Source organism: Hyperoodon ampullatus (genome assembly GCF_949752795.1).
Source record: "Hyperoodon ampullatus genome assembly, chromosome: X".
NCBI classification, from domain to species: Eukaryota; Metazoa; Chordata; class Mammalia; order Artiodactyla; family Ziphiidae; genus Hyperoodon; species Hyperoodon ampullatus.
Window position 1 is genome coordinate 2,100,134 of NC_136913.1, and position 144,179 is coordinate 2,244,312.

At 46.2% G+C, this 144,179-nt stretch overlaps 1 protein-coding gene across 1 annotated transcript; it reads right to left on the reverse strand.

The window, feature by feature from the left end:
- Nucleotides 1–37,872: 37,872 nt before the first annotated feature.
- PRKX (protein kinase cAMP-dependent X-linked catalytic subunit) lies at nucleotides 37,873–121,343 on the reverse strand (the record flags this gene model as incomplete). Its single annotated transcript, XM_079727861.1, has 9 exons — nucleotides 37,873–38,599; nucleotides 41,124–41,271; nucleotides 43,017–43,094; nucleotides 46,449–46,506; nucleotides 52,308–52,403; nucleotides 59,810–59,929; nucleotides 71,914–72,177; nucleotides 88,965–89,133; nucleotides 121,178–121,343. The coding sequence occupies 8 exons, from the start codon at nucleotides 121,341–121,343 to the stop codon at nucleotides 41,146–41,148; spliced, it is 1,077 nt and encodes a 358-aa protein (XP_079583987.1). The 3' UTR covers nucleotides 37,873–38,599; nucleotides 41,124–41,145.
- Nucleotides 121,344–144,179: the final 22,836 nt, after the last annotated feature.

Genomic DNA, 144,179 nt, shown 5'->3' on the forward strand with positions numbered 1-144,179 from the left:
TGCAAATGCAGACACGGCGATTCCTCGAAAGGCCTGTAAAATGCCATTTAACCTAAAAACACTGAGAATATGTTTTAAAGGTAGCAAAACGCAGCACAGATGAAAGAAAGAACCCAGAGAATGTGAGGAAAAGAGAAAGCCAGTCTGGGCGGATCACAGAAAAGAGGAACTTACAATATTTGTCTTCAATAGCAAGAGTTTGGAAACGGTCTGAAATCCTGGGACCACTGCCTAAAATTTTCCACTTTCCTCAGCCAGACTAGAAACTGCATTAAATATTAAAAAAAAAAAAAAACATGAAGGTTTTTTGCACCAAGAAAAATACATCCATCCGTTGTAGCATCTCATGAACTAAGGCAGAATGGAAAAATCAGAACCAAGCCATGCTCCTAAGGTGATGCCCAAATGCAAAGGAAACAGGCCGGGGGTTGGAGATGGGAGTACAAATTTCCAAGAAGTGTCAACTTCTGGTCCTCATCTGAGCTGCAATGAGGTGACTGACTACCTTGAATCTCTCACAGGTTGGGCCTTTCCAACTCAACAGCACCAAATCCCTGAAAGACATTATTTCAAGCATGGCTTTACAGCCAAATAAGTTGAGAAGCCACAAAGCAGTATCATTTCTGGGGCACTGAGATGGTGCCTAGATACATTGCTAGAGCTGCCATAATAAAGTAGCACAGACAAGGAGGCTTAAATAATAAACATTTATTTCTCCCAGTCCTGGAGGTTGGAATCTGAGATCCCGGTGTGGGCAGGGCTGGTCCCTCCCGAGGCCTCTCTTCTGGGCGTGTAGACGGCTGTCTCCTCCCTGTGTCCTCACAGGGTCGTCCCCCTGTGCGTGTCTGTGTCCTAATCTCCTCTTCTTATAAGGACACCCGTCCTGTGGGATCAGGCCACACCCTAATGACCTCATTTTACCTTCATCACTTCTTTAAAGACCCTGTTTCCAAATACAGCCCCCTTCCAAGGTCCTGGGGGTGAAAACGTCAACATATGGATTTTGATGGGACACAATCAGCCCATACCAGTGTCCCGACAAAGTGTGCTTTGTGCTGAAACAGTCTGCATATGTCACTGGTTTCTGCTCAGCATCTTTTTATGGAGCACGGGAATGCAGGCACCATCCACTGGCTTTAGACAACATGGCAGGAAAGGGGACAGTTGAGGTCAGCAAACTCAGGTCATGAAGAACTTTCCATGCGACGCTTGACCATTGTGATTTATCCTCTAGATCAGAGGCTGACCAACTACAGCTCATGGGCCAAATCTGGGCCACCATCTGTTTCTTGTAAAAAACTTTTATTGGCACAAAGCTACGCCAGTTCCTTGACATATTTTCTATGGTTGCTTTTGCAATAAAGTGGCAGAGTTGAGTAGCTGCCATGGAAGCCAGACACCCTGCAAAGCCTGAGATACAATTACTCCCTGACCAGTTACCAAAAAAAAAAAAAAAAAAGAAAAAGATTAAAATATGCCAATCCCTGTTCTAAATGGCGTTGGAGTGATTGGAAAGGATTTTACTCAAGAGAATGATACACACACGTTTACAGTTTTACAATCATTCAAGGAATCCTGTAGAGATTTGGACCAGAGGGAATTAACAGATGCAGTAAGATCCCAAGGGAGACGGGGCATGGGGATGAAAGATGCGGATACGTGTGTCTCTCAGGGATACATGGGGAAGCAGCGCATGGTCCCGACAGCCTGAAATGTGCATCAAGACACAGATGGCAAGTCTGTCTTCTGAGAGAGAAAATGGTGGGATGAGACATGTTTGGAAACATTTACAGGGCTCACAGGTAAGAGTGGCATGTGAAGGAAGAATCTGGTGCCACCTACGTGCCTGGCAGGGTGGGACAGCACCGCTCAGTAGGTGACTGTCTCCGTGGGGACCTGAGCCCAGGTGTAGCCTTGCAGAATGTGGTCTTAGAGGCTGAGCCAGGCTTGCGGACTGCGGGGCTGGTGCCCGCCAGGGGGCCTCAAAGCAAAGCTGCTTTGCATCGGCCACTGTAACAGGAGTGGCTGATGTGTTTCCAACGTCTATTGGGGTTTAAAATGCAGAACTCCCTACCATGCGCCAGCCGTCCTAGCATGAATGATTTGATGAGTGCAGATGATTAATGTAGAGGGTATAGACCTCGGTGTGAATTGCCTTCTCTCGGAAGATGAGGTTGGTTGAGACCGATCTGCTCCTTCCCAGTCCCCCAGCTGTGTATGAGGGTCCTAGCTCACCGGAAGGAAGTGACTTTTAAAGCAGAGTGACAGAAATCTACTGGGCAAATAAAAATACCTCTCAAATCCCAGGGGAAGGACTCTTGAAGTGGCATCAACTGCCCTCTCGTGGACACAGTTTGAACAAAAAAGATCCCGTGGGCCTGTGACACAAAATATTTTTTCAATTGTGGACGGGTTGTTTCCGGAATAAAGAGAGAAGAGAAATGTGCAAATGTTTCTTGTTAATTTATACAGTTGTTTAATCATCTACAAAACCACACTCAGCAATGTCAGCAGATATTCTATATACAGATGGCTGGTAGGTTTGCAGTTCAAATGACCATAAAGTAAACTATTTCTTCCTTTTTGCGAAGATTAGGCAGTGATTTTTTTTTTTTAATGTTCAAATTGGCCATGTTTAAATCTGTTGGGTGTGCTTATCTTTGGAGAGTTTTGCAAGATCCACTAGCGTCATCATGTAACATAATCCATCAGCAACCGCAGAATCACGCCTGGTATTTCTACACAGTTTTACAATCGTTGGCGCAAAGGCCCCTGAGGGCAACAGGTAGGAGGGGCAGGGTTTTCCGTACCTTCTTCTGCTTGGTTACACTTTCTTTTTTTATTCCTGGTTCCACAAGCACTTTTCAGAACTGAACAAGTATGTGGCAATACTTCATTGCTCGATCCGTGAAGCCAGGAGGATCTGAGCCCACTTAGAGAGCCAGGGACTTTCCACAGTGTTGGGAGGAGGTGCTCAGAAGCATGGAGAGTAAGTGAAAGATGTTCCTGCTGTGTGTCATCCTTTCTGGTCCCGGTGGGTGACAGGGAAGAGACCAAAGGCACCATATTCTAAAGGGTCCTCGGTGTGTTCATCAGATCCCACAGTCCTTGACAGGGACCACTGTACCCCCAGGGGACACTTGGCTATATCTGGAGATATTATGGTTGTCATAAATTGGGGGTAGGGGTGCAATTGGCATCTGGTGGGTGGAGACCAGGGATGCTGCTCAACATCGTACAAGTACAGAGGACACCCCACCCCAGAATGGTACAGACCCAAATGTCAGGGTTGCTGATGCCAAGAAACCCCATGTTAGCATGGGGGATTCTGTCTGTCTATCTGTCTACCCATTCATCTATATATCCATCCATATTTGCATCCATCCATCCATCCATCCATCCATCCATCCATATGTCCATCACTCCATCTATATGTCCGTCCATCCATCCATCCATCCATCATCCGTCCACCCATCCATCCATCCATCCACCCATCCATCCATCCATCCATCCATCCACCCATCCATCCATCCAACCTTATCTGCCTATCATCTATCTATCTATCCACCTATCTATCTAACTGCTATTCTTGTTCTGTTTCTCTCAAGAACTCAGACTAATACACATGGTATTGAGGGAGGAAAGCCAATGTCTCTATTCATGAAAACAAGAAGAGTGGGACAGTACGCAAGACTGGGGTGTGTGGGCAAGCAGAGTGGAGCCCAGAGAGCAGCCCCATGGAGTTTTGGAAGGGCCCCCCACCTACTGGGTCATATAAACCCTGGTCCCAAGTTCCCCAGTCCATAAGTGTTGGATTCAGACCAATCAACTTCCCTTTATCACCTAATAAATACTCCATCAGACCACCACAATTTTTTTTTTTTTTTGCGGTACGCGGGCCTCTCACTCTTGTGACCTCTCCCGCTGCGGAGCACAGTCTCTGGACGCGCAAGCCCAGCGGCCATGGCCCACGGGCCCAGCCGCTCCGTGGCATGTGGGATCCTCCCGGACCGGGGCACGAACCCGTGTCCCCTGCATCGGCAGGCGGACTCCCAACCACTGCGCCACCAGGGAAGCCCTGACCACCACAATTTGAGTCAAGGATTCGCAGAACAGGATAAAGAACAGCTTCCTGCTACACTGAGGATCTTTGTAGATTTTCCTGGGACTGAGCATTTTCCAGGGACGTGGAGACTTTAGTTTTAAAACCATGAACTTTTCAGGTAAGCTGGGACGACCTGGTCACCCTAATTCCTGTGATAGGGGAATAATCAAATAAGTAAAGAGCTGTGAGAAGCAAAATTTGTCTAAGTCATAACTTGCTCAGGGAAACACCATTGCCCGGAGTAGGGGACAGGCAGGGGCTTGAAAAAAGGAGGGCTGTCAAGGCACACCAGATGTAAAAAGATGGATCAGGCTATGTGTATTTCTCAAATATGATTCTATTACCATTTCCCCCCAAAGTTAAAAGTTTCCTTTAAATAGACCCACTTATTCTCCAGGGTAGCTTCAGAGGACTTCACTGGAAAGCAACTGAATTTGTAAAACAGAAAATATGAACAAAACTTAATTCTATAGTATTTTAGGAAATAAGGGATCATTATCTGACATTTCAAATTTAAATCCCAATAGATATTAGGACTTCCAAAGATAAAAATAAGGAGAATGTGCTTAAAATCCCAAACTTAGGCATACTCATGGGCTTCCTGTCTTGCGTTTGTCACCCTGACTATAGGGCACAATTAGCCTGCGGCTGAAACCATATTTCCAAGATCTGTGGAGATCTGCCATCTTTGCACAGAGCATAGCCCAAGAACTTCAACCTAATTCTTTCCACTGAGCCAACAAAATAAAGTATCTGCAAGGCACGATGGGCACTGGGAGATGGTGAAGGCATACAAGATGTGAATTGCCTTCATGGGGGAGTCAGCTCTGGGAAGAGGAGAAGCTCACACACATCCTACAGATACATGGGTTCACTCTGCATTGAATCCTGTTCATGAATTAAATTCTCAGATAATCCCAGGGCCTCCTTCCCTGAGAAGTTGAAAACCACCATCATCACAGTTACCATCATCCCAACAAGGAACGGACTCTACATTTAGGAGATGATCCAGGTTTTGTGCGGGCTGAAGCTTACAGAATTTGGGGGGTGTCAACGGAAAAAATGCACAGCCTAAAAGCTGTGAGTTATGTTTTATTCGGGGACCTTACTGACGACTATAGCCCAGGAGACAGACTCTCAGAGCTCTGAGAGTAGGCTCCAAAGAGCTCAGGGAAGAGCCTTGGTATATAGGAGATTTTGCTGAAAAAAAAACAACCCCAAAACACATGCAGTTGAACATCATAATTACATCTAATCACAAAAAACCAGACATCTCAGGTTAATGAGTTTCGCACTTTTCTATGTACGGGAAGATGCAAGAGTCTGGGCTCACTGAAATTATTCCTTGGATATGCACCTTAGCAATCTAGGGCCAGGATACTGTTTTTCCCCATCCAAGAGTGCACCACTGGGGCTAGCTGCAGTGGCTGATGGCTTGATGGCAGGAAACATTCATTGTTTATCAGAATGGCAGGTGGTATTCTTTGTTCACAGTGGTCCTTTGAAAAAACAATTCAAACATATCCTATATTTGGAAACTAAAAATAGAGTTGTCATATGATCCAGCAATCCCACTCCTGGGCATATATCCAGATGAAACTCTAATTCAAAAAGATCCACACACCCCCATGTTCATGGCAGCACGATTTACAATAGCCAAGACATGGAAGCCACCTAAGTGTCCATCAACAAGTGATTGGTTAAAGAAGATGTGGTACATATATACACAATGTAATATTACTCAGCCATAAAAAAAGAAGGAAATCATGCCATTTGCAGCCGTGTGGATGGACTTGGAGAGCATTATGTTCAGTCAAACAAGTCAAAGACAAAGACAAATACTGTATGATCTCACTTATACATGGAATCTAAAAAATACAACAAACTAATGAATATAACAAAACAGAAGCAGACTCACACATATAGGGAACAAACCAGTGGTTCCCAGTGGGGAGAGGGACAGGGGGGCAGGACAGGGGGAGGGAATTAAGAGGAACAAACTATTATGTAGAAAATACATAAGCTACATGGATCTATTGTACAGCACAGGGAATAGAGCCAATATTTTGTAATAACTCGAAGTAGAAAGTAACCTTCAAAAATTACATAAAATTTAAAAAAATTATTTTTTAAAAAAAGTGAAGTATTCAAGGGCATTTAGCACATTCACAATATTGTTCAGCCACCACCTCTTTCTGGTTCCAGAACGTTCTCATTCCCCCAAAGGAGACCCCATCCCCATGAGCCATCACTCCCCGTTCCCCTGCCCCCAGCCCCTGGCACCACAAACCCACTTTCGGTGTCTGTGGACTGGCCTGTTCTGGACGTTTCCTGTCAATGGAATCACACACTGTGTGTCCTTCTGGGTCTGGCTTCTCTCACTAAGCATCATGGATCTGAGGCTCACCCACATGGGGACAGAGATCCAAGTTTCATTCTTTCTTTTTAAGAGGCTTGGTAGGGAAAGGGCTGCTGGCTGCTCTGAGCCTTCCAGGGGAGTGTCTCTGGATCCCTCTGGGGACCGATCATCCCCACATGGCTTGACTTAACGTGGATGGTGAAAAGACTCTCATCTCCACTCTGGAGCCATGGATCCACTTCTCCACCCACTTATGACAATTAACAGAAAGGAGGAAGCTCTCGTCAGATCCTAGAACATTCTGCTCCCTTCCCCTAAATATATCTGGAGGTTTGAATTGGTTTCAGCACATCGTTACATGTTTCCCTTACACACACCCATCTGTTCTCTGCATATTTTCCCTTAACCTGCCACATAATAAATTATATGACTCTTGAAAGCTTAGGAAACAGAGGGAAGCACACATGTTAGAAACCTCTGTGTGAAACCTGATTTTGCATTACATATTGCTGGGAAGGGAGATGTTGGAAACCAACCGAACCAACAGACTTGCAGTCTTCCGAGGTTAAGGGAAAAGTGGGAAAATACATGCAATATCTTCCCCCAGTGACGATCTGATTGCCGAAGGGTTTATAAGGACATATAGAGAGAAGCTCAAAAACGTGAGGAATTTCTATAGGGATGTCACGGCAGGTGTCTGGAGTTGTGATAATATTAGGATTCTGCGTCTACACAAAAAAGCATTGAGGAAAATGCAATGTTTTCACTCGGATTTCGTTATCCTACTTTGGAGGAAGTTAACCACGTTTTAGGGAAAAAAATATTTCCAAAAATGGGGGCTACAAATGGCTATCTGTGCCTTCAGCGCTGCACTGAAGATAAGCGGCAATGCTTCCAGGGGTGAGGACGGTGGAGGATGTTATGGAAACAACTGCCAAGGACAAAGCAGCCGAGGCAGATTTCTAGATTGTCAAAGCTACGGTCAAAACCCATCTACCCCCTGTTTTATTGTTGTTTGCCCTGTATTGGAAAGGAGACGTTTTAGATAGATAGAAAATAGATATAGATAGATAGGTAATCGATGAACAGATAGTTAGATAGATGGTAGAGATGATAGATTGATAGATGGGTACGTAGATAGACAGATGATAGGTAGGTAGATAGATAGATGATAGATGATAGATGTAGATAGATGATAGATAGATATAGATAGATGATAGACAGATAGGTGATAGATAGATGATAGATAGACAGATAGATATAGATAGGTGATAGATGAATAGATGGTAGAGCTGATAGATTGATAGACACATAGATTGATAAATACATATAGATAGGTGATAGATGAATAGGTAGATAGATACATACATATATAGATATGTAGGTGACAGAGATGATAGATAAACAGAGAGATATTTACATGTATAGCTAACACTTTATCCGCTGTGGCAATGGCAGAGGTATCAGCCTGCTTATTTTTTTTCTCAGTATAGAACCTGACAGTAACATGAGCACATTGCTACAGGGATAACTTCCACTTGTTAATAACACACCCCAAGGCACCTGCACGACACAAGCACAAACTGCGTCTTCCTTCCTGAGTTTAAGAGAATTTCTCTTTTTTTTTTTGACTTTTACTTCACTGTGGTAAGAACACCACTTGAGACTCACCCTCTTTAACACACTTTTAAGCATACGATTCGTCAGTATTGAGCATAGGCAGGGTGTTGTATAGCAGAGCTGTAGAATCCAGTCATCTTCCTAATTTTCCCCAAAGTCAGCAGTTTGGAAACCAAATTAATAGGTCACCAAAATATATATACAATGGAATACCACTCAGCCATAAAAAAATAATGAGATAACGCTATTTGCAGCAACATGAATGGACCTAGAGGTGATCATACTAAGTGAAGTAAGTCAGACAAAGACAAATATCATATGATATCAGTCATGTGTGGAATTTTAAAAAATGATACATATGAACTTATTTACAAAACAGAAACAGACTCACAGACATAGAAAACAAACTTATGGTTACCAAAGTGGAAAGCAGGGGAGGGACAAATTAGGAGTTTGGGATGAACAGATACACACTACTATGTATAAAATAGATAATCGTAAGGACCTACTGTATAGCACAGGGAAATATATTCAATATCTTGTAATAAACTATGATGGAAAGAATCTAAAAAAGAATATATATACATGACTGAATCCCTTTGCCGTGCACCAGAAACTACCACAACATTATAAACTAACTATACTTCAATTAAAAAAAATAATTTAGAAAAAGGTCACCAAAGACCATTGTCTTCAGGTGGCATCCACCATGCTTTCTGTGTCAGTGAATAACCTAACAAAAACTCAGATGATATCCACCCGACTGTATTAATTCTGCATTAGTCGTCACTACATTCCTCAGCTACACATGTCGGGGAGAAAACAGTGTTTTATGACCTAAAGGGTTAATCAAGGAGTGGTCTCCAAAGAGGGGTGATTGTCTTCACCAGCGGACACTCGCAACGTCTGCAGACGTTTTTGGTTGTCCCACAGCGGGGAGGGAGTGCTCCTGGCACCTGGTGGGTGGAGACCAGGGATACTGCTCCGCACCCCACAGGGCCCAGCACGCCCCACAACAAGGAGTTCCCTGGCCCAAAATGTCAACAGCACTGAGACTGAGAAACCGTGACCTAAAGAATATATTTAGAAATAACTGGAGCGTGACATTTATGCAAAGGATGTTAACAGAACGGCCAGCTTTAAAACTTCCTTTATTTTTTGAAGTGAATGTTATTCTCAGAAAGGCATCTCAGATTTCTCTGCAAACGTATCTCAATTCTGGAGAGTTCAAAGCAGAAGTGAACTACTCAAAGGAAATGAAAACAGGATCTTGAAGAGATAGCTGCACCCCGATGTTCACGGTGGCCTTATTTATTCACAGTAGCCAAGATATGGAAACCACCTAAGTGTCGGTCTCGAATGAATGGATAAAGAAGATGTGGTCTATATACAATGGAATAACACTTGAGCCATTAGCAAGAAGGAAATTCTGCCACTGGTGACACAACGGATGGACCTCGAAGGCATTATGCTAAGTAAGGTAAGTTAGGGAGAGAAAGACAAATACTATCTGATCTCAGTTACGTATGGAATCTCAAAAAGAGCTGACCTTGTAAACATACAGAGTACAACGGCGGTTATGAAGAGCTGGGAGGGTGGGTGAATTGGGGAGATGGTAAAGAGTATAAATGTCTGACCAGGAGATCAATTAACTCCTGGAGATCTAATGCAAAACGTAGCAATGACAGACAATACGGTGTTACAAACGTCAAACTTGCTAAGAGACTAGATCTTAATATTTCCATCACAAAAGAAGAAACAATCATTATATGATGTGATAAAGTCACTAACTGTGCCTCTAAGGGCAGAATGTGTGATACATGTGTCAGGTCAACATGTTACACACCTGAAATTCACACAATGTGACATGTCAAATATAGTTCGACTTAAAAAGTGTGAGTTGAATGGCGGGAACGAAAGCGTCCTGGTCACCAACCTGGAATATTAGGGAATTTGGGGCATGGTACACAGCAGGCAGCACGCTCCTTCCTAGAGAAAACGGAGAAAGTTATAACAGACACATCTGATGGTGCAGGGAGGGTCCCTCGGACCCATCCAGGTCCCCATCATTTCCAGAAGGAAGCTAGGTTTCTCACCCAGACCCCGTCTGTCCCCGCAGGCCACAGCCCCACCATTGATCGCAGCCCTCAGAACGGCTGCCTCGGACCTGCCGCATCTTCACGTCCCCTCCTTCCTGGCCTCAGGTCAAGGCTCCAAAAGCCAGTTCATCAGAGGGTCGATTCCTAGAAACGATCTGTTTTACCGACTTACCAAAAACATGTTCCTAGGGTAGCCCTCACCCCCGGGAAGCAGAACTGCAGGCTGGGCTGGGTGCTCATTCACCTGACTGTCTGTCTGTCTCTCCTGGGGCAGTGGGACGGTCTGCCCCAGCTCACTCCTTGGTAGCAGCTGAGAGCTGGGACACAGATAATCAGACATCCCTTAGAGAGCTTTTAGGAAAATAAAATAAAACCGGTCAAGGAACAGCTACTAGGCTTCTTCATCTTAAATCATCCGATGTGACAGGAATTGCCATACAGTTCATGAACGGTAAAAATGGTCAAACATTCACCAAAATCTCTGAGAGCTGTTAAAATCATCTATCTATCATGTATCTATCTCTATCATCTTTCTATCATCAGTTTCTATCATCTATCACCTGTTTCTATTATCTCTCTACCTATTCTCTATGTAGGTAGATGTATTTCTATCATCGATGTACATATGTATCTATGTATGTATTATCTTATCACCTATCTTTTTCTTTTTATCACTGATCTATTTCTATCATCTTTCTATCCATCATCTGTTTCTATCATCTATCACCTACATGTTTCTATCTATAATCTATCTCTCTACCTGTCTACCTATTGTCTGTTTCTATCATCTACCTATCTACCCATCTAATCTATCATCTATCTATCTATCTTATTATGCATCTATCTACCTATCTACTTGTTTCTATTATCTAGGTAACTAGATAGCTGGCTACCTAGCTAATATCTGTCACCAATCTGCTATATATCTATGTCTATCTACCTATCTACAATTTATCTAACCTAGCTACTCTCTTTCATATTATATATTATGATCTATCTATTCTATTTATCCTTATTTATTATTAAATTATATATACTCATAGATAGGTAGGTATTTATAGATAGATAGACAGATAGATAGATAGGTAGGTAGATAGATAATTTGTAAAACGTAGAAGTACTTAAAATGCAACATTTTTGGGGGGTGAAATGGGTGACTTGGTAATTGCCGAAATGGCTCTTGGAGGACTTAGTGATGGGTCTGATTCCCGTTTGATTCACTCCTGCACCCAGGCCTGCTGGGGGCATGCCTGGGACGCCTCCCCCATTCGCCCTGCCCACCTCAGCCTCCCACCCCTGCACCCTGGCCAGCCTGGCTTTGCAGAGCCCCTGCTCCCTCCCTGTCCCCCCAACACCTCTGGCTCCATCCCTTATCCTGTCCACTCTGGTTGGCGGTCGTCTGTCCATCCCTCCCAAGCCCCCCCCCACAAACCTCTGGAAAGCACCCCAGAGGCACACGGGTTTTCCTCAACTTGTTTTCCCCATACCGGGCCCAACGCTGTCAACAATGACCACGCCGTAAACGCTCTCACTACTTAGTTCTTTCTACAACTGCCACTGAAGGAGTCATAAATGACGGTGCTCATTTTTAACTCCTATGATCCAATCCACAATACACAGGGAGTATACTTCCAGTTCCAGAAAATGGCTTTTAGGCAGCCCATTCCTCAAAGTCCCTTGAGCATAATGTGCAATAAAATAGAAGTCCTGCAATGTCTTTTCAGCCAGACCTTCCCCCACCATGAATCCAGTGCATCTGGTTCTATTTCAGGGCGAAGGAATTTAAGTGTGCTTTGTTAGAAGGCTTCACGGCACACATGTGCACGTATCAGGGTGCTTTGGGGGACTTTTCTGATATTTGCTAGTGGAGGGGGTGGGACAATTTGTGTCCCTGATTCCACAGGTCTCCCCCATTGACATATGTGTAAAGAACTGGGTGTAAATTTCATTTTCATATCTCTGTTTTTCCTTATTTTGTTCAATTCCTACTTTCTCACTGGAAGAAACACGATCCAATTTTCCTGAAAAATCATCACGAGATTTAAATCCTATATATCTTTTAAGTATCTCCTTATGTCCAGGGGGAAAAAAACCTTAAAATTATCATTGAGGTTATTTACATATTTTTGAATGTTTTAATGAGGTTACACAGGATTGGTAGGAAAAATCAATGCCTCTCGTAACAGGGAATCATATGCAGATTTTTGAAAAAAAAGAGTGTACATTTCGTGCAACTCCAGGGAGTCCAAATCCGACTTTCTCCTAAAATAAAAGAGACTCCAGAAATTCTTTTCTCCAAGTTTAGAAACCATTCTAAAACTTCATGAGTTTGCTGTTTTGATCATAATTTAAATTTCTTCCAGATTTGTACCCTTAGGAAAAAAAATATGGCTTCATGCTTTTAGTGAAGAAAGATCAAAATAGTATATTAAATGCTCTCAGAAGACTTTCTGTACATAGAAAAGATATTCAGTGAGTTAATATAAAATAAATTAGAAACAGACTGATTCTCCCCGAGATTACACAAGCATTTCAGTGTTAAGAAGATGAAGGATAAAAATGAGAAGCTCAATGAAAAAATATCAATTACCCAAGAGAAACATTTTAAAAGCTTTAATTACGGTTCAGACACCCAACTCCCAACAAAAGCCAAAACGTCGTGTCTTTGTTCTTTAAACAAGGTGGAATCTTAACCAGGTACATTTTCAGTGCTTGGCTGGAAAACCTAAGGCAGGGGAAATTGGCTGGGTCACCACCTTGGATTAGGCAGCAAAGTCATTTTACAAAATCCAAGTCAAGTAATAAACAAAATCTTGTCTAAAACAAATACTTTCTTTTCCCTCTGTCCAACTTCCCCTATTCTAAGGGAATTCCCTTCAGAAACCCAAGCTGACCTTGGTCCAGCTCTACAACTGAGCCACTTCGGAGGGATATGCCCACCCATGAAGGTACAGCAACTAAAACGAGCTTCTACCTGCCCCAAATCTCCCCTTGACCCTCATGGCACTTCCAACCCCACGAGATCCAAGGGTGACTTCTCCTCCATCTTAGAATTAATTATAAACAGAAGGCATGAGAGCTCCCAAGTTTCCATGAAATTAGCTGCTTGTTCGTTAAGGATCCTTATGAGATCACTGGGTAACAACCAACCCCAATACTTAGTCACCAAAGATGACCACCATTTTACTTGCTCACATTTCTATGGGTTGGCCGTTTAGACTGGGCTCAACTGGGTTGCCTTTCTCTTGGTCTTGTCTAGGGTGTGTCACGTGGCCATAGTCACCCGGCAGTTTTAACCAACGATGGATGACCCAAGCTGGAGCCCCTTGTCTAGGCTGACGGATGGAATCACCCAATAGGCGTATGTGTGCATCTATTCTAGACCATCCATTCTCATCCAGACCATCCAGAGGATGGCAGCTCCAAAACTGACCCCAGTCCAGACCAACAGAAGGACGTCCCAGTGGACAGACCCAGTTGCTGATTCACAGCAATTACAAGCAAATCCAGGATTTGTTATATTGAGCAAACTGGTGCTCAGGGAATTTTACTAACTGGCCCACACTCACCAAGACCAGAAGTGATAGTTTCTTAGAGCTGCTGTGAGAAATGACCCCAAACTTTGTGAGTTTAAGAACACAGTTATTATTCTGCAATTGTAGAGGTCAGAGGTCCGGGACCGATGTCACAGAGCTAAAATCAAGGCGCGGGCAGGGTTGCATTCCTTCTGGAGGATCCAGGGATCAATGTGTTCCCTTGTCTTTTCCAGCTCCTCGTGGCTGCTGGCCGCTTGCTTTGGGGACCCTTCCTCTGTCTTCAAAGCCAGCAGTGGTGGGTTGAGTCCTTCTCACCTAGACTCACTCTGGTCTCCTGTCTCCCTCCTCCCCTTTTAGGAAGTGATTCCGATGAGCCCACGGGATGATCCATGATCATCCTCCTATTTTAAGGGCCAGTTAATGAACAAGCTTCATCCCATCAGCAGCCTTTATTTGGTCACCTAACCAGATATATTCACAGGTTCTGGGGACAAGGAGGTAGACATATTCGGTGGGGAAAACCATCACCGCACCCACCACAAAAGCAAAGGAACGGAACACACCACCAGACCGTGAGCTGTGTTATTGATTGCCAGGCAGGGCAGGGGCAGGGATTTGGGTTAGAGCTGGGAGAACCAAGGGTGCCCATCTCTCCCCAGCTCCCTGTTCCATGACGTCATGTGGGTATCCTGGAGTTGGCCATGGTGCAGGGAAATTGGCACGAGCTCTCAACCCCAGTTCCCCAGTACCAGCTGAGAACAGTTCCTAGGATATATCCGCACATCACTGGGTGTGATACACAACAGGAGAGCAGGGTAGTGTTCTGGGGAAAGCTTTTATCCGAAAGCTGAGACTTGCTAAAGAAACCCAAGGGAGGCTCCCAGCCATGCATTGGAAGGCTTGGTGGAAGAAGTCAAGAGTGGAAGGAGGGGAAGGGGTGAGACAGGTGGAGGGGTTTGTCCAGACAGGAGATGAGAACACTGCACATCTGGAAACACGGTTCATAGATTTACAGAAGTGGCTGGTAAACGGGGAACAGAGGGGGAACAGGTATAGTCGCCCTCTTTAGGAGTCTGGGATGAATGAGCAGGAAGTACACATTTTCGTCACGGTGACCTGAACGCATGTATTTTAAGAACTCATTGATACAACATTGTAGATCAAATGTCTTGCAAACAGGAGGCATGAAAAACCAAAAGTAGTCGATTACGTCTTCTGCTTTTTCCATTAAGATGTGACAGCTCATCACGCCAACTCTATTCAATTCACAATGGTCCTGAACACGCAGGCAGCGTGGTTGCCCGTGAAGAATTCAATTTTGCTCAAGATATAGAAGATGCACACAGAGTCTGGTCTAGATTTTAGTCCACTTTTTCTTGACCCTGAGATTCATGATGCCACAAGAAGGGAGAAAAATCCCACACCTAAATCTAACACAAAAGCCAGAGAGCTCTCGAAAGAGAAAGGAGAAGGAGTATTGTGTGTTTTGTCAATACAGAGGGTGATTCTTCTTGATAGGAGGCTTGTCTAGGGCTGTCAAGGAAAGGGCCCCAACAGGGCAGAGGAAAGCTCACCAGGGAGGAATCCAGCGGCCGCTCTGCCGTTCTCATGGCTTGGGCGGGACACGTAATGGATCAAGTCACCTCTCTACATGGTTGAGCCCACACTGTTGGCAACAAACAGGCTCCCCCTACGTTTCAACCGTCTGAACATTCATTTCCGCCACGAAAGCAAGTTTTAAAAATGGAAGTTCAAGCTGCTGCATCTGGACACCACGTGTCCAGAAGAATGACTGTTCTTAGACATGAGTTATGTCTTCAATGGCTTCAGCTGGTGGAATGTTTGTCCCGATACTCACGTACCTTTGGGATTCACAGTCCACTGGGGAAATAAGGTACTAGAAGCTGGCAGGTGATACCTGGGTACAAGCTATATAAACCACGCATGATGGGAAAAGGAGAGAGCTTCCTAGGAACCCAAGATGGGTCTATGGAGGAAGACCCATGCATACCCGGTGTTGAAAAATGGATTTTATTTGCACACAAGACACGGAGAATCATCATTCTTGAGGAAACTCATGGGAACAAAGCAAGGCATGAAGCATGTTTACAGAAAAGCAAAAACATCGAATTCAGGTGTCATGGAGGGCAGGTTACTGGAGTAATAAGTCAATAATAATGATGAACGGATAAAGATGTGGTGTATATATACAATGGAATACTACTCAACCATAAACAAAGAATGAGATAATGACATTTACAGCAACATGCATGGATTTGGAGGGCATTATGCTAAGTGAAATAAGTCAGACAGAATCTAAAAAATAGAACAAACTAGTGAATATAACAAAAAAGAAGCAAACTCACAGATACAGAGAACAAATTAGTGGTTCCCAGTGGGGAGAGGGAAGCGGGGAGGGGCACGATAGGGGAAAGGGATTAAGAGATACAAACTACTAGGTATAAAATACGTAAGCCACAAGGATACATTGAACAGCACAGGGGATATAGCCAATGTTTTCTAATGACTACAAGTGAAGTATAACCTTTAAAAGTTGTGAATCACTGTATTGTACACCAACTATACTTCCACTGAAAAATAATAAAAAATTTAAAAAGAATTTAAAAAGAAAAAATAAGTCAATAATAATGACAATACTAATAATACGTATAGGAAGGGACCCATTTTCGAAGGCTTTGTCACTGAAACTAAGAGGTACATACTCAATTCTGTTGAAACCAGAAGCCATTGACGCATCTGGACAGAAACCTTGTCTTGATCATGTGAACTTCTGAGAGATGAAACTCTTTCCAGTGTTTCTCACACTGAATATGTGGGGATGTATGTATATGCATAGCTGATTCACTTTGTTATAAAGCAGAAACTAACACATCATTGTAAAGCAATTATACTCCAATAAAGATGTTTAAGAAAAAGTATTTTAATTCCACTCCAGATGTTAACATACTGTGAGAGATGATATGGAAGGAAAACAATAATATTCCAAAGAAATCTTCTGATGCCCACATACATCCCTGTTCGAGTCTGTTCTCCTTTTTGAAACCCACACCCTACACATTTGTTGGTGCAGACGGATCGTGTGACAATCAGTCCCAAATGCACATACTCTAGAGATGAGCCAAAGCGCAATTCATATCAGCTTCTTAAGTACATTTTTAATATGTCAAAGTCTTCAGCAAATGTTATCTTCTCGAAAGCAGCGAGAAATGCGCTGTGAATATCTCCAGCATGACTGAAAAGGGGTTTATCGGATCCTTGTCCAATCTGCCCCTTGAAATCTTTTAGGGGATGCTGTCTAGCCACGCGTGTTTCTCTCCGCAGAAGGGAATCCACGTTTTCCAGAGAGGAGGATCAACTCGGGTTTTCTGTGCAATTTGGAGCCCCCTTGAGCATCCAATGAAGACGCCTGTGGGATTCACGCCCGGATGTTGCAGCTGATGGGGAAACAGATGGTGGGGCTCAAGCCGTCCTTTGGAAAATATCAGTAAAATCGCTGCAAACACCACAAAGCGAAGTCGGAGAGATGTTTGCAATCCGTGTCAGATACTGGGTCTTTCTAGTTCCATATGGCCTTTGACTTTTCCCAAGAATCGTTTATAATACAGTCAGCACGATGCCTTTTTCTGGACCAACCACACCTAACATTTGCAAACTGATGACCATCGCCCAGTGGTCTGCAAAGGACAGCTGTTTGCGGTTAAAGGCAGCAACAGCATTTCCACGGGTGTCATCCTTTTCCTCGGGCTCCATCCCTGCAGCTCGTTTTCTCAAGTTTAGGGACCCAGCCTTTATGTTTCAGGTCTCAGCCCACAAAGGTCGCCCCATCGGACACGAAAAATTACATTTACATTGGATCAATTTTGAGAAAAGAAAAAAAAGACTTTTGATTTTACTCTTTCTTTAGCAAATTTGTCTTAGTTGAGGTAATCCACCCTCCCCTACCCCCCTTGCTTTTGTTCACATCAGCAACTTTCCACCCAGAAGGATCTCATCAAGAACATGCTGCATTTTCTCGAGTGCAAGGATGAAGTGGAATATCTTGCTGGGGTTTTTTGTCTGCTGTTAACAAGAAAATTAGCCTTTTCTAAGCCAAAGTAACAGACAAATAATTATTTTTTTCTCTTTCTAAGAAATTTTTTTTATTGCAGTACAGTTGATTTACAATGCTGTGTTAGTTTCTGCTGTACAGCAAAGTGAATCAGTTATACTTATAGATATATATCCACTTTTTTAAAGATTATTTTCCCATATAGCTCATTACAGAGCATTGAATAGAGCTCCCTGTGCTATACAGTAGGTCCTTATTAGTTATCTGTTTTATATATAGTCGTGTGTATATGTCAATCCCAATCTCCCAATTTATCCCTCCCCCGCCCTTACCCCGGGTAACCATAAGTTTGTTTTCTATGTCTGTGACTCTATTTCTGTTTTGTAGATAAGTTCAAGAGACGAACAATGATTAAGCCTTGCCTTATCTTGGGCACAGTGTGGAATAAACTTAACAATAGCAGAATGAAGTCAGAAAGAGAAAAAACAAATACCGTAGGCTAACACATATATATGGAATCTAAAAAGAAAAGGTTCTGAAGAACCTAGGGGCAGGACAGGAATAAAAATGCAGACGTAGAGAAAGGACTTGAGGACACGGGGAGGGGGAAGGGTAAGCTGGGACGAAGTGAGAGAGTGGCATGGACATATATACACTACCAAATGTAAAACAGATAGCTAGTGGGAAGCAGGTGCATAGCACAGGGAGATCAACTCAGTGCTCTGTGACGACCTAGAGGGGTGGGATAGGGAGGGTGGGAGGGAGACGCAAGAGGGAGGAGATACGGGGAAATGTGTAGCTGATTCACTTTGTTATAAAGCAGAAACTAACACACCATTGTAAAGCAATTATACTCCAATAAAGATGTTAAAAAAATGCTTTTAAGACCTCATCCTGTAGCTGAAACTCCAACTATGGTAAGGTATATCTGTCTGTAGCATGTGTCTACCGTGTTTTACGAGCTTCATGGGGTGATGACCACCTAGGACAGCCTGGAATGCCCTAAACCACATGAAATACCCGAGATACGTCACCTTACACACTTCTGTAAGAACTCCTCTGGGATTTATACCTACAACGGATAGGGCTGGGTCATGAGATGTCCACATATTTATTGAACATCTAAAGTCTGGCCAGACGCTCTTCACAAGAAATGCAGTATCCTGCTGGACCCCAGTGGTTGTGGTCTCACACAGATGAGCGTTTCATACTATTCTGTACTGTGGAATCACACACACACGATGAAATACACAATATATGCACGGTTGCTAAAATTGTAATTAAACCTTTCATTCGTTTTTTCAATCATTTTGAAACTATACCATCTCTTCCAGCCATATATGAACCTATGTTGTGCCATCTCTCTTACACAACGTATTTCCAAAAAGGGTAGAGACATAATATTATTATTACCTTCCTCCCACAATAGAGGTTTTCGGTGGCATATATGTTGGGTACCAATGGTCACGATGGCATCGTCTCAGACCAGAAAAAGAACGAAAAGGAAAAGACGGTGCGGTTCGCTAAACTAGGGCAGGGGTAACCTCCCCACCTCCTCCTCTGTGGGGCTCATGGCTTCTGTCCATCTTTCTCTGTCCTTCCTCCTTGGCTTCCTAAAAACTTGCTTCTTTTCTGGGGCTCACGGCTCTCCCTGCAAATAAAGTACCGTAACATAAATCCTCGAAAACCCGGTGTCCTCTGGTCCCAAAATAGCAAGAATCTAAGGTAACCAAAAGGAGGATTGATCCCGTTACCTCTGGTTCAAGCTTCCTTTCCATCAATTAAAACCACGTGTGTGTATTACAGCCATGAGACCCAGATGTCCGTGCGGTAGGGGATCTCTGTAAGAGCCACGCAATCCGCTATAGTCCCCGACGTGGTATTTCAGCGCATATGTGTCTACAGAAAACTGCCACAGGTGATGGTCAGCTGGTAGGACTTTATATGAACACGGAGCCACACCCTGGACGCAAGGTTCCGACGTCCCGAACCCATAAAGGCAAGTTCCCTAAGTGGTGACACAAACGCCCCCTTAGCCCATTCACCTGACGCTTCGTCCGTCCATCCGATGAATTTTGGAAGTCTGTGAACCACCATCATCCCGTCAACTGGACCCTGAATACGTCACACCAATATTCATCTCCTTTCCATCTTTTTTTAAGAGCAGGAAAGCAGGCAACAGACAGTGGGAAGACACGTACTGTGGCTTGCCTTCTCTCTTTTCTAGAATCTCGACGAAAATTTGGTTGTCCCCAAAGTCCCGTGGATACATACATTTCAATCTGTTGTAACGATTTTGTCTGCAAAGCACACTTCACCAGGTGTCCTACATGAATGAGGAGCCAGTGCCTAGTGCATGTCCACTGTGTTGGCAGCCACTGTGCTAGCTGCTGGTTTCAAGGAAAAACAACGTTAAAGCACTTGGATTAAATGTAGACTTTTGCTTTCTAGGTCATTGTTTCACGAAAATAAAATGTCACAGAAGACAGAATGCCACAGCCTGCATTCTTTCAAAATGTTTGCCTTTGCCCAGAGAAACAAGCTCCATCTGTATAAATATTAGGTGGCCAGGAAAGAACCGTTTACTTATTATTATAAAGCCTTAAAGGCAGCAGGAAGAAGAATGTCGTGTTTATTTTTCAACACGAAATAATATTTAAAGCCACTGCAGTGACAAGAGGAGATGGGAGAATCTAAGTCGATAGGAATAGTTATAAAACTGTTACAAGTGCCCAGATGTATCATCTGGTAGCTATTTTGCATAATGCTGACCTCACTTAGGGTTTCTCATGGGGTAGGACTGTCAGTGAATGGTCAGCTCAGACACAAACTGAAGCCCAATCTATTTTTTCTCTCCAAGGTTCACAGAGCTGCCAACCGGGATGAATGCCAACCCAAAGAAGAGGAGGACACTGTTAGCAAAGAACCACGATGACATCCTGGGCGGACTGACGGACGGTGTCATTCTTCAAGCTATTTTAGAGGGTCGTTTCTTTTTCTGCCAGTCCTCTCTCTTTCGTGAAGGAGAGGCTTGTCCTCTTATTTGTTAATGTTTGTTATCTTTAAGTCGACCCTATTTAGACTTCTTTCTGAGTAAAAGCATCTGGGGATCGCTAGATGATTATCCCTCTGTCACAAACAATTTGCAACAGTGCCCTTTATGGATGGCTGCTGCTTTAGCAAAAAACCAAGGGACAGGATGTCCGCAAGTATAAGGATGTCCCAGATAGTGCCTTGGACACGCTTAACAGTTACCACTAGTCTATTGACCAGCGACATTTGAAGCTCGAGCAAATAATGAATAGTTTTTTTTTTAAGTACGTACGTTAATTGGGGACAGGCTTATGCTTTAAAAAATTATTCAGCATTTACCCCAACTTCAAATGTAGCTGGGCTTCCTGTATTTCATTTGGCTACCCTGCCTTTAGGAGCCCTTTCTCGGGGGGTGGGGCGGATGTGCAGAGCAGATGGTACTATAATAATAACCATTTTGGTCTTGAGGAAATAGTTAAGCCTGGTCCTTCTGAAGCTACTTTTGAAAGTCAGCCAGGATGCTGCGTTAACTATCTTTTACTTTCTAGCAGCGATACTTTGCTCAGGGCGTGGATGGGGGTGGGGGGGTCACCCACAGCTTTGAACGTCCACACTAATCACCTGTCACTAAACCAACGACCATCTGACTGTGGAGTACAACCTGCAGCCGTTTAAACTCCCTGAGACAGGAGACGATGGGCAACAATAAATCTTTCGAGGCCGTCCACGGGCTGTGCCGATGCGTACGGAAATCCTGCCCAGCATTCCTGATACCTTCCTTCCCGAGACATCCACCGCTCCGCCCCCCGCCCCCCCCAATCTACCAGCAACCTCTTCGCAAGCTTGTCTACACAGGTCCCAGACAAGAGCAGGCTCAGAACATCCAGTTGTTCTACCGCGGAAAGAAAAACGGTTGCTGGCCTCAGACCCAAGGTTAACAGCCGACTGGGTCCCATCCTCACCCTTTGGGGGCATCACCTTCCTTCTCTGCGACTGGATATAGGTTTGTGCCCTTTCCAGAGCGGGCGCTGGTTACCGGGGATGCTGCAAACAGGCGAAAAGAACCTTGTGGGGAATGTGGGCATTGCTGAGGCTGTGGATTCCAGCGAGCTTGGCGACCTAAGCTAGACATAAACGCCAGTCGGATAACAGTCCCTACCCGAGAGGTGCCTGGTTGGGGCAGGGGGTTGTGATGCAAGAATAAAGAACTTAGAAAATGCCTTGCCCCCTACCCCCCGAGCTTGGATGCCGTGGCTACCCATTCACAGCGGAGGAGTATTTGAGGAATAAAAGTGGCCCGAAGCCAGCTTGACATGGGACAAGAGAAAACAGAGTTACTTTATTGGTTCTGACTTCTCTTCTTGGGTCCGGACACGTTAAATCACTTTGTTTGCTTCTGTGGCAGATCCATGAAATGGAAGCGATAACTTCTAATAAGGTTCTCACCCCAACACGGTGAAAATTGGTTTTGGCATTCGAAGGGCAAGCTTTCTAGAACTGGATCCGATGAGAAAGAGCACGTTTTCGAATAAAACAGGAGAAATGAGGCTTCAGTTCCTGCTTTACATTCTTGGATAACAACACGGGCAAGGCGGTGGGTACGCACGTGCCCTGCGTGACATTAGTGACCATACAATGTCTAATGGAAGAAATATGACTCTCGCCTTTTATGGATCCCCAAAGCACCGGAAATACCAACATTCCGCCGCCATTATAAATAATTATAGGATGTATTGGTGACGTTGAAATTACTTATTTACAAGTCGTCCTAGCAGCCTGGGAGTCCATTCCTGGTCATGGCTAATACTTTTAAAATTAACTACAGAGACCTCTTTGGACCAGCCCTGTCTGTGAACTACACATATAGTACAGTGTTCTGTTGTTTTAATAATTATGGTTCTGGTCTCTGTGATTGATGTTTGGTCTTTATTCTTTGCTATCCATTGTTTTTCAATGAATAGCGCAGAAGAGAATTTCAGGTAGGAAGGTCTTTTATCTAATGAAAGATGAGAAATGCAATCGTGGAAGGTTTTGCATATTCCTTTCGCTGGTAAATACTCTTTTGAAGTTGTGTTCATTGTCTATTAACTGTTAAATTGCTCAGCTGGGTTTGGCTTAAAAATAAAGGCTTTACTATCTACTTCCCTAACGAGAGACACTGTGGCCCAATTAAATACTGAGAGTCTTACATTTCAGTCCATTTCTCCAGAAATAGTAGCTCAAAGTGTGATCTCACATTTTTCCGTTTTTTACACCTGAACAGTGCGTTCTCCTTATTTGCAGGAAGAATGGAATTTAGGATCCGCTCAAGCCCAAACCCATGTCAATTTTTAACTCAAATCTCTCTGTTGGTTGGCCCAACCACTGTGAAAAGAACACATCTTTTAAACACATGAGTGAATACTTATGATGGAATCAAAATGTGTTTTAGAAATGCACATTGCCTTCAAGTCCCAGAAGTTTCTGAAATAAATTAAAACATGAGTTTGTTAGATGTCACAGACACCACATTATAACCCCAAAATAGATCCTACAGCGATCTGGCACGAGGCATTTATGAAATAATGAACAGACCTTAGATCTGATAGCCCTATAAAAAAAAAGAAATCATAAAAACCTATAATAATAATAATCATTCTCCCTTTCATGAGCCAAAATCAGAATGGAATCACCCCTGATAATCTGTAATTAGCTGGTTATAGAGCAAAATGTTACAAACTTTATACTCTTGCTCGGAATCTGTAATTATTTGGACTGAAATGTTTAATAATAGTCATTTTCCAATTATTCCGATTTAAGAGGAGTCCTATGCCTATTTTTAAGGATTGTAATCTATCCTTTTCCTCAATAATTTCCTTGCGCGTGCATGATTATAATGCTTAACACGTGTGCCTCTCACCCAGTGATGAAGACAGGGCTGTAAAAAAGTAGGTATTCCATCGAACTCTGCTGACATCAAACAAACAAATCATCCAAGTGAATGCACAGGATATTTTTAGAACGCACAAGGGGTCCACAGCACCAGGCCGGGGCCACACAGCTAAAGAGCATGTGTGATATCTTCCTGTAAAAAGTTTGCAATCCAAGACAAAGATCCCTCGACCCAACTTGAGACAGCCTGGCATGATGGTGATAAGGGCGGGGCAGAAGGCAGGGGAGGTGTTTCAAGGCAAAGAGAGGCTTCATCGAAAAATGCTACCAAGAAAGCAGCCTACCCAGATGGCCACGCATGGGCAGGGCTGCACGTTGGAATCTTACACGCCAAGACAAAGGAAGCCACCAGATAAAATCAGAGATGTGAAATCTCAGGCACTTCAAATGCTATGGTCGTTTCAATTCTGGCAGTCATATTTAATTTGGGGTTTGGTTTCAAAACTCAAACCACGGAGGAATAAAAGGGAATAAATCCAAAGTTTTTCTTTACAATCTCCCTCAATTTCCCTCAGCTGTTATCTGTTTGATGTGTATCTTTCTAGACCTTTTCTATGGATTGGGGTCCATAAATATAGGAACGTGCTGAAAAATGTGTCGTTTCCCGAGGTGCATCATTTTCACCCCCAAAACGAAACACAACGGATTCGCCTGAGTAAATTCTAAATTCACTTTTCCACATACCAATATATCTTAGCAATCTTCCCTTGACCCAAAATACAGGCCTTCCACAGCTTTTTTTTTTTTTAAACCCCTGAAGCTTATTCTGTATATGGCTGTACTCTGCTTTATTTTCAAATCTCGCCCTAATTTTATGATTCTTTCTCAGGCCCCTTTTTTCTTGTTTTGGTTGTTAGTTTATTCCGTAGTACGTTTAATACAAAAGACTCAAAGAACCCAAACTATCTGGTAATTCCAGCACACAGAAATGTGTGTTGCCATTCTCTATAGTAAGTTATGTACGCCCATGGCAAGGAAACTCAAACCATATGGAATTCCCACTTTATCGTATGTTTTGCATATATAAATTATTAGGAAAAGATAACCAAAAAAGAGGCAGATGGTATAAGTTATCTCACCCATTTCAAAGCAACATGAAGAACATAACATATAACAGATGGTCAACTTGGTTCCTTTAAAAATGCACATCAATGACGTGGAGGGCACTGTGCTTGGTGAGATAAGTGAGACAAAGGCAAATTCTGTACGACACCCCTTATACGTGGAATCTAAAAAATACAAGAAACTAGTGAATATGACAAAAAAGAAACAGACTTGCAAATATAGAGAACAAACTAGTGGTTCCCAGTAGGGAGAGGGAAGTGGGGAGGGGGAAGATAGAAGGAGGGGATTAAGAGGTACAAACTAGTAGGTATAAAATAAATAAGCCACAAGGATGTACGGTACGGCCCAGGGAATACAGCCCATATTTTGTAATAACTGTGAATGGGGTGTAACCATTAAAAATGGTATAAAAAATAGAAATGGAAAAAAGAAAGCCAAAGAGGTCACCCAACAAAAAACAGTTTTAGATGCGTATGAAGGTGAAATAGATTTTACCTATGTAGTTAGCCAAAAAACCCTTAAAAGGAACTTTAAAGTACACGGCAGTAAAGATCTGAAGAGAAGTATTTTTTTTTGTAATGACTGAATGAGTAGAAACAGGAAGAATATTTTCTGAAGGCCAATTTGCCAAGCTGTATCAGAATTTAACATGTAGGTAAGCAGGAAGTTTGGAGGAGGAGAGATGAAGAGTGAGGCGTTTTTCTATTTCCCCTTCGTGTGTTCATGGTTCAAGTTAAAATCCTAGAGGTAGAGAGAGAAGGAAAGGGTGGGAAAGGCACATTTGTGCCCCAGCCCTGGGGCTCCTGCCCTGGGGGGAAAGGTGCAGACTGGCTCTGCCTACCAGCAGGTGGGACATCTCTTCCATGGGGGGAGCAGGCAGACCCTATGTGAAGCCTCAGGAGCTCCTAGACCCACCAGGAGAAGGACAAGCAGAGGAAGACAAGTGTGGATGGAGGTCCCTCATCCCTCCAGAGACTCTAAGTCCATCCAGGATGCCTCCTTCTTGGAGCACTTGTGCTGGAGACAGTAAGAGCTGGCTTCTTCCAGCTCTGGGAAGTCCACCTTCTCCCCCAGTTGCCACCATCCGGACAGTAAGAGCTGGCTTCTTCCAGCTCTGGGAAAGGGACTTAAATTCTGAAGAACTCTGTGAGCCAGCTCTTCAACTGTCAGCAGCTTGAAATCAGTCACGGCGGGTCAAGTACTGACATCACGAACATTGGCAGAAGCTACGCGTCAGGGCCTTATTTCCCCCCGTAGAACTGGTTTACGAAGCACACCACCACCTAAGACCTTCTAAGCCTCTGTAGCACTGAAACAGAACGAGACCCTAAGCGGCCTTCTCAGGACAGACACTCCCCCACCCAATGTCCTCCACCTGCCTCTTTTCTGTAGAAAAACTTTAGCCAAAGAGTAACTTTAATCAGAGAAGTGAGAAAATGGATAAGCAAAGTAAAGCAGTCAAACAACACCAGAAAATAACAGTTGAGCCATTAAACAAAGTCAAGGACGTTCAGTCCCTCCTCAGGGACTACAGATCGTATTCTGAGCCACGTCCTGTGAGCTGTTTGGCAGATACTGAACCCCCCCACCCCACCCCCGGGTGGAAGAAGTGAACTGCACGATGACCAGGCTGTAGCCATGACATACGTTGCCACCATTCCGAGAACTGGTCTCAAGGAAATGGGAACAAGCTGACCTCGGAACTGAAGACCAACTGTACTGAAAACAATCAAGAGGATACTGATCAGACCACCACATGACCAATTTCAAGATGACTCTCAGAGCTGACTGTGCTGTTTCTGCATGGAGCCCTGTCCTTCCACCTTGAAACTCCCTTTTGAAAGCTGCTGTCCACTGATCAGCAGGGGAGAGGTGGCTTTTAGACATGAGTCCACCTTCTCCCCCAGTTGCCACCATCCGGAATAAAGCAAACTTTCCTTTCTACCAATGCCTGCCTCTCGAGTACTGGCTTTAGAGTGGCGAGCAGCGAGACCTGAGTTTGGTAACGCCACTACAGCTGAGTTCTGTATTCTTGGTCTCAAGGGATTAGAGCATCAGGCTATTTATGGGATTCAGTACGCCTGTCAAGCCACTAAACGGTTTTCTAAGTATGATCAGGATACAGATGGTGGGGACTGATGGGAAAATAAATGTGGAGTGAAAATCCAGAAAGACATATTCTGAGCTACTAAACGGTTCTTAAAGCAAACTAAAAGACCCAGGAGCCTATGTGCAAATTTAGGAGACAACTGCCTTCCACTGGCAGCTTTCGTTTAAACAGAAAGCAGAAGAATAAACTTGAGAATAGGAATATTCTCCATGCAGAAACAGAATACGCTGCAACCCCCCTAATGTTCAGAGCAACTGGCCAGAAGAACAATAACACACTTCAAAACCCGTTAATTTACTTTCAGATATTAGAGAAACATTGTAGATCTACATCTGCTCATGTATATGCAAACACTGCACACGGATGGTAAAACAAAGTATACAGTGGGCACTAATAAAAAAATAAAATTAATACAAGTTTTATGTGGTCTTACTAACCTAAAATAATAAGAAAACCCCTTTCCATGGGATTATTTGCTAAGTTCAGAAGTTGAAGAAACGGTGAAGGGTGATTTATAATGATTTGCTAAAAATTAAGCAAAGGACGGGCAATTCAAAAAAAAAGAAATGTGAAAGTCCAAAACATGTGACTTTGTGCAAAATCTCACTCATAAATGTGGATTGAAAATATTGAGATATCACTTCTTTAAACCAATCCAGTTACCAAGAACTATAAAACTGGCCTGTCCACTTGCTGTGGACAAGGCTATGAGAAACTTTTCTATTCTCTGTTGATGGGTGTAAATTGATAAAAGTGTTTCTGGGTTGCAACGGGCAGTATCTGATCATAATTTAATTGAGCAAATCCTTTGGATCCAGCATTTTGTTTCTAGATCCTTTTCTAGAAACGACTGCTACACACATACACACACACACCCCCCCCAGATACACACATACACGGACCCCAGATATACACACATACACACACCAGATACACCAGCAGTCCCCAACCTTTTTGGCACCAGGGACCGGTTTCGTGGAAGACAATTTCTCCACGGACCAGGGGTCGGCGGTGGTGGGCGGGGCACGATGGTTTCAAGATGATTCCAGTACATTATGTTTATTGTGCACTTTACTTCTATTATTAGTACGTTGTAATATATAATGAAATAATGATACAACTCACCATAATGCGGAATCAGTGGGAGCGCTGAGCTTGTTTTCCTGCAACTAGATGGTCCCATCTGGGGGGTGATGGGAGATAGTGACACCCGACGTGAGTGGCTTAGGTCCCGTCTACTCCGTAAGATGCAGCTTCATTGTCACTTGCCCCTCACTGATAGGGTTTTGATATGAGTCTGCAAGCCACTGATTTATGATGGTCTCTGTGCAGTCAAACCTCTCTGCTAATGATGTGTATTTGCAGCCGCTCCCCAGCACCAGCATCACCGTCTCAGCTCCACCTCAGACCATCAGGCATTAGAGTCTCATAAGGAGCATACAACCTAGATCCCTCGCACGCGCAGTTCACAGTGGGGTTCGCTCTCCCATGAGAATCTAATGCCGCCGCTGATCTGACAGGAGGCGGAGCTCAGGCGGTAATGCGAGCGATGCGGAGCGGCTGTAAATACAGCTGAAGCTTCGCTCACTTGCCCGCTGCTCACCTCCTGCTGTACGGCCCGGTTCCTAACAGGCCACGGACCAGTACCGGTCCATGGCCCGGGGGATGGGGACCCCTGCCCCACACCACACACACACACTAAGATGCAACCACATGTGTATATACATGCACGCTATTTTATATAAAGCATGGTTTGCATTGTACAAAATGCAAAAAAATTCTCTTCTTTTCAGCAATTAAATACATAAGTTACATAAGGGCACCTTGCCCACGGTAGGAGACCATCTCCTCATTGCAAAGGAAAGTGCAGTAAGTTTCTCTACACGTAGTGGCAGAGAAACGACACATAACAGAGTTTTACGTGAGGATGTCCTTGCATGTACTGAGAACTGTTCCAGGCACCAGACATACAACACTGAACAAAACCAGAGACCAACGTCCCTGCCTCCATGGAGCTTGCATTATAATGGAGAGAGACGGACAATAAAGATAAGTAAGAAAAGTGTACATAACCCATTAGAAAAGAAAATATGAGTCCAGAAAGACAGAGCATTGACAAGCATACTGTAAAATGCACAGATGAGCCTGAAGGCTGGTGTGGGCCATGGTGAACAACGGAAATGAAAGGGTAGAAAAGAGGGTCAAGTTTTAAATTCACAGACGTGATGGGAAAGAGAGCTACAGCTTTCTTCTAACCCCTCCCTAGTATTCGGTCCCTTGTGAAATCAGCAACACAGAGCTTGGAGTTCATGTGAGGAAAAAAAAGGGGGATTCAGAGCAGTCACCTATGGGTTTCCCACAAGAGACCCAAGCCTGAAATCTGGTTTCAATTCTGGATGGTTCTGCTAAATATGCCAAATAGGTTTCCCACCATGGCCACCGTAAAGGCTTGAAAAGCACAAATTAGGGGATCTCTGCTAAAGCCCCAATTCTTTAAGATGACATTCTGAAAGTGGCATAAATTCCTCCAAATAGGTCACGGGGGCTCCTTCCCTTAGGAAGGAAAAGACAACAGATTCCCAAGAAGAAGCCAAGGATCTAAACATCTGGCCAGGTAGTTCCCTGGTGGCGCTGTGGTTAAGCATCTGCCCGCCAATGCAGGGGACACGGGTGTGAGCCCTGGTCCGGGAAGATCCTACATGCCACGGAGCAACTGAGCCCGTGCACCGCAACTACTGAGCCTGCGCTCTAGAGCCCGCGAGCCACAACTACTGAGCCCGCGAGCCACAACTACTGAAGCCCGTGCTCCGCAACGAGAGAAGCCACCGCGATGAGAAGCCACCGCGATGAGAAGCCTGGCACCGCAACGAAGAGCAGCCCCCACTCGCCGCAACTAGAGAAAGCCCGCGCGCAGCAACGAAGTCCCAACACAGCCAAAAATAAATAATAAATAAAAAATTTTTTAAATAAAAGGATATCAGTTTAAGAAAATAAAGAAATAAGCATCTGGCCCCCGGGAAATGGAGAGTTCTCGGGTATTAGAATGTACTCTGCACAAGGCCAATCCTCCCCCTTTGCCTTTTAGGCATTGGGTCGTGATTCTCCAGCTTGACAAAAATAAGCACAGTGGATAAGAACTGCCAAAATTCCGATCTCCGTGGGCCAAATTAACCTTTGTTTTGTCCCACTTACTGAAAGGACATCACTTTAAAAACTTTGCCTTTTGTGGATTTTTGTTTTTGTTTTTTCGCTTTCTCTAAGGCACTGGTTTTAAACAGCCTGCACACAAATTCTGATTCATGAGAAAGAGCTATTGTTCAGCCAGTGGCTTCCCGAGACATCGCCCTCCCCGGGGGACTATAAAAGCTGAATGTGCAGTGGGCTCCAAGCCAGACCTTTCTCACCAGATACCAAAGCCTCAGTCTATTCTCCATGATGTTCTTGAAAACTGGAAACATTTCGGGTGAAATTCGAGACCCAGCCCCAAAGGTGGGGGCCAGGGGCCAGGGGCAGTGGGGCCGGGGGAGCAGTGGGAGGCAGTCACTCACTGTTCAACGGGTATACAGTTCGGTTATGTGAGAGCAATACGTCCTAGGGAGCTGCTGTACTGGACGGTGCCTGTGTAACAGGGAAAACCAGTTACCTGTTCCTGGGACCTTTGTGCTCTGTTGCCTGTGCTCAGTGATGCTGGCTGTGCACCTTTTGTAAAAGAATGTTGCCTGTGGCCTGAAACATACACAATGGCACATTCTCCCGGCTCTGACCTTTACCAGTAAAACACTTTTCGGTTCATAAAGAGATAAAAGGTTGCAGAACAGAGAATAACATGTGTCTTGTTGGAGGTTTTACAGGAACATGGTGACCTGACCTACATGGACAGATGCAAGAACAGAGGATTCCAGCACCAAGAAGGTGCCACACCCCCACCCCTCCCTCGCCTTGCCTTTAAAAATGCTTTGCTGAAACCCTTCAGGGAGTATGGGATTTTCTGAGCACGAGCCACCGGTCTCCTGGCAAGCCCTGCAATAAACCTTTCTCTGCTCCAAACTCCGACGTTTCAGTGTGCTTGGCCTCACTGTACGTCGGGCACACGAACTTGCGTTCAGTAACATCTATACTTGACAATACTGTACTTTGCACTTAAAATCTGATTGAGGGTAGATCTCCTGTGATGCACTTTTTAACCACAATTTAAAAATAAAAGTTTATCTGAGCTCGTAGTTTCACAGGTTTATAAAAGAGTCTCTCACCTGCATTTCTGGAAGGTAATTTGCCTGTTAATAACTTTGACTTTCAAAAGGGTTCAAGTAGATCATGGTTTCCTGCCTTAAGACAAAGCAAAGCATCCAATTGTCCATGCTCTTATCCATCCACTGACCGGAGGTCTTCAGCATTTGACAGTTTGCCCGGCATCCAGTGTTTTCCTTCAAATATAGAGAATCTGGTTCTTTGTTTCTTCAGCGACGGTCCTAATATTTTTATTATTGAAATGTCATGTGGTGCATTGGAATGAGCAGGAATCAGATGGAGTTTGAATCTCAGCTCCATGGCTTATTAACTAGGAGACTCTGTGTGAATAACTTAGTCTTTCTTGGCCTCAATTTTGTTACCTTTAAAGGAGGGGGCGGATATATCCTATTTTTAAATGTTAAATGGTAGCTGTGCCCACGAATGGGATTGCTGGATCATTTGGTAATTCTACTTTTAATTTCTGAGGAACCTCACCTCCATGTTGTTTTCCATAGTGGCTGCACCAGTTTATATTCCCACCCGCAGCGCAGGAGGGTTCTCTCTTCTCCACACCCTCTCCAGCATTTGTTTGTTATCTTTTTGATAATAGCCATTCTGACCGGTGTGAAGTCATATCTCACTGTGGGTTTTTTTTTTTTTTTTTTTGCAGTACATGGGCCTCCCACTGTTGTGGATTCTCCCATTGCGGAGCACAGGCTCCGGATGTGCAGGCTCAGCGGCCATGGCTCACGGGCCCAGCCACTCCGCGGCATGTGGGATCTTCCCGGACCGGGGCACGAACCCGCGTCCCCTGCATCGGCAGGCGGACTCTCAACCACTGTACCACCAGGGAAGCCCTCACTGTGGTTGCATTTTGAAGAGGTATCTGCACCCCCAGATTGACAGCAGCATTATTCACAACAGTCAAGACGTGGAAACAACCTCAGTGTCTGTCAACCGAGAGATGAATAAAGGAGATGTGGCGTACAGATACATACAAATGGAATATTACTTGGCCATAAAAGAGGAAATCCTGCCATTCTTGATAACATAGATGGACCGAGAAGGTAGTATGCTAAGTGAAATAAGCCAGACAGAGAAAGACTAATAGGGAACGATATCACTTATTTGCAGAACCTAAGAAAGTCACATTCATAGAAACAGACTTAAAAGGTGGTTACTGGGGCTGCAGGGTGGAGGGGTAATAGGAGAGATGTTGATCAGAGTATAACGTTGCGACTAGTAGGTAAATAAGTCCTGGAGATTTAATGCAGAGCACAGTGATTACAGACAATAATATTGTATAATCAACGGCACCCTTACTAAGAGACTAGTTCTTAATTATCCCCACCACATACACACACACACAAATGCTAATTAGGTAACCTGATAGAGATGACAGCTATCGCTACAAGGGCAATCATACTGCAATATATAAATGTATCAACCAACATGCGGAACACCTATCAGAATGTTATATGCCAACTATATTACAAAAAAAAAAAACCCCAAAAAACCCTGTAAAGCAGGTATCTTACTGTCCTGTATGGAGAGGAGCTCCAAAAACAGAAGAAAATTTTTTTTTCTGCAGGCGATACCTGAGGCAGCCTCGGACTGAGACCACACCCGTTTTTCCTTCACTTCTTGAGACAAGGTTGTTGGATTCTTTAACAAGAACGCAAAATGAGACTGGCTTCCAGACTTCCATGAACAGAGTATGGTTAAGGAAAAAAAAAAGGAGAAAGAAAAGAAAAGAAACCAGTGAGGGCATCCAAAATGGCGGAGACAGGAGAACTTAGCTCCTTTGCAACAGACTCCGTGGACAATCTCCACCAGTCCCTCAAAAACGCTCTCATTTTCTCCCAAAATACGCATGGATGTGCGCGTGCACGTACACACACACACACACACTCTCTCTCTCTCTCTCTCTCTCTCTCCCAAACCAGAATGTCACCCCCTAAGCACCTACCCTATAGAAATTCTAGACCGTCACTCCCAGAAGGTTTGCAGCCAGACCCTAAGTTGCCGTGCCTGTCTGTGGAGATGTTCCCAAAGGAATTCCATGAGCAGAGGTGGACAAGGGTGGTCACCAAGTAATAAACAGGCTCTTACGTGACCCTCGTTTTGGTGTGACGCTTGGTAACCTGGCTGTGCCAGTGTGATATGAATGTTATAAATCACACACCGGTTGACTTACAGTGAGGAAGAGAGGATGTTTTTAGCAAACTGCATGAAATTTTAAAATATTTTAGTTTTTGATGACAATGATGGAGGCACATTTTGAACAAACAAACTGCAAAGGCGACTGGCAAAGACACCCTCGGGTACTAGATGAGAGGTTGGCAAAGCATGGCCAAATCCAGCCCCCCAGCCTCTTTTTATAAAGAAAACTTTATTGGAACACAGCCACGCCCCTTCATTGACATACTGTCTAGGGCTGCTTTTGCACACTGCTTGTCCTGCAATGCCAAAAACATTAACCATCTGGCTCTCTGCAGAAGAAAATACAATACTGTATCATATATTTGAAACTTGTTTTAAGGGAGAATTTGAAAGTTCTCAACGCAAGAAAAACATTTTGTAACTATGTAAGGGGACGGATGTTAAATAGATATACTGGGGTGTTTTTCTGCTACATACACATATATAGAATCATTATGCTGTAAACCTGAAACAAACATAATTTTTTGGTCAATTATATCTCAGTAAAATATAAAAAATTAAAAAGAAAAACAAAGACTTCCGACACCTAGGCTAGATGAAAGCAGAAAAGCTTTCCCTGTGACCAAAGAAGCAGACCAGAGACAGACTTTATCTTAAAAGATACAAAGTTTTATTAAACAAACCTGGAATCAATAGTATTATTCCATAAATTAGACAGCAGTAAAATTTTCCTAGGGTATATATACAAATCACAGTGATTTTCATTGTGCAAGGAATTGACAGGGTTTTTTAATCCACACGAGAAGCTGGGATGACCCGGCGGAGCTCCCAGTGTGACTCACTGGGGACGTGCCACACTGGCCCAGGAGCTTCATCCCGCAAGAAAGAAGGAAGCTCTGACCGCCCTGCAGAGCTGGAAAAGCGTCTCAGGGAACCAGGAAAGACAGCCTGCGAGCAGAAAGGCTTCAAATCCCAGTTGCAAAAACAAACATGTAATGACTTGTACTTAAATAACAGAGGAGTCCACCATGGAAGATCAACAGAACATCTTAAGACAATAATTTAGAGGAAACCGTTACAGAGTATTTCCTTTTGATTATGAAGCACTGCTCCTTGGATGCAACCCCACAGGGTGTGCAAAAACAAGCTTGATATGAACACATTATGCTTGGTGAAAGCATCCCCCCCACATTCCACCTCCAACAAGACAGACACACACACACACACACACACAACTACTCAAATATATTAAGACAACTGTGCATGTGCTTTTCTCTGTTTTTGGTAACTCAACAACATCCACGGAAGTTGAACTAGTTAGTCAGAAACAGGGATAGAGGGTACGTACAGTAGGTAGGATGTGCCCAACAGGTGTAAAATACACGCCAGGGAGACGGACCCCTGGAAAAAGAATAACGCAGGCATGTCCCTTCAAATCTCAATTGAGAGCCATCAAGGGCTTCTGTAATGGTGTAAATGTCGTGATGCAAAATCAAAGGGCTGGAAAAAAAAAATCCAATCTTTCCTGCTCCTGCAGCTAACGTGAGGATTTTGATGTCCTGATGGGATTTGGTGCAGCCTGCAGAGTTCACCTGGGTGGGCGGCCCTCGGTGCCTACAGGGCGGTGTGTCGGGGTCTCGCGTGAACAGGATGGAGCTGTATTTCACAGTTAAAGTGGTTCCACATTGAGAGGCAACTTAGGTTGTACGTAGAAAGGGCAGGTGTGTGTCACATCACTCAACTGCTCAGTGCTACGGGTGACGCTGTGGCTGGCAGGTCAGTCCCGACATACAGACGGACAGAAGGAAACAAAACAGTGCCCAAGACATTTATAAACAGCTGATGGTGCAGCTGTCCCAGGCGCAGAACAGGAGGTGGTGTTTTCAAGCAGCGTGATGGTGTGACATGGACACCTGTTACCTGATTACTGGAGTTTCTTTTGCATATTTTGACATGTGGAGACCATAAATCACGATTTTTCCATTGCCGGCAAACGATACATTTCTGCTGAGTGCGATTCCAAGTTCTGTGACCATGAACATTAGGCCGTATGATCAGCTGTGATTTTATCTCCTCCTCAGCTTTACAGATGCCTATGAAAGCAGGGTGGCGACAATCCCCTTAGGAAAACGAGACCCGCCTCAATCCACCTCTTGCAATAAATGTGTTTCCTAAAGACTTTTGAAATAGCATTGTCATTTACCAACTGGTCAAACTGCAGAGAACAAAAATAAATCTGTCCTTTTCCGGCTCTGAATGTTGTACTGATGGATATGAATTTTCTTCAAAACTTTGCACCCTGATTATCTTTGATCCGATGTGTGAACACCGCAGAAGGCCTCCAGGGAGTGAACTATTTTTCGGTCATACATCGGGAGCGTGCCATATGCTTAAGACTCATTTTGATCACACCCATCTTTGCATTACGTCAGACCATTTAATTTATGCCCTGGCCACCGGCAGGGAACGCTCTGTATAATTAAACGGGCATGAGGGTCTGGAAGGTGAGACAAACACCATCTGGTACTCTTGGAATTCCTCTTCATTTTCAATGTTTTGCATGGCTGATGGTCAATGACAATGTTTTTAAAGAATCAAGTCATCAATGCATTTGAACTTTTGTTTTCCCTGCATATTTGTTCAAAATTAAGGCAGTGTGTTTTCATGCATTCTTGTACGATTTCCATCTCATAAATTAAATCCTGGACAGGAAGAGCGAACCCAAAAAAATACGCATAGGGATCGTGTGTATGTACAGTTTTGCATTGTGTTCAAGAAAGGTGTTTCATTTATTTTTTATTTTTTTAAGCATAAGGTTCCAAATAATATTTTTTTTTTTTTCGGTACGCGGGCCTCTCACTGTTGTGGCCTCTCCCGTTGCGGAGCACAGGCTCCGGACACACAGGCTCAGCGGCCATGGCTCACGGGCCCAGCTGCCCAATGGCATGTGGGATCTTCCCGGACCGGGGCACGAACCCGTGTCCCCTGCATCGGCAGGCGGACTCTCAACCACTGCGCCACCAGGGAAGCCCTAATTGTTTATTTTTATAGTCAGAAGACACAAGACATGTTTTTCCTCATGGGTCTACATCTCTGTGCAGGTCTGCTTTGCTGATTTGAACTTCTGACATTCAATGATGAAACAGTGCAGAAATTACATGGTAAAATGTTAGCCCCTGTTGGCCCATGGCTGCATCCAAAGAGCACGGTGCCTGAAAAGTACAGACTGAAAAATACAGTTCTGTGGGAACATTTATCCAAGCGCACCCTTGGAAAATAAATTTTTATTGAGCTACTCATTGTAAAGGGTTTATTTCACTGAATTTTGGACTCACTCTCACCTATGGAGTTGGTTTCTATTTGAAGATGAGGTCTTTTATGAGAAGGGGGTGATTTAGTGCCTTCAATTTAAAGCTTTTATAGGTGTAAGTTGCCTTCATGTCACCTTCAAATACACACAGCCCTTGTCTTTGGATTTGTGAGTGGAAACTGGCCAAATCTGAGAGGTGACTGCATCTCCTTTGACATTTTTGCTACGGTAAAAAAAATGTATGATTTTTTGCAAATGGCAGCTCTCCACACCCCCAGATGTGCCTGCAGAAGAGAGAGAGGTAGGCAAGGGCTATAGGAAGAAAAGCCTTCCTGGCCCAGCACAGGAAAAACAGTGTTGATGGCAAAGAACCTGCCAGCTAACCCAAGAACACATGAGCTGCAGAGGGCTGGGAGGGGGCTGAGAGCTCAGGGGGCACCCAACACTTGACACCAACACACCTGTGGGGCATACGCTGCCCCATGCCGGCTGCCCAAGGAGCTGGACCTTTCTTGGCAGGAAAAGGGAGGATGGAGGAGAGGAGATCTTGGAGATCTACTGGGTGCATCCCTGCAGCCACTGAAGGCTCTGGAACCTACATCTTAAATGCCCAGACCTCCATGGAGAAGGCCGTGGTTGAGCCGTATGATGGGATACATAACAGGTTTGAGCAATGATGTGTTTCCAGCTGACTCACAGCCAACAGAATACAGGCGGCGCCTTTAGATTTTCACAGCAAAATTTAAGAATCAGAAAGCAGAAGCAGAGAGTAGAGAAGGAAATGCATGAGGGACCAGACAGACACCAAGGACCTCTGCCCAGGCACTGCTTCTGGGAAGACCCATATTTAAACAGCAACACACTCATGGCAACCCAGTCAACACTTGGCTTTCATGATCAGTGCTAAGGGGAAGGCACAGCACAGCACTCCTCAGGGGACCCTCACCATCACGTCCAAAGAGAAAAGAATCTCATCCAGTAGTTATTCTGCACCAGCCAACCAGGTCTATGAAACCAGATGGACTGAACATTGACAAGAAGAAGTAAAACTAAGCAGAAACGAGGGAGGTTCAAACACTTCCATCGTACCCGTTTTGTTTCTTACTTTTCCTAAAACCAAAGGGAAAAGAAAACATTTGCATAAGTTCACTGAGCCAATATAGAAAGCTACTAGTTTGCTTTGGGAGATGCATTATGGTCCACGGATTTAACCTGGAATATTAATAGATAGCCATCCCCCTACAGAGTATGAAATTTTTTAATGCAATAGAGAAAATTCCTTGAATAACATTCATGGTCAATGGCTAGTCTTGCACTAAAGTTCAAACCCACATCTCCCTCCCTGTCGTCCTGGATTCATGACCCAAGGCTACCAGACACAAAGCATTGAAGATATTGGATATAGACCGTCGTATGATATTTTCTTCACATATAACCATAAAATGCATATAAGATGATAAAAATGCACATATCATACTTTTAAAATTTGTCCCCAAGAGGATAGATTCTTGAAAAAAAATCTGAAACATAAACACCATAGGCTCTGGAAAGTAGGAACATTTACTTCACTGCACAATTTCCCTGCTCCAGGCACACCGTCCTTTTTATACACACACACACACGCACAGGCACACACACACACACACAATTTGTGGTTGTATCTGAACAAGTTCAGCTCAAACTTATAAAGTCTACGAGAAAAAAACCCCCAGGATATCCCAGTAGGAACACAAGCCTATAAAGAAGATAAAATCTACAACCAAACAATTTTTCAAAATGTCCTACTGTGCAGTCGATTTCCAGTTGCTTAAATAATTCTAGGTCCACAAATGTCAATGGCTCTGCAATCTCTTTATATACATCCGGGTGTATATATATGTAGAAAAGTCCTTATCCCATTAAGAAGATGTTTCTTCAGGTCTGCCTGGGGGCAGCCATCTGTCCCAGGCAGGCTCAAATCACCCTGTTTCTGGCATGAAATTAGACAAAGGATTTTGTTAGTTTTTAAACACCTGGGTAAAGTTTGTCATCCTAAGAACAACAACAACAATAATAGCAGGAAAGAAACCAAACCTTCCTTCGGAATTCTTACTGCAAAGACCCACAAGCCTGAATTCTAAGGAGAGAAGATGCCTAGTAAGAGAAATGGAACAGTATTTGAAAGGTGGGTTTTTAATGTTCTATGGTGTTGACATCCACAGAACTAGCCCCTCCTCACACACGATGAGAAGGGAGATTCATCACTCAGGCAAAAACAGATCCTAGGGCTTCCCTGGTGGCGCAGCAGTTGAGAGTCCGCCTGCCAGTGTAGGGGACGCGGGTTCGTGGCCCGGTCCGGGAAGATCCCACATGCCGCGGAGTGGCTGGGCCCGTGAGCCATGGCCGCTAAGCCTGCGCGTCCGGAGCCTGTGCTCCACAACGGGAGAGGCCACAGCAGTGAGAGGCCCGTGTACCACAAAAAACAAAAACAAAAACAACAACAACAACAAAAAACAGATCCTAGTTTCAACGTGCTTTGCTGTAGGATTATACAACCAGAAAAAACATTTTATGATGAAGAAAACTACAAGGCACAGAGAGGTGAGAGGTCCCCTGCCAGCTGTCTTAACATCCATCTCCACCTGCTGAAAAGCAGGAATCCACACAAAGATGCACGATTCAGTCACATAGCTCCAGAACATAGCTCCGGAATCCTGTAATGAAGCTGAACTTGGGTCTCACCTATGGTATTAGATTTCGCTTCATTAAAGAATATCTTTTCGCATAGAATCATCACACCTAATCGCTCAGCGGAAAATACCAGCCAGTAAAATTACTGAGATAGATTCAAATATGAATGTGTCTGGCTTTTAGAAGAAGCAAAATGCAAGCTGGTCGAATAAACAGAAAGCAATGTGATCATGAAATGATCTCCTGACTTCCAAAGGTTCATCAAGAATGTCATCAAATACTGCCCCTGCCATTGGCCAAATTATTAAAAATAATTCCACTATAAAGCTAGAAAAAAAATGATACAAATGAACTTATTTACAAAACGGAAACAGACTCACAGACACAGAAAACAAACTTATGGTTACCAAAGGGGAAAAATGGGGAGGGAATATGTTAGGAGTTCGGGATGAACAGATTCACATTACTAATGTATAAAATAGATAAACAACAAGGACCTACTGTACAGCACAGGGAACTATACTCAATGTATTGCAAAAACCTACAATGGAAAACAATCTGAAAAATATATATACATATATACAATGGAATCACTTCGCTACACCTGAAACTAACACGATATTGCAAATCAACTATACTTCAATAAAAAATAAAAATTAAAAAAATAAAAACCAACCCTTAGATACCGGGGAGAAAAATAAAAGGCAATTAAACTAACTCAATAACTAACTAAATAAACTAGACCTTCAAAGTCAGAGAGTCATAGACCTTCAAAGGTTCGTAGAAATAAGAGACTCAAAATCATTTCTTTTAAATCTCAAATTAACTTGAGCAAATTTCCTACGAGGTATTCTCAGATGATTCCTTTCTAACAAAAAGAGACCCAAGAGCCCTTCTGAAAATACTTGGGAAGTATTGTGGTCTGGACCTTGGGGATTCCAGGAAGGAGCCACAAGAACTATGCTTCTTAAATGTGTAGGCGCACCGGTCTCCTAGGAGGCGTATTTATTGGTGCAGACCCTGCCCCGGCAGGTCGGTCTGGGGAGTGAGATCCTGCTGGTGAGGCTGGGCTCTGGCCGTGTGGCCCACACACACCGGCTGTTTCTTCTGCTGCCCTGGAAAGGGCTCTGGCTGGTTCTGCTCCAACGCTCGTGCCCGAAGTGGGGAGAGAAGCCCCATTCGGTCTATGCAAGACCTCCTGCACGTGACGTTCTGTCAACCTCGTTGATTTTTTTTTTCTTTTTTTGCGGTACGCAGGCCTCTCACTGCTGTGGCCTCTCCCGTTGCGAAGCACAGGCTCCGGACGCGCAGGCTCAGCGGCCATGGCTCACGGGCCCAGCCGCTCCGCGGCATGTGGGATCTTCCCGGACTGGGGCACGAACCCGTGTCCCCTGCCTCGGCAGGCGGGCTCTCAACCACTGCACCACCAGGGAAGGCCCCTCGCTGATTTTTAACTACTAAAAATAAAGATACACCTTGTCGGTTACCCATTTTAAATACAGCAGTGTGTACGTATCAATCCGAACTCCCAATATATCCCTCCTCCCTCCCCCCGACCCTCCCCGCCTCGTAACCATAAGTTTGTTCTCTGAGTCTGCGAGTCTGTTTCTGTTTTGTAAATAAGTTCAACCAACAAGGACCTAATGTACAGCACAGGGAACTGGGCACAATATTATGTAACAGCCTAAATGGGAAAAGAATTTGAAAAGAGAATAGATACATGTATATGTTAAAAGAAAGAAAGAAAAAGAAACAGAATTCAACTGATAAAATTAATGAATGAAATGAGATGCCTTGATATTAAAAAAAAAAAAAAGATATACCTTCCAGGTGGGGAGCCCATGCTCAGAAATTCTTGAAGACTTCCAGATCTTTCTGTGACACCGGAGGGGCCATGTTCCAGTCGTTCTCGGGATAAGCTTCGAAGTTGGAGGTGTCACCCTCGCTGCCCACTTTGGGCACGATGGGAGGCTGGGGGATAAACAAGACACAACACCGTGTTACAGACGAACAGCGCGCGCCAGGATGTTAGTACGCTCAGTGCACATTATTGCGCTTTGCAGAGACTGTGTTTTTTACAAATGGAAGCTTTGCAGCAACCCTACCCTGAGCAAGTCTATTGGGATCCTTTTTCCCACCACACTGGCTCACTTCGTGTCTGTGTCACATTTTGACAATTCTCACAGATCAAACTTTTCCACTATGATTATATTTGTTATGTTCATCTGTGACCAGTAATCTTTGATGTTACTACTGAAATTGTGTTTTTTTTTTGTTTTGTTTTGTGCTTTTGAGTTAAGGTACGGACACTTTTTTTAGACATAGTGTGACTGTATGCTTAATAGACTACAGGATAGTATATATTGTACATAACTTAATTTTTTCTTCTTCTTCTTTTTTTTTAATTTTTGGCCACGCCTTGGTTTGCGGGAATCTTAGCTCCCGGACCAGGGATTGAACCCTCACCCTTGGTAGTGAAAGCAGAGTCCGAACCACTGGACCACGAGGGAATTCCCTATACATAACTTTTATATGTGCTGCGAAACCAAAAAATTAGTGTGACTTGCTTTATTGTGCTGCTCTGGAACCAAGCTTACAGTATCTCTGAGGTCTACCCATACATCCCTCTATGTCTACAGTTTTATGTGAAAATGTAAAAAGAACTGGAAAACAACAGAGCTGCTTTTCTTTGTTTAGGAACAGGAAAAGCTTGGAATTAAGGTATTGCAAGTGACTATCCGCCTTCCAATGCAGGGGACATGGGTTCGAGCCCTGGTCAGGGAACTAAGGTCCCACGTGCCGCGGGGCAACTAAGCCCGCGTGCTCTAGAGCCTGCATGCCACAACTACTGAGCCCGAGCGCTCTGGAGCCCTCGCACCACAACTAGAGAGCCTGCGTGCCACAACTGAAGACCCGACACAGCCAAATAAATAAATAAATAAAAACAAATACTTTTTTTAAAAAAGGGAGAAAATAAGAATATGTGTACCCACCTGGGTTTACATTAATGTAAAGAAACTTTTAAAGGATACACAGAAGAATCTAATAAAAGTGGTTACCTATAGCCGGCTGGGAGGGGACTGCCTGGCCATGTATACATATTAATATTGATTTGGTTTTTGAACAATGAGAATATATTACCTAAGCAATTTTGTAAGTCAGTGTAACAGAATAAAATACATAAAAGTTAAAACCTTGAACAAAAGGAATACCAGCTCCACCCCTTGAGTCTGGGCTGGGGGCCAGGCATTAGCATTTTTTAAGTCTCTCCACTGGCGCCCAAGTGCAACGTTGGAAACACTGCTGTTGAGGATACCCGTCAATAACATATTCAGTTCAAAGAAAGATGAGCCTCAGAATACTTTCCATCTAATCTACCACCATCACTGTGCCATATCCGTCCATAAGTATGAGACATACGTCCTACCTGTGTTATTCCCCCTTAAAAAGGGAACGGATGAGATTTATCATGGTCTCAGAGCCAGGGAGGGATGGAGCCAGTTCTCCAAAAATCCAACTGCAAAAGCTGGGGTCTTAACCCCCCATGAGGTGACTCTTTAGCTGAGCTCTCCCCTGAATCGGGAACTTGGCTTATTAACGATTTGGGATGGTTGCTCGTATCGAATCAATTCATTATGTGTCCATCCTAAGTAAATGAGCACTCAGGAGAGCTCCAGGCTGCCCAGGTACGAACTGCCCATTTAAGTATGTTGTACCTTCAGTTTCCTTTCTGGGACAGCCTCCCAGTCCGTGGTCCGGAACCACCGATGCCGTTTCACATCCACTGCTCCATTCTTCAAAAGAAACATGCATCATCAGTGAACAGAAGGTTGACAGGATAGGCAAGAAAATATTCCCAAAGAATCTCTACATGCTTCCCTACAGAGAAAACACAAGAGTTTGCTATGTTTTGAATCACTGTCCCCAGAGTGTGAGCTATTAGGGAAAACTACAGATGAAGGCATTTGAGTTTCATTTGCTTTCCTTCACCGCAGAAAGAAATCCAGTCACGAGGTTCACGTGTATACTGCTCTGGACCACAAAGACCGAAGTCTAATTATGGTTCAGCCTCTTGACATAAAATTAGACTGACACACGGTCAGGTCTGAGTTTGACACCTGTTTTCATCTTGACAGTTTCCTCAGGTGAAATGACGCTCATTTTAGAAACGTATAAACTGAGATTCATTAAATGATGTCATTTGCTCTGTACTGCCCAGCGAGTAAGTCTATAACTCACACTGAGGATGTCAAACTTCAGAGATTTGAACAACTACCCAACGTTGCCTCTTAATTAACAATGTGTATAGCACAGGGAACGCTACTCTATACTCCGTAATAACCTATATGGGAATAGAATCTAAAAAAGAGTGGATACGTGCATATGTACTCACTTTGCCGTCCAACTGAAACTAACACAATACTGTAAATCAACACTACTCCAAAAAAAATTAAAAAAAAAACCAAAACACAAAAACCAATGTGTACTAAGGTCTGTCTAGGTCATCCTCAGCTGTGGTGTCAATAGCTGGACGGGAGACACCACCAGCACCAGCACCTCTGAAAATCCCTTCCAAGTTCTCAGCCTTCAGCTGCACCCTTCTCCTTTTTTAAGACACTTGTAGCAACTCTTTAAGATCAAATGTGTGAAGTTATAAGACAGAAACATGTGAAGTCTGTGACACAGGAGCCAGTGCATCTGAAGTTAACTTTTCAAAACGTGTTATCAGTTCATATATTTTAAAGTTTTAAATGATTTATCCACAAAAAAGAAAATTCTCTGTATCTCCAAAAGGAAGGAGATGGGGACGTCAATGTTCTCTACTTTTTTCCAGTCCTATTATTTTGAAAACTCTTTTTCTTTTCCTGTTTCTTTCCATCCATATGTACGTCAAACAATGACATCTGACGAGTGTTACCTTGAGGGATGCTGAGAGAAGGTACATAAGACTGAAGGTTCACTCCCTAAAAGTTCAAACTCAGTATGGATACTAAGGTATTATGACATCTAGATAGATGACAGAGAGATAGATATAGATGATGGTAGGGGACAGATGATGAGCTATTTAGATAGATACGTTTATAGATGACAGATGCAAGTTAGGTAGATGGGTGTTCAATAGATAAAAGACAGATAGATGATAGACAGATGATGGAAGATAACAGACAGATGATAGGTGATAGATACATAGGCAGATAGATGATAGATAAATCGATAGATAATGGAGAGATAGATAGATATCTAGATAGATGATGGATATATAGGTAGACAGATGATGGAATATGACAGACATATAGATAGACATAGATGACAGACAGACAGATACAACAAATAGACAAAGAAGTGAAGAGAGAAAGTAAGTGCTAGAAACTCTGCAGGTGTGGAGGACACAGCAGTGTCCACAGAGGAAGAAGGAGTTAAACACAACGGTCTGGTTTGGAAATAAAAAGAGAAACACTCCAAATGAAGGAGCGCCAGGAGGAGAAAAGCAGCCTGCTACTGGATGGACAACCATCCTGTTTCTCAGATTTCTTCCTTTCACCAGTGACATCCAACCACTTAGCGTTCACTTCCCTCCTTAAGGAGCTGAACACATGAGCCCATCCGCATGAGCAGCCTGAACTAGCCAACCAATTTAACTAGTTAGGTACTGAACTGTGCTCCCCACGAAAGGACATGTTGAGGTCCTAACCCTCAGCACCTGTGAATGTACCTTTATTTGGAAACAAGGCTTCTGTAGCTGTAAACAAGTCAAGATGAAGTCACTGGGGTGGACCCTAAATGCAAGGACAGGGTCCTTACAAGAGACAGAAGAGGAGAGACCCAGACACAGAGGAGAAGCCCCGGGAAGACAGAGGCAGAGACGGGAGGGAGGCAGCCACAAGCCCAGGGACGCCTGGAGCCCCCAGAAGCTGGAAGAGGTGGGAAGGACCCTCCCCAGGAGCCTCTGGAGGGAGCGTGGCCCTGGGACACCTCGACCTCAGACGTCTGGTCTCCAGGACTGGGGGTAGGATGGATGCCTGTGGTTTTAAGCTCACGGTTTGCGGTCCTTTGATACAGCCGCCCCAGGAAATGGACACACCCACATAAACAGAGGGCCCCAAGAGATCTGCAGGGTTCAAGTCTCACACAGGTCTACTTTGTCCCTCAAGACTGCAACTGACAGGGTCAATGCACTGGTCCACGTCTAAGTTTATCCACAGACATCTAGAGCTAGAAAGAGCTAAGAAGATGTCCCTGGTTTGTCTCAAATTCAGCAGTGCCATAACAGAGCCAAGACAGGCATATATAATATCATAGTTTATGCAAGTCACCTCCTTACGTGTATTTCCCTCCAGATGAAAAGTCTGACAAAATCACACACGGTGTACAACTTCTCAAATGATGATGAATTCACACAAAAACCCGCACATGCATGTTTATAGCAGCACTATTCGTAACAGCCAAAAAGTGGAAACAGCCCACGTGTCCATGGATGGATGGATGGATGGACAAACAGCATGGGGGCCAACCACACAGTGGAATATGACTCAGCCATGAAAAGGAGTGAAGCTCTGACACAGGCTACAACGTGGATGGACCCTGAACACAGGATGCTCAGTGAGAGAAGCCAGACACAAAAGGTCATGTTTTGTATGATTCCATTTCCATGAAAGTTCAGAATAGGGCAATCTACAGACACAGAAAGTAGCCTAGTGGTTGCCTACCACCAGGACGGACAGAAGGATAGAGAGGTGATAGCTACAGGATACAGGGTATGGGTTTCTTTTGGAAGGGATAAGCCTGTTCTTTAAAACTGTGGTGATGGTTGCACAATTTTGCAAAGACATTACAAGCCATCGGACTGTCCACTTTAAACGGGTAAACCGGATGGTATGTGAATTATACCTCAACAATGTTGTTTAAAAATATAAAAGTAAGTAAAGTCATGATTCGTAACCTACAGATCACTGTTGAGTCACTGGCTCCTTTGGAGAGACAAGGAGATGGGGTGTAGACCCAGGTTGATTCCGCATGCCCCAGAAACCCAGATTTGGAATTGGACCAAGGACTGAATATGAATGGTCTGCCTTTGTTGAAGTGTGTGACGTCAAATGACAGGCACTTATAACGAACACCACTTAACACATACGGACGGAAACACTCACCTTCATGTTTCCCAGTCTCCTTGTTCTGTCGACAACAAGCAATTTCTTAATGAGGTCTCTGTGTGGGAGACGGAGACAAAAACACAGCCATGTTGATACGGACCCAAGCAAACACAGCAGGTCAACAGCAGTAAAATCCACACCGTACAACGTGGACACTGGCGTGATGGTTCACGCTGGCTGAACACTCTCTAACGCTTCTTTCTAACCATTATCTGTTCCTAAATAATTTCTGCGGCGTAGAGTTGCGAGAGGGACCTAGCTAAGGGGAAGAGGTTGATTAAATCATCGTAGAGAAGAATAGCCTTTGAACCTGAGGTGGAGCAAGAGAAAATGCGCCTGCCCTGGGGATGGTGAGGCTTCATTTCAAACATATGAGTCAGGCTATCCCTGCCGACTACAAGACATGCACTTTTACCAAAATCGATGGTCTCGCTTTGCCCTGTGGGTCTGCTTATTTGTGGGATTCTTGTCTGGCCATCCTTGCCTTCACGTAAGCAGGTAAACTCATTGGATCCCTTTCGTGTGTGCTGGTTCACTTAGATCCTCCCTCTAAATAGCAGACGGGGGACTTCCCTGGTGGTCCAGTGGTAAAGAATCCACCTTCCAGTGCAGGGGACACGGGTTTGATCCCTGATCAGGGAACTAAGATCCCACATGCCGCGGAGCAACTAAGCCTGCGTGCCACAACTACTGAGCTCGCACACCTCAACTAGAGAGGCTACGCGCTTTGGAACCGGCGTGCCACAACTACAGAGCCCATGCGCCCTGGAGCCTGCACGCCACAACCAGAGAAGAGAAAATCCACACGCCACAACTAGAGAGAAGCCTGCACACTGCAACGAAGAGCCCACGCACTACAACAAAAGATCCCGTGTGACATAACTAAGACCCGACGCAGCCAAAAATAAATTAAATAACTAACTAACTAAATAAATAATCTTGTTTAAAAATAAATAAATAAATAGCAGGCAATATCAGAATACAGCAGGACGGTCAATTATGATGGGAAACTGGAGATGGTTTTCAAGACTTCCAGAAGATGGGCTAGCTTCTCAGAGTAACAGTTAAGGAAGTAAAAAGTACAATGTGTGTGTTTAAGTATCTAATACGCTGAGTACATGGTGTATAATAATATCCAGGGACTTCAAGCATATAAGGATGTTTTCCAGGACAATCAAAAACTCCCGACTCAGCTTTAAGCATCTCAGCTTTCCTGAATCCAACGATGCCCCGGGGTGAACAGCACAAACCCAGGCTCCAGCTACGCCCTGGGCACTGTGGGACCAGCTAAGGAGGCTCAGATGCGTCAGGTGATAAATATGAGGGACCAGGGACCCAGGGTTCCTCACATGTGGACTGTGAAATCTCCCAGGTTCCTACTGATGTCCAACTCTGTCAAGGCATCACTGTAACACAGAGTTTCCCAACACTGTGTATCCTTAAGTAGAACTGGATTCCTTCTAGATGTTTTCCCAAATCCATCTCAAAGAGAAAACCCAAGAACACTGGCTCACCTAAGGCTAGGATTTAGCCTTAAGGCTAGGATTTTGATGTGTCCATCGAAAACAGAGGAAATTTACTCCTGTGCAAGGCAGAGGGATACAAGAGTGCTGAGAAATGAAGGTTCCTTTCCCATACTTAGTGAGTCTCCTCTTCATTATTTTGACATACCAAAGAAACAAGCCAAAAAAAAAAAAAAAACAAGGTCACCAAACACCACACTCCCAAAACATCCCCCAAATCCATGTGTTTTTTCTTCTTTTTCCCTATTATGTACAGCACCTCAGCCCTAGGAGTACATATCCTTAAAGCTGCCTGTCCCAGGATCACAAGAAAATCAAAGATTTATTTAATATATAAAATTAGATGCTTGCGAAACAGCTCGATCCTGAAGGCAAAAGGTGCAAAGGAAAAGGGGCCACCCAATATGGCAAAGCCACAAAGGAACTCTGCAAGCATCCAAGACGTGACAGGTGGGCACCTCCATCCTGGAATGGCTGTGAGTCCACTGGCAAGCCCTTGATTCACCGAGGCTGAAATTCTGAATCCTACTGACTCCCCAGGTGCCAGCTGGCTTCTCCTCGGCCACTTTCAGACACAGAGAAACACTTGTAAATAAATATGAGTTCTACCAAGTTGGCACCAAGCCCCAAAGATTTTACTTCCTTTTCAATTATATATATTCCTGCAAGGAATCTTAAGCTTCATCCAAACAGACATTTACCCAGGCCAACACGCTGACACGGTCCAATGCTGAGGTTGTAGGAACCCACAAAGGACCTGAAAAACTTCAGTCAAAATTCTATCCTCAGGGTCATGAAGATCTAGGCAAAAACATGAAGAAGTAAAATTTTACTCAACTACGATCTGCCATCATTAAGGGCAGCAAAGGGTCCCAGGTTCCTGCCCTTGCTGAGTCCCCTCATTGGGGATGTGAGAGGAAGTGCCTGGAGCCCTAACCCTAACCCTAACCCTAACCCTTACCTTAACCCGTACCCTAATCCTAACCCGTACACTAACACTAACCCATATCCTAACACGTACCCTAAGCCTAACCCGTTGTCGTACCCTATCCTGTACCCTAAACTGTACCCGTCCCTAACCCTAACCTGTACCCTAATCCTAACCCTAACCCTTACCCTAACACTAACACATACCCTAACACGTACCCTAACCCTAACCCATTGTTGTACCCTATCCAGTACCCTAAACCATACCCGTTCCCTAACCCTAACCCTTACCCTAACCTGTACCCTAAATCCTAACCTGTGCACTAACACTAACCTGTACCCTAACACGTACCCTAACCCTCACCCGTTGTGTACCCTATCCTGTACCCTAAACCATACCCATTCCCTAAACCTAACCCTTACCCTAACCCTAACCCATACCCTAACCCTAACCCGTTGTCATACCCTAACCTGTACCCTAAACTGTACCCGTTCCCTAACCCTAACCTGTACCCTAACCCTAACCCGTACACTAACACTAACCCGTACCCTAACACATACCGTAACCCTAACCCGTTGTCATACCTTATCCTGTACCCTAAACTGTACCCGTTCCCTAACCCTAACCCTAACCCTAGCCCTAAGGATTCCAGAACAGTCTCTGCTGCTTCTCTCTTGAAAGTAAACTATGAGAAAAAGACGGGGAGTTGGCAGGAGACCAGACGGAGATTATGCTTAGGTGTGTTCTCTTTCTATGACATCTTCTTGTTCACAAAACGTTGGAAACGTACTCAATATATGAACATGAGCGTAAAAAAAGAATGAAATTGTGCCATTTGCAGTAACGTGGATGGACCTAGAGGTGATCATACTAAGTGAAGTCAGTCAGAAGAGAAAGACAAATATCATATGATGTCATTTGTATGTGGCATCTAAAAAATGATACAGGGACTTCCCTTCCAGTGGTGAGGGCTCTGCACTTCCAATGCAGGGGGCATGGGTTCAATCCCTGGTCGGGGAACTAAGATCCTACATGCTGCACTCATGGCCAGAAAAAAAAAAAAAAGATACAAGTGAACTTATCTATGAAACAGAAACAGACTCACAGACATAGAAAACAGACTTATTGGGAAAGGGAGTGGTGGGAGATAAATTAGGAGTTTGGGATTAGCAGATACACACTACTGTATATAAAACAGATCAACAACAAGGACCTACTATATAGCATAGGGAATTATATTCAATATCTTGTAATAACCTATAATGGAAAAGAATCTGAAAAAGAATTCATATGTATATACATATATGTGTATATGTATAACCAAATCACTTTGCTGTACACTTGAAACTAACACAATATTGTGAATCAACTATATGTCAATAAAACAAAATGGATTTAAAAAATTGTGGTAAAATAGAAATAAAATTTACTATTTTAACCATTAAAAATACATATAGTAACATAAGCAAATAAATGACCTAAGTTTTTTTTTTTTTGTGGTACGCGGGCCTCTCACTGTTGCGGCATCTCCCGTTGCGGAGCACAGGCTCCGGACGCGCAGGCTCAACGGCCATGGCTCACGGGCCCAGCCGCTCCACGGCATGTGGGATCTTCCCGGACCGGGGCGTGAACCCGCGTCACCTGCATCGGCAGGCGGACTCTCAACCACTGCGCCACCAGGGAAGCCCTGACCTAAGACTTATGGACCCTCCTTCTCTTGGGGAAACATCTCCTGGAAGAATTTAAGTCCTTCCTTGAAAGACCAAGGGGGTGCAGTCTGATGATCTTCTGTGTTGCCTAAGACCATCACACGTTTACAAAAGAAGGAAGCAGACTATGAGGGCACGGGAGGTTGTTCATATTTATCTTGCTTGGAGCACGTGCACCCACGGCGACAGCGAAGTCATACCCATCGCGGGCAGGTCCCGCCAACACGCAGCGGGTGTTTACAAGCCCCAGGTGTACCCAGGAGAATTCCAGGGAGTCTACAGGGGCCATCAACTAGCAGTGCCCATGGGTGGGAGTAGGCGCTAATCTGATCAAATCATTGGTCAATCGTTGATACATTTATAACTCAACTTTATTTTTTCTCTTTATTTTGTCTTCTCTTAATACCCTCCCCCGTCCTTCCTCACCCCTCCTCACCGCCCCCCCATAACTCGATTTTTAAAGTGTTTTGCCATCCATTCGAAACAATGTCACTCAACACTGATGGGATTTGGAGCCTGGGAGAGAAATCCTAGACCACATTTCTTCATTTCTTTCTAGAGCAATAGACTTTTGAGTGCTGTATTCCCCTTGTCACCTTACTGTCGGACCATTCATGACACAGAAGTCTCCCTTCCAGATAATTCATATCTAACTGGAGCCTCCTTTTCTGGCTAAAATCTTTTAAAACCTAGCTGGTGGGTCAAACACGACACAAGCTCCAGCCCTCACGAACCAAGAAGAACACCATCCTTGATTCATACTGAGAATCTCTATTTAAGGTAAGTACATTGATCACTAAGAAACTAGATGCAGCCAGTGGCCCCAGGATCTAGAAAACTAGATGCATCTAGAAAACTAGATGTAGCCAGTGGCCCCAGGATCACAGCTGATCACTGTCATGAAATAAGTTTTCTCTGAACTTAATTTCCACAGGTTACTTTAAAAATATGTAGCAAAAAAGAGAGAAAAATTTAGTTCTCAACTAAACACAATTAACCCCATTTGGGGATCTGCAGAGGTTTGAAGCACCTATCAACGTATCTGGGAAATACAGTAAAAGAGCTATAAATTAGGACTCACAACGGTGTAAATGGCTAAAGGCTGACACACAGAGCGAGGTCGTTGGAAAAATCGTTGGAAAACCTAAAGCATTCTTATCTTTTAAAAAATTTGGCTTTTTCCCCCATTGCCACAAAAATGCACACCCAAAGTTTAACACGGAAGCAATGCAAAAGTTCTTGAAACAACAAGGGCGTAACTCAAAATTCTAGCAGGAGGAAAGGACTTTAAGAATGAAAATAATTTAAGCAGGAGAGAAAAGATAAACTCTGCTAAAGCCATCAACACTTGGGCCAACCGCAACTCTAGCTAGGAGGAAGGACACCCTTCTTGTCAAATAACAAAACAGCTCTCTTATTAAATATGATAACAAATGCCTTTATTCGCTAATTGTAAGCGTCCTTTATTTTAAACGGTATAAAATAGGGCTGAGAGTCGTTAAAAGGTGAAGTCTCATCCCAGCAGAGTCATGAAAACCTTTTCCCTTTTGGTGGAAAAAATGACCGCTCAAAACAGCTTCAGCCCAGCATAGAGAATAACACAGGATGGTACCCTGCTCGGCGGATGCCATAACTGGGGTTTCTTAGATGCTTTCAAAATAAACACACCCGATGAGGAGGGAAACGGTTTACTTACTTGACACTGAAGTCCAAATGCCTGGGGAAATCTATCTTGCCTGCAAGAATTTTTTGGTAAATGCCAAATGCGTTGTCATCAAAAAACGGAGGAAACCTGTTAGAAACATAAACATCTATTTTTAGTGGCGAGCAAGTGTGGAAAACATCCCTGCTTTGTTAAGGATGACTCTTTCCGCCTGACCCAGGCAGAACAGAATTTATTTCACGGCAGCTCTCTCCTCGCATCCTGGAGTCCATGGATGGCTCCAGACCAGCTTCGAAGAGATGGTTCCAAGAGGCCAAGCGTGAAGCACTGCAGCCCAAGTACAGAGGATGGGCCAGCAAAGAAAAGGCAATGACCATGAGGCCATCTGACCAACTATGAGGTCACTAGGGTGCCATTAAAAATGTTTCCCCAACTAGACCATGAGTGGACCTCTTTGTATCCTTGCTGCATACGGGAGTGTGTAGCACACAGTAGGTGCTCAATAAGTGTACAGAGGCCAAATGTAAGAGGATAGGTTACACTGTATCATATTTCTTTGGCTCAAGTACTTCCTAACTTTATAGAAGCCAATATGTGAATCTCCACAGTCGATGAATTCACCTCCATCCTACTTTGGGAGGTGAGTGACAGCAAGGCTGGTTTCCAGCTTACGATTTTAGGCACAAAAATCTACACTAGGGGTTGGCCAATGATGGCCCACAGCCTCTTTTGGTCAATAAAGTTGTACTGGCACACGGCCATGCCATACACTTATGTATCATCTGCAGCACTGTTACCACAATTAAAGACTATAGTCTAGTTATAGAAACTAACAGACCTAGCCTTTCTAAAATCTGGAAATGGAAAAACAAAAAAACGTGACATAAGCTAAAGAAGAAATATACTAACAACTGCGAAGACCAAGAAAAATCCAAGAAACTCTAGAAGTAAACCACTAAATATATACTAGATAGCCACATGTCCCTGGGCACAAAGTATACTTTTGTTACTTCCTCAGAGTGCTCAAGGCAAAGACCTTCAACTCGAAAGCATAACCTCTATTTACTTTCTTTAGAAGGAGGTCTTCTAATTCAGTAGAATAAGCAACTGAAATATAAAGGAGTTTTCAAATGATGGTCTGACTGATGATGGCAGATCTCAACGATCAAAAATAATTCTTGTGTTGATTCCAAATCAACTCCTCGTGTTTTTTTTTAAAGAGAAACAGGGTATCATGGGTGGAATGGTGGCCTCGAAAGTTACATCCATGTCCTCACCCTGACTACCTTAAATGGGACCTTATACGGAAACAGAGTTTTTGCAGATGTGATGAAGTGAAGGGTCTGAGATGAGGTCCTCCTGGATGAGGGTGAACCTACATCCAATGACAGGGTCCTTATAAGACACAGAAGAGGAGAGACCCAGACACAGAGGAGAAGCCCTGTGAAGACGGAGGCAGAGACGGGAGGGATGTGGTCACAAGCCCAGGGACGCCTGGAGCCCCCAGAAGCTGGAAGAGGCGGGAAGGAGCCTTCCCTGGAGCCTCTGGAGGAAGCTCAGCCCTGGGACACCTCGACCTCAGACGTCTGGTCTCCAGGACTGGGAGGATGGATGAATTCCTGTTTTAAACCCCCCAGTTTGTGGAAATTTGTTACAGCTGCCCCAGGAAACCAATACACAAATATATTACAGAGAAGAGAGTCGAAAAATATTTAAAAAATAAAGAACAGAAATATGAAGTACAAAACCAGAAATGAATGGGAAAGTGGAAGGAAAAGAGGTAGGTTCCTCAGAAAAATGGAAGATTCTAAATAAATGTAGAAATGCAGCTGCGTGTAGCATAAAATAGCCTTTTTTCCTTATGTGATACTTTCATCCCTCAGCTTTACACTTGGGCGTGAATAGGAGCACAGGGTCCGTAAGACCACAGCTGTACCTCTTGGGGTCACTGGCTGTTACGGTCTCATAACTACAACTACTCTGGCCAGTTGTGCTTCCAGAGTTACCAGCTTCCATGGATTGAGAAACTAGCCAGGCCGGGAGACACCCAACCCTCGCCAACCGTGAACGCCTTGAAGCTCATCAATCCCAAGCTAGCCCTTCGCGTGCGTCAGGCGTTTCCTCCAACAGTGGTTGGGGTAGTCATATTCCTATCTTGGGGGGCGGCCCTGTCTGAGTACAGGCAGCTGTATGATTTCACTGGGGGAAACAGATACACATTCAGAAATGGGGCCACGAGAAAATGTGTCACACATACCTACCCACGCACATGCAGAATGTGGCACGCAGTGCTCTGGGGGAGCTGGCATTACAAGACACTATCGTGGGAAAGGTATGTTAGCAGCAGTTGAGCAAGCGGAAAAAACAATAATAAGTGAGCACGAACAGATCCTGCCTGAAGGAAAAGGCACGCAGAAGGCGTATCAGAGAACTCGGCATGTGGAAAGTAGCCAAAGAAAGTGCCCTCAAATCTCTGCCTTTAATCCAACAGAATTCTTCCAATTATTTTTTTTTAAAGGGCTTCAAATGCTTGGCTTTTTAAAAAAATTATTTTCTTTCTTTCTTTCTTTCTTTCTTAATTATTTTTTGGCTGTGTTGGGTCTTCGTTTCTGTGCGAGGGCATTCTCTAGTTGTGGCAAGCGGGGACCACTCTTCATCGCAGTGCATGGGCCTCTCACTATCGCGGCCTCTCTTGTTGCGGAGCACAGGCTCCAGACGCGCAGGCTCAGTAGTTGTGGCTCACGGGCCCAGCTGCTCCGCGGCATGTGCGATCCTCCCCGACCAGAGCTCGAACCCGTGTCCCCCGTATTGGCAGGCAGATTCTCAACCACTGCACCACCAGGGAAGCCCGAATCCTTCCAATTCTTAATAAACAGGTGCTCACCATACAGAAGTGGGCATTATATGCACCTTGCATTGTCCATGGTGAGATGTAGTCAGAAGGACAACCTGCTCATCTTCATGAAGGCAGGCTCAAGACTTTCGTCTGAAAAATTCATGCCAATTTTGCCATTTTCTCCATCATCTTTCTGGATTCTTTTTATAGATACCTTCGACCTACCTAAATCTTCCAGTAAAAAAAATGGGTTGTCCAGAAACAGGCACCATCGTTGTTGTGACCTCGTGTTCTTCATCAGACACCCAGAGACCCGTTACAAAATGACGGTCCTGAGACGTCCCCCGTGGTCCAGTGCTTAAGACTCCATGCTTTGGACTTTCCTGGTGGCGCAGTGGTTAAGAATCCACCTGCCAATGTAGGGGACACGGGTTCGAGCCCTGGTCCGGGAAGATCCCTCATGCCGTGGAGCCACTAAGCCCATGCACCACAACTACTGAGCCTGCGCTCTAGAGCCCGTGAGCCACAACTACTGAGCCTGTGCGCCTAGATCCCGTGCTCCCAAGAGAAGCCACCGCAATGAGAAGCCCGCGCACCGCAACCAAGAGTCGGGTTCCTCGAGGCCTTTTCAGGAAATTTGTGACTCCCTTTCTCTGACTGTAAATCTGAATATGGCTGCATTTTCGTCATATACCTCAACCAAAACAACGAATCACACCAGACAGAGTATGAGAGAAGGGAAGAACGGAGTGGCCCACAATTAAGCTGGACATAAAAGAGACTAATGAACATGGGAAACAACGTCACTCTTTTCTCTAAATATTTTTAATACTAGGACATAGTTATTTTTTTCATTAAAAATTTGTTTTATGTTAACCATTAGTTTATCACCTTATGTATAAGATATGCTTTTACGTACAAACTTATATATTTATATATATAATCTCAGTTTAATTTTCAAATGTGGTAAACGTTGACAGATATAACCTGCATCCATGAGAGCTCTTTGGGGTCGATACTAACATTTAGGGGCATTTTCATAACTTTTAGGAAGGGAGTAACTTTTAGGACAGATGGTTACTGGAAATTTTTAGGGCCCTGCGGCTGAAATGTTTTGAAACCACTGCACTGCAGCTAATGTTCCACATGGATGCAGCTCCAAATGCAGACTAGTTCCATCTTCCTGAAAAACAGGCGTGTGACTGAAACGCTCCACATGGGTGGATATGAAAGGAGCCGATGATGGAAGACATCAGGGCTGAGCTGGGTGCTCTTGGGAAAGCCCATGAATGGGCCACCTATTTTCAATCCAACCGAAACATTTCTTACTCGATGAAAATAAAATCCCAGTTACGACATGCTCTCATACCTAATCATGTAGCTGGTTGTACCCAACAAATGTACTTCTTGTACTTCACGAAACATTTCGTCCACCAATGAAAGCAATAAGCAAAGAGACAAGACAGAGTCTAGCCTGATCTTGCTAAAGGTACCAAAACAGGAAATGGAAATCCAACAAGCACGCGGGAGATGGGGACTTGGAAGAAAAGGCCATCTCCACCATCTATATAATAACTCCCTCCCACTGGCCACGAAAGGCGTCTGGGTTCAAGGGGGTGAGAAGAGCAGCTTGCACCATCCAGAGATCTCGTGGGCAATTAACACACGGAACCAGATGGTTTCAGATCCACTGAGTGCTCCAGAGAGAACAGAAAGGGGTGCTAGGGCGGAGCGTGGCTGGGAGCAGTGGAGGAGGGCTCTGAGGGCAGGTTACAGGTGAGCCTGAATCGTGAGGACCAGAGGAGAAGGGACCAGCCGGGGGGATGCCCTCAGGAGGCTGGCAGAGAGAGGGACAGCAATGCCTCATGGGGTGCTGGAGGCACAGCAGGAAGGCCTGCGATCCCAGGAGAGGGGCCAGGCCTCCGTCTAAGGTGGGCAGGTCTTGTACAGACCGACTCAGAGCCTCGTATAATGAGGAGCTCCGGGTCTTTCCCCTCGAGGGCTGCTAGGGAGAAGGACGTGGCCTGGCGGGTGCCGGTGAGGGACCCCTCCAGTGGCTGCCAGGGGGAGGTGTCACGGGCAGGGGGCAGGGGGAGCTGGAGGAGACATGAGGACACTCGGGGCTGGTCCAGGCAAGAGCAGAGGCTGGCCAGACTTCAGGGACAGCCCAGGGTCAGCCAGGCGTGCAGTGTGGGCAGGGACGGATGTCTCTGAGAACACCACCCAGACAAGCCTGACTCTAACTGGAGATGTGGAAAACAAAAATATGCTGTGAACAAACAGTTCCCTTTTATGAAATGCAAAGTTCAGCTTACGGTGTTCTGGGTTAGGAGACGGTTTTAATTATTAATCTCCAATTATTCTAATACCAGGACCTAGTAATAGATTCTAATTACATTATTTTCTACTGAATTCCTAATATTCTCTGAGAATACTAGGACTACTGTATGGCTAACATTCTACTGGAATAGAATATTTTCTATTTTCTAATATTCTAATATTTTAATATACTACATCCCAATAGTAATTAGAATATTATTTTAATATATCTTAAGAGTATCTTAGTTACTGTTAAAATAGCATATTATTAGAATTCTAATATTTATGTTTATATAATAACTCTTATAATAATTCTAGTATATCCTAATATTATATTCTAATTCTACCCTATCTTACTTTATTCTACTCTATTTTAATAATTTTCTATTATAGTCTATCAATACTGTGTTCTAACAGTATATTATATTCCAACCTTGCCTTTCCTAATGCTATTCCCCATTATTATATTCTGTACTATTATACTCCATCCTAACAATAAAGACAGAACAGAGGACACATGGACCCCATTCTGCTACACATGACTGGGTGCCGGGATTCAATTCTCCTCGGGCAAGGCTGCCCTCTCGTGGTCAGCAATGCACAGGAAGAAAGATATGCTGCTGGCCTGAGTGTGGAAGCTGATCAAGGACAGGTGCAGAAAAATGTACAAGTTCTATACCTTCTCGGTGGACTGACCGTACATGCCATTTATTTCAGCGTTCTGCTTTGATTAGGACTTCCTGGGGTAGGGTGCCGATGAAGAAATTTGGGTCTATGTGATTTGCTAGAGGTGTTTGACTAAAGAGCAATGGAAAATTGAAAAGATTAGATAGATTGATAGATATTGATCTATGATTGACAGATATTGATCTATGATAGACAGATATTGATCTATGGTTGATAGATATTGATCTATGGTTGATAGATATTGATCTATGATAGATATTGATCTATGATAGACAGATATTGATCTATGATTGGTAGATATTGATCTATGATATTGATCTATGATAGATAGATATTGATCTATGATTGGTAGATATTCATCTATGATTGATAGAAAGGCAGACAGCTAAAAATTAATAGATATACAGTTAGAGATAGATATAAATAGATGATAGGTAGATAAAAATAAATATATAGAGAGTTAGAGATCGATACAGGTCAATGATAGAATAGATAGATGACAGATGATAGATACATAGAATAGACGACATATAGATGATAGATAGCAGATATACAGTTAGAGGTAAATAGGTACAGATAGTAAGACAGACAAATAGGTAGATAGATGATGGATATAAATGACAAACTAGATGACAGGTAAATATGACAAACAGGTGACAAGAGTGGGGAGATAGGTATATTATGTAAATAGATGACAGAGCTGACAACAGATACAATAGAGAAGATATACAAAGACGACAGATAGATACAGATGATAGATAAACAGACGGTAAGTAGATATAAACGCCAGATAGACCATAGATAGATGATGAAGAGATGGATGACTGATAGACGAATACGGACAGGTTTGCACAGATTCCCCCCCAGCTTCTCCCACACTCAAGGCAGGAGAAGGCCGCTTTCCGTCCTTCTCTCCAACTGAAAGCTGTGGACCAGCCCTGCAGGGAACCAGACAGGCATGGAACAGGCTCCGGCTTTTATTAAAACCAGAGTAAACTCAGTGTCTGCAAAACTTACCAGCAAAAAGCACAGCCGCCAAAGAAGGCAGGAGAAAGGGAAGGGGCGGGAGTGTGGACGGAACACTTCTGTCTGCACGTCAGACAGAAGAGCCTCGCGCTCACAGGAAGAGGAGGAATCCCCAGGTCCCCAGTTTCTACGAGGGGGATGCCTGCTTTGTGTGTCCATCCTGCACGTCTCATGCAGAAGCCACACTTCAGTATTTAATCATGCCAACCCCTTGAGAAACAGTCCGACTCTCGGCTATCTGGACCAGGGGCAACGTGATTCCTAACCTCCCCCGAGGCACGTTTCGCATTTCAGGGAAGAACATCCCCTTTCCGTTCTGGCACACTATCCGTGCATAACGTACTCAGTTGCGTTATCCAACACGTACGTTACCCAGCTCTGGGAATCACCCCAGAGTGTCCGTGCAGTAGATGAACAGCATTTTCTTGGGAGACAGGGACACTTAGAGACAGGATAGCAGACCTCGACAGCTGTGCCCTGTGGGTCCTTCAAGCCTGCGCTTTTACTCTTAGGAAATCAAGCCAGCAGCGGGAAACTGCCGTGCGACCCGACCCCGAGAATCTGCCCCCGACCCCCAATGCCCCATCCTAGGGGCGGGCTGAGCACCCCAGGGCCAGCGAGTGGGGCAGGGACTCGCTGCAGACTTCTCCATGGAAAGCCAACTCACCCCGAGAGCATCTCAAATATCAGGATGCCGAGCGCCCACCAGTCCACAGCTCTCCCGTGGCCCTTGCTCTGGATGACTTCGGGGGCCAGGTACTCGGGGGTCCCGCAAAGGGTCCACGTCCTGTGGGCAGAGAAGGGGGTCCACAAAACTCAGCTGTGCTTGGCCAGTGCATGCGTCTCAGAAGCACTGAAGGTTAGTCACTGAATGGATCAACAAGATGCCTTAAACCCTCGCCCGGTGGATAAAGACAGTAACCTTGTCTCCCCTGACTTTTGGCCTTTATAAACACTCTGTAACCGAAAAAGAATCTGAGTAACGGCCCTGTTATCATGGCTGTGTCTTGTTCTTGGTGCTTACCTTTGCTGCTCAGAAGCAAAACCCCCCAGTCCCTGTTTTCCCATAAAACAATGGGAAAAAGGATTCAAGGATTGACTCAAGGGAACGACCCTCAGGAACCCACACGTCTGCTTTATGAATAAATGAGCTGGTTCTCTTCCCCCAGAGGAAACACAAAGCGACAGCTAAGTGTCTTTTCCACCTGCTCTGCAAAAGGTCTGAAGTGTTTTTGTGGGTTCGCGGTCATTTTAGTATCCATGGTGGCTTTCGGAAATCCTCAGGTTAAGGGGCTCTGGGATGTTTGGGGTTTAAACGGGGTGGACAGCTTTGGAAAGGATTTTCTCCCCAGGAGTTGAGACTTGTAAAAAAAAATTAGCTTTTAGCCCCACCTAGAGGACAGCTGGCTGAAAGCAAGAGATTCCAACCAGCCAAGCCGGATCGTCTGGGAGGTTGTTTTTTATTTGGGTCATCCCTTCCCTGTGCTGCCTTAGACCTGTCTTTTTCACAACAGATAGGAGAAGCAGTCTTCTCCTTTTAAGAGAATTCTATTTGTACTTTAAGAAGCCCCAATGTTTAATTAAAACTTATAATTTGTAACATTTCTGCTGAAATATCTAAATTTTTATGCCCTATGGAATATAAAGACTGATTTTCCTAATTTTCTCTTTATTTGTATATCTCAGTATGGAGGATTTTGCTAACAAAAATTCACCCGTGAAAAGATAAAAAAGGTACAGACTTCCAGTTGAAAGATTAAGTCCTGGGGTTGTAACATATGGCATGGTGACTATATAGTTAATAATACTGTATTGTACATTTGAAAGTTGCTAAGAGAATAGATGTTTAAAGTTCTCATCAAGAGTAAAAAATTGTAGCTGTGTGGTGTGGTGTTGGATGTTAATTATAGAGTTACTGGGGAAAATCATTTTATACTAGATACATATATCCAATCACTATGTTGTACACCTGAAACAAATACAATGTTATATGCCAATTATACCTCAATTTAGAAAAAAAAAGATAAAGAGCCATCAGTGGATGATGGATACACAGCATGGGGTCCATGCACACAGTGGAATATGACTCAGCCATGAAAAGGAGTGAAGCTCTGACACAGGCTACCACGTGGATGGACCTTGAACACAGGATGCTCAGTGAGAGAAGCCAGACCCAGGAGGACGTGTATTTTATTATTCTATTTATATGACATATCCAGAATTGGCAAATCCACTGAGAAAGAAAGGAGATTAGCAGTTGTCAGGGGCGGGGTAGTGACTGGTAATGCGTAGGGGGCTTCCTTTGGGGGGGGGATGAGAATGTTGTGGAACTAAACAGGTGTGATGGTTGTACAACCCTGTGAATGTGCTAAATGCCACTGCATTCTTCACTTTAAAATGGCTAACACACTGGATTTTGTGTTATACGAATCTTAACGGAATTTTTTAAAGCCACATAGTTTCTCTCTGCCACACCCCAAGGATCACATATTGGGTAACCCAGTCCCTTACACCTCCTGTTGCATTTAAGGCAGCTCTGATCACCTCAGGATCCCGTTCAACAGACTCTGCTTGAGGTCTGCAACCTCTCAGGTCCCTGTGTGCTCCAGCCCGTCGGCTAGAAGAGGGAAAATTAAACTTTTAAAAACCCTGTGTCCACGGCTTCCCTGGTGGTGCAGTGGTTGAGAGTCCACCTGCTGATGCAGGGGACGCGGGTTCGTGTCCCGGTCTGGGAAGATCCCACATGCCACGGAGCGGCTGGGCCCATGAGCCATGGCCACTGAGCCTGCGCGTCCAGAGCCTGTGCTCAGCAACGGGAGAGGCCACAACAGTGAGAGGCCCGTGTACCGAAAAAAAAAAAAAAAAAACCTGTGTCCAAAGCATAGGAAAATAACACACTAAGGTCATGTTCACATTTTATATGACAGATCAGTAACAGTGATTAACATCCAAAAGGGCAACCATAGACTTCCCTGGCGGTCCAGTGGTTAAGGCTTTGCCTTCCAAGGCAGGGGGTGCAGGTTCCATCCCCGGTCAGGGAGCTAAGATCCCACATGCCTGGTGGCCAAAAAAACCCAAACATAAAACAGAAGCAATACTGTAACAAATTCAATGAAGACTTCAAAAAGGGTCCACATCAAAAAAATCTTAAAAAAAAAAAAGGGCAACCAAAGGAGATGCCAGGGAACATGCTGCTGTGACACATGAGCTATGAGCTCCATCAGAGCCTTTAGCAAAAGTCTGAATGGTGACTTTCTCGTCCCCAAAGTGCAATTAAGACAGCTAGGCTGTTAAACCACAAAGAAGATCTGGAAATCGCTTGGTTCCATCCCATGTTCTTACATTGGGTAAAAGTCCAAGGCAATCAATGTCATCTGCCTGTTTTGTGTTTTTGGTGTGTGTGTGTCATCATGATATACACTAAGTCCCCAGAACATATTTATCATATAACTGGAAGTTGGTACCTTCACCCATTTCCCCTTCCGCTCATCCCCTGCTCCTGGCAACCACCATTCTACCCTCTGGTTCTATGAGTTCAGCTGTTTTTTTAAAAAATTAAAGTATAGTTGATTCACAATGTTGTGCTAGTTTCAGGTGTACAGCAAAGTGATTCAATTAAACACATATTTGTTTTCAGATTCTTTTCCATAACGGTTTATCATAGGATATTGGATATAGTTCCCTGTGCTATACAGTAGGTCCTTGTTGGTTATCTATTTTATATATAGTCGTGTGTATCTGTCAATCCCAGACTCCTAATTTATCCCTCCCCACCCCTTCCCCTTTGGTAATCATAAGTTTGTTTTCTAAGTGTGAGTCCGTTTCTGTTTTGTAAATAAGATCATTTGTATTATTTATTTAGATACCACATATGAGTGATATCATATGGTATGTCTTTCTCTGACTTACTTCACCTAGTATGATCATCTCTAGGTCCACCCATGTTGCTGCAAATGGCATTATTTCATTATTTTTCATGGCTGAGTATTATTCCACTGTATATATGTACCACATCTTCTTTATCCATTCATCTGTCAATGGACACCTAGGCTGCTTCCATGTCTTGGCTATTGTAAATAGTGCTGCTATAAACATTGGGGTGCATGTATCTTCTCAAATTAGAGTTTTCGTCTTTTCTGGATATATGCCCAGGAGTGGGATCTCGAATTCAGCTTTTTAAGATTCCACACGTAAGTGAGATGCTACAGTATGCGTCCTTCTGTGACTGACTTATCTCACTTTAATGCCCCCAAGGTCCAACCATGTTGTCCCAAATGGCAAGATTTCCTTCTTTTTTATGGCTGAATAATATTCCATTTTATACACATCTCCTATCTTCTTTCTCTACAAGCCAAGAAACACGTGAGGTTACCAAAAGCTAGAAGAGGGGCACAGAACAGATGGTTTTCTAGAGCCTTTACAAGGAACATTGCCCTGGCAACACCTTGATTTCCTACGCTGGCCCCCAGAACTGTGAGGCTGTACCATTCTGTTGGGTTAAGCCCCTTAGTTTGTGGTACTTTGTTACGGCGGTCCCAGAAGCCAAACACCCACCCCATGTGGGCCATATCATATCAACCCTCACCCAGTTCACCTCTGCTTCTAAAGCACCTGGGGTTTTCACACTCTACACCGGGTATTATAACTTGTGCTATGTGATGGGCTACAAGCTAAATGATGGCCAGGGAAACACAACATTTGGAAACACAGCTTTGGAGGTCCAGAACATTGTCATAATGATGTCCATGTTTATCTCTTTAAACAGGCTGACCACCCAGTTGCCCCCTCAGGCTTGGAGAGATGACATCATGTCATGTAGACAAGCAGCTACAGCTCAGAAAGGGGATGCGATGGGGTTTCCGTGAGGAAGAACTTCAGGTTCTCCTTGTGACTTTGCCCTGGGATCGGCAAGAGGAAAGAGTCAAAAGTGCAGAGGTGACCACTTCACCCCGTGCAGATGGCTACTATAAAAAAAAAAACAGAAAACAAGTGGTGACGGGGGTGTGGAGAGAAGGGAGCCCTCCTACACTGTAGGTGGGAATGTAAAATGCTGCAGCCACTACGAAGAACAGGATGGAGGGTCCTCAAAAAGCTAAAAATAGAATCACCGTTATGATCCAGCAATCCCACTCCTGGGCATACACCCACAAGACATGAAAGCAGGGTCTTGAAGAGATATTTGTACACGTGGGTTCGTAACAGCACTGTTCACAAGAGCCAAAAGGGAGAAGCAACCCAAGTGTCCCTCATGGATGGATAAACAAAATGTAATATATCCAGACTGTGGAATATTATTCAGCCTTGAAAAGGGAAGCCTGACACCTGCTACAACATGGAAGAACCCTGAAGACATTATGCTCAGTGAAAAGGAAAAACACCTAATGATGCCACTTACGTGAGGCCCCAGAGGAGTCATACTCATAGAGACAGAAAGTAGATGGTGGGTCCAGGGGCTGCGGGTGAGGAAGCAAGGGAGCTGGCCCATTTTAATGGGGACAGAGTTTCAGTTCTGCAAGAAGAAAAGAGTCCTGGAGATGGATGGCGGGGACGGCTGTACCACGTACTGAATGTAATTAATACACTGAATTTTACGCTTAAAATGGGTTAAGCTGGTATCTTGGATGCTATCTATATTTTGCCCCAATTAAAATTGTATAAAGTGCAGAGACAGAAGAGGCTAAGAAAGGAGGGTGTCCCCGTGGGCGGGAGATCCAGGAACAGGTGTCTGATACCCAGTGTCAAGGTAAGGTAGCCAGGACCTCGGCAGAAGCTGGACCAAGGACGGGTTTGGAAAGGATCCGGGACCAGTAAGTCCAGACAGAGCCGTGTGGGAGCCACGTCCAGCTGGCACGCTTCCGCCAAGGAGCATGTCGCTGGGGCAGCCACTTAAAAACTCCGGGCTGCAGCCCAGGTCCAGACCACGTGTGCCCGGGTTGCCTAGTGCTGCTGTTGTGTCTGGCACCTGTACGTAGATGGGTAGAAAGGAACGGCATCTTAGGAGGGAGAAAATATCCTTTGCAAAGAAATCCTCCAACAAGAGATGCAATGATGAAGCATCGATAGAAGAAACCCCTATCTTGCACGTTTAATGTAAAGAAAGTAACAGTGTCTGCTCACTGATATGTATGTCCACTCTCTCTGTTTCTCTGCCCATCATCGAGCTCACGCTGACCCTGCTGTGTAAGCAGTGCATCTGGTCCGAGCCCTCCCCAGGTCCACTGGAGTGTTGGGGGTCTTGGGCTCTCTACAGGAACCCACCCAAAGGTGCTCTTGGGTCCCTGCTTCCCTCCTCCATGACACCTCTCCATTCCCGATCTCAGATTCTTCCTTCACACGACAGACTCTTTCCCATTTCCCTAGAACCCCTTGTGATACAAAGTACCATTCCAATTTCAAATTCTATGGAAGGAACGGAGGGTCACATTACATTGGCGCAGACAGAGACCGTATGGTCTGGTAACCAGCCAGGAATTCGGGTGCAACAGGTGGCCGTAAGTTCAAGGAAGGAAAGGAGATGGGAGACGTGGGTTCTTCCCACATGGAGTCGAGCGGGAAGGGGCTCACACTCCCTGCTGGGCTTTTTCAAGTGACGTCCCGTCAGGGTGCCCAGAACCACCTGGCGGTCCAGCTAGGAGTTTCTTGTCCCCAAGACTTAAGCTTAGGAGCATCTTTCTTCCCGCCACACCCAGCTGAGCCAACTCAAAGTCAACCCTTGTTGCTTCGGCTCATGAAATTCTTTAATTCTGCTGAACGATCCAGGTACTGGCCCGTTAATGCTGTATTCCCAGGTGGGGCACATCCACGGTTGCCTGAATCTAGCTGGAAGCCTGGCGCTTAGCTGATGTCCTCACCAGGTGGAGGTGGGTGCAGATAATTGTATCTGTGTTAGGTGTGGTGTCTCTGCTTACATGTGGAAAGGTGAGTCTCTTCCTGGCTTCATCCTGGGGGTATGGGGCACAGATCGAAGGCCGTATGACTTTCCAGTTTCTCAGTAAACTCAGGTAGCCTGACCCCCTCATTCAAGTAAAAGCTTTCTCCAAAAAGCCCCCAGGCTTCTTGGATGTAGAGAGGCATAAACTGCTAGAAAGAGCTTCAGACTGCAGTAAACTTTCTTAAAGCCTTAGTTTCAAACAGTACTGCAGTTCCCTAAAAAGTTAAAGAGAATTTCCCTAAGTCCCAGAAACTTCAGTCCTTGGTTAATGCCCCCAAAGAATTGAAAGCAGGGGCTCTAACAAACATTTATACACCCAGGTTCATAGCAGACGATTACTACAAGGAGGAAGCAGTCTTCTCCTTCTAAGAGAATTCTCTTTACACTTAAAAAAGCTTCCTGCAAAAAGCTCCCATGCTTCTTGGATGTAGAGAGTCATAAATTGCTAGAAAGAACTTCATACTGCGGTACATATGTTAAGACAAGACAGACAGTGGGGGATGTTATTGGGAGAGTGCTGGTCCAGGCTGTGAATTATCGATGCCCCTGGTCTTATCGTTTCTGCTCACTTGGCTCTTGAAGAGAAGGCAAAGTGACACCCACCGTTCTCAGTTTTCTCACTGTTATCAGGTCCACCACAACTGGGGGTGGAAGACCGTTATCCAAGTATGCTCTGTAAAATACATGTCCAATTGCTCATGTGTTCCGACTCCCCCACTGCCTTCCATGGCATCCCCACTGAGTTGAATTGTGTTCCCCTCCCAAAAGTCCTAGACTCCGGTACCTGTGAATGTATTTGGAAATAGGGTCTTGCAGATGTAATCCGGTTAAGACTGGGACTAATCCAATGACTCGTGTCCTTAAAAGAAGAGGAAGAGAGAGAGATCTCTCTACTGTATTAGAAGGAGGCCATCTACAAGCCAGGAAGAGAGCCTCACCAGGAACCAAATCAGCCAGCATCCTGGTCATGGACTTCCAGAACTGGGAGAAATACATTTCTTATAAGGTCGCCGATCCTATGGGATTAGGACCCCACTGTCATGACCTCATTTGACCTTAATTACTTCTTAACAACATGATCTCCAAATACAGCCACAGTGGGGGTTGGAGCTTCAAGACATGAATTTTGGAGGAACACAAGTTCAGTCTAGAGCAATGGTGGTGATCATGAAGGTGATGGTGATGATGGTGATGGTGGTGATGAAAGTGATGATTATGGAGATGATGAGGGTGAGGATGGTCATTACAAGGTTGATGTTGATGATGGCGATTGTGATAATGGCGATAATGATGGTGATGATGATGATGGTTATGATGGTGATGATGGTGATGATAATGGTGATGATGGTGATGATGATGATGGTGGTGATGATGGTGATGATGATGGTGGTGGTGATGGTGGTGGTGATGGTGGTAATGATGGTGATGATGGTGATGATGATGATGATGGTGATGGTGGTGATGATGGTGGTGGTGATGATAATGGTGATCATGATGGTGATGATGATGGTGGTGATGGTGGTGATGATGGTGATGGTGGTGATGATGGTGGTGGTGGTGATGATGATAATGGTGATGATGATGGTGATGATGACAGTGATGATGACAGTGGTGATGGTGATGAAGGTGATAGCTATGGAGATGATGATGGTGATGACAGTGGTGGCGATGTTGGTGATGATGATGAGGTGTTGGTGGGCATAATAAAGTCAGAAGCACCTACTGTCTACTCAATGCTTACTACATGAGAGGAACCGTTCTTCGGAAATACTTTCCAATGAGCAGACCCATCCATCGTTACCAATCACCCTACAGGGTACGAACAATTCTCATGACACAGATGAGCAAAACCAAGGCACACGGGGTGGTAACAGCATACAACGTACTCAATCTCGCCAGCTGGAGAGTGGCAGACACAGGGGTCCAGCAGAGGCAAGTGGTCCCCATATCCACTCTTCATTCTTAACTGCCCCTCTGAGGTGCTTCCGTTAACAGAGGCTCTTGGTAAGGGAAATACATTTAACCTGGAAGCCCTAAGGTACTACCGCTTGGCTATTGTGGGGATGCACGCAAACCACCTTACCTCTCAGGGCCTCAGATTTCTCAGCTGTAAAATGATGACGGTTGGCCAAACTTATCACCGAGTGAATTTGTGAAACATTTTAGTGGTGGTTTGTTTGAATCAGGGCTTCCAAATAAAATGATTTAAAAAACCCCAAAAAACTACCAGGTGGACTATATACCAAATGTTACCAATAGGGGGCAGCACCAATGCCATAAAACCAATTTTTAAAACTATATAAAGTCTTCACACTCTTCTTCATAAAACCATCCCATTTTATTCTTAGTCATGCAATAGATGAAATTCTATAGGGGAAAATCAGATTGCATTTAACAGCATCCTAAAACGAAATTGGGTCATTTGTAGAGACATGGATGGACCTAGAGACTGTCATACAGGGTGAAGGAAGTCAGAAAAACAAATATCGTATATTAATGCATATATGTGGAACCTAGAAAACTGGTACAGATGAACTTACCTGCAAAGCAGAAATAGAGACACAGACGTAGAGAACAAATGTATGGATACCAAGGCGGGAAAAGGGGGTGGGTGGGATGAATTGGGAGATTGGGATTGACATATATACACTATTGATACTATGTATAAAATAGATAACTAATGAAAACCTGCTGTATAGCACAGGGAACTCTACTCAGCACTGTGGTGACCTAAATGGGAAGGAAATCCAAAAATGAGGGGATATAGGTGTATGTATAGCTGATACATTTTGCTGTACAGCAGAAACTAACACAACACTTTAAAGCAACCACACTGCAATAAAAATTAATTTAAAAAAATAACTGCATGATAAAAGCGATCCTAGGATAGCCCCTCTCTAATCAGAGATGAATCATTTAGTGTAAAACAGCTTCCAAATCATTTCCCACAAATGGGGCTGTTTCTACGATGTGAGGGACACAGGTATCACGTGAACCAACCCTATCTCGTCACGGAACAGGACGCTATGGGTGTATTTTCCAGGTCTGCTTCCCAAGATGGGAGCTACTGGCTGCATGTGGCATCTGAGCACTTTTAAAAGTACAGAGGTACTGAAATTCTAATCTAATTTTAATTAACTGGAACATTCAATTTAACAACCCATACTCGAGGCAGCGACTGAAAAACTTTTTAACTATTTCTGGAGAGCTTGGTCACGTGAATCTACTTTCTTTCCAGCTGTTAAGTGTTACACGGACGCTAAATACAGATCAAGTGTTTCTGATGAACATTTAGCACCCTCCTTGAGATGCACGCACCAAAGGACAAAAGGCACGTGGAATTTCAAAACCTCAGTAGCAAAAATTCACGTAAAGTCTCTCAGTGCTGATACTTATGATACATTGAAGCGATCCTATTTGGGAGATACTGAATTAAATCGACTTTATGAACAAAATAATCTATACCTGTTTTACCTTTAAAAACATGGCTACTTAAAAATGTGAAATAATACACGAGGTCTGCGTTGGACTTGTATTGGACAGCACTGCTCTAGACAGAAATTTTAGGAACTTAAATTACTGAAATTGTCCGGAGGAACAAAACATACATCTTTGTCCCTGGAAATGAAGTGCTGTAATGACAGCAGGTATTATCAGCAGCTGTGACGGTATCAGAAAAAGTAGAGTCCACACAGGCATAAAGAACAGACTGGTGGTTGCCAAGCGGGAGGGGGGTGGGGGAGGGATGGATTGGGAGGTTGGGGTGAGCAGATGCAGCCTCGTATATATAGGATGGATAGACAACAAGGTCCTACTGCAGAGCACAGGGAACTCTATTCAATCTCCTGTGATAAACCATCATGGAAAAGAGTGTGAAAAAGAATGCATATATATGTAGAACCGGAATCACTTTGCTGCACAGCAGAAATAAACACAACATTGTACATCAACTATACTTCCATAAAACAAATTTTTGAAAAAAGAAAGAAAAAGTAGAGTCCATTGTGTCTCCCCCTCTGTCTGGGTGTCTCTACTCAATGCCTAATTGTATCAGCTGATGGGGTGGGCAGCTGGGGACACAGGGAAAAAAGCTTACGTTTTATTAGAGGATTACAAAACAACAATAGAACAAAAACCACAGCAAAATCACCCAAAACCAAAACAAACCAAAAACCTAGAAAACAAATGTGTGATGTAAAGGATGAGAGACTGCCAACATGGACAATAAGAAAGTTCTATTTCCCCCCTAGCCCTGCCCCTGGCCCCAGCTTTAGCCACTTGGGGTCTTACTCCTTTCTTTGGAATAAAAATCTAGAATTGAACTCAAAACCATACCTTTAGACCCCGAGAGAAGCCCCCAGTGCTTCATGTAAGGGGTGCTCCTCACTTAACTGCATGGGATTTAAAATACTAACAGTTAACGCTTTTATTCTCTACATTATAGGCAGCGTTGTTCCCAGTAGAAAGAGCATGCTGTTTATAAACTAAACGAGTTGTGAAAACGCAACACATACGGCTTTGCAAGTACATCAGCCTTACTTATCCTGCATGCTGTTCTTTTCTAAGCTCTAAATTATAGGATGATACACATTTCATTATAAACACTTCTCCCCAGGTAAACCAAGCATTCAGGATCCTTGGGGCGAATTAATCCAAAAGGTATTTTATATTGAATTATGTAAGATTTTATTTTATTTTATTATTCTTCGTGACATCAACTTTTCGGTGCTAACAGTGTTTCTCAGAATATTTGCCCCAGTAATCCCACTTTGGGAAATCTATATTATAGAATTCATCTCAAGCACGTACTTATAAATAGCGCATGTACTGCACCTGTATTGACACAGGAGAACAGTCAAACTCATCATGCATCTGCTCAGCAAAAGGACTCTTTTGGTGTTTTGTTGTTATAAGAAATGAAAAGATATAAGTTTAAAAAAAAAACCAACATAAAGACGATGTCAAAATGTTTAAAGGCATAATCCTTCCTGCTCAAAGGTGGTGGATTAAAGGAATTCAGCTCTGTGCTCTCCCGAAAAGACAATGAAGAATGATGGGAGGAAACTGTACAACACGTGATGCACCAGGACTAAGAAGGAACCAGGTGACAAGAGCAGCAGCAGTTTGGAAGGTGCCCAGGAGGTGAAGCTCTGTCTGAGCAGAGCTGAGTGGAAAATGGAAGGGAGAGTGCGGGGAGAAAGCGCCTGGACTCCACGTATGCGCATGGAACATTCGATAAAAAGGAAAGCTAACTTGAGAGCTATGCCCTCACACCTGTCGAATGGCTCTTATCAGAAAGACAAGCCGTAACATGAGTTGGTGAGGGTGTGGAGAAAAGGGAACACACGTGCACTGCTGGTGGGAATGTAAACTGGTGCAGCCACTATGGAGAACAGGATGGAGGTTCCTCAAAAAACTACAAATAGAGCTACCATGTGATCCAGCAATCCCACTCCTGGGTATATATCTGGAGAAAACTCTAATTCGAAAAGGTACATGCACCCCAATGTTCACTGCAGCACTGTTTACAATAGCCAGGACATGGAAGCCACCTCAGTGTCCATCGACAGATGAATAGATAAAGAAGATGTGGCACATATATACAATGGAATATCACTCAGCCATAAACATGAATGAAATCATGCCATCTGCAGCACCATGGACGGACCTGGAGATTGTCATACTGAGTGAAGTGAGTCAGACAGAGAAAGACGAATACCATACGATGTCACTTCTATGTGGAATCTAAAGTAAAAGGAAGTCACAGCACAGAGGACACAGAGCATGCTGCCAGAGGCAGGGGTCGGGAAGATGGGAAAATGGGGGAAATGTTCACTTACTTGTCCACCAGTTTCTTGGCGAACCCGAAGTCAGTGAGCTTGATGTGACCGTCTCTATCCAGCAGGATGTTCTCCGGCTTCAGGTCCCTGTAAACGATCTCTTTGGAGTGCAGGTACTCGAGGGCACAGACGATCTCCGCGGCGTAGAAGAGCCCGGTGGAGCTGGAGAAGCGGCCCTGGTTGCGCAGGTAGCTGAAGAGCTCACCACCCGGCACAAACTCCATCAGCATGTACAGGAAGCGGTCATCGTGCCCCGTCCAGAACCTGCGGGACCAGAGCGGGAGTGAGGGCTGCGCCTCGGATGGACAGAAAGGGACGGGGACGGACGGACTCTGAGATGGCCCTTAGATGGAGGTCGTGTTATATGAACAGGTCAGGTTAAGATATATCTCTAGGTAAGACATGATCACACTAAGTGAAGTAAGTAAGACAGAGAAAGACAAATATCATATGGTATCACTTACATGTGGAATCTAAAATGAGACACAAATGAACTTACCTACAAAACAGAAACAGACTCACAGACACAGAGAACAGACTGGTGGTTGCCAAGGGGGAGGGCGGAGGGGGAGGGAGGAATTGGGTGTTTGGGGTTAGCAGATGCAAACTAGTATATAGAGAATGGATAAACAACAAGGTCCTACTGTAGAGCACCGGGAACTCTATTCACTCTCTTGCGATAAACCATATGGAAAAGAATATGATAAAGAATGCATTCATAGGTATAAGGGAATCACTTTGCTGTGCAGCAGAAATTAACACAACATTGTAAATCAACTATACTTCAATTAAATCTCTAAAAAAAAAAGATATATCTCTAGGTCCATGTTAGGATACTCATATACATGAACAGATGCAAGACATGTGTGGACACATATTAAGATTTGGTAGAGATCGATGTTAAGATATGTCTATAGGTATTAGAACAGAAAAACCAACACATACACAGATGATTACTTTATAAGTCATCTTACAAAGATTACTTTGTAAGAAAAGATCCCTAGGTAGATGTTAAGATACTCATATAGATGGACTGATGCCCACATCTGTGTGTGGGGCGATGCTAAGATTTGGTAGAGAGCGATGTTATTGGTACAGATACATGTTAAGACATGGCATAGACATGTCACGTCATGTGTATAAATACACGTTAAGATCGATCTCTAGGTGGATGTTAAGATACTTGTATAGGTGAACAGATGTCGAGATATGTGTGTGGACCCATGTTAAGGTTTGGCAGAGATCCATGTTATGGGTACAGGTACTCATTCGATGTGCTAAGATGTGGCACAGATGATGTTATGTTACGTGTACAGACACACGCTTAGACACGTATAGGTAGACGTTAAGATTCAGGTACACGCAGATGTTAGGATACAGGGAGACACAATGCTGACGGATGGCTATCCTGTCGATGTGCAAAGGTCTCAGAAGGGCCAAGAGTAAATACCAACTTCTGATGATAAACTGGTGAACAGCTTGTTATGGGCTGAAATGTGTCCCCAACCCCCAAATTCATATGTTAGGTCCTCACCCCAGGACCTCAGGAGGTGATTCGATTAGGAAATATGGTCTTTAAAGAGGGGATGAAGGTACAGTGAGGTCACTAGGGTGGGCCCTGATCCCATAGGACAGGTGTCCCTATAAGAAGAGGAGATCAGGACACAGACACACAGAGAGGGACGACCCTCGGAGGACACAGGTAGGAGACGGCCGTCTACACGGTCTCAAAGGGCACCCACAAGGCCAACATCCTGACCTCAGACTTCCAACCTCCCCAAACATGTGCTAATAAATCTGCTGCTCCAGCCGTGCCATCTGGGGCATTTGTCTCACAGCCCGTGCAGACTCACACGGGGTGGGCACACCTCAGGGATCACACCTGGTTCAGTGCCCCCAGGGTTGTCATCAAGGCTGCAAATTTCCAGTCCATTCACGATGGCCTCTCAGACACCTGCTGGGAAAGGTGGCCATGAACAAAACCCCAAAGTAAGAGATTTCTAAGCAACGATGGGTAGGAGATGTCCCCAGAGAGTCAGAAGAGACGCATCATCCTGAGAAAGGCGTTGATCGGCTCTATTCACGGAAGAAAAGGCAGCAGTGAGAAACTGAGGAGAAAAGAAGAATATGGATGTGAGAAGAAGACAGAGTCCTGAATGAATTTTAGAGGTCATGGCAGAGAGGAAAAGCAACAACTACATCCTGGGGAGATAAGCACTGATGGAGAAAAAAGTTTGCCTGTAAAGGAGATGTAGCTATGTATGGCTGATTCACTTTGTGATACAGCAGAAACTAACACACCATTGTAAAGCAATTATACTCCAATAAAGATGTTTAAAAAAAAAGATGTAGAAAAAAAGTGAAACGCTCTTTGGAAGTAAGGGCTCTGTTTTTGAGTGGATTTAGGACACAGAAGCGTGACTGATGCACAAGCATATAAAGGTCCCCCTGCAGGATCGGGACACACAGAGGATGATGTGAAACAACGTGCCAACGGTGCCTGATCCCCGAGCCCCCAGCCCGGGCGTCTTCTCTGCTCAGGACACTGCGCTCCCCTCCAAGGCTGACCCCAAAGAGCTGCGTCCATCTGGGCTTCCACGAAAACAAAGGATGCTCGGAGCACCCGGCATCCCTGGGGGAGGATGCTCAGGGCATCGGCCACCAGATGGTCTGCCTGCTGGGATAGGCTGTTCCAATAAAATAAAGAAAAATACAGGCACACCTCGTTACAGTGTGCTTTGCACACACCGCGTTTTTAACAAATGCAAGGTCTGTGACAACCCTGTTCCACGAGCAACTCTATGGGCACCATTTTTGCAACAGCATTTGCTCACTTTGGGTGTCTGGGTCCCCTTTTGGTAATTCTCGTGATACTTCAAACCTTTTCGTTATTGTGGCTATCTGTGATTTTGGATGTTTCTATTGCAAAAAAGCAAGTCACGGAAGGCTCAGAGGATGGTGAGCAATTTTTTACCAATAAAGTGTTTTTCGCTATGGCACCCACATTGCTTTTTTTAGACATAATGGTACTGCACACTTAACAGACTACAGTCCAGCGTAAACATAACTTTTAGATGCGCTGGGAAACCAAAAACTTCGTGTGACTCGCTTTACGGCGATATTTGCTTTACTGTTGTGCTCTGGAACAGAACCCACCGTTATCTCTGAGATCTGCCTGTAATAAACCGTATCAATATATACACAAAGCATTGGAGGAGATAGTTTGCAATGACCCAAAAACTAGCTGGAAGGAAAACCACAAAGCAATAACCAAGTGTGGCAGTGGTCAGGAAGGTGTAAGTTTATGCAATAAATAAAAAGATGGGGGACTTCCCGGGCGGTCCAGTGGTCAGGACTTGGCGCTTTCACTGCCGAGGGCATGGATTCAATTCCTGGTTGGGGAACTAAGATCTCCGTGAGCCTTGCGGTGCGTGTGGTCAAATTTGAAGAAAAAAAAAAAAGATGGGCTGCAGAGAGGAAAAATGCCCCCCGTCGTAGATGTGAAAAACTTTTCTATGCCCAAGGGAAGCCTTTTAAAAACAAAAAAGGACAACACGCTCTTCTGCTGTTCAAATGAATGACTGTTTTGTTAAGCACTATGGTTTATATGTCTTCGCACAACATGGGCCACGTGTTACAAAAGGGTTTCTCTACATGCGCGTTTACACGTGCAGACTCTTTGCACGACGGGTGCAGGTAGGGGATGACGGCTACCCTCCAATAGGGTTGCTATACGTGCCATTCTTTCTCAGTGTTGCTCGTTGATTTCTGTCTCTCAGAGTCAGAGACGGCCCGGGATCCTGTCTGTAAGAAGCACAGTGGCAGCCACGACTAGGCGTTTCTTTTCTGCCAGTTCCTGAGAGCCGTGCGTCTCTGTCCTGTTCCCCTTCTCACATCTGACAGCTCAAAGGCTCAAGATGTGCAGTGTTGAGACTTGAGGGAACACAGGACGCAGAAAGAGAGCTTTGGGGTTGTGGGCTGTGGCTATTGCTACTGGAGTGAAACACAACTTTGCCCCCCCAAAGTATCTCTTTGGCACGCGGATTATTTCGAGCTGAAAACAATCAAGGCCCAAAGACTCAAAAAAGAAACTTTGACCTTCTCGCTAATAGCCTAAAAGAATTTAGACGGAGGAGCTGTTCCTGGGACCGCTATCCTCACCAGAGATGTCTGCCCGTGATGTGGGCCACCCGTGGTGGGGAAACAGCAGGGCCTGGAGATCAGGGTCCACCCTGTGTCCCATTGTCTCTGCAGGCTCAGCAAACACTTGTTTACCAACCTTTTTCTTTTCCGTTTCCATGTCAACGGCCCTCCTCCCCTTTGAAGTCCCAAGCCACTACCCCAACAGGCTCTTTCGTCTTTAGCTGAAGAGGATAGCATTTCAGATGAGGGTTTGGACCATTTTTGTGAGTGACTCCGTTTTCCTGGGTCTCTCCCGTGTGTCCAGGGGATTCAACTTTTGTGTAACTTTCTCCTGTTCACCTGTCTCACGTCCATTTCATTCTTAGACCAGCCAGAAGAGCCTAGAAGGATAAGGAAAATGTCTTCCTCCCCGACAGGGCTTTCTGGAGAAATTGTCTGAACAGACGCCCATCTTCCTTCCATCATTTAAAATCGAGATGAGTCGTTATCTTTGGGCCGCCCGCCCTCCTTCTCCGGTCCACATACCAACGTGTATGGCACGGACGTTCCGTGCCGTGATGCTTGAATAGAAGCGCACAGTATCCCAAACGCACGACAGCCTTGCTGTGTTTTGTGGGCGAGCTTAGAACCCAGCAAGGGCTTTGCGGTTCTGATGGGGAAATGTGTTCTAGGGCAGGGGTCCCCAGCCCCCAGGCCACGGTACTGGTCCGCGTCCTGTTAGGAACCGGGCTGCACAGCAGGAGATGAGCTGCTGCTCCCCACCACTCCCCATCGCTCGCATTACCACCTGAAGCCCACCATACACACACACCTTCCGTGGAAAAACTGTCTTCCACAAAACCAGTCCCCGGGGCCCAAAAGCTTGGGGACCGCTGTTCTAGGATCCTGACACCTGACCAGTGAACTTGTACACTGAACCTCTACGTAAACTGGTGACTTGCTGAATTTCTCTGGGGCAGGGCGGATGGCCAATCTAGCGAGAACTCATGTGGAAAGGCCTGGTATTCTCGGATTTTGGGGCCAAACCGAGCCCTTAAGAAGACGTGAAACAGTCAATAATATCTAAGCAAGGGCACTGTCTTCTACAGCTGTGAATTGGGTTGAAAAGGTAGGAGAAATATATATAAGCCTATCTCTCCTTTGATCCAATGCACAAACACATGCGTGCGTGCACACACACACACACACACACACCTGGAGGTCATCAGTGAGCTGCTAGGCAACTCATTCTTTGCGTATCTTCTGTAACTGCTCCCACCCACCATCAGGATAAGAAACTGCCCTGACGTGTTCTCAACTCTGGAAAACAATGCGTCACAAGGTTCCAAGGCAAACTCATCTCAAGTCTCAGGAGCATCAGATAATGAACAATGTGGGGAGGTGAGGACGGGACCCAGGTGGGGTCAGGAGCGAGGAATGAGGTAACTGTCAGGGCTGCGCAAGTGAGTGGAGTGCGTCAGTCCCGAAAAACAGCGTGGCTGGACACCAGGTGATTTGGGACGGAGGCCGGGGTCACAGTCTCTCTTTCCGTCACCTGAGCTCCAGGGGAATTACAACTTCATCCACGGGTAGGTCGACCCACACAGGAAGCAACTGAGGGTGACGTGTCTATTATCCGGCTCCCAATTCCTCACACGTCAAGCCATTCTCAGATACCAGCTGGGTGTCCTAGAATTCAACTCAGTTCTGGTACTATGCCCCCAGAGTTAGCATCAGACCCCACGGGGTAAGGGCTCCGTCCCAAAAGACCCCAACGGCCAGTCCAGTGGGTCACCTGTGCTTCTGACCGACCGGCTGCAGGTGGAAGGTTGCCACGACCTCTCCTTGGGTTTCATCTGCTAGAACGGCTCACAGAAGTCGGAGGAACATTTACGCACTGGAGCACCGGTTTATTATGAGGAGCTAACTCAGGAACAGCCAGATGGGACCGATGCAGAGGGTGAGATGTGGGGAGAGGGCAGGGGACCCCGACACCCTCTCCAGGCTGCACTCTCCCCAAATCTCTACCTGTTCACCAACACGGAAGCTCTCTGAACCCTACCTTTTTGGGGGTTTATAGAGGCTTCATTACATAGGTCTGATGAACTCACTGGCCACTGGGAAGTGAACTCAACCTCCAGCCCCCCTCCGCTTCCCAAGGTCAGGGTGGGACTGATGGTTCCAACCCGCTAATGGTTGGTTCCCCTGGTAACCAGCCCCCAGCCACAGGTGACAGGGGGCTTTCCAAGAACCACCACTTTAACCTAACAAAAGACACCTTTATGGCTCTCGACACTTAGGAAATTTCAAGCGTTTTAGGAACTCTGTACCAGGAACTGAGAAGACGACCAAATAAATATTTCTTACGATAAATCGCCGTATCACAATCTCAAATGTCACAAACAAGGGATAGAGTGGGGAGAACTATACCGACCGATAAAGATGGATGAAGATGTCTGTTCCACAAATATCTAATGAAATCAAACAAAACTTCAACCAACCATCATACCTAAGAAAGCCACTGTATATTAAGCAGATAAGTCATTTTTACCTATGTAGATCACACGCAGAAGTGATCTGTCATCAGCTTGCTTAAGAAGCAATCGTTTTCAAGTAAAGGCACCCATAACAAATAGAAATTATGGCTAGAAAACAAACAAAAATCCTGAGGGCCCTGATGCCACTTTCCTTCTCCAAATCACGAAAATCAAATAAATTATTGAAAGGAAGAAAAAAAATTCCTCCGATACATGTTTGCTTCAAAGCTCCACCAGTTCAGAGGTTGCTTCTACGGAAAGAATTTGTAAAGAGTTGAGTATTATTAATGATCAGAGCTAAACAAATATTCAAACAGTTCCTGACACCACGATTCCAAAAACAGTTAGTCATCACTTGGTGCTTGTGGCTGACAGGAGGCAGTCCATGTGACCACAGAGGAATTAAGCCCTTGAGTTTAGAAAATCAGAAACAGGATAAACTGCATCAGCCAATGTGTTCATCCAGTCATTCTCATCAACTGTCTTTTGCACCGAGTCTATAAGAAAAATAAAAGTTTGAGGGCAAAAAGCAAGGTTTATCACATCGCGACGAGAAAAGCACGCACGTAGTGGATCTAAAAGGCGTGGGACCCACGGTTAGCATTGCCGAGCAACATCTCCAATAACTCATGATCACCTGTCTTTATTGACCTCACCACCCACTGTTTTTCTCTTTGTTTAGTGGCTACATCTGGACGAGGACCCACTTCAGGGACTACCCTGGGGGTCCGGTGGTTGAGACTTCGCCTTCCAGTGCAGGGGGTGCGGGTTCGAGCCCTGGTCGGGGAACTAAGATCCCACATGCCTCGCAGCCCAAACACCAAAACACATAAAGCAGAAGCAATAATGTCACAAATTCAATAAAGACTTAAAAAATGGTCCACATCAAAAAAAAAGTTAAAAACAAAAAAAACAAAGGACCCACCTCATACCTGGCAATGTCCTATCTTGGACACATTGGAAAGGGCATCTCCCGCTTGGCCTGTCATGAGCCTTGTGGGAAGCAGGGGAACTGCCTCTAAACACCGAACACAAAAGGGGGGTGTGTCCCAGCAAGATGGGAAGGGTTGGCCAGGTGTATCTGTGGTCGAAGGAGGCTGGGGACAGACACACAGGGAAGTTGGAAACGGAGGCACCAGTCAAACCCTGGAGCTGTGGACGCGCCGCAGAGAGTGTGCATTTTGTCGAGGGCAGGAAGGAAAGTCACTGATGGGATTGGAAAGCAAAGGATGACAGTTGGGTTTTCATGTCAGAATGAAGCCCCAGTCTCCACTCAAGAGTGGATGAGCCCTGGGGGGGTGACTGAGAAGAGAGGGGACCCAGATGAACAAAGGTGGACGGACTTTGGAGATGTGATTTAGAAGAGGAAAGAGCAGGTCTGGAAAAGATGAAAACTCTAACTCGAAAAGATACATGCACCCCTGTGTGCACAGCAGCACTATTCACTACAGCCAAGACATGGTAGCAACAGAAGTGTCCATCGACAGAGGAATGGATAAAGAAGATGTGGTACATATATACACAGTGGAATATGACTCAGCCATGAAAAAGAATGAAATAATGCCACTTGCAGCAGCATGGATGGACCTGGAGATGATCATACTACGGGAAGTCAGTCAGACAGAGAAAGGCAAACGTTATACAGTATCACTCATACGTGAAATCTAAAAAGTAATAGAAATGAATCTATATACAAAACAGAAACAAACTCACAGACACAGAAGCATGGATGGACCTAGAGATTATCATATTGAGTAAAGTAAGCCAGAAAGAGAAAGACAAATACCATGTGATATCGCTTATATGCGGAATCTAAAATATGATACAAACGAACTTACTTACACAACAGAAATAGACTCACAGACACAGAAAACAAACTTATGGTTACCAAAGGGGAAGCGGGGGTAGGGGTTAAAAACTAGGGGTTTGGGGTTAACATATACACACCACTATATATAAAATAACCAACAAGGACCTACTGTACAGCACAGGGAACTGTACTCAATATCTTATCATAATCTATAATGGAAAAGAATAGGAAAAAAGTTTTATATAAATACATAAAACTGAATCACTTTGCTGTACACATGAAACGAGCACAATATTGTAAATCAACTATAGTTCAAAGAATTAAAAAAAAAAAAAGCAAGAGGAAAGGTCAGAAGCCCTGGTTAGAGTGAATACAGAAGCAAAGAAAAGGAAATCAACAACAGTGCCCGGGGGTGGGGGTGGGGGGACCCAGGAGCTGGAAGGGCCATTTGGGGGGAGTCCAAAGGAGGAACTGATTGGAGGTGTGGGGCAAAGAGGAAGGTCAAGAATTCCTTTCCAACATGAGGACCCTGAACTGCTTGCAGCGACATCTGAGCAGAAGGGACCAGGTGCCAGGTGGGTGGATGAGTCTAGCTTGGAAGGAGCAGGTGTGAGTGAGAAGCTGAGCTGAGGAGTCTAGAGTGTCTAGTGTGCAACAAGCGTGACCACAGTGCATGATTTTGGGAGCACGTGCACACATTCACACACGTCCGTCCCCTAGACCACGTCCGCTCCCTGGTCCTCCCACCTCTACCTTGCATGGCCCATGGCCCAGCTTCTCTCCAAGGAAAAGCTAAGAGACCTCCCTCCCTTTCTGTATGCCCTCACCCCTGCCCTGCCTCCTGGAACGCGTCCACCCAAAATGCCCAGGAGGGATCTCTATGAAGCAGAGTTAAAAACAGTGAGAGGCAAAAAAAAATGTGTATAATATGCTGTAAGGATGCCACACTCTGCGTGTGTGCGCATGCATGCACAGAGCTCTTTAAGTACGGGGAGAAGGACACAAGGCATCATACCAAACTGTCCACGTGGTGACCTGCTGATGATGGAGGGACAAAGGAAGACAGAAAAGGGAATGAGGCAAGCTGAGGGGAAAAAAAAAAGAAAAGCAGAGAAAAGAGAAAATGCTTAAGCACTCTCCACAGCCAGGAAAGAGAATGAGATGTCGAAAATGCACTCAAGCAGTTGAAGCAGGGACTCAGACGTCTGTACACCTGTGTTCACAGCAGCATTACAACAGCCAAGAGGTGGAAGCAAACTAAGTGTCCATGGATGGATGATGGATATAAACAAATGTGTTCCAGTCACACGATGGAATATTACTCAGCCATGAAAAAGGAAGGAAACTGTGATACAGGCTACAAGGTGGATGCACCTTGAGAACATGATGCTCGGTGAGAGAAGCCAGACCCAAAAGGACACACGGTGTGTGATTCCACTCAGAGGAGGTCCCTAGAGTTGTCACACTCATCAGAAAGTAGATGGCGGGGCTGTAGGAGGGGGACACAGTGTTCCACGGGCACCATGAGTTCCAGTTTTGCAAGATGAAAAGGTTCTGGAGATGATGGTTGGGATGGCTGCACGATGTGGATGGACTTAAGGTCACTGAATTATACACTTAAAACTGGTCAAGAGGGCAGATGAATGGACAAAGAAGATGTGGCACATGTATACAATGGAATATTACTCGGCCATAAAAAGAAACGAAATTGAGTTATTTGTAGTGAGGTGGATGGACCTAGAGTCTGTCATACAGAGTGAAGTAAGTCAGAAAGAGAAAAACAGATACCGTAGGCTAACACATATATATGGAATCTAAGGGGAAAAAAAAGGTTCTGAAGAACCTAGGGGCAGGACAGGAATAAAGTCGCAGATGTAGAGAATGGACTTGAGGACACGGGGAGGGGGAAGGGTAAGCTGGGACAAAGTGAGAGAGTGGCACGGACATATATACACTACCAAATGTGAAATAGCTAGCTAGTGGGAAGCAGCCACATAGCACAGGGAGATCAGCTCTGTGCTTTGTGACCACCTAGAGGGGTGGGATAGGGAGGGTGGGAGGGAGACGCAAGAGGGAGGAGATATGGGGATGTATGTATACGTATAGCTGATTCACTTTGTTATAAAGCAGAAACTAACACACCATTGTAAAGCAATTATACTCCAATAAAGATGTTAAAAAAAAAAGGTGAAGATGGTAAATTTTCTGTGAGGTACATTTTCCCACGCTTAAAAAATTAAAATTGAAAAAATGCATTCGAGAGAACGTATTAATCAATTATTCCATAAACAGCAAAAAAAAAGTGGCCATCGTTGACAATGACTATGAAACACACCAGCAGAGACGTCAGCTCTGAGCTCAAAGAAGCACTTTCCACCTTTGATTATTGTCTTTTATTTGCAAAGTCTGCAGTCAGCACCTCCCCTATGGCATTTTAATTAACTTAAAAGTCAGCCTCATTTAGCTGGAGACACCAAACTTTAAAGTTGGTCACAATTTCTCCAGATGCTGCCGTAAAGCTGGACTTCTGCCATTCAAAGGAGAAAATGGAAAGTCAACTCACGTCACCCTTTCTTGAGCCTCATCGCCCGGCGCGATCTGAGGTTCTGGAACACCCCTTCCAGTTTCCGAACCGGCTCCATGGTAACCACTGCCCCCCGCCCGCCCCGCCGAGGTGACCTGAACTTGTTTCGCCGTCCCCAACCCCAGGATCCCCCTGTTGTGGTCCCCAGGGGTCCCAACGCTCGGTGGCTCCATCTGATGTCTTCCCAAGGACGACCACTCGCTCTCTCTCTTCCGAGACGGCTCCCTGGAAATTGCCCCACCTGGAACCCTCCCTCCCCTGTCCAATTTCCCAGGCGTGTGCCAGGCCAGTCCACCGCTGTGGAAGGCGGGGACGGGGTGACCTCATGCTCCATCCTCGCACCCCAGTCCCCAGCTGAACGGACAGGGAAGCGCACCCTCCAAGGTACCCGGGCACACAGTGTGTCCATCTAACCTCCCCAGAGGTGCCCTGGGGGTCCGTTCCCATCTCCTCCCCCTCCTCCTGAGATACACACCAGCATCAATGCTGGAGCTCCCCGCCAAGTCCAGCCTTGCGTCCAAGGTGGACTCAGATTCCTCCCCATGTCCCAGCCTCTTGGCTGACCCGTGGCCCCTGCACCAAGAACTCCCCCGCACCTGTCAGCCAACAAATGCCTTCTCCTTCTGTGAGATTCCGCTGCAGCATCCTCAGCGGCGTAGGATCTCCCGCCCCAAAGGGCTGACGATTCCGTCCTTACCAACCACGCTGGGATCTACCAGAGCCTCATCGGGAACTTCACAGTTTCCCTCCATCAGAATTCAAACCTCCCTTGTATAAGCATCCATCTTGCCACACCCCCCAAAATTCAAAATGGACATTTCATGATGTTTGGACAAAGAACAGAACAAGGAATTGGGAACTGGCTGTGTTCCTTCTGTCACAGCTGTCCCTTGCAGGCGATGGTGAAAGAGGAAGGAGAGCTATTTCTGGACCTTTGCTTCTGAAACTCAAGTGCAGAGGGGTCAAGGGAAGTCAGAACAGGGTGTTCTTTCCTCCTTAACTATCAGAAAAGCCAAGGGACAGGTTTACTAACTACCCGTCCATGTGCCAATGGAGATGCAGACCAGACTCAAGTCTGTGGGCAGGAAGAAAGACCTTTCCTTTAGGTCCTTTAGGGCTCGTCCTCTCCAGACTAAGACCCAAATTCCTCTACGTGGAGATCCAAGCTGTCATTTCGCCAATAATGAGAAGGATGTGCCCCATGGGTGATGGACCTCTGAGTTCTTTCATACCCAGATCTGTAGGGGAAAGCCAATGAAACATGGCTGGCTAGCTGGGTCTTCTACTGCACAATGAGTGACACGGCACTGGGACTGTCACTGGGTCCACAGGCTCATCACCAAGACGAAATGATGGAACTCCACGTGCAGGGGCTGGGCCAGGAAAGTGAGAATGCACCCACACCCACCTAATCTGTGTGTGTGCCCCTATCACAGGCGTTATCAACCAACCATCCATCCATCCGTCAACCTATCTAATCTATTCGTCTACCATCTGTGTATCCATCCATCCAGCCAGCCAGCCAGCCAGCCAGCCACCCATCTACCCAAATATCTACCTATCAATCTATTTATCTCACTATCTATTTCTATATCACCTGCCTATTCATCCTGTCTTCCTTTCTTCCTTCCATCCATCCATCCATGCATTCTTTCTTTCTATCTATCTATCATCTATCTATCTATCTATCTATCTATCTATCTATCTATCTATCTATCTATCTATCTATCTATCTATCCTGGCAGTGGTCTGTAATCAGGACTATTTCACTCCCTGGGACATTTTCTGTCAACGTCTAAAGACATTTTTTGTCATCACACCAGGGAGGGAGTGCTCCTGGCATTGAGTGGGTAGACACCAGTGGTGCTGTTAAACCTCCTTTACTGCACAGAAAAGCCGCCACCACAAAGAATTTCCTGTCCCCAAGGTCAGCGGTGCCCAGGTGAGAACGCCTGTCCTGGATCCCAGCAACTCTAAGATGCCAGCGATTTCTATACGCACAAAGGGCGGGGAGCAGACCCCGGGTCATGGTCTAGGGGCAGGGCACAAGCCTTCCTCCCTGGGACATCTTGACTGTGTCACAATCCTTCTACACTGAGTTTGTCAGCTCTTGTAAAATTATCTCTACGCTGGCTGAACTGGCCTTCAGGATGGCTTTATCCCAGAACAGAATGCATTCTCTGATGTGTGTGTAACGAACGTCCTGGCCGACTTTCAACAACGCAACCACAGTAGCACTTCAAATACCGGACGCTAATAACACTGTGGGCGAACTTGCCAAATCGTTCAAGTGGAAGTTGAAACTTGAGTCTTTGTTCGGCGTGATACCCAGAATCATTGGTATTCCCTGTGGCTTCATGTGAATGCAAGTAAGGCTCACTCAACACTTCTGGAGAGTATGAAAGGCAGATGTTGGGAGAAGCAACTCATTTCCAAGAGAAACTGCACCGCTGGGGGGATTCGATACCTGCTTCCCTCGCGGTCTCTTCCCACTAAATCTGGTGCTCCATCCAGTGGCCCCGGGCACCCTACTCCCCCCGTTCGCGGGGCTGGTCAGATACAGCGTTCTCCCCCTGTTACGTGTGGGGCACCTCTGGAGTCTGCTGACCCTAGATCAATTTAATCCCAGTTTTCAAACACCGCCGGGTCCCTCAAGTGATAATGCACAGAAAACTTCCAAAGGCTACAAGTACTTTATAATAAGACCCCCGTGCACTGAAAGACCTGCACTTAGCAAGTCACTAAGTAGTAGTGTCCACCCCAAAATCTATATGCTGAAGTCCTAACCCCCAGGACCTCAGCATGTGGCTGGATTTAGAGACGGGGTCTTTAAAAAGGGGATGAAGGTGAAATGAGGTCACTAGGGTGGGTCCTGATCCCGTAGGACTGGGGTCCTTATAGGAAGATGAGGCCAGGACACAGACACGCAGAGGGACAGCCTTGTGGACTAAAGGACCAGGAAAAATTCCTGCCTGTTGGCCATAGCACAGTTGGACCTGACATATAAAAAGACCACATTGAGGTGTGCCTGCACCCAGTGAGCTGTATGGCAACAGGAATATCAAGGTAGCAAAGAGACTGCCAGATTATAGAGCTACCACAGTGTAGAGAGATCACACTCTTTAAAAGAGAAAACCCGATTTAGATAATCTGGGGTCAAATTCCATCCCACTGAAACTAGGGCTTACGGCCTTTGTGATGGAAACAATTTAGGTACTTATCCAAAAGCAAGGAACATCGGAATACAGAATCTGTGTCCCTCTGGATCCAGCAGTCTACCCTACCTGATGAGGAAACCGCCTGATTAGCTGTCCAGGAGTAAAGGACGCAGAGTTATCTGACTACAGCTCTGTTTATCATGGTCCTCCTTTTCCCTATTCCCTTTTAACTTCCCAAAGCTCAAGGATTCTATCCTGGGGACTCCTCTGACGTAGTTAGAAAGCATCTCCAGAGCCCATCACCTAGGCTGGTCCCCACTCCAGGAGACGATGGGGTGCGTGTTACTTTGCTGGGGCTGCCGTAACCAAAGACCACAAACTGGGTGGCTTAAACAACAGAAATGCATCCTCTCATAGTTCTGGAGGCCAGAAGTCCAAGATCGGGGTGTTGGTGGGCGTGGTTCCTTGTAGAATCTCCAGGGAAGGATCCATCCTAGCTTCTTCTATAGCTTCTGGTGGTTGCCAGCAATCCCTGGGGTTCCTCGGCTTGTGGCCGCATCACCCCCAATCTCCACCTCTGTCTTCACGTGGCCTTCTCCTCTCTGTGTGTCTTTGTGTGTCTTCTCCGCTTGTTACGAGGACACCCATCACATTGGATGGAGAACCCACCTTACTCCTATAGGACCTCGACCTACGTCTCGATTACACTACAAAGAAGACCCAACTTCCAAATAAGGTCCCATTCACAGGTACTGGGGGTCAGGACATCAGGACAACAACATATCTTTTGCGGTGGCACACACAATTCAACCCACAACAAGGTGGAGCTCCCAGAATGGAAGCCATCCCCCAAGATTCCCTATAGCATCACCCTAATGTTTCCAGGGGGACGTGCCTGATCCCAGAAAATAGGCGTTGAGGTGACCTCAGCAACCCTGCTGGGCGGCATGCCCACCGCCCACGCACAGCCCTGGAAAGCGCTCCTCCCACTGGCTTCTTCCCCCTTCTCCAAACTTGTGTCTTCTCAACACCAATGTCTCAGACTTTTCGTTTTCACCATCAATTCCACCTGCTTCTCTTCCGTGTTCTCCTAATTTCACTGCAGACACATAACAGATCACGCCACTTGGTTTCCAGAGCAAACCGGAACCCAGCGGCCAGGTGCCCCGTCTTCCTGGGAAAACTCAGCCACAAAGCACCCTCGGGGACACACCCTGGGGTTCTGGCTTGAGACTTCCTGTATCTGGTAAAAGCCCAAGACCGTTCTCCGAAATCACGTGAGAATGACTTGGCAACAGATAAAGGCGTCCACATCTCCTTTATAACATGTGTCCTGAAAACCCTAGCCCACTGAAGTCTTTACCCAGAATCACTCTTTCAGTTTCTAGAAGAGACACCAGAAGTAGAAGCTTTTCGTCTTTCCAGAAGAAGATCTACACGTGTGAGATTTTCTACCCATCTTCCCACCACTTCCCAGCGAGGAGGAGACTCAGACCTGAACAGGGAGGGGTGGTGACTCTGCTGCATCGGCTAGTTTTTTGTTTGTTTCGATTTTAATGACTCAACAGTATGAGACTCTACTGACCCGTCCACACAGGCCCAACACGGCCACTGGGCTTCATAAAAGGAAAGTAAGACAAGAAGTCAGCTCCTTCCCTCTGTCACCCACCCAACATGCCACCCGTCCCTGCTCCGAGTGACACGCTGTTTCAGGCCCTGGGGACATTGCTCCGGTGGCTGTGAGTTGACAGGTGTTATCTCCCTGCACGGGGGCACATGCAAGATGCTCCAAGAGCAGGGTGGAGGCGCCTGTCTCTGTGTACAGGCAGGTGTATCGCAGAAGAAAGGCAGGTGAGGGTGAGGTGGGAGAGGCAGGGGGTGGGGAGAGGCACCACAGGGGGGCGGGTGGCCCTGGGGTGACAACATGGATGGCACCTCCCACTTTCTACTGCAGGTCACTTTCCTGGGACGATGCGGGGAAGAGCATCTGAAAAGAGCCAGAGCCAGAGGCAAAGCCAGAGCCAGGGGCAAAGCCAGAGCCCGGGATGGGCTGTTTCTAGGACACTGAGCCCCTGGGGTCATTCCCTGCGGATTTGTCAGCAGAGTCGCAGATCATCGGAGGGCCGTGCGGGTGAAGGGATCACTACGGCTGTAGTTAAAGCAAAGAACACCTTGAAAGAGGCAAGTCTGGGAGGCCAAGAACAGCTGGGCACTCGGGCCAGAGAGCGGGGCCCACGCCAGGCTGGGCGGGGAGGGGTCAGGGGCTGAAAGGGGCGTGAGGAAGGCGGCGGAACGGGTGGGAAGCAGTGGAAGGCCCCCGGGGATGGGGACGGAGAGCCCTCTGTGGACGCCCACACCTCTGGCCCCTGAGTGGGGTATGGCCTTACCCTCCGCCAGCAAAGAGCGTGGCAGAAAGAGGGATCCGTTTGGTCCCTATTGGGCACCTTCAACTGGAAGGTTCTATGAGGCATCGACATGGGGACACTGAACGGTCAACTAGAAACCCAAGAAAGGATGTGAGTGAGCAGAGGTGAGCAGGTGACTGAGGTCCCAGGAAGACCGGCTAGACAGGCTGTCCAGGGAGCTGGGGGTGGCAGTAGGGGACAGAGCCTCTGGCGGGGCCCCAGGTGCCCCTGTGGACACGCAGCTGGTGCAGGGGGCGCGGCACCAGGTGTGCCACCCTGGGCAGGCACGTGTGGGAACGGCGCCTTTCTCCGCGCGACTGGGAGCTGAGATGTCTCAGCGAAGTGTGACCCGCCGTGACTGCGCTCCATCCCACCTCCTGCGGGAAAATGCACCTGGGGCCCGGGAGGGTGGGGACCCGGAGAAGGGAGACTCACAGCTTGACCAGGAACGGGTGGCTGACTTCCTTCAGCACGGATTTCTCGTTGTGCACATGCTGTTCCTGCTTCAGGCGGATGACGTCCGGGATGCTCATCACCTTCAGGGCGAAGAAGTGTGTGCCCTGCTTCTCGCGGACCAGCTGCACGCGGCCGAACGTCCCTGTACCTGCAGTGGGGACAGGCGGTGTCAGCAGCCACGGCCCCTGGGACGGGAGACCAGCGCCCCGACCTCAAGAGAACCTGGAGGCTCGGACAACTCAGTACCGGGCGATACACCTGGTGCGAGGGCTGGGTGCCAGGCACCTGTCTGGAACAGTCAATTGAATTGATACACACACAGGATCACTTGCCCCCGAATTGTTCTTTAATAGGGGCGACTGGCCATCCTTTCTGCAAATGAGTCATCCCAGAGGAAACACACACACAAACATGCACACAGGGAAAGGCAGAATGGAAAAGGATGCTAAATACGTTCCTTCAATGTGTGTTTTTCTTTAGGTTTTCTAAATCAAGACAAGACATAGAAAATAAACTTACAGTTACCAGAGGGGATGGCAGGGGGTGGGGAGAGATAAATTAGGAGTTTGGGATTAGCAGATACGCACTACTATATATAAAACAGGTGAACAACAAGGTCCTACTGTAGAGCACAGGGAACTCGACTCAACATCTTATAATAACCTATAATAGGAAAGAATCTGAAAAAGAATAGATATGCATATATTTAACCGAATCACTTTTCTGTGCACCTAAAGCTAACACAACATTGTGAATTAACTATACTTCAGTTTAAAAAATTGGATTAAAAAAAAATCAGAAGATAACTCTTTCCATGAAAAACTTGTGAGTATCCTTGCCAGGTTCCTATTTATCCCACGAAGCACTGTATGAGAGGCTAATAAACTCAAAACTGTAGTACACGTGTTGGTGATCGCCACTGTCCTGTTAAAACAAAACAAAACAAAACAAAAAAGGCTAAGTGTAACACAGCCGTCCTCACAAGCTTCTTCCTTGAACCCATTAATGCCAGCTAAACGCACTCAGTGTTTCTGTGAAAACTTGCCAAGGGTTAGAATCAAGTGATGCAGATACTAACAGAGAGAAGAATTTAAAAAGTGCAACCACTGCAAACATGAAAGGAAATCCACAGTATACATGTAAAAGGAAATCAAACCCTCTCGTGTACCACGCTGTGACACGGTCAACCCAACGTCTCCTCCTCTTTGGTCTCCCTCCAGCCGGCAATCACTTAAGGCGCCTCTGAGATTAAAGATCCAAAGGACTTTTATCTACGGCCAGAGAAAAGGTAAAGTTGGGCAGAAAAATGACATCTGTATGTGTGACCCTCTGGATGCTTATCCAAGACGGCTGTCCTTCCTGTCCCTGTCTATCGAAGAAATAACGCAGAGGACGGGCTCTCCCAGGGGAAGAAGGTGTGGAAAACGGCCAACGAATTGGGGCTCCCTGGCTGGAAAGATGGTAATCAACATGATGAGATAGCAGGAAAAAAGGAATTCAAGGATAGCTCGAAGAGGAAAAAGACCTTCAACACGACCATACAGCCACCTTCTCCTCTTTCATAGAGTTGGGAATGCCATTTACGGCACATGGTAAGATGGAGAGGAAAAGAAAGTTATACCTATGCCATAGGTTTGGGGGGAGGGCATTTTCTACAAATTAAAATTCTCAAGCAGCAAAATAAGTCAGTACATCTACTGGCTTACGCAGCTGGGGTGAGGGACACTGATAAGTCACCTTGGCTTTTTTTTTTTTTTTTGCAGTACGCGGGCCTCTCACTGTTGTGGCTTCTCCCGTTGCAGAGCACAGGCTCCGGACGCACAGGCTCAGCAGCCATGGCCCACGGGCCCAGACGCTCCGCAGCACGTGGGATCTTCCCGGACCGGGGCACAAACCCGTGTCCCCTGCATCAGCAGGCGGACTCTCAACCACTGCACCACCAGGGAAGCCCGTCACCTTGGCTTTTAAAGGAAGTTCCCAATCGTGAATATTTTATTATTGCGGAAGTAGAAAGTGATGTGCAAACGTGAAGGAAAGAAATTGTGCCAGAAGAAGCAAATGATGAGCCCCAATACATTTTTTAAAAGTACATCCTCATCAAAAGATAATTCAGAAGTAAAAATAGAATTGTATCACAGTTAGGCAGCGTCATGTTGACAAAGTTCTGTGGAATCAGATCAACACAGAGAGGCACGTAGGGAAAGGGCTCTGAGGAGAGTGAATTGATACAGTTTAGGTGTTTTCATGAGAACACTGGTGTTTCCGTTTGGTAAAGGGCGGATGAATGGGAACCGAGGACATTGGCATGGCATCTAGTGCAAGTTTTGCCTTTGATTTGTTCTATGCACCCAAGGCAAAACAAATTAACCCGTTTGGACTCATACTGTTTTCATCTCTCTGATAGAACAGGTAGATTACTATATAAACGTTATCAATTGTCTCGCCACACGCTTAAATTCTAATGATGAAAAGAAAGACAGCACAGCTATGACTCAACAGATTTCTTTTTTTTTTTTTACCTTTCTGCCTGCAACATCGTTTAAGCTTGCTCTGAGCTGTGTGTGCCGTAAACACTGAAAACTCAAAGCAGAGCGCCTGCAGTGCAGACATGGGGGAAGTCCCTCAGCACCACAATCAGATTACAGGATGATACAGGGAAACCATCTTGTTGAAGGCAGATGAAACCAGCATGCTGTAATTTTTAAGCTGACTGGCTTTAGTGCACTGAAGACAAAAACAGCATTCAATGGTGCTGGTATGAAGCTGTTATTGCAGTAGAAAGAAAAAGGACAAACATCTTTTCCTGCTCGGTGTTGGCAGGCTCTCCAATATACATCCCCAGCTCTCAACACCTCCCATTAGAAAGTAGAGAAGCCCGCCTTTTAGCTTTGGTGCAGGTAAGGATGGTTACGTGACCCACCTCTGCCCAATAAGAGACGAAATGGAATATTATTCAGCGTAAAAATGAAGGAAAGCCTTGTTGATTATCTATTTTATATACACTAGTATGTGTATGTTAATCCCAGGCTCCTGACTGAGCCCTCCCCGTCATGTTTCCCCTTTGGTAAACATAAGTTTGGTTTTCGAAATCTGTGAGTCTGTTTCTGTTTTGTAAGTAAGTTCATTTACACCATTTTTAATTAGATGCCACAGATGAGTGACAGCATATGATCTTTGTCTAACTTACCTCACTTAGTGTGATAATCAACTATACTCCAATAAAATGAAACAACGAAGGAAATCCTACCACTTGGGACATCACGGAGGAGCCCTGAGAGCATTATGCTAAGTGAAATAAGTCCAACAGAGAAACACACACTGTATGATCTCACATATATGAGGAATCTAAAAAAAGGCAAACTCACAGAAACAGAGTCGACGGTGGTCGCCAGAGGTGAGGGGAGAGAAATGCGGGGGGAATGGATGACGGGGGTTAAAAGGTAGAAGGTTACAATTACAAAATAAATAAGTCCTGGGGATGTCAAGTAGGGCATGGTGACTACAGCTGGTAACACTGTATTGTTTACTTGAAAGCTGCTAAGAGAGTAGATCTTAAAAGTTCTCATCACAGGGCTTCCCTGGTGGCGCAGTGGTTGAGAGTCCGCCTGCCGATGCAGGGGACGCGGGTTCGTGCCCCGGTCCAGGAAGATCCCACATGCCGCGGAGCGGCTGGGCCCGTGAGCCATGGCCGCTGAGCCTGCGCGTCCGGAGCCTGTGCTCCCGTTAAAAAAGTTCTCATCGCAAGAAAAAAATGTGTAACTACGTGAGGTGATGGATGTTAACTAGATAGACTGTGGTGATCACTTTGCAACATACACGAATATCCAATCATTGTGCTGCACACCCAAAACGAATACAGTGTTATATGTCAAAAAAACGGGGGAAAAAAAAACTATTTCTCAACTACACTCCAATAAAAATTTAAAAAATAAATAAAGGGGTCACCTTGAACACAAGGTATCTCTTTACTGTGAAGTCACAACAGAGGGGGGAAAAGAAAAAGAACTGCAGAGTGAGGGGTGGGAAAGTGCAGAAAATGCATTTCACATGGTCAGAAGGGACTGACCGGCCCTCTTCCTCAGCCCCAAACCCACAAACTGTCCCGAGAGGAGGGAGGTCACACAGGGACCATGGGAAAGCCTTTGCCCTGCAGACTCCAGGTAAAAAATGCGACCGCCTTATTTTGTCTCTGAAAACCCATAATGTAAATGAAGCAGATGGAAAATCAAAGAAACTAGGATTTAAGTCTGTGGGGGTCATTTTAAGTTTGCTGGACCTGAAAACATTTGGGGAAAATCCATACAGAATGAGCACGGGAAGAGTACCGTGGAATGCCAGGTAATTACAAAAGGAGAAAATGGAAACCACTCTGGGTTTTATTTTGGGGTATGGGGATCAGAGGAGTAATGACAGAAATGACAGGGAGGCCACTCCCTCTGATTTCACCCTCCATCCCCCTCTGGTCTCCCCACCTTTTCCCGCAGCACGTTCTATAGAAAAAATCCACTAATGGACCAACACGCCAGAAAACCGACATCGCCCATCTGGACCCTACTCAAGCTCTGTGCTGGGAGGGGACCCACGGTGGGCCTGGTCCTGTCTGGGTCACCTACACACAGTTTTTCTAACGCTCCTCCCACCAGTTGAGGGTTGAATTGTGTCCCCCAAGAGACAGATTCAATTCCTGACCCTGGAACCTGGGAACGGGAGCTTATCTGGAAACAGGGTCTTTGCAGAGGTGATAAAGTGAAGGGTCTGAGATGAGGTCCTCCTGGATGAGGGTGGCCCTACATCCAATGACAGGGTCCTTCCAAGAGACAGAAGAGGAAAGACACAGACACAGAGGAGAAGCCAAGTGAAGACAGAGGCAGAGACGGGAGGGATGTGGCCGCAAGCCCAGGGACGCCTGGAGCCCCCAGAAGCTGGAAGAGGAGGGAAAGACCCTCCCCTGGAGCCTCTGGAGAGAGCGTGGCCCTGGGGCACCTTGACCCCAGACATCTGGTCTCCAGGATTCAGAGAGGATGAATGCCTATGGTTTTAAGCTTCCCAGTTTGGCGGTAATTTGTTATGGCAGCTCCAGGGGTACAGATTCAACCAAGAGATGCAAGGATTCTTCTAGCACCCTTCTTATTTAATCACCTAATACTATGTGTTCATGTTTTTGCATACAGAACCTAACAGGATTTTTGCGTATCTTCCTCCTGTTTGAGAACACGTTTGGAAATGAAAATTTACATTTTTCAAATACCCCAGCAGGGATCTGCTCAAGTCTTTTGATACACTGATGTGGTTTGGGAAATCTGGGGAAATTTAAAGGCCAACACTGAGGACACTACACTCCATTGTCTTTGGCCAGATAGTTGATGAGGAGATAGTCAAGGAAAACAATCAGAATTCATAAAAAGAAAAGCCGCTCTGTTCTGGAAAAGTGATGAACTTTCCAAAAGCTTATCAAAAGAAGCATGCAAACCATGAGTCTGCTCCAAGAGAGAACAGGATGATAGCTAACAATAGCAACATTTTCTGGGCAAAGGAAACATTGCTGGGTTTCTGCTCCGGTGGGGTAAGCCCCTGGCCTGCCCTCACCAGGAGCACGCCCCCGCCAGAAAAGGGAATTTCTCTTGGAGACTCTGAAACAGGAAGTTTCACCAGAAAGACAGCCAAATTCCACATTCCCTTTTATGAGTTGCATTTGCATTTCATGTTTTAATTACTGGGAAGTGAGAAGATTCCTCCCCTTACAAAGGTTTTTGTAAAAGTGTATACGCATAATGTCTCCTGTGAAAAATGGACTTAATTAAGCTTACTGTTATGACATAGAAGTCTGGCTTCCCAATGACTATTTTTTTTTATCCTTGAGACTGCAGCAATCAAATGAAATATGCAATACCCCTCTATCTATTTCTAGATACCTCTGACAAAATTTAGCCTTGAAGAAACACACTGCTTTTTTATTACTTTACATCGTGGAGACCATCGGCAGTGACGTTACCTTACACACTTCCGTCTTGTTGCTTTAAGGAAAAAAGACTCCCCAAGAAAGGACGTATCCACTCTTTGATAATGAAAGGGGGAGAAACAAACCCTTTGAGGACATGTTTAAGGAGAACATTTATTTCACAAATACAGGAAAACACAACTTGAAATAACAGGATCATGCTAACAACCCGTGGAGCAGAATCAAGACAGAAATTCCACCAAGGTAGAAATTAGCAAAGACTGGTTAAACGTGCAAAGGGAGTCCTGTACGTAAAAACCGTATTTCCTGTGTTCTGTTGAAAATTAGGGAACTGAACCATTTTTTAACCTGACGAGAAATCACCTTTTCTTTTCTTCCTGTTTCAGAGATTCAGAAATAGTATTGGTTCCCTAAAAATGACTGAGTTCGTGCTTTGAAGGGTCTGCTCTAAATAGGATGAAGTCTGGGGGGAGATTGGGATTGACATACACACACTACTATATATAAAATAGATAACTAATAAGGACCTACTGTAGAGCACAGGGAACTCTACTCAATACTCTGTAATGACCCATATTTTAGAAAAGAATTCTATTTTTCTATATTTTAGAAAAGAATTCTATTCTTTTAGAAAAGAATCTAAAAAAGATATATGTATTACTGAATCACTTTGCTGTACACCTGAAACTAACACAACATTGTAAATCAACCAAACTCCCGTAAAAAGTTCAAACAATAAATCAATAAATAGGATGAAGTCTCGTCCACACAGCAAGGGAGGGGCAGTTCTTTTTTTATGCAAACAATCCTTAAACACACACACACACATTTTCCATTCTGGGTCCACGCTGGGGATGAAACAATTCTGACCAGGAGGTGCCACGGCTGGGGGGATGGATTCGGGGGTCTGAGATGTCAAGACCTGTCTTTCACATCTGTGGGCCTAATCCAGCAATGAAAAACATCAGCTTCATCCTTCTAATCCATGCTTTACCCAAAGATCCCAGGGTGGCCTCCCGGGTGTTACCTTCTTACAAGGGATAAAAGCACCTTCTGGACCCAGCATCGAAGCTCAGATTTCGTGCAGAAAGCCTTTCAGCGACCTCCACTGTTACCCAAAGAAGGCCCACTAGGGAGACCCTATAAAGCCAGTTCTTGGTTTTAACTTCGTCCTTTTTTTATGGAGGATGTTATCACTGGGGGTCCCGGAGGAGGGCACGTGGGGACTCCCCTCTGTGGACTCTTCTACAACTTCTCCTGCGTCTTCAACTACTGACTTAATCGTCTTACACTATGTCAAAATAAAACGTTCTTGTAAAAAACCGCGCCTGTCGTACACCCTAGAGGATCCTATGCCCCACGTGACCATCTTCAAGAAACCCTGTGTCCGAAATCCATAGACTCCAGATTCGACCAGAGATACTTTGCTAAAGGCATCGGTAGAGAAGGACCGATGGTACCAGCTCACCTGCCTTCTTTTTCTTAACCTGACTGTATCCCCCCAACCCCTGTCAAAAACAGGAAGGAACGGATACACAGATACGTGGACAGATAGAAAGAATGGAGAGATGGATGAACGATAGACAGACGACAGACAGATATGGGCTTTGTAAGCCTGTTTCCCAAAGAGGAGATAAAACCTCATCACAATCCACCTGACAATTACCTGTAATCTCCATCTTCATTTAGTAACAGCCGACGCAACTTTAGGACAGTCCAAACCACTCTGTCAAACCTTAAAGCACAGAGAGCTGGGAAGAGGATTAAATACACCCGTCACCCGGTTTCTGACGTCAAGAAACCTCACTCCTGAAGACTCCCGGGATCCGGATGCCAACTAATTTCAACTCACTTCCCACAGCCGTCTGATACAGAGAAGGCTTTTTTTGTTTAATATTTATTTTACTTATTTTACTTTTGGCTGCGTCGGGTCTTAGTTGCGGCATGCAGCGGGCTCCTTTGCTGTGGCGTGCGGGCCTCTCTCTAGTTGTGGCGCGAGGGCTCAGTAGTTGTGGCACGCGGGTTTAGTTGCTACGTGGCATGGGGGATCTTAGTTCCCCAACCAGGATCGAACCCACGTCCCCTGCACTGGAAGGCGGATTCTTAACCACTGGACCACCAGCGAAGTCCAGAGAAAACTATTTTTTTTAATGGAACTATAGGTAATTTACAATGTTGTGTTAGTTTCAGTTTACAGCAAGTGATTCAGTTCTTTACATATATATATATATTCTTTTTCAGATTCTTTTCCATTATAGGTTATTACAAGATATTGAGTACAGTTCCCTGTGCTCTACAGTAAGTCCTTGTTGTTCATCTATTTTATATATAGCAGTGTGTACCTGTTAATCCCAAACTCCTAATTTATCTCTCCATCCCAAGACCCACTATCCCCTTTGGTAACCAGAAGTTTGTTAGAGGTAAAGCTTTTTCAGGGGAGCATCTCATGATCACAAAGACACCAACTGCAAGAGTTCTTAGTACGTATCCACCCCATCCCGAAACAGTCTGCACCCGCCCCTCGTATACTGAGCATAATCATACCCAAATGATAACGACAATTTTTCAATACCTGTTTCTACTGGTAGGAAGGGAGCTGAGCTAAAGCTCAGAAATAGGTGCCCCAACCATCTCTAAAGAAAGACCTGCCTTACTGGCCATCCCACCCCCTGCACCCTCCACTTCTTTGTAACCTGCGATCTCTCTTGAAGTTGCGACGGATGCTCAGTGTGCCTTGCACTGGGGTATCCCAGATGCTAACAAAACAGAACCAGGCGCGGCCAAGGGGAGAGAGAGTGTGGGTGGAAGAGACCCAACCTGCCCTGAAATGCAGGATAAAAGACAGCCGACAGGCCGGTGGTGGGTGGAAAACTGCCACAGGAGCACAGCTTCCAAGAAAGGATGGCATCTCTTCCCTGTGACGCTGGGAAAGAGGAGGCGGTGGATAATGTGCTTCAACCCAGGTCCCCTCAGCGGGAGCAGAATCCCCACACCCCGTATATCACCTGCTGGGCCAGTGGGTTGAGCTCTGCGTTGGGTTTCGAGGGAACGCTCTTCTTCCTCACACTTATATATGGGCGAAGTAGGTTAAGGTACAGAGGTTAACACAGGATGTATATAATATTAAGGGTTGCAACTGGGAGACTCCTGAGCCACCCAGTGACCCTCAAGGGGCTACAGAGGGGTCTGGACCACGCTTCAGAGCCGAGGCTGCCTGAGGATCACACACCCCCGGCCTCGTCGTGCCGTGGCCTCTGATGCAGCAATTCTGCAAGATGGGGGCCAGACAGAGGGGGACATACCCCCAATCGCTAGCATTCCCAGAGGTGGGAAGAATTCAGCAGACCCGTAGGTGAGCCTGGGACACGGCAGGCAGCCTCGGCATCAGCAGCGTCACCTGGCCACCCAGGGGGATCCCGGGGTCCCTTCCAACACCCTTCCACCACCAGTGGACCCCAAGTGCCATCAGCAGGCACCCCCTTTGCCTGGAACCCCGCCTGCAAGGTGTCAGAAATCACTTGTCTCCTCCATCCAACAGGAGCAAAGGTTTTATCTCCTTAACTGTTTAGACAAGTGAAATTAGTTTGGAGATGTTTAAACCAATTGAAAAAAGGATCTATAATTTCTAAGGAGGCTGAAAGAAGGCAGTATGTGAAGGAAATGTCAGCCCACTGTTGATAGTGATATGTGCTTCTCTATGTTGAAAAGACTTTTAAAAAAACAATAAATTTATTTATTTATTTATTTATGGCTGCGTTGGGTCTTCGTTGCTGCGAACGGGCTTTGTCTAGTTGCGGCGAGCGGGGACTACGCTTTGTTGTGGTGCACGGGCTTCTCACTGAGGGGGCTTCTCTTGTTGCGGAGCACGGGCTCTAGGCGCGCGGGCTTCAGTAGTTGTGGCCCACAGGCTCAGTAGTTGCAGCTCACGGGCTCTAGAGCACAGGCTCAACAGTTGCGGTGCACGGGCTTAGTTGCTCCACGGCATGTGGGATCTTCCAGGACCAGGGCTCGAACCGCGTCCCCCTGCACTGGCAGGTGGACTCCCAACCACTGCACCACCAGGGAAGTCCCTGAAAGGGGCTTCTGCAGACAGATACAAGATACTAAGGCTGGGTACCTGGAGTCAGCCAGGGATGCAGTGATGGAGGCAGATGGGGACCAAAAACAGGGATGCATTTCCATGTACAATTTTCATTTTTTAAATCTGTGAGCTATAGAAATGTTTTAGGTACATGATAGTTAAATCTATGTTAAGTTGATCAATTCAATAAACATACATTATATAATTATTGCAAGATAATTACTACGCCATAATGAAAGAATGTATCGTTGTAAAACCCAGTTCTTTTCCTTGAGGTTTCCCCCCTTAAGGTAACATCAGAAAAGCTTATAAACTACAACACATGACATCATGTGTCCCAAGCCTGCAGTTCTCCTTTTCAAAGTTGGCTTTTGGAAATTATGGCTGCAAACTAGTACAAACTTCTGTTTTACAGGGGAAAAAAAAAACCTTTAGAAGGTGTTTTTGAAAGAATGTGTGCTAACTCTGGTTAAAATTAGAATTGTGGAACTGTACACTTTGAAAGGGTGAATTTTATGGTTTGTGAATTATCTCTTAATAAGCAAAATTTACCCCCCAAAAATGTGTGCTTTGGATAAAGTTATGAGGATTTTTTTTTTTAACTTGGAATCTTTAACTTCAAAGATCAGCTGATTAAACTGGACCCAATTCATCTGAGCCTGGGTGGGAGAGGTTAGAGTTGTGAGTTCACTAGTCTAGACAGATTAAAAAAAAAACAAAAAACAAGGAATTCCCTCAAAATGTTGCTGAGTCAAGCCACATTCCATTTCCCAGTGCCCGACGGTAGAACAGATATTTCAGAACCACAATCCTTCTATTTACAGATTAATTACTAAGTTACACTCTCTCTTAAGAAAGATACGAAGCGTATAATCACGAAAGAAAAAAGAAACACAGAAGTCCCTCCCACCAACCCCAAAGCTAACGAATGTGACACAAGGAAATGCCTGGAATTCCTGGCCCTGCACTGGGCTCCCTAAGAGGAGATATGAGGGACTTTGAACCGCGCTTGGTGACACTTCACCCAGGAGCACAAAGGTTGGTCTTGGTCCTCTGACGAGACAAGCCGGGCAGGTTAAAAGTCACAGCCCGGTACTGCATCCAGGGTGGGATGTGATGATGTCATAGCAACCCCCAAAGTTACGAACAGTGCACTGCGACGTTTCTTGACCTCGCCATAATTGACACTCTGGGTTAGATAATTCGGGGGTCGGGGGGAGAGGGTGTGTGCTGGGCACCGTGGGGTGTGGAGCACGATCCCTGGTCTCCACCCACCACATGTCAGTAGCCTCCCCCCGCATTTGTGACACCCCAAATGCCTCCAGACATTGTCAAGTGTTCCCCCAAGGAGCAGAATCCCCTTGGTTGAAGACCACTGGTATAGACAGATGGATGATGGATGGACGACACATAGAAGATAGATAATAGGTAGGTGGTAGATAATAAGAGTGGTGACAGATGATAGCTAGATAGAAAAAGGTGATAAACGGATGGATGGATGGATGGATACATGGATAGATAGATATAGAAGATAGATGATAAATGGATGGATGGATAGATATAGGTATAGATGGATACATACATACATAATAGAGAAATAGAGATGGCAGATAGATGATAGAGAAATACAGACAGATAATAGATGGGTAAATAGATAATAGGTAGACTGGTAGATGAGAGATGGATAGATAGGTATGGAGAGATGAAAGATTTATAGATTTGATAGACGGTACATAGATATAATAGATTAATGATAGGTGGATGGATAGATGATTGAGAGACAGACAGACAGACAGGGTCTCTCATGTCAACGCAGAGTTTCTCTGCCTCAGCACTACTGACACTGGGGCTGGATGAGTCTCGGATGCAGGGCGTGCTGGGCCCTGTGGGCTGTGGAGCAGCTTCCCTGGTCTCCACCCACCAGGTGTAACAATCAGTAATGTCTCCAGATGCTGCCAAGTGTCCCGTTCTGAAGCACCAACTTGGAGCAAGACAGCCCAGTCAAACTTTCTGTGGTGACAGAAACAAACAGTCTACGTCCGTGCCGTCCAACTCGTGGCCACGAGCTCACAGCGGCTCCTGAGACTGGGCAACTGGCTTTGATCGTCTTTCATGTGGCCAGCAGCTGGTGCCGCACCTCAGCTCACGCTCAACTCTTGCGTCAAGTGTCAATTCGCCCCTATGGAAATGTAGAGAATGCTGAGACTCTGACAACATAGTTTATGTGGCCCATGCTGTGAAGACCACCTAGCTCTCTAAGCAAAAATGGGGTCAGGGACTTCCCTGGTGGCACAGTGCTTAAGACTCCACACTCCCAGTGCAGGGGGCCCGGGTTCGATATCTGGTCAGGAAACTAGATGCCACATGCATGCCACAACTAAGAGTTCACATGCTGCAACCAAGGAGCCCGCGAGCCGCAACTAAGACCCCGTGCAACCAGATAAATAAGTATTAAAAAAAAAAAACAACTGGGTCAATCTAAGGAAGCGAGGCATCCGTCCCACCACTACTGATATACTGCTGTGTGCTGGACGCTCTGCACGATTCAGAAACAGCCACAATCCACACCAGGCTGGTCCCTCGTATCTTGTTTTGTTACCATCGTGCGGGAAAGGCTGGCAGTAAACCTTAACGACAACAGCCATCCTGACTCTGATGCGCTCATCTGTGTTTCATGGGCCTCTAAGGCTGCAGGACTTCAGAACACAGGTGTGTTGAGGAACATATGGATGGACCTCACCTTGGGGTGAAGGTCGGGAAAGACGTTCATTTTTGAGGAAGGGAAGTTTCCAGTGGAAATTGGAGGGTGGGGTGGACTGGAGAGTAGACGCTCATTGAAATTAAGGACGGGTGGGACTTCCCTGGTGGCTCAGTGGTTAAGAATCCACCTACCAATGCAGGGGACACGGGTTCCAGCCCTGGTCCGGGAAGATCCCACATGCCGCGGAGCTACTAAGCCCGTGCGCCACAACTACTGAGCCCACGCGCTACAACTACTGAGTCCACGTGCCTAGAGCCCGTGCTCCTCAACAAGAGAAGCCACCGCAATGAAAAGCCCGTGCACCGCAACACAGAGTAGCCCCCGCTCGCCGCAACTAGAGAAAGCCCGTGTGCAGCAACGAAGACCCAACGCAGCCAAAAACATAAAATAAAATAATTAAAAATTTAAAAAAAAAGAAATTAAGGATGGCAAAGGCCACAGAGAGAATGGAGATTCATGAGGATGGAGGAAACAGGGCAAGAGAAGGCAGGGATTCTGAAATCCTTTCATCGCGTTCTTTAGGCAACGGATTACAGGAAATCACGCGGCGGGCAGGGGGGAAGTGCCTGGCTGATCTGAGCTCGGCGTGTTTTCCGTTTTGTTTCAGAGATTTCCCTGCGGTTGCAGAAGCCAGTAGGAAGGACGAAAGACGAGTGTGGAGTGAAAGAACAAATCCTGCATGAGGCTGGAGGGGACGGGCTAGGAGAGGGAGGGAGGAGAAGCCCACAGGGTAGCGCTGAGGCATCTGAGAAGGTCATGATTTAAAACTTGAAAAAAGATCCTGTACTTTTATGAAGATGTATTTTATATAACTTAACAACGCTAAAATATAGTAGGATTTTTTGAGAATGTTATTGTAATATATGTTATTGTTTGCACAGACTTTTATGCATAATTCACTCTAAAAGTATACAGTGTATGGTCTAAGAAAGAAAAAAAAAAGACAGGAAACAGGAAACCCTGGCAGGTGTCCAAAGGGTCCACTGAGTTGTTCTGTTTTGGGGAGGGTGGCGACAAGTTCCATGTTGGACCCTGCGGATGCCTGGAAGAGCAGGGATGTACTGGGTTCAATCGAGCCCCCAAAGATTCATGCCCACCCAGAACCTTAGCATGGGACGTTACTTGGAAACAGGGTCTTTGCAGAAGTGATGAAGTGAAGGGTGTGAGATGAGGTCCTCCTGGAGGAGGGTGACCCTACATCCAATGACAGGGTCCTTCTAAGACACAGAAGAGGAGAGACCCAGACACAGAGGAGAAGCCCCGGGAAGACAGAGGCAGAGACGGGAGGGAGGCAGCCCCAAGCCCAGGGACGCCTGGAGCCCCCAGAAGCTGGAAGAGGCAGGAAGGACCCTCCCCAGGAGCCTCTGGAGGGAGCGCAGCCCTGGGACACCTCGACCTCAGACGTCTGGTCTCCAGGACTGGGGGAGGATGGATGCCTGTTTCTGTAGGTCACCTGGTTTGTAACGATTTGTAACAAGAGCCTCTGGAAATTAATCTAAGGGGCCCCTGAATGTTGGGGGGAGAGAGATAAACCCACCCAACAGGCACTGCCTTGGAGACCAGCCTGCAAGCTCTCAAGAGAAAGGTGCAGGTGACAGCTGTGCCTTTGGCAGCCACCAGCTCCAGGATGGTAACTAAAGTCACAAGCGTGGATCAGATCACCCTTTGGACTTTAGAAAATCCTCCTTTGTGATATCCAGCCATCCTGGTGAAAACTCTTTTGTTTCTCTTTTATTGGAACTTCCTATTATTGCTGATGGATACAGTATCTTGTCAAACTTCTCTGAAAATATGACTCAAAGTGAGACTTTAAAAAAAATTCCTCTTATGTTCCCTTGTTTGTTTTCAGCTTCTCTTAGGTTCCCTGAATTATTGGCTTTCTCTGGGATCTCAAGTCTTCTGCTATCCTGATGTCTCAGACTGTGTAAAGCTATCGAACAAGGCGAGTTTGGTGGCTGTTTCCTGTTAAGAACAAGGGTCTACAGAGGACCACTCAAGTTTCCACGTGTGAGCGAGGCTGGGACCCTCGGCGTGAGAAAATTAGGAGAAGGTCACCCTTAGACAGCAAACACTGCCTTCCGTCTCTTTACTAAATAAGCTGTTCCAACAGTGCTGATGGTTTTCCGGGCACCGTGGTCATCACAGGAGCTGTGGAGTTCTCCAGGGATCCCTGTGCTTTGTTACTCAATCCTAACTTTTTTTTTTTTTTTTTTTGGCCACGCCATGCGGCTCGCGGGGACCCCAGTTCCCGGACCAGGGATCGAACCCGGGGCCCTCGGCAGTGAAAACGCCAAGTCCTAACCACTGGACCGCTGGGGAAGTCCCACTCAATCCTCACTCTTGTTAGAGATCGTCTGGGGTCTGGCGTGTCCAGCCCTCCCCACGCTGCTTCGTCCACACTATCCTACACGCTGCCATCTGCTCTTGGCTGTCCAGAAGTCTGATGCAACTTCTAAGCTGTGTGTGACACCTGCAGCTCCTTCGTGACGACTGTCTGTATCTACGTTATTGCTGTATTCCTGAAAATAAACTGTATTATCAGTTTAATGGAAACTTGGGAGAGGGAGACTATGAGGTGTGTGTGTGTGTGTGTGTGTGTGTGTGTGTGTGTGTGTGTGCACGTACCAGCAAGCAGGTGGCATCTGCGGGCAGTCAGGTGGCCACATGACATCAGAGGTCTCTGCACTATTGATACTATGTATACAATAAACAACTAATGCGAAGCTACTGTAGAGCACAGGGAACTCTACTCAGTGCTCTGTGGTGACCTAAACGGGAAGGGAATCCAAAAAAGAGGCGACATATGTAAACGTAGAGCTGATTCACTTTGCTGTACAGCAGAAACTAACACAACATTGCAAACCAACTATACTCCAATAAAAATTAATTAATAAAGTCTCTGGCAATATTTACAATAGGGAGAGGCTGGAAATAAATTACACACACACACACACACACACACACACACACACACACACCTGAGAGACACAGGTTGGGTTCCAGACCAACTCAATAAAGCAAACATGGCAATAAATCGAGTCACAGGAAATTTTTGGTTTTCCAGGGTGTATAAAAGTGATATTTCCCAGTTGATAGACTCCCCTGTAGTCTATTAAGCGTGCAATAGCATTTTGTCTAAAAAACAATGTACAGACCTTCGTTTTAAAATAGCTTCTTGCTAAAAACTGCAGACCATCCTCTGAGCCTTCAGGGACTTGTCGTAGTAACATCCAAGTTCCCTGGTCCCAGATACCATGACCCATATAATCATAATGAAAACGTTTGAAATATGGCGAGAATGACCAACATGTGACCCAGAGACACAAAGGGAGCAAGTGCTGTTGGAAAAATGGCACCCACAGGCTTGCTTGAGGCGGGGCTGCCACAAACCGTCAATTTGTAAAAAACGCGGCATCTGCGAAGTGCAATAAAGCAAGCTATGCCTGTGTGTATATATATTTAGAACTATAACTTTCACTACATCTTCTCAAGGAAGATGTAGTTTATCTTCTGCTGACAAACTCAATCTTCCCATCAGTGAAGATGTTTTGCCCATTTGAAAGTGTTTTTTTATGAAATCTTCAAGTAACCATAAGAATATGGTTCATAGAGAAACAGAAGACATGCTATAAGGGGTCCGTGTGGAACATGCAACCAGAGATGTTTAGAAAATAGCAGCTGATATTCAATCACTTTTGGAAAATATACGTATGCCTCTGGACGTTTACTTATACTAGGGAAAGAAGGTCTTTTTGACGTGTAATTTATCTCAGGTGTCATAATGAATCAGGGGATGGCCGAGAATTTTATTAAAGAACTGTTTCCATTGGTATCACTAACAGTGCCTGAGAAATCACTTAAAAATGATCCTGAGGTAGTGGCACCCCAGAAGGAAGGCATTCTGATGTCTGATTTTGTTTACCTATACAACTGCTGAGATTCTTAAGTGTGTAAGCTGTGCTGTCCAATGCAGTAGTTACCAGACACATGTGGCTTATTTAAAGTCCAATGAAGTGAGGTTGAATCAAATAAAGAAGTTGATGATGACCCAGCAATCCCACTCCTGGGCATATATCCAGACAAAACTGTAATCCAAAAAGACACATGTACCCCTATGTTCATAGCAGCACTATTCACAATAGCCAAGACATGGAAGCAACCTAAATGCCCATCGACAGAGAAACAGATAAAGATGTAGTACGTGTATACAATGGAATATTACTCAGCCATAAAAAAAGAATGAAATAATGCCATTTGCAGCAACATGGATGGACGTAGAGATGATCATACTAAGTGAAGTCAGACAGAGAAAGACAAATATCATATGATACCACTTATATGTGGAATCTAAAATACAACACAGATGAACTTACTTACATAACAGAAACAGGCTCACAGACATAGAAAACAGACTTGTGGTTTCCAAGGAGGAGGAGAGGTGGGGGAGGAATGGAGTGGGAGTTTGGGGTTAGCAGGTGCAAACTAGTATATATAGGATGCATAAATAACAAGGTCCTACTGTAGAGCACAGGGAACTCTATTCAATATCCTGTGACAAACCATCATGGAAAAGAATGTTACATATGTATAACTGAATCACTTTGCTTTGCTGTACACCTGAAACTAACACAATATTGTATATCAACTATACTTCAATAAAATAAATTTTTTAAAAAGAAGCTGGTACATCAGCTGGTCACCATAGCAACATAGATTATAGGACATGGTCCTCATGGCACCAAGTTCTGTTGGACCATATGCTGCTCTAAAGAATCCAAGAACAGGAGAAGAAGTTTGCTATGAGAGAATCCAGGAGAGGCAACTGGCTCAAGAACCAGGCATACAAACATGCTCAACTAGTCACGCTCAACTACTCTTGTTGAGTCTACTCAGGAGCCTGGCTCATTTGCATAATAGGGCTGAGGCCGCCATATTGCTCCCAAACTGAGAATCACCTTTATTTCCTGATAGGGGAGGATCAGGGCTCAGCCCTAAACTTATCCTTGGTAACAGAAAACAGGACTAAAGTTGCATAATAGTCTTTACAATGTTTAGACCATTCACGTGATGGTTAATGGAAAGCATGGATCCTGCTGAAATATCCCCCAGCTGACCAACCGCTGGGTTCTCGGAGCACAAGAACCTTTCTTCTTCTAAAGCCCCTGACCCCGATCCTTGTCTCTTCTCTCTCTTGCTGATCACATCCCTGAGAGGTGACCCTTCCTCAAACTGACCTCACGCTTTGAACTCTTGCCAGGGTAACCGACAGCCAGCAACACATCCATTCTTCCAGTGCCTGGCTGGACAAATATTCTGGGGTCCCTACTGTGCCCCAGGGTACAGAGTGATACACAGTGTGGTAGACATAGACCCAGGCCACCTTCAAGCCCCTCAATGTCCACTTCAGAGCCCCCCACGCTCAAAGCAGCACCTCTCAAACTCTCTGATCTCAGGATTTCTGGATGCGCTAGAAATCTATCAAGATCCCTGAGGAGCGTTTGTTGGTGTGGGGCTTGGGGGTGCCTCTCGATAGCAGCCATACTAACAAGTAAAACAAAAATACAGAAAACACAAGAGCCCTCGAGGATGCATTTCACTGGTGATCAAAGAGACAACCATCATCACACGTCAGGTGGCTACTGGAAATTCCACCCAACACTCACGCGAGAAGGAGGGAAAAAAAGCAGATAATGCTTTCGTATTCTTACAAAAGTCATAGCGACCTCACAGTCCCATAAGGAACTCCCATGGGCCCCAGGACCCCACTTTGAGAACCACTTTCATCTTGGCTGTGGACCGACCGTAGCAACCCATCGCGTAACCGATGCGGTCTTTCAAGAGGCATTTCGTTCTGCCTCTTAAATAGACTATTTCGCAAGGCCCAGCATTTTCCAAACAGGATAAAGAAATATTTTTACAGTCTTTTTAGTTTAGGCTCTGCAAAGGAGACATATTTTGAATGAGTCTATTAGGTATTACAATCCACCCTTTTCATTCCCATTTAGTATCTATTTTGTGACCATTTAAGAGCTCACGGCACTAAATACAGGCATTCTGAAAACCTGAACAAACGACACCTGATCAAATATAACTGTCTCCCATTCAAAGTCTTTCTGATGATTCCCACTTCAAACCACAATCTCCTCACCAAGATCAAAGGTGTCATTTGAGAATGTGACAAAGACCCACTTTCCCTCAACAATCTTCCTCCACGATTTCCTACCTGTCAAGGATATCCAATTCCCACAGCATAACCCTCATTCCCCAAAGACGAAGGACGGAGACCAGGGGGTCTGGGAGGGAGCGACCTAAGGGTCCCCAGGAGTCATCTTAAAAGTCCCCCGTGGCCGCAGGTTGGGGTAAGCATGCACCCTTCATCTTTGCGCGATACACGCAAACCACATCCTGGGAAAGCCCATGGAATCCAAACATCTACTAAGAAGAGAAAAACGCGTGTCTCCCAATGCCCGTGCCTGAGTCTTGCCCAGCTGGAGCCAGAGGACGTGTTCATAACCCAAAGTACACTGCTCTACAAGCCCGGGCACGGCCAGTCCCTGCAGAGTCAGGACAGCCAGAGACCTGTTTCACAGGGCATGCCAGCCACTTGGGAAGTCAAGTTTAATGCTGGCAACAAATAAAATCGATAGAAAGACAAGGTCTCCATGCCTCAAGGGCCTTGAGAAAAGCTGCTCACTCCGTCTTGAAGGCCCTCCTGCAAATCTGCGGTCTTTCAAGAATCCACATGCAAGACTCCTGCTGTCTGTGCTACTGAGTGATTCCTGGACTGGACTGGCGGCCTCATTTTATACTAAGCCTGCCTTCTACTTTCCTTTCACTGTGTGATGTCTGTCACGATTCATTACTCTTTTCTGGGCTGTAAATGAAGCAGCCTGGAACCCGGGCCGTCAGAGGTTGCACTGTTTCCAGAACAAAAACGTTCTGAAGGGACAATTCAGAAACCACCTTCTGGGGCAGACTTGGAACTGTCTACCTAGGAACTACCTGCCCTGCTGACTTAACAGGAAGGCCAGGCAGCGGGCCTGGCAATGGGAGATGGCTTCTCCCATCCAAAGAGGTGGCCGGTCTCAGGTTTCATCAGAGTATTTGTCAACGTCTGAAGAACTGGAGTGTTTTCAACAGCCAGAAGGGTTCTCACCCCCTCAGCCAAAAACTTTCCCAGTGTACGTGGGTGTGTGCACACCTGTGTATGCAGTAGTGCAGGGAGAAACAGAAACACAGAAAACCACTGGACAACTAAAGAAAGAGGTTGGTTTCCCCTTGTACAAAGGTAGAAGATCTCCCACCGATAACCCAGGAGGTAAAGAGACCAGTCCACACACCCACCCCCCACCCTTCCCACGGATGGTTTTGCCAGTGGCATCTAGACAGGGATTGTAAAGCTGATGTCTAAAGCTGACGGCGCCCTTGTTTTACTTTTGCTTTTAAGGAAGCCGAGCAGCTGTCCTGAAATGCGCTGCACTTAGAAACAGGCTTCTGGAGCAGGTGGCCGCTGACTCGTTTTTCTCCATGCTTATTTCTGTGGCTTGTTCTCCCCAGGGAAGCAGCTGGGGCTTTTCATTCGTGGAAGGAGAACTGTAACGAAAGCAGCAGCAGCTGGGAGAGGGAAACAAACCTGTAAGAGGGTCAACCAGCCACAGTGCATAAAACACAAGACTCCCCCAACGACCAAGATGAGGCGGTGAGCCTTTGGGCTGCCCTGGGGTGGTGGGAAAAGATGACGCCGGCTTAGCAGTCCTCCTGGGTCACGATTCCATTTCTTCCACGGCCCTCTGGGATGCTCAGAGGAGGAGCCCAGAATCTCAATCAAAATACAACACTTTACTACCAGGTAAAGTAAATAAAGACCAAAAAAAGAAAGACAGGAAAAAAAAAAAAAAAACCCTACACAAAGAAGAGTAACATAAACCAAAAGCAAGCAGAAATAAAGACCTAACCCAGGTCTTTGTGTTAGGTCCTTACTAACTTTACAAGCAGAAAACAATGAAATTGAAAACAAAAGAGACTTCCCTGGTGGTCCAGTGGCTCAGACTCCACGCTTCCACTGCGGGGGGGCACGGATTTGATCCCTGGTCAAGGAACTAGATCCCCCATGCCGCGACTAAGACGCAGCGCAGAGAAATAAATAATAATAATAATAATTTAAAAAGAAAACAAGAAATCAATAGAGAAAAAACAATCAAGGCAACAAGAAGCTGCTGCTTTGACCCAAATCAATACAACAGATACCTCAGAATCTGCTACCAAAAGAACATGCTAATTAATCTTTTGGAGGATCAACTAAATGAAGGTCTTGGTGAGCAAAATCACTGCCAACAATGACTATTTATATTCAAGAATCCAATACTCTGACTCACTGGTGTTTTGGTTTTTTCTGGGTAGATGTTTTTTTCCCTTGAGGTGTAAGGATAAATGGAAACCAGCACCCAGGCAGAATTTCTAAAAGAGGAAACTCTAGATAGTTGGCCTTCTGGATGCTCATTCGATTTGGGGGGGCAGGGGTTGGGGGGAGACACTCCAAGCTAGAGTTTTCAATCTGTGCTGAATGATTTTTTTTGTAATTGTCCCCAAACATACGCTGGGTAACTACCCACCTCTCCTCGCTCCCACTGCACACACCCAGGCACAAGCTTCTGTCTGCTCCTCCAACCTCAGACCCCAGGTGCCCTCAGCATTACAAAGGCCGTCCTCTGAGCAGCGGAGCCCTGCCCGCCACACCCAACCCTCAGATCTGCCCGGTCTGGTCTTTTGTTCAGTGAAGTGGCTCCTGAGATAATGATCCAGCAGGGTGACATCATCAACCGAATGAACTGTCAACTGTTTTACAGGAACCCTGGGGAGGCTGCCCTCCGAACGCCTTCGATGAGCCGCCTCATCAAAACCGTGTCCAAAGGAGCCACGTCCAGAGGATGCACATAGACAGCAGCTCACGACATGGGAGCGCTGGGTGCAATGATTTTCAGGAACTCATGCATTTGAGCAGGGACTCTGGGAGACGGTTTGTTTTTCCTGTACCTGGAGGAAAAGCCAGCGTGAATTTCCAAATGGTAAGTGGGGTGAACAGACGTGCAAGGTGCCAAAGGTGGATCTTTTTTTCAAGCGTGGAATCACCCAGTGGGAGGGGACCTCGGACGCCCAGGGTCTAGTCTTGACAGTCCTCCTCGACTAAGCGGGCGGCAATGGGCCAAGCAGGTGTTGGGGAGGCCACGGCAGCACCTGGCATGAAATAAAGGCTGCAAGGATGGCCCAGAGGGGTCCAACGGGAGCCCCTACATGGGGACAAGGTGACTCACAGGACGGGTGACAGCCACCCACATGGAGAATGTCCCCTTCATGTTCCTACGCCCCAGGGGAGCAAGACCCACCCATGCCCGAGGAGGAAAGGATCTGCATCCTAGAACACATGCCCTCACTCCACCAGCAGCCTTGGCTGATACAGGGCGTTCCAGTGGGAGGAGCCTTGGGGACACTCAGGATGCTTGCCTGGAGTTCTCGATGGCTAACTCCAAAGGCACTGAATAGCTCTTTGTAACATATGCTCCTATTTGGACGCAACCCAGATGCCAAGCGGACGTTTACTGAAGTGCCCTAAGGACGTAGCAAGAGACGCAGCATCCTGTGCACCCAACCCAGCGTAGTATTGGAGATCCCTCCTCCCCGTGAAACGCAGGGGGGGCATGACGCTGCTGGAATTAGGAGCTGCTTAGATGCATTCGTCGTGTTGCTTTTATTATTCTTCCAAGGGTAACCTCAGGGTGGCGGGGGGAGAGCCTGCCAAGTTCCTCAAAACAAAAGATTAATAAACGTACCCCTGTTGTCCAATCAATCAACATGCTCAAGCCTCCTCGAGAACAATCCGCCCGCCGCCACCTTTACCTCCCGCCTCCGGGTGGGCACAAGCTTGGTTTCTGGGATTCCACGTGGCTAACCACACCTGCCTCCGCATGGGTCACAGCCGTGCGTCTAAAGGTCCATCCTGGGGCCAGAAGCTCCTCGAAGGTATAAGGCTTTGTCATCTCATCTTGGAGCAGTCCCGTCACTGGGGTTTCTCTTGCAACACGAGAACTGGTGCTGCTTGCCCGGGGAGGTGGCAGTTAGTGGTGACACCATTCCAGCCCCTCAAAAGAGGGCAAAGATGTGACAGCCTCAGGTAACTCAGTAATCCCTTCCCCAGCGTGCACAGCCACGCGCACACACACACACAATTTCCAGACCCATCTGTTGGTCAGTGGATCTCCCATTTCTCCTCCCAGGTAGTAACGGAAGAGCTTTTTATTGTTACTCTGGTCCCTGCATCTGTGGAAGTCAGTGCCGTCAGACCAGGGCTGAGGCCAGGCTGGGTGCAGCCATCCACCCGTCACGTTCCCCAAAGCGGTGCCGTGTCTCAGGTGAGGTGTACACAGTAGATTAGAAGAATCAGTGCACGATACACAGAATAAGATGTCCTCGTCCTAATCCCCAGAACCTGGGGACATGTCCGTTTACGTGGCAAAGGGGTGCTAACCACAGACTTGAATCAGCAGAGCCTTAATAGCGAGATGCCCCTGGGTTAGTTGGGTGAATCCAGTGGAGTCACCGGGGTTCTTAGAAGTATCCGAGAGAAACAGGAGAGAAATAGCATGAGAAGGGTTTGACCCGGCAATGCCGTCTTCAGTGATGAAGGAAGATTATCATAAACAAAGGAATGCGGGTGGCTTCTACAAGCTGCAAAAGGCCAGGAAACGAATTCTCCTCTGGAGCCTCCCAAAGGCACACAGCCTTGCCCACACCTTGGTTTTTAACCCAGCCATACTGGGAATTCCCTGGCGGTCCAGTGGTTAGGGCTGGGAGCTTTCACTGCCGAGAGCACGGTTCCGTCCCTGGTCGGAGAACTGAGATCCTGTGAGCTGCACAGCACGGCCAAAAAAGAAAGAAAGAAAGAAAAAAAAACAACCAGTAATACCATTTCCAGACTCCTAACCCTTGGAACTGCAGGTTAATCAATGCATGTTGTTTTAAGCCACTGAGTTTGAGGTAATTTGTTACAGTAGCCAAAAGGTGGGAAAGGCCACAAGAGAGATCACAACAGAAGACCAAGGGAAGAGAAGCTTGCACTGGGCTTCCTGTCCGGGCCCTGCCCTCCCCCCACCCTCCACACCTGCCGGCTCCCTGACTCCGGAGTCAGAAGAAGGAGGTGCTCTGAGCACCGGAGGGGTGGATGCACGACAGGTGTGCTAAGAGAAGCGAGCGCCAAATCCACACAGACACTATCGTATGTCCTGGAAAACGAGACGAGCCTGTGTTTGGAAAAGATGATGCTGGTGATGATGAAGGTGTTGATATTATGGTGTTTACCTTGGCTGCAATCAGCCAAGTCCACCTGGGGTGAGGCTCAACTAGTGCATCATGGGAACTCCAAAGAAGCTGAGGTACCGTATGATGCATTAAAAGGTTCATGGTGTGATGGGCTGAATTGCGTCCCTCCACCCAAAGAATTTCATCTAGAAGTCCTGACCCCCAGCACCTCGGGATGGGGCTGTATTTGGAGATGGGGTCTTTACAGAGGGGATGAAGGTAAAATGAGGTCACTAGGGTGGGTCCTGATCCCATAGGACTGGTGTCCTTATAAGAAGAGGAGATCGGGACATAGACACACACAGAGCGACGACCACGTGAGGACACAGGGAGGAGACGGCCGTCTACACGCCCAGGAGAGAGGCCTCGGGAGGGACCAGTCCTGCCCACACCTGGATCTCAGATTCCGGCCTCCAGAGCTGTGTGAAAATCAATTTCTATTGTTTAAGCCGCCCAGTCTGTGGTACATTGTTTCTCTAAGCAAATGAATGCAACAGGAGAAACAAAATGGGGTCCATCCAACACAGTGAAATATGACTCAGCCATAAAAAGGAATGAAGCACTCACATAGGCTACCAGGATAAAATTCAGGAATGTGAAGCTCAGTGAGAGAAGCCAGACACAAAAGGCCAGACAGTGTATGATTCCACTGACGTGAAATGTCCACAACACGCAAATCCATAGAGACACGGGTTAGTGTTTGCCAGGGGGGCTGGGGAGTGACTGCTTAATGGGTAGAGAGTGTCCTTTGGGGGCTGATGAAAATGTTTTGGAACCAGATAGAGGCGGTGGTTGCACAACACTGTGCCACTGAATTGTCCACTTTAAAACACCCTTCTGTGCATTTCAATTAAACGAAAGTTTCCCAAGTGTCAGAAGTGATGCAGAGGATGCTGGTGGAGGGTGGCAGGATGTGGCAGCAGGTGGCGGAAGGTGATGGTGATGATGTAGATAACGACACAGACGTCCCCCAGGCGGATCAAACTAACCACGTCCCGAACGGTACTCCTGGTCTTTCCCCCCAAACACTGCTCCATCCCTAACCCCCTCCATGTCTCCAAGTGGTGGCACAGCTTTCCAATCATGTAACCCCCAAACCTTGGAGCTACCCCTGATTCTTGTCTCAGCCACTGTTAGGGACTCTGCATGTCTGTGTCTCCCCCAAATTCATACGGTGAAGCCCTAACTCCTGGTGGGACCGTATTTGGACATGGAACCTCTAAGAAGATAGAATGAAGTCATAGGGGTGGAGTCCTGATCCAAGAGGGCACTTCCTTCTCCCTGCACAGGCATCCAGGAGAGGACGTGTGAGGACATGGCAAGGAGACAGCCACCTGCCAAGCAGGACCCCTGTGCTCTCACCAGACACCCCATCAGCCAGCACCCTGACCATGTGGGGAGAAGACCCCCAAATGCCCCATCCTACCTCACTCCTCCCGGGGGTCCCTGTGAAAAATCAAGGGAGATGACTGTGCTCTGACCAGAACGCTAGGCATGACCTTGAAAAAGTGAACCTTCCTTTCTCAGTTCTTTACTGTTCTTCCCAGCAAGAAGGAGCATTTGTAGTTCTCAAAGAAAAGAGGAAAATGGGAAACGTTTTAAATGGTGTGAAGGTGGTGACATGTGGGTGTTTGAAAACAAACAAACAAACTTGGGGGAAAATACCAAGAAAGCCCCAAGAAGCTGCTCCTGAGACTGAAGGAGACGGACTGAGAATCGTGAACACGTGTTTCTCGGGAAGAACATCGTGCTGACAAGCTTCAAGTGACCCCGGAAAGGGGAAGCGTGTGTCTGTGTCACGTGGTGCTTCCGCCCTTTTATTCCAGTGACAGACACGGCCTCCTTGGTGGTCCCCCACTGCGGAGAGACCCATCCCGGAAACAGGTCTGAGACCAGCATCATGGCGCCATGTCCTCGTCCCCATGGATGAGCCAAGTCGGGACAAGGAGGGTTGTCCCCAGATCCAGGGAGAGAGGTGTCCTCCTGTAAGGAATCCAGGATGCGACAAGGTGAGGCTGCTGCTCGGGCAGCCACCTGCACCCCAAAGGCAGAAGCTCAGGAGGAAGAAGGCAGGGCGACATGGAAGGAGAAGTCAACCCAGTGTTATGGACTGGATGTCTGTGCCCCCCCAAATTCCCATGTTGAAGCCCTATCCCCCCAGACCAATGGGACGGTATCCGGAGGTGGGTCTTTGCAAAGTAATCAGGATGAGATGAGGTCACGAGTGGGGTTCCCAGGATGGGATGAGTGTCCTTATAAGAGCTTTGTACTCGCCACCATCTGAGCACCCAGCAGGAAGACAGCCAGTGCAACCCAGGAGAGAACTCTCACCAAAAGCCAACCACGCTGGCACCTTGATCTCGAACTTCCAGCCTCCAGAACCGGGAGAAATCAATCTCAGTTGTTGATAAGACACCCAGTGGACGGTATTCTATTATGGCAGCTGGTGCCCATCAAGAAAACAAGGTCGGGATGGATTCAAGATGGCGCCCCTTGGCCTGACCACATGGGAACTAACCCTGCCCCATCCAGCTCGGGGGATGACCTCTGTCAAACAGTGAGCTCTGCTTTAGCCACACCCACATGCTGTGTGAGATGAGGACACCCTCGGAAAATACGTGTAAGCTGGTGTCCTCCACCTCCAAGGATTTGGGGAAACTGCTTCATGGACCAAGCTGTAAAGCCACGTAGAAATCAGCTCTGCAATCCTCTCTGGCAGGTGTATTCGTTTCCTGGGGCTCCCGCAGACTGTGAGCTTAAAGCCACAGGCATCCATCCTCCCCCAGTCCTGGAAACCAGACATCTGAGGTCAAGGTGTCCCAGGGCTGAGCTCCCTCCAGAGGCTCCTTGGGGAGGATCCCTGCCTCTTCCAGCTTCTGGGGTTTCCAGGCGTCCCTGGGCTTGTGGCCCCATCCCTCCTGTCTCTGCCTTCATCTTCCCAGGGCTTCTCCTCTGTGTCTGTGTCTCTCTTCTCCTCTTCTGTGTCTTAGAAGGACCCTGTCACTGGATGTAGGGCCACCCTCCTCCAGGAGAACCTCATCTCAGACCCTTCACTGCATCACATCTGCAAAGACCCCGTTTCCAAACAAGGTCCCGGTTCCCAGGTTCTGAGAGGACATGAGTTTGGGGGGAGAAGGGCGACTCTATCCGACCCAGGACAGCAGGTTCTGTGTGCACGTGTCTGTGACCCGTTGCTCATCCCTGCCTCTCTCACTGACTGTACATTTCTCCTCCTGGCTGGTCCTCATCTGACCGCCCCCCCATCCCATACTTTCTATCCTCTGGCCCATTTTCCTTTTCTCCTCCCGAGCAGGGACCTATGGGCTCTGCATCTCCTAAGCTTCTCTTCCCAAAGTCCCACCCCTCCCTCCGCCCCGCTGTCCCCTTGGAGATGGAAAGTGAGAAGGCTGAGTGTGTAAGAGGAAGAGGACGTGGCACAGGCGGATCCACGGAGACAGAGAGCAGACGGGGGTTCCCAGCAGCCGGAGGAAGCAGGGGGTGACTGCTCACAGATTTCGGGTCACCCTGCGGGGGCAGCAGACGAAAATGCTCTGGAACCTCACAGAGATGAGGGTCGTGCGACTTTGTGAATGTGTGAAGCGCCACGGCATGGTTCCCTTTGAAATGGTTCCTTTTGTGTTACGTGAATTTCACTGCCATTTTTTAAAAATGAGAAGGAACAGGGACTTCCCTGGCGGTCCAGGGGTTAAGACTCCGCGCTTCCACTGCAGGCGGCTCGGGTTCGATCCCTTATCAGGGAACTAAGATCCCGGGCTTCCCTGGTGGCGCAGTGGATGAGAGTCCGCCTGCAGAGGCAGGGGACACGGGTTCGTGCCCCGGTCCGGGAAGATCCCACGTGCCGCGGAGCGGCTGGGCCCGTGAGCCATGGCCGCTGAGCCTGCGCGTCTGGAGCCTGTGCTCCGCAACGGGAGAGGCCACAACAGTGAGAGGCCCGCGTACTGCAAAAAAAACAAAAAAGGGACCTAAGATCCCACATGCCACTTGGAGTGGCCAAAAAACAAGTAAACTTTTTTTAATGAGGAGGAACAGCCTGCAGGACTTCTGTAAGACGAAATATTCTTTTCTAGTATTTTCCGTAATTTCATAAAAAGAAATATTCTTCTCTCGTATTTTACCTAACTTTCGAAGTTCCTCTCATGCTCTTAAGTTGAAACTACCATTCACACCCACTCAAGGTAAATCAGATTAAAAGGTGAACACGATTTTCTGGGTATCATTACACAATAAGCAACATTCCCTGCTAAAGGCTTCTGTCAACATCGCCCCAAGAGAAGTCATTCACATGCAGTGGGAAATCTCCCCAGGGCGGATTCCACCCGCCTCCAGGGCGTGCTGCTCCTGTGATGGTTTGGGAGTCCAGGTGGGAGGGAGAAAACTTAGGGCCGGTTCTGGGGAACCAAGAGTGCATGAGACACTCGTATCAGCAGGGAGGAAAATGAACGTAAGAGACAAACAGCGCAGGTTTAATTAATCACTACGGAAGGTCTCCTCGGTCTAAAGAAAATACAACTTTCTGACAGCGCGATGTGATAGTAAAAAAATACAAGTGTCAGGCGTGAGCGCGTCTCTGTGGTCAGGGAACGAGCTCTGTGCCTCGATCTCAGTGCTGGTGGCTGCCCAGATGGATGTACAGGATAAAACTGCACAAAACTACACGCATGCCCCCTCCTCACAAACTCAAACGAGTGCCCATGAAAAGTGGGAGCACTGATTAAGGTCTGTGGTCTCTTAGCAGGATGGACCCCACGCCGGCGCGCGTCCTGGTTTTGATATTGTGTGACACCTACAGAAGACGTCACGGGGGTGAACTTCATGACGGGTGCAGATTTTGGAATCTCCCGTGCGCCTATCGTTATTTCAAAGCATTTATCTTTAATAGCACCAGTGTTTGTGCTCATAGCAAGAAATCAAGCTTGGTTACTGGGACCAGGCATGTGGACCAGGGGCTGCACACCATTCCTTCCATAACTGAGCCTGTTTTTCAATCTACGAAATCAGTTTGGCCAAGACAGGACCCAAGGTCCCTTCCACGCTCTTTAAAAAATGCCCATGTGATTTTTCACCGACACTAGCTGAGCTTTCTTCCAAGCTGTCTGAATTTGTGGAGAGCTAATCAACCTCGAACACGGACAACTTCCTATAGATGGTTTATCCAGGAGCACAGAATAAGGACATCTGAGACCTTACTGGTCACTGACTTTCCTGCTTATTCTATCTCCAAGGTGTCATGGCCGCCCCGTGAACTGGGCCATCTGCTTCCAGCTGGGTCTTGGTATCCCGGTGCCAACCCTCCTGGGGGGTCCCGCCGTCTGAATAGCCACTGCCGGTTTTGCTAAATCATGCAGAAGCACATCTGTGCCCACCTGCCGCGTTCCACCTGCGCTGATCATCACAACCGTCCTTGGGGGATTGTGAGTCAGCAATTCTGTCCCACGGGTGCCTCCCCCGGGGCCCAGCTCACAGGCAAAAGAAAAGGATGAATAAAATGCCTGTTGGTGAGAAAAAGAAGAGCTCACACACCGGAGTGGAGATCAGACCAGGTGAAAATGCACCACTGTGAGAGGCCAGAACTTCAGAACTTCAGGGTGGAGGACAAGCCCAGCCAGCCTGGTCCTTCCACCCTGACTCATTCTGGAAGGTTCCAAGGGCATGGGGATTGTGGTTATGTTAAGATAGGCTGAGAGGTTTGTCAGGGTGTTTTGTGGTTTTCTGTTTTGTGTGTGGGTTCGTTTCAAGTTGTGGAAAACAGCCTTGCTCAGCTGGAGAAATGTATACAGATGGCCTCAAGACGATTCAGATCCACTGGAGGTGCCTGTTTGCGATGGGGGACAGTTAGGAATGGGTCCAGGAGGAGTCAAAAGGGAACTTAGGTTTCCTGGGCCCGAAGCTTAGGAGGAAGAGGCACCATACTGGCCCCAACTGCGTTCTAACTGTGGGAAAAGAGCCCAGCGTAGCCCCTCACTTTTGTCCATGACACCTCATGGTCTAAACTTACTGGAAACTCTAACACCTCTGATGGGTTTGGGACTTTTTACCACCTTATTCTTAGTTTCTTAGATGAACCATGCACAGATAAATCTGGAATATTAAAGAAAGTTCTGGCAAAAGGTGATTTTAAAAACCCACCAAAACTGCAAAGCCACACACACACACACACACACACACACACCCTGGGTCCCAGGCCCCTGCTGGTCCAACATCCTGAACGTGTGTGACCTGGCTCTCCCTTCACACCCTTGGAACCCACAGGAAGTTATCCTTGAAGACCAAGTATCTTCTGCATTAAGAAAGGGAAAGACAACTGGAGAGCTCATTTCCCACCCCCCACCCGGCCCTGCTCGGTCCCCAGAGGCAGTGACATTCTATTTTTAAGGACAAGACGACCCACTGGGCACCCTACGCCCACTAGGCAGCGCCCAAAGCCCCCCCAGGCAGCTGCAGACACCAGGCTACGTCACGTCCGCAGCCCACCCGCCAGCCCATGCCCCGCCTGATGCCCTGGCACCTTTCACAATAGACTTGCTTAAGTGCCCAGAACAGATCCTGTTGCCAGCGCTGCGTGCCAAGGGCCGCCGGGTCCTCCAGCAACTTTCCATTGTTGAATTGTGTTTCCACCTACCGGTGTGACTGCACTGGGCTAGGTTTCTATCCTGCTCTCTTACCCTGCAAAACACAGCCAGCTTTTAAAGCAGCCCTGCAGAGCGCCCCAGGGGGAGGGAGGGAGGGAGGGAGGGAGAGAGAGAGAAGATGGAGAAGATCAGACAGAGAGACACACACAGAGAAAAACAGGAAAGGGAGAGAGAGAGAGAGAGAGATGAAAGAGGAGATGGACAAGAAGGCTCAGAGGGAGAGGAGGAGAGAAACAGGAGAGAGGGAGGGTGCTTTCTTTCCCCTCCGTCCCAAACCAGGCTTCCTGGGCACTCCTTCCTCACAGCCAACTACACACGGGCAAAAGCCTACTGACGGAAAAGGGAAGGTTTCAAGGTCACTCTGAGTGGTTTTCATGCCACTCTGAGTAGTTTTCATGCCACTCTGGCTGTGCCCCTTGGTCATATGAAGCCCCAAGCCATGCCCTTGAGGCCAATGCTTCCTCCTCCCTTCCAAGAGAGGGTGGGGAAGGGCCCCAAGAAGTACCTGGGTACCCCTGCTCCAGGGTCATTTACGGTATGTGCCCCCTTCCCCACGGATTCTTTCCTGACAGGTTGGGACAACTTCCTTAGCAACAAAGAGTTGCTAAGAAGCCACAGGCTGGCTTGAGCCCACAGCCTGAAGGCAGCACCCTTGAGGAGTTGGGATATTCTGACCCACTCAGGGCGGGCTCCACACACCCACACGTTTTGGGATCCAGGCACTCAGGGGACTGCAGACTTCACGTTTCCAGCTGCCTAGGAGCGGTCAGGTTCATAGGAGGACGACAAAAAGGAAATCAGTGCCGGATAAAAGAAATGCCCAGTTCCGGATACACGGCCGGAAAATGCGGCAGGGTAAGGATATGCGTAATTCAGCCGCCCCGCGCCCCTAAAACGCCACGGGACACCTGACCTCCCAGTTCTCAAGTCCAGGCGGGAGCCTCCTGACGCGGGGCAGAGAGGGAGCCTGGCCAAGGTGAGGTCTGCAAGGGTCTCCGCGGCCGCCGCCGCCTCCGTCCCCGGGAGCCCCTGCCCGCGAGGGCGCGCGACGTCCTCAATGCGACGTGACCCCAGCAAGTTCTGGGACGTCGTGGGGGGCCAGACACCGGGGAGGTTGTTGGGGGGCGGGCGGGAAGGTCTAAATCAGGAGACTTTGGGGGTGCGGGGCACAGCGCCCGCAGGTGGGGAGGCTATCGGGGGCCGGAAGAAAGCCCTCCAAGTCTCGGGGCGTTCGGGGGACCCAGGGCGCACGCGGAACCCCGCGCGGAGACCCCGAGCAGGCGGGACCAGGCAGGGCCCTCCCCGGGCGGCGGCCGGGCGACCGCACACAAGCCTTTTGTCTGATGCCGGCTTCCCGGGCGGCGCCGGGCCCCCGCGCGTCGCACTCACCCACGGTGGCCAGCGTGTCGAAGTCCTGCGGGCGGTAGGCGGGCGGCTCCGGCGAGGGCGCCCCGGGGCCGGGGAAGTGCGCCGGCGCGCCGTCGGGGGTCTCCCCCGAGCTCTCTCGGGAGGCGGCGTCCGCCGCGGCCGCCTTGGCCACCCCGGGCGCCTCCATGGGGGCGCGCTCAGGTCCGGGTCGCCGGGCCGGGCCGGGGGGCGCGGGGGGCCGGGCTTCCCGGGACGCAGCCTCGGAGGGCGGCGCGGCGGCGGCGGCGGCATCAGCGGCGCCCACCCATGCGCGGCCCCGGCCTCCCGGTCGGCGGCCGGGCGCAGCTGGCGGCGCGGCGGGGACAATGGCGGGGCGCGGGGCGGCGATCAGGGCAGGAGCGGCGGCGGCAGCCGATGGGAGTAGCCAGCGGCCTCTGGGGGCGGGCGCGGCGCGGCCTGGGCGGGGGGCGCGGCCCGGGCGGGCGGGCGCGAGGCGGGGTCCTGGCCGCGGCCGCCCGGCTGCCTGTTCATTCCTCTCGTCCCGCGCCCGCCGCCGCCGCCGAGCGGGTGCTGCCTGCAAGCTGCTGGGGGGCCGGGCGGAAGCGGCCTGGGCGGGGCCGCCCGCTCCTTCAGCCCGCCCGGGCGCCGGCCCGGACTCCGCCCGCCCGGCTGGGGGTGTGGCCCGCGCGGCTGGGGGTGTGGCCCGCGCGGCTGGGGGTGTGGCCCGCGCCGCCGCGCCCCGCCCCCTCCGCGCCCCAGCCCTGGGACCTCAGGGCCCGGGCGCCAGGGGCCTCTCCCGCCATTCTGGGGCGGGCGCGTGCGGGCGCGGGCGGGGGGGGTGCCTGCGCGGCCTCCGCGCCCCGGGGCGCCCCAGGGATGGGGTCTCGGCCGAGCGCCCCCGGGAGACGCACGGGCCTGTCCCCGCGCCCGCTGCGCCCCATCCCGGAAGGCTGCGGGGAGGCGGGACCGGCTGGGGAGCGGGAGGGCGTGGCTTAAAGAAAAGTAAAGTTAAAAAATAAAGCTGGAGTTGGATGCGGATGGGGCGCGCTCCGCCGACCGCGCGGTGCCCGCGAGTCCCGGCGGGTGGCCGCCACGTCTGGCGAATAACCACCGGGACCGAGGCCGCTCCCAGCCCTGGCTTGCTGGACTGCCGTCATGTAAGAGACGCACCATGGGGGAGGCGCGGAGCTGCGCTCCCGGAGCGTTTCTTGACAGCTTCCGATAAATCTTTAATTATTTCAAAGAACCATTTTTTAAAATACTAAGAGGCAGCTAACAATCAGACAACTGCCAAATGCGGCGCACGCAACTTGACGGGCAGCTGGTGTAAACACACCAGGGACGATTTCGGAAAAGAAACGCAGGACGGTCACAGACAAACTACACAACGGTAGCGTTAGGTTTTTCCTAATGGGAAGTGTGTCCCAGGCCATCTTTGGTTATAGTGATACCCCCAAATGTCGGGGCTGTATCTGAAATGCAAATGTAACTAGACGGATGCGGCCCCTGTTTTTCCAGGGATCTGGTTAAAGTGCTCCTTGGACCACAGCGGGCCGGGCAAGGAACGCCTGGAATCGGTCTTTCAGAGCAGCCCCCAGGGCTATGCGGGCCGCAGGTCCGCGGACCACAGTTTGAGCAGCGAGAGGGCACCGTGCCTGCCCTAGCCTCGGGTCGGCGTGGGGACGGTCTGTCGCAGAGGCCAGAACTTCAGAAAGGGGGCGTTTTACGGGGGACCAGGCCGGGCCTGCCTCGCTTGGCCAACTGGAAGGGGGTGACAGGAAATCAGAACCGGCTCTGGGTGTGGTGTTCTGGCCCCCGGCTGCCAGCCGCGCCCCAGCCCTGCTCTGCACATTGTGGGTGGCTTTTTCCCCGGGCGAGACGCCTGCTCTCTGCTGGTGGCCAGATCTTGAGCTGGAATGCGAAAAATGCGCTCCAGGAGCGGGCCGCGTGCGCCCCAGCGGCTGCTTAGACAGACAAGGACTGGTCCCCTGCGCTCAGGCCACCAGGCCGTGGCCCGCGGAGGGGCGACCGGGACGGTCCACGCCGGGCAAGGGCGCGACTCCACGCGGAGCGCGCGCCCGCTCCCCGCGGACGCGACCTTGTGACTGCGGTCGGGCTGGCTAATTAAGGTCCATGGTCAAGGCTAGGGTTTCACGCCCAGTGAAAGGCACGCCCTGCCCTTCTAATGGCAGCCGGGGAGGAAAAAGTAACAGAGACGCTTGCAGAGTCAAACTCGGGGTGGCGGCGTGGATCTGACGCTTCCTCGCCCGCCCGGAGCTTGACCGCTTACCTACCTGCTCCTATAAATATCCCGGCGGGTTTCACAACACCTTGATGAACAAAGCCGCTTTCATGTGGAAGGCTCATAAAAATTCTTCAGAAACCACAGCATATTTCTTGAAAGGCAAAAAAGAAAAAGAGCCCTGCAAGCGAGGCATTACAGGATCATTTGTACCGCCTTTGTGATGCGCATTCGGTGGTGATGGGACAGGGAAATACCGAACTCTAACCCAGCGGACTAAATGCTCCCCGTACGCAGAATGAGCTCTGAAGTCAACGCCGAAACAGGTGTAGGCGGTGTTGGATGAGGGAGAGATAAAAAGGGTGGTCCCTGAGGGCAGCTGGACACTTCTTTTGGAATTGTATGCAATTTGTAAATGTGTACGTCTATAAGTAGATATGTAGATATGTGTGCGTGTGTACACTGAGTTAAAATAAAAAGTGTACAGTTGCCTTCACAAAGTTTACAATCTCTCTATATTATTATATATATTACATTCCAATGTGTTCTGATATGTATTCTAAAGTGTTTACCAGCCTTCACAGACTTTACAATTTATATGTGTATAACAGATATTAAATATCACATATTATATTCTAATCTATTCTGTGATACATGTTTTACAGTATATATTCTATTTGATTATGTTCTAATATATATATGTTCCAAAAGAAGTGTTCAGCTGCCCTCACAGACTTTATATTTTTATATATATTAGATATTATTCTATCACATATATTCTATTCTGGATATATATTCTAATGTTTTACTATATGTTCTAATATATATATTCCAAAAGAGGTTTTCAGCTGCCCTCACAGACTTTACATTTTTTATGTATATAATATTAGGAACTATTTATACCCCATATATTCTAATCTATTCTGAGATATATATTCTAATGTTTTATTATATGTTCTAATATATATTCCAAAAGAAATTTTCAGCTGCCTTCAGATGCTACAATTTATATATAATACTGGGTATTACTTATGTGATATTACTACATTCTAATATATTCTGGAATATACATTCTAATATATTTTATTATATATTCTGATTCACAGAAGTGTTCAGTTACAGGAATACGGTTTCCGATTTCCGTGGTTAGACTTACTGTCATTCCGATGAAGCCGTGGTTTACTAGGAATAGCCTAGGTCATTTCTCATGCTCAGTGATTTTGTTCCTATTTCTCAGGTGAGCTGCTGCATAGCCACGTGGGGGGGGGTTTGTGCTTTCATTCGGCACCAGTGAATGTTTTCCTGGCAAGGAGTGATTCAAGTATTTATAAGCGCTCACTTTTAGTAGGTTTGCAATCCTCCGCTTCTTCTTTTTCCCTTGTCCGGACGGCCCTGTGGTGGGTTTGCGTTGGTTTAACACACTAGGAATTCATGATAACCTAGTTAGTTGGCTACGTTCTATTACAATCCTGGGCACTTCTGCCTCCACGGATGGACCTCTGCTGTCATGCCGAGTCACAGATGATGGTACTTATTTTATCATTATGATCAGTACACCCACATGCATCAGAGGCCTGCCCCGGTGGGAGCCCAGCTGAATTCCCCCCACTCACAAGGCGTCTCCACGCACCCCAAGGGCTGTATTTTGGCACCTGGCTCTCTAGAGATATTTTATGCAAAGCGGACCCCCTTTTCAAACAGCTTCAACTTCATTTGTTGAATAAGTGTTTGACCCAACATACGCGGATAACTTTTGATCTAGCAGTGGCCTTCCTGCTGATGGAAATGAAGTTTTCACCATGGAGATGTCACACACACTGCCCTGGTGAGGGAGGTCATGAACTCCAAATGGGCTGAGAGCAATGAACTCATCCAAGGTGGAATCCTGGATGGTTAAATATGTGCACATTTGGGTAAAATCAAGCAATCCACCATCACTAAAATAAAACAAAACCCTAAGCCACCCTCTCTACAAACTGAAGTTTAAAAATCTGAAAATGTACAAGGACATCTGACTGTCACACTGCTCTTATTCATGTATGCAGCTCCAATGTCTATGAATAATGTTTTTATCCGTGTCTATTTACTCGGAGGCTTTTCTTGAGAGATTTCAAAGGAAACTGTAGAGGAACATGTTGAGAATAGACACATTGCCTGGGATAGACCAGCCTGTAATTAGAAGATGGTGCATTTACTCATCACCAAAGATATGCAGGAAAGTTTTTACTTGTCAGATGCTGAAGAGATTCATGGAAAATCTAAGCTGTGATGCTGGAGGAACACAGGTGGGTCATGCTTCCCAAAACGTGAATACATATGGTGGATAGAAGCATCCTTCATCCGAAAGAGAAGTTAACATTCTGTGCCCCGGTGGCTGCTGTTTAACTGGATTTCTGAACTTGAACTTTAAAAGTCATATTTTACCCAAGGAATCATAGTGATGATTAGAAAGTAAGGATGATTAGGAAGTAAATATGATGACTTAAGAGCGATTTCACCAAGGGCATCCATCATTCTGCTCCATCATATGTTAACGCAGTTTCCTTTCCCTACCTAAAATCTCAAGTTGTGAAAATTAATGAGTGGGGTGGACCCCATGAGCCATGGTGACCTGCATCCTAGAATCCACCAACCAGACCTTGTCACTTGGGTCAGGCGGTGATCACTGTCCTTTTAGCTCATGTGCTAGTGTCTGGAACCTTCCATGAATTCCAAGTACCACAAAGTAACATGAGAAAAATTATATCAAATCAAGTCGTATATGTCTCTAGACATTATAAATAATATTCTAGTACCAACTGTTATCTACTTTGGATTAAAAGCTTCTTTAGATTCTCACCTTGTATGCTATTAAAAAGTACCACAAAGACATTACCACAAAAGAAAACTAAAATCCATTTCAGAAGGACTAGATTTAAAGACGGGGGAAAAGTATAAGACAGGCTCAAGGCTGTATTGTACAACACAGGGAATATAACTAGTATTTATCATAACAGCTAGTGGAAAGTAACCTTTAAAAATTGTATAAACATTTAAGATTTTTAAATTAAATAAATAAATAAAATTTAAATAAAGAAGTGGGAAAACAAACTTAAAACAACAAGACTAGGGACTTCCCTGGTGGTCCAGTGGTTAGGAGTCCACGCTTCCACTGCAGGGGGCACAGGTTCAATCCCTGGTCGGGGAACTAAGATCCCCCAAGCCGTGTGGCATGGCCAAATAAAATTTAAAAACAGGGCTAGAAGATGAGAGTGGAGTGGGGTCAGTTTTCCAATCCCTGGATGGTCAAAGGAGGACCTCCTAAACTTGAGAGAGACAGAATCACAGGGGTAAACAGATAAATAGATCTGACAACCTCAAAATGTAAGAACATTATGGATTTATAAACAAAATAAAAACACATTCACAACAAGAATGCAAGGTGCCTAAGAAAAGTACATGAGCCAAACTGATATATGTTCAATGGGCATTAACAGACAATTAACCCAAAAAAGGGCATAGCTACGGGTCATTCACACAGGGAGGAAACAAAAAATCTTTAAAATAACTAATAATCAAAGAAACTGGACTGAGAACAAATGTGACAGCTTTTTTCTTTTCGTTTTTAAATCCACCTGACATCGTACCGGTGAAATGTTCCATGCTAATGAGGGAATTCTTATATACTTTTGGTTGTAATGTTACGAAATGATCATATGTTTTGGTGCAGTCATTCTACGTCTAGAAATGTACTTTTCAGAATTCAATTTTGGAGAATATCAAAAGCCTCATGATCAGAGTTACCCATGATTATGGGATGAAATGTGCTGCGCGACCTCACACAAATTCAAATGTTGAAGTCCCAACCCCCAGGACCTCAGAAAATGTGGCTGGATTTGGAGATGGGGTCTTTAAAGAGGGGATGAGGGTACAGTGAGGTCACAAGAGTGGGTCTTGATCCCATAGCACTGGTGTCCTTATAAGAAGAGGAGATTAGGACACAGACACACACAGAGGGACGACCACATGAGGACACAGGGAGGAGACGGCCGTCTACACGCCCAGGAGAGAGGCCTCAGGAGGGAACAGCCCTGCCCACACCTGGATCTCACATTCCAGCCTCCAGGACTGGAGACCATAAATTTCTGCTGTTTAAGCCGCCCAGTCAGTGATATTCTGTTTTAGTGACATGATCTGACAATGACACCAATGATTCAAGGCAGTTTTTATTATAGAGAAATAAATAGGCATACTTTCAACACCCAGAAATACGGGAATGTATACTGGTCTGTTTATGTAAGGGGATTTTCAAACTCTTCAGAATGGGAGCGTTATGACCAAATTTTAAGTATCATAGGCAGTCATCCAAATTTTGTAACACACTCTGATCTTCATTATATAACAAGATGATGCCTCCCCCGCCCCATAATGGGAAGAAAATGTCCCTAAAGGTTGTGTCTGGATTAGGAGAATCTTTACAAAGATTTTTCTAATGTTGTGTGCCAATTTTTTTTTCATAAGGTCAGAGACCTCAGAACACACAAGATTTCACAGGAGATACAGATTGAGAGTTATCTTAGGGCTTGCCTAGCAACTGTGGTTCTGTAGTTTATCTTAACTTCCAGGAGGGACATAAGAAAACATTTATTAATTCTTATCGGAGAAACAGATTGCTGTAGTTGGTCATCAGTACTTATCAGTAGGAAGAGGAAAGCTGAAAACTCGTGAAGGATGTAAGGAGGATGTGACTATAAGTAGAAACACACCCCCTGATCTTGGAGGAAGGCATTTGTGGCTGGAATTCTTCCTTAATGGAGGATTCAGGCCAGCATCACAAAGCATCACAGCATCATCCCCTCCAAGGCGTGGTGGTGGGGCTCTAAAATCCGGAAAAATAAGACTGGGAATGAGGTGGCAACTAGTTTTCTCATGATAAAGCCAGGATTTAAAAAAATAGTTTCCTGTTGCAGAGGAAAGAAAGAGATTGAGAAACGCATTTCACAGGACTCCAGAATGCACATGCCGTTTTAACAGGGCAAAGAACATGGGTCACCCAGTAAACGTTATTCAGAAAACTGCAGGGTGACTTAAATGTAAATAAAGCAGGCCTATTTGTTTACTCTTGACGCACGCAGAAATAAATTCTTCACGTGTCAAAAGGCATGTGCAACAATAAAGCCCTGGACCATTAGATGAGAATATGGATTTTAAAATACGATAGTCATAATAAATACATTTGTATAATCTGTATAATGTATATGTTTTACATAGTGTATATATAATTTATATGGGGTTGGCCAAAAAGTTTGTTCAGGGTTTTCTCTAAGATCTTTTTTTAAATTAATTTATTTATTTTTATTTACTTGGCTGCATGTATCTTTTCGAATTCAGGAAAAGGGGGTAGGAGAGATAAACTAGGAGTTTGGGATTAACAGATATATAAAATAGATAAACAACAAGGACCTACTGTACAACACAGGGCTCTGTACTCAATATCTTGTAATAATATATAATGGAAAAGAATCTGAAAAAGAATATATGTATATGTATATACACACACACATATATATATAACTGAATCGCTTTGCTGTCCACCTGAAACTAAAACATTGTAAATCAACAATACTTCAGTTTAAAAGTACGTAAGTAAAGGGGAAAAAAAGAAGTGGTGTTCAGAACAGTCTTAGAAAACGTGGATAGACTTGAATAGAAACAGGCAATACTGGACATATCCAAAAGGAGCCCTAAAACATCCCATCCCATAACCTTGAAAGAGCAGAGAGATTCCATCCATCTCCAGAAAGCAAGGATGCCACCAACACCTCATGCCTGGACTTAACATCAAACACCTGTCCACTGGATAAAAGGCACAACAGGTAGTATCCATCTCGCATACATGGGGTATATTTGGGGTTATTACCACCACCAAGAACAGCAACACAACCATGTGTTTGTATAATGGACAGTGGAACTCTATAAGAAAACGAGGGTTTGGTATCACTTGTTTTGAATTTTGCTGAATTCGTGGCTGCCCTCTCTGGCAAAAAGAAAGATGATACAAGTGTGACAGATAAGCTTGAGGTTAAATACAAAAAGACCTTCAGGGGATGGGAACGTTCTGTGGTGTGAAATCTTTGAGGGACATAGAACTAAGAACAATTCAGAAACAAATTTAATCTGCCGTGTGGACACACACAGAACTGGCGTTCACTGAATATCAGACAGAGCGCTTTAGCTTTTAAAAGGGGGGGAGTAGGTGTGGGCTTGTCTAGAGACAGTACAAAGAGTTTCAAATTTCCAGAAGAAACGATATTCAATATCCTGGGATCAACCATAATGGAAAAGACTATTAAAAAGAATGTGTATATATATATATATATATATATATATATATATGTATAACTGAGTCGCTTTGCTGTATAGCAGAAATTAACACAGCACTGTAAATCAACTATAGTTAGTTCAGTAAAAAAATACATTAAAAAAATGTCCGAAAGATTCACAACAGAGTGTTCAATGGATGAAGCTGTATAGTTTGGGGGAAAATTGATCCCTCAATGGGCCCAGCCTTCTGTGGGGCATTTTAATACAGACCGTGAAGCCATTTAGGCTGGAGTCTGTGGGTCTAAATTTTAGGATTTGAAAATGTCAATTAGTCTAATATTTCTACCGTGTGATCATTAAGGAATCTGAAGGTATCTGGATAAATGTGAATTCCTGGTAGGGGATTCCACAATCTTGGGCCAAAATGTTGAGATTCCACCGTATTTTTAAAAAGCCAACGGCCAAGAAGCTTAGAGGTTGTCTTTCATGGACCAGATACTGGGTTCCATGGTGGCCTCCCTCCCTCTCCCCCCCGCAAAATGATATGTCCTCTTACAATCCATCAATGGGATGTTATTTGGAAGAAGAGTGTTTGTGGATGTGACTGAGGATCTTGAAATGAGATCAGCCTGGATGAACCAGGTGAGCCTTAAATCCAGTGATGCATGGACACATGTCCCTACATGAAAAGGAAACACAAAGAGGAGGAAGCATTGTTTAGAAGGAGGTAGAGATTGGGGTAATGCATCTACAAGCCCAGGACCACCAGAAGCTACGAGAGGGGATGGGACCGCTTCTCCCTCAGAGCCTCCAGAAGGAACCAGCCCTGCCCACATCTTCATCTCACACTTCTGGTCTCCAGAACTGTGAGAGGATACATTTCTGTTGTCCTAAGTCGCTCCAGTTTGGGGTAATTTGTTATAGCAACCCCAGGAAACCAACACATCAGCTTGTCTTCTTTTAGATCCCCGTGAGAATTTGATGAACTGGAGGTCACACTGTGGAGGGTCTGTTTCTGTAGACACTCCCATTTGTTGCCCCAAGGGCATGGGATAAACCTTTTACAGAAAAACTCTAAAAACATATATATAGCTGTCTACCTTTAGCCAGTTGGCAGGTTGCCTTCCTCTTTGCAAAATGACAAGGTTGTACTGGCGGGGGATCTGTCAATGTGTCCCATCCCAGACTGATGGTGCAGGAATGTTCCACAGTCCAGCCCACCCAAGATAAACTGTGCACTTGCCACAGAATGATGGCTTCAAATGGTGAGGATGTGGAGAAAAGGGAACCCTCGTGCACTGTTGGTGGTAATGTAAATTGATACAGCCACTGTGGAGAACAGTATGGAGGTTCCTTAAAAAACTGAAAATAGAGCTACCATGTGATCCAGCAATCCCACTCCTGGGCATATAACCAGAAAAGACAAAAATTAATTAGAAAAGATACATGCACCCCAATGTTCACAGCAGCATTATCTACAATAGCCAGGACATGGAAGCAACCTAAATGTCCATCAAACAGAGGAATGGATAAAGAAGATGTGGTACATATATACAATGGAATATTACTCATCCCTAAAAAAGAATAAAATAATGCTCTTTGTAACAACACGGATGGACCTAGAGATGATCATACTAAGTGAAGTCAGTCAGACAAAGAAAGAGAAATACTGTATGTTATCACTTATATGTGGAATGTAAAAAACATAACAAAGTAGTGAATATAACAGAAAAGAAGCAGACTCTCAGATATAGAGAATGCAGTGGTGGTTACCAGTGGGGAGAGGGAAGTGGGGAGGGGAGTAAGAGGTACAAACTATTAGGTATAAAATAAGCTACAAGAAAATAGATAGCCAGTGGGAAGCAGCCGCATAGCACAGGGAGATCAGCTCGGCGCTTTGTGTCCACAAAGAGGGGTGGGATGGGAGGGTGGGAGGGAGACGCAAGAGGGAGGGGATATGGGGATATATGTACATGTATAGCTGATTCACTTTGTTATACAGCAGAACCTAACAGACCATTGTAAAGCAATTATACTCCAGTAAAGATGTTTAAAAAAAAAAGCTACAAGGATACATTATACAGCACAGGGAACATAGCCAATATTTTATAATACCTGTAAATGGAGTACAACCTATAAAAATTGTGAACCACTATATTGTACACCTGTAACTTCAGCAACTCTACTTCAATAAAAAAATTTAAATTTAAATTAAAAAAAAAAAAGAACGACCGCTTCAAAACTCTGACCTCCTTTTGGAGCTACTGCTCCCGATTTTCTTGATCTCAAAGATCTTTCCAGAAATTTGCAAGGAGCAGTGAAAGCAAGACACAGAGGGCAGAAGCAGCATCCCTCATACTAGCTGCCAGCGTTCATAAGAGGGGCGTGTTATTATTTCCTGAGTTGGGGGTGTGAGATGGCCGCAGGCTTTTGTGGTTGCAGGCTGGGTGTTTGTTCTTCTGAGTTCCTGCTGTGTGAGCCGGGATGCTTGCAGGTAGAGCCTACGCTTCAGAGCTTTGTGGAGCCAGAGGGAACCGTCTGTCTCAAGGCTACACCTGGTGCAACCCCAGCTTGTCAAAAGTAAAATAAAGGCTGCCGGGAAGTGGAATCTCGCAAAGAGCTGAGTGCAGTTATTTCAGAAACAAACTGGATTTCTGGCCCCCTCCTGCATAACGAATATGAATGAAGTAGCACAACTTCTGGCCTCTCTCTCTCTCTTCCCAATTTTCAGGTTTACTTCATGGTTTTCGTAAATGGGATGAGGTCAGTTGCATATTTAGGTGGATGGGGTGCTATTTTGGAATGAGCACGCAGAGGTCATCAAATCGAGCGCTGAAGAGGGGTGACTTGAAGCTGGGTTCCGCTGGGGCTGTCCGCAGGACCACGTCCATGGGGCTTGGGTTTCCTCCCAGCCCTGGGGCTGGTTTCCACCAGGGAGCATCCCTGGAAAAATGGGAGGAAGCTACAAGGGCTTTCCTAACCTCGTCTTCGAAGTGTCCCTTCCACCCCCATTCTGTGGTGACACGGACTGCATTACGTGCCTTCAAAATCCATATGTTGAAGTCCCAACCCCCAGGACCTCAGAATGTGGCTGTATTTGGAGATGGGGTCTTTAAAGAGGGGACGGACGAAGGTACAATGAGGTCACTAGGGTGGGTCCTGATCCCATAGGACTGGTGTCCTTATAAGAAGAGGAGATCAAGGCACAGACACACACAGAGGGACGACCCTGTGAGGACACGGAGGAGACGGCCGTCTACACGCCCAGGAGAGAGGCCTCGGGAGGGACCAGCCCTGCCCACACCTGGATCTCAGATTCCAGCCTCCAGGACTGGGAGAGATACATGTCTGATGTTTAAGCCCCAATCGCATGACGATTGGGTGAAGTCCCAGTGTGTCACCCAATCAGTGGTGCATTGTTTTGGCAGCTCTAGGGAACTAAGACATGTGAGACATAGTAAGTTTATCTCGGATGCAAGGGGAAGGAATTTAGGCTTCATTTCTTGGGGGAGGGGCAAGATAAGAACCTGTGGATGGGAGATGTCAGGTCACCCCTGGAGAATGCAATCAGTTGCGCCATCTTTAAGGTGCTTGTTTTGCGGGGACAGTGGGAAAAAGGTGATGTCATTCGTTTGAAGTACTGTGACTGCACTCTGACATGCACCGGATCAGCTGCCACAGAGCACTGAAGCAAGAATCTTCATCTGATACCCCCCCTTTTTTTATACCCTTTTCTTAATACCATCTTCTTGACTTCTCAAACCACTTTGGCCACCGAGCCCGGGCCCCACCCTTAACACTTCCTGCTTCAGTTTGCAGTCAAAAGCCATCTGAGTGTTTTACTAAACCTTGGTGTGTAAACAATGCATGCTCTGAGGTTGGAGAGGTTCCGGAGTCGTTCTGTAACATTTTTATGCCGCCATAAAAAAAAACAAACTTTCGCCATTTGCAACAACGTGGATGGACCTGGAAGATATTACGCTCAGCGAAACAAGTCAGGCAGAGAAAGACAGATACTGTAGGATCTCACTTATATGTGGAATCTAGAAAACAAAGCAAACTAGTGAATATAGCAAAAAAAGAAGCAGACTGACAGATACAGAGAAGAAACTAGCGGTGACCAGGGGGGAGAGGGAAGTGGGGAGGGACAAGATAGCGGGAGGGGATTAAAAGACACCAAGTATTACGTATAAAATAAATAAGATACAAGGGTATATTGTACAGCACAGGGAATAGAGCCATTGTATCTTGTAATAACCTATAATGGAGTTTAATCTGGAAAAACTGTGAATCACCATGTTGTACCCCTGAGACATATAATACTGTATATGTATATCAACTCTATTTCAATTTAAAAACAAACCCCATAAAGCCCTGGCTCATCCATCCCCCCCCCCAAAAAAAAGACACTGTAAAAGAAAATACATACTTTATTGGAAAATTCATTAAAAATTGTTTAAGGACTTTCTATTTTATTTCTCTTCTAGAATAGGTGGTACCTGGAGTTATGTTCAACTCCATGTAAAGGGCATGCCACTGGGTACAAGGACCAGAGATGCCAGGTGAGACGTACACTAATCAGATCCTTCTACAGCATTTGTGTTGTTCTGTCTATCACTCTGTGGGTGCCTTCCCTGGTGGGCACATTTAACGGGTCCCGCTGAAGATTTCCTAATCTATAGCCCAGGGTTTTTCTTCCCTGGCACTGTGGATATTTGGACCAGATACTTCTTTGCTGTAGTGGAGCTGTCCTGGGCACTGCGGGCTGTGGAGCAGCATCCCTGGTCTCCACCCACCCCATGCCAGGAGCATGTCCTTCTCCCCAGTGGTGACAACCAAAAATGTCTGCAGACATTGCCTCTCTGCAGAAGGAGGGAATTGTCTGTGGTTGAGAATCACTGTCTTAGCACAATGTATAGTTGCTATTCAACACAGATGATAGATATAATTTTTGTATGTGGGTGTGTATATATAGGTTTAGATAGATAGATAGATAGGTAGATAGATAGATGCTAGATGGATAGGTGGACAGATAGGTAGAAATTATGTACCAGACATTTATTATATAATAGACAAATTAGATAGATAGGTAGGCCCAAATTTATCTTTTTTAACTTGGCTACAATTTTCATTTAAAGAAAACACCTCTAAAATTGATTTGTCTCCATTTAATCTTTTTTTTTTTTTTTTTTCGGTACGCGGGCCTCTCACTGCTGTGGCCTCTCCCGTTGCGGAGCACAGGCTCCGGACGCGCAGGCTCAGTGGCCATGGCTCACGGGCCCAGCCGCTCCGCGGCATGTGGGATCTCCCCGGACCGGGACACGAACCCGTGTCCCCTGCATCGGCAGGCGGACTCTCAACCACTGCGCCACCAGGGAAGCCCCTAATCTTTTTTTTTAATTAATTAATTTATTTGTTCTTATTTTGGGTTGTGTTGGGCCTTCGTTGCGGTGTGCAGCTTCTCATTGCCGTGGCTTCTCTTGTTGTGGAACACGGGCTCTAGGCGTGCGGGCTTCAGTAGTTGTGGCATGCGAGCTCAGTAGTTGTGGCTCGCGGGCTCTAGAGCGCAGGCTCAGTAGTTGTGTTGCACGGGCTTAGTTGCTCCATGGCATGTGGGATCTTCCCGGACCAGGGCTTGAACCCGTGTCCCCTGCCTTGGCAGGTGGATTCTTAACCACTGCACCACCAGGGAAGCCCAGTCTCCATTTAATCTTAAATAATAATTCTACAAACTTAGCTACTTTCCTGGGATCTGTTCCATGACAATAATACTCAACCAATTTATCATGACAGCGTAGACGGAAGCAAGTTTCACGTGCTTTGTGAAACTCTCCAGTTTGAAAGAAACTCCATTCAGGGAAGCTGAAATGATATTTGTATAGAAAACAGTGCAGCAAGAAATCCAATGTGGAAATCACAGTGACCAAAACAAACAAATTGTTGCGTTTGTATTTTTTTAAGTTGTAAAGGCTCTATAAGCATAAAGAGTTTTTTGTTTTGTTTTTTTGTTTGTTTGTTTTGCGGTATATGGGCCTCTCACTGTTGTGGCCTCTCCCGTTGCGGAGCACAGGCTCCGGACGCGCAGGCTCACGGGCCCAGCCGCTCCGCGGCACGTGGGATCCTTGCGGACCGGGGCACGAACCCGCGTCCCCTGCATCGGCAGGCGGACTCTCAACCACTGTGCCACCAGGGAGGCCCAGGAGCTTTTTTTTTTAGACCTATTTTTGTTTGCACCTACTTGGGTAGCATAATCCCAACACTGCATATGTGGGAATTACTCGCATTTGCAAAGCTTTCTCAGAGAAGTTGAAGAAACATTAGCTTGACACTTCTAAAGCTCTCTCAAGCTCATTTCAGTAATTCCCTAAAATGTCACTGGGCTAGTGCAAAAACAAGAACGCATCTTTGAGAAAGCATCACCAAATGCAGCTTTTCTCTGGAAATTGCAGCTTCAAAATGTAAAAAGTCCTCTTTCCGAAATAACAACTCCTTCCAAACAAACCTTGCCTCAGTGGTGAAATTACTTTGTATAAAAGAACAGCTTAGAATTAGGTTGAAGCCAGGTAATGATTACTCTTGAGAAAGTATTTAGACGCTGATGCAGAAATTTTAGGTATTTTTAAATGTTTGAGCTGACCTCCCCTAAGGCATCTGTGGACACATCCATATTCTTTTGCTCGTGTGTGTTTGTTTAAAATTGAGCAATCTGGGCTTAGAGGGGGAAAACTGTGTTCGTCCCGTGGAATTTTGATCTTGTCTGTCTAATCAGACGTCACTGGGAGAGTCTGTCCAGTTCCTGGGGGTTGAGAGGGTTTACGTCAACAGACCTCACTCTTCCAAACGTTACTGCTTATCTCAGTGCCTCAGACGGGAAAATCTGGGGTCAGGAATCTCACTCATCTGTCTTTTATTGACCTGGAGGTTCTTTTAACACCCAGACCCCCAAAAAAAAAAAAAAAACAAAAAAAAAACCCAAATGGAAAAAGCACCCTCAACTTCTATGAACAAAGAGATGTCGCCCCCCATATTCATTTAACGTTTTGTTTAAACATAGTTTTTAAAAGGAAGAAGATTCAGACATAAGTTATGTTGATTATTGTAATAAAGGATTTTAAAAATATAAAACAATCTATCGTTATGTCTGTACCATTTAAGTAGACTTTTATGAAGACACGGGGGAGGTGGGTGTTTTCCTAAGCATAGAATTAGCAGCTAGAATGAATACTCCTTCCTTGATTTAAAATGGAATTGAAACACGTTGTAGTTTTAATGCTGAGTTTAGCTTTCATCCTCTCAATTTTCCGGAGATTTCTGGGACTGCCGTGTTCCTTCAATCGCTTCTGAAATACCCTCTGATTCTAATAAGAGGTCTCATCTTCTGTTTTTTTTTTTTTTTTTACCTAGAGAAATACAATCGTGAGCTCTATTCCAGAGGCACTTATCCATATTACAAAAACACATTTGCAAACCCAAATGCATTTCCTAAAATACGGTTTGGATATTGGAGTGGAATAAAATGCTTCAAACGAATCAAGCCAAAAAAAACCCAAAAAAGTCTAAAGTGTACATCCTTAAGAATAAAAATTTTAAGTATTTTTTGGTACGGTCCATTTGAAAGGCGTTTTATGCTTCAAATGTTGTCTTTGTCCTCTGGCAAGCGATGGAGAAAATTGCACAACCATTTTATCTCTGGACAAGAAGATCTAAAACACAGCAGTTACTCAAGGGAGGAGATGTGAGCACAGAGAAATTGCACGTGGTTCACTTCCCCACAAAGGACACTCATTTTACTGTGTGGGAGATCACTGTCTTCTAGTCTCAGTGTCACTGACTTTTGAGGCTGCGTGAGTCTGTGATGAGGGGCGTCCTGGGCACTGTGGGCTGTGGAGCAGCGTCCCTGGTCTCCACCCACCACGTGCCAGGAGCATCCCCTCCCCTATAGCTGTCACAGCCAAAATGTCTCCAGTTGTTGCCAGGTGTCCCCTGGGGAGGCAAAATAACCCCCGGATTGTGAATCACAACTCAAGAGACATGAGGACGATACACAAACGATCTGGAAATCGTGAACACTGATCATAGCGGGACTGACATGGGTTCTGCTCGGCTGGATCCCAAGTTTCTGGTTGGGTGACTATCTTCCCCACATGGGTCTTCATGCTGGGGTGCAGGTCAAGGGGCAGCAGATACTTGGGGGTATCCTACTCTTCTGGCAGAGAATGGGAGCTAAGAAGTTTAAACAAACGAGGCTGCCGCATTTACAGCCCACGCTTTGGTCACCTGTTACTGATGCATTGGCCAGTAACATGTGTGAACCCAATACGATGGTGCAGGAATAGTTCCTGTGCTCTAAAAAGGATTCTAGTACCAATTCCAAGGTGTATGGGTGTGTGGGGGGGGAGGGTTCCCTACATCAATTCTTGCACACCCGTTGGGTGTCCTAGAATTCAACTCAATTCTGACACGTCTACCAGGAGAAAAGGTCGGACCCCACAGGTGAAGGGCTCAAGTCCCGCGAGACTTCCTACACGTCAGATGCGAATCCCGAATCCAGGGTGTCACCTGTGTTTCCGAGCGACCACCTATAAATGGAAGTTTCCCACCACCTCCTTCTGGGATTCTATTCATTTGCTAGAGTGGTTCACAGAATCCAGGAAACGCGTGTACTCTCTAGATTACCGGTTTGTGACAAAGGATATTAAAAGGTGCAAATGCACAGCCAGATGGAGAGGTCCCAAACAAAGGAGCTTCGGTCCCTGTGGAGTTTGGGGTCTGGCACCATGTCACGTGCAACTGACCTTGCTCCCCAACTGGGAAGCTCTCTGAATTCCATCCTTCTGGGTCTTCAGCGAGGCTTCATTACTTAAGCGTGACTGATCAACTCCTTGGCCATTGATGATTGATTCAACCTGCAGCCCCTCCTCTCCCTGGAAATCAGGGGGGCGGGACAGAAAGTTCCAACCCTCTAATCACAGGGCTGGTTCCCTGGGCCCCCATCCTTAGGCGAGTTAACAAAAGTCACCTCATTAGCATAACAAAAGACCCCTTGATCTCTCTCCTCACTTAGGAAATTCCAAGGGTTTGGGGAGCTCCATGCCACAAAGGGGGGTTGAGGACCAAAGACATATTTCCTATAAATCACAATATCACACCTACTTTTGTGGGAGACCCTGCAAAGTCCCTGAGTCTCTGAGTCTCTTGTTTCTGCCTTTTACCATCTTCGTTAATATCTGGGCAGCCTCCTGCTAAAATTACAGGAAGCTGCCTTCGGCTTTTTTTTTTTCACATCTTTATTGGAGTATAATTGCTTTACGATGGTGTTAGTTTCCGCTGTATAACAAAGTGAATCAGCGAAATGTACACATACATCCCCATATCTCCTCCCTCTTGCGGCTTCCTCCCACCCTCCCTATCCCACCCCTCTAGGTGGTCACAAAGCACCGAGCTGATCTCCCTGTGCTATGTGGCTGCTTCCCACTAGCTATCGCTTTTACATTTGGTAGTGTATCTATGTCTGTGCTACTCTCACTTCGTCCCAGCTTACCCTTCCCCCTCCCTGTGTCCTCAAGTCCATTTTCTAGTAGGTCTGCATCTTTATTCCCATCCTGCCCCTAGGTTCTTCATGACCTTTTTTTTCTTTAGATTCCATATATACGTGTTCACATACGGTATTTGTTTTTCTCTTTCTGACTTACTTCACTCTGTATGACAGTCTCTAGGTCCATCCACCTCACTCCAAATAACTCAATTTCGTTTCTTTTTATGGCTGAGTAGTATTCCATTGTATATATGTGACACATCTTCTTTATCCATTCATCTCTCGATGGACACTTAGGTTGCTTCCATATCCTGGCTTCAGCTTTGGTTTCTTGCGGAAAGACTGCACATTCCTTTCAGGGATGAATTCCACACAGAACTTCCCTCTTCCGATAATCAGGGGTGCTCAAAGCCAGCCTGGACCAGCAGCGCTGCATCACCTGGGGATTTTTTGGACATGCAGAATCTGGGGTCCATCCCAGATGGGATGAACAGAAAGCTCTGGGGTGTGGCTGTGTTGAACGAGGCTTCTGGGAGATTCTCAAGCACGCGCCAGGCTAAGAGGAGAAGGCTGCTTCTTCACAGAGACCCCCAAGCTTCACCACCTGAATCCCTGGGGAGGATGGGGCCCTTCCTCTGGAGCAGCATCCTGGGGTTGGATATAGGATGGGCGAAACCCCTGACAGTCTGGAAGACGCTGGAGCGCACCCACCCTTCCCCGGTGATGGCTGTGGGCTGGACACCAAGTCCTGGGGTCATGCAGAATCTCATCCCTTCCTCGGGTCAGCTCACGTGAGGGCAGGGGACGCTGTCCAGGCCAGTGAGACTCAGTGAGGCTTCTGCTTCTTGGCAGAAAAGGTGGAGCTCATTTCTGTTGGACACAGACCTGGACTGTTGTAGGCTCAGAGTCGGGCTTCTCAACCAGGGGTGATCCTGCCTCCTGGGGGGGACCATTGGCAATGTCTGCAGGTGTTTTTGATTGTTACAATTAGAGGCAAGGGGTGCCACTGTATGAGATGTCCTAGGGCTGCCTTCACAAATGACCAAAACCAGATGGCTTAAAACAACAGAAATTTATCTTCTGTCAGTCCTGGGGACCAGACGTCAGAGGTCAAGGTGTCCCAGGGCCATGCTCCCTCCAGAGACTCCAGGGGAGGGTCCTTCCCGCCTCTTCCAGCTTCTGGGGTCTCCAGGCGTCCCTGGGCTCCTGGCCGCATCCCTCCCGTCTCTGCGTCTGTCTTACCGGGGCTTCTCCTCTGTGTCTGGGTCTCTCCTCTTCTGTGTCTTAGAAGGACCCTGTCATTGGATGTAGGGTCACCCTCATCCAGGAGGACCTCATCTCAGACCCTTTACTTCATCACGTCTGCAGACAGACCCTATTTCCAACAAATTCCTATTTGCAGGTTCTGGGTAGACATACATTTTGGACCCACTGAACCCACAACTGGGCCCATCTTAGAATTCTACCCACCACACTCACGATTTTCAATATATTTCCTAACAAGGAAGCACAAAAGTGTAGCTGAAACATTCCCTTTCTGTTAAAGAATAAAATACATGAATACGTTCTTCAAATAGCCTTCAGTCAAGTCAAACCTCTGAAATATTGACAGTTTGCCTTTTTCCAACCAACCAAACATTAAAAATACTCACGCAAAACTCTTTAGCGTCTGCCGATTTGGTTCTTTCTCATTCTATGCTTTACCAGGAAGGGCGGCTCTGAGCTACCTTTCAATGCTTTTTAAACAGCTGCTTTTTCTGAAACAACATGTTTGAAGTGAGCTTTCAGTGGACACGGGGGAGGATTTATTTAGCATCTATGTTTTCCAGGGAGCATCAGCTCTGTTCTGTGTCACCCAGCCCTGCCAAACAATTACATGGTTTAATACAGATCAAAACGTTTGCCATAATTATGCTAACCATCTAATCCAACGCATGATAAAAGTACCATTACAAGCCTAATTACTATATAATTATATATAATCAGAAGTTTTCCAGCTAATAGGAGCACATTCTTTGCAAGGAAAGGAGTGTGAGTGAGTGTGTGTGTGTGTGTGTGTGTGTGTGTATATTTGCATTAGTAATTATAGTGCTGTCTCAGTGGTTTGAAAAAAAAAGTGGCTTTGGTTTTGCTTTGTTTTACTCTAGGTACACTTTATTAAATAAAGTCTGAGGTGTGTTTGTCACAAAGAGAAGTGAAGAGTCATCCGAACTTTTTCTTTATGATTAAATGAATATTATTTGCTGTCAGCCAAGTTGTATGATGAGAATACTAAATTGGAAAATAATTACATTTTCCAAGTTCAAGGGTTTAAATTGTTTATTCCTTGGAAACATTAGGAATGAGACGTCTTTCACAGAAATGCTTTGAGGCTTAAACAACGTATGTGAAAACATTTTGTCAACCAATGATCAGATGGAATTGTTATTAGAGTATGAAGTGTTGAAATAAGTAAAAACCAGAAGATCTAATACAGCTGGGCAAATGTCTCATGATGGTGTCAGGCTTGAACTGGGCTGAGTTTTGTCTTTTTTTTTTAAATTAATTTATTTTTTTTTGGCTGTGTTGGGTCTTCGTTGCTGCACGCAGGCTTTCTCTAGTTGCAGCAAGTGGTGGCTACTCTTCGTTGCAGTGTGCGGGCTTCTCATTGCGGTGGCTTCTCTTGTGGAGCATGGGCTCTAGGCGCACGGGCTTCAGTAGCTGTGGTACGCGGGCTCAGTAGTTGCAGTTCACGGGCTCCAGAGAGCAGGCTCAGTAGTTGTGGCACACAGGCTTAGTTGCTCCGCGGCATGTGGGATCTTCCTGGACCAGGGCTCGAACCCGTGTCCCCTGCATTGGAAGGCGGATTCTTAACCACTGTGCCCCCAGGAAAGTTCCTGAGTTTTGTCTTTTTCTCACTTTTTCTAAACCTTTTTTGTCATCCAATGATTTGTGTGCACTTCAGAGAACGGAATTTTTTTTTTTTTTAATCTCAATTCTGTAAAACGTTACTAAGGGCTTATGATGTGTGAGGGGTATAAGGGTCGGGGTTGGTCTTAAAGATGCAAACAGGTGAGGCGCTTTGTATTTGTCAGGTAGGGCTGCAATAACAGAATACCATGGGTTGGGGGCTCCAGTAACAGAAATTACTGTTTCCCAGCCCTGGAGGCTGGACATCCCAAATCAAGGTGTGGGCGGGGCTGGTTTCTCCCAGGGCCCCTTGCCTTGGCGTGTGGACGGCCGTCTTCTCCCTGTGTCTTCAGCTTGTCAATTCCCTGCACATGCCAGTAGACAGAGAGGGAGAGAGACATACCGAGAGACACAGAGAACTGTGGTATCTCTTCCTCTCCTTACGAGGGCACAGCCCTGTGGGGTTAGGGTGCCACCCTGATGCCCTCATTCAACCTTAATTACTTCCCTGAAGTTCCTGTCTCCAAATATGTCCTCAGAGGGGTTACGGGAAGACACAGTTCAGTTCATAACAGCCGTACTCAGAATTGCATGCTGATTCCATGGGACCTAACAGTTCTCTCCTTCCTTCCCTCCCTCCTTCCTTCCTGAAGAAAAATTCAAATGTATATTACATCACTCACTATTACTAATAATGGATGCTATGGGAGAAAATCACCACGACTCTATAAAGATAACTAGTAAGTCACTTACTTTCTTCTCATCTTGTTGTCAAACATAACGAATGGGTCTTGGCTTGTAAATTTGCGATACACGTGATTTTCATGCTGATTCGTGGTTAGCTTGCTTCTCGTGGTCAATGGTTCTAAATGTTTCACTTCATTTTTCTCAGGGATAAATAGGCTAAGAACGTATGGAACAATCAGATGATTTTATTCCTTGCTTTTGAGTGAAGGTCACTGGCGGCCTTTGCCTGGGAGGCTGAGGGAGACACTGAGAAAACAGAGCAAGGCCTACATACTGGTCATTTTTCCTATATCTCCAGAAGAGGTGGGGGAATGACATATTTCAAGGTAATGAGCACAAAAATGGGACCGCCCAAGCCTCAGAAAGGTAGCCACGATCCCCTGCCTGAGTGTGGCCAGATGTATGCAGCAGTCATCCAGGCTTAGACATTTCCCTTCTTTGGGGTGAGTGAAGGATTGTGGGTGGAAGTCCAACTGGATGATCTTAAACGCCGGTTTCCTGTTCAAAGAATCGTGTTCCAGTGACTGCATCTGTCCCTGTGCGGTGGACGCCCCCCTGAAAGGGCAGGTTGCAAGACAGGGAGGTACCGACTTTCCCCGCAGGTGCTCCGTGCAGGAGGGCCCATCCCCGAGCTCATCCTAGGCACAGCCCAGATGCCCACCAGCCAAGCACCCAGACCTGCCCAGGAGGCAGATCTCTGCTCCCAGGCTCTGCACAGCTACTGGAAGCAGGTACATCCAGCCCGCAGGGATTCCCCCGCCCCCTCTATTCCCTCTGGATGTTTTTCCCTAAAGAGACAATCTGCGCCTGTTTTGGACACAAATGCCACCTCCCTCAGTTGTAGCTAAGCCAGTCTGGGCTCATGTCGCTAAGAGATGGCATGGAATCATCTCCGCTTGTCGGTTAAAGGCTGCAAAGCAGTAAGAGAGTCTGATGTGAAGTTTGGATCAAGCCTGTGTAGCCTCAGCTCTGGATTCCCTGGGGCCTGTCATTTGAAGGCTGATGCCTTCGCTTCATCTTCTGGGCCTTCCTGCTCATGTTCTGCGTTTTGATCTGTTTCCCGTTGATTACTTTTTATTCTGCGTTTTGATCTGTTTCCCGTTGATTACTTTTTATGACTTAGAGAGGAGGCTCAATGAAAAGAGATACAACCAAATGTATCTGGTTTTGTAAGAGCTCCAGCACATGCTGAGGAATAGAAGGGAAGTAGAAATAAGGGAATAGAGTGGGATTTTTAGATTTCCTGTAAACTTTGTTCCTACAAATTCACATTGTTTTACACATACACACACACACACACACACACA